The sequence below is a fragment of the Podarcis pityusensis genome, assembly GCF_964106645.2.
Source record: "Podarcis pityusensis genome assembly, chromosome: 8".
Taxonomy (NCBI): Eukaryota; Metazoa; Chordata; class Lepidosauria; order Squamata; family Lacertidae; genus Podarcis; species Podarcis pityusensis.
The window spans coordinates 59,596,480-59,734,728 of NC_138033.1; the positions used below are offsets into that span (position 1 = coordinate 59,596,480).

A 138,249-nucleotide genomic window follows, 5' to 3' on the forward strand; every position below is an offset into this window, starting at 1 on the left:
ATGAAAAAAGGGACACAGATGAAACACAGATGAAACACTGCCAAACAAAAATCATCAAAATAAAATCATCAAAATAAGCGACAGTAAAAAATGGGTTTAATCAGAAGTCAATTTTATTTCTTCTTAATCTCTTCTTCTACTACTTCTGCTTCTTTCTTTCTTTCTTTCTTTCTTTCTTTCTTTCTTTCTTTCCTTTTCTTTTTGTTCTGTAAATTAGTTAATGGTGATGTATCCAATGTATAGTTGTGTATAGTTGTGTATAGTTGTCTTCTGTAGTATACTATGGAGTGGTGTGGTTTGTTGTGTAATTAAATGTTGTTTGTCAAATAAAGTTTAATAATAAAAAAAGAAAGAAAGACTGCTAAGCAAAGAAGATAAATGCAAACTTGATGATATTGTGCTTAGCCTTGCATTGAGATTCTTTTGGAGTGGTGTTTTACCGATGTATAGGAATCCTTGCATGCACACATCAAAAACACTGCACAAAAAGATTCCTGATGCAGTCAGCCATCGGATCAGTTCATGGTTGCTTTTTAAACATTGTTTTTATCAAAGTGCCCATGTACCTGGTCATGAGGAAGAGTGGAAAAGAGGTGCAAAACAAGGAACAGAAAGATACAGAAAGCTGTTGCAAAATGCCTGCGTTCTGCCTAAGTAACTGATTTTATTTGTTTCTAATTTTTATTCCATAAAATTTATGTATTGCTTGGTTATAAGAAAAACCTCAAAGTGGTTTTACAAAAAGTTAAAACAGAAATGCATTTGGTGAAACCCTTATTCAGGGGTTGTGAACTGTAAGCCAGAGCAAGTAAGATGAGAATAAAGGAATGGATGGGGGGCGTTGCTCAGCTCTGATTTGGAGTGCAAAACTGATGGTGGGGGCAAGGGGACCCTTCCTTTTCCAAAAGCTGTTTTCCTTTCCTTTTAAAAAAGAAAAGAAAAAACACCAAACAACACCACATCAATGCTCTGGAACATGTGTTTGCATGCAATGTGTGCTGCTAGCTCCTGTGGGGTCGTTGTAGGAGGTGCTTCTAATCACTCAGAACAGCTATAAAAACAACCCATGAGAAGAAAGAAAAATTAAGAACAAAGTGATTGCTTCATTTTGTTTTAAATGGCTGCAGATTTGTCATTGCATCTGGATTGTTTTCCTGTTTTTGATGTAATTGTTTATGTAGGCCACCTTTGCCCTGACAGGTACCATATACATACTGCAATAAATAAATGAATACTAGAAATACGATGCATCTTCAGATGATTAATCCATCTAGCCCAAGGCTGCCCTGCTTGGTGCTCCTCTGATCTTTTGAACTACAGTTTTCATCACCCCCTAACAACTGACCATGCTGGCTAAGACTGGTGAGAAACACGTGGAGAGATTCATCGTGGCTATGCCTAATCTAGCTCAGCTTGGACTACTGCAATGCGCTCTACGTGGGGCTACCATTGAAGGTGACCCGGAAACTACAGCTAATCCAGAAGGCGGCAGCTAGACTGGTGACTGGGGGCAGCTGCCGAGACCATATAATACCAGTCCTGAAAGACCTACATTGGCTCCCAGTACGTTTCTGAGCACAGTTCGAAGTGTTGGTGCTGACCTTTAAAGCCCTAAACGGCCTCAGGCTAGCATACCTAAAGCAGTGTCTCCACCCCCATCGTTCTGCCCAGACACTGAGGTCCAGCTCCAAGGGCCTTCTGGCGGTTCCCTCACTGTGAAAGCACGTCAAAGTGCAAGTAGATAAATAGGTACCGCTCCAGCAGGAAGGTAAACGGCGTTTCCGTGCGCTGCTCTGGTTTGCCAGAAGTGGCTTAGTCATGCTGGCCATATGACCCAGAAGCTGTACGCCGGCTCCCTTGACCAATAAAGCTAGATGAGCACCGCAACCCCAGAATCGGCCACAACTGGACCTAATGGTCAGTGGTCCCTTTACACTTTACCTTTATTCTAGAGTAACAAATGAAGTTAAACAACAACAACAAATGCTCTGGAGCAGCTTTTTATTTTTTAAAACACACAAACACACACACACACAGAAATATTTTTAGATCCAAAGGCAAGAAGCAATTGTTGGCCCAGGCTACCTTAGGAAAGGAAATTAAGTAGTGCATTGTTATTCTGCCAAATGCAGAATATTGCTTCTTGTTTTTAATTGTCACCTGAACAATGAGGATGCTGGTAAGGAGATTTGGTGCACGTCTAAAGGTTTTAAGCTCTGTGCTGAAGCAAGCAGGGGAGGGGAGGGGGAATCGCTAAATTAATTATCCTCAGATTTGCTGGATCCTGGAAAACATACAAATCAGGATGGTTCTCCAGTTGCCGTATAAATCATGAGTCTGCAGCTAGCCTCATCTGGGCCCAAACCAGCCCACCTTAGCCCTGAGAATCTGCAACCTTCAGTAGCAGGTTGTGCTACAACTGAGCCTGAGAGCTCAGAACCTTTTGGATAGGGCATTCTTTCACATTCACAAGTTGACAATTCTTGGCACAGAAAGTGCTATTCAGTACAACATCCCCAATGATGTGTAGGCACCGCAATTGACTCCCAGCATCTGGGAGCGATGGTTTAAGATGATAGTGACACACCTTTACCCATTATCCCTTTTTGCACATAAGGAGCTGTTGTTGCTGCTGTTGCAATAATTTGATTCCATTTATGAATCATAGCGTCTCGATTTAACAATTAAAACATCAACAATAAAACATAATATGTAAAACAAATTAATATATAAACATAATTTCAAAATGCAGTACAATTATTCTTATTATTCAAATCAAGTTTCACAATTATCCATACATACACAGACAGACACACACAGTAAGAATCAACCAGCATAATATAATTTAAAATCAGCAGATACGCTTAGGACCATTAAATGCCATTTTAATATGGAACAATAGAGAGATATTTTAAGTTTTATTTCGATTTATACAGTGCCATCAATGAACATGGCTATTTTCAGAGGTGTTTATTCCAGTAACATTTACAGTGGTACCTCGGGTTACATACACTTCAGGTTACATACGTTTCAGGTTACAGACTCCGCTAACCCAGAAATAGTACCTCGGGTTAAGAACTTTGCTTCAGGATGAGAACAGAAATCACACTATGGTGGCACGGCGGCAGCGGGAGGCCCCATTAGCTAAAGTGGTGCTTCAGGTTAAGAACAGTTTCAGGTTAAGAACGGACCTCCGGAACGAATTAAGTAGTAACCAGAGGTACCACTGTACTCAACTGAAATTGATGGGCCTAAATCAGTCATTCCCATTCATTTCCAATGGTCTGATCTGAGTAATCTCAGCTGAAAGCAACTCAGAGTGATGCAAAGTGTTGTGAGGGAACCAAGTCTCTGCCTTAAGGAACTTACACAGTATATTTTGGCAGTGGGGCAAAAGAGCCAGAGAAGGAAAAGGAGAGGCAATGATAATCTACAATATGTAAAAGAATTCATAAAGCCCTCTTTGGAGTCACCGCCAGCTATTCTTTTCTGTGTAGCCAACACAAAGAAATGTGAAGAGTATTAATGCCCACATTTTCCTTTGCGATCAAAATACAATGCATTTTATTTGTTGCGAGCGGGTGTGTGCATCACAATAAAAAGCGCATTACGGAGCTTATAGCAGCCAATGAAATCCGCTTGGCTTTTCTCCTTCCCACACCAAAAAAATAAATAAAAATCAACCTTTCATTGTGTTCCCACAAATAACCACACTACAAATATGCACTCAAAAAGTTGGGAAAAGAGGGAAATGCATTAATTCCAAAAGGATTGTAAAATGGAAGCTGCAAAGGCAGGATCCTTTGATAATTAATTCAAAGTATGATGAAAGGAGACACGATATTCTTTATGCATTTCAGCGTGGAATAAAAATACCATCTCACCAGCTGACGGCCATGAAACAAAACATACCAGGCATATGATTACAGCACAATGCATAATAAAGCACATGTTTTGCTGTGCATTTACAAACAATATCACGTTAATATTCCAGCGGATTTCGGTCTCCCCTCTAGCTAATTGCCGCTGTAAATGTGGCTGCTCCGGAAAGGTCATGCATATAGGAAAAGGGGAACCTGAATGCCAGCTCAAGAGCTGAGCCTGCTCTCTGGAAAGAGAGAGAAAGAGAGAGAAGGAAAAGAGTGTTAGGAGCCCTTGACTCTGCAGGCAGCTGCCCCGTTTGGTAAGTCACCAGAACTGCAGGCCACAGTATCCTACTGGCCATTGGGCTTTTCCAGGCAAGAAGGGCTTTTAAGGGTTTCCTGTCAGGGCTGGGACTTTGTTGAGTTGTAATGTGCTTTGTGGCACAGTAGCACTTTGGTCACCAACTTGGTGCCTTCTGGATGCTGTCCAGGCTGAGGCTGATGAGAATTGTAGTCCAAAAATGCCTGGTGGGTGCCGACAGGGGGGAAAGCTTGATGAGGGCAATGTTTGAATCAACACTCGCCAAACCAAAGCAAACAGGAGCCCCACGTGAGCTGCTATGTTTTACAGAGCCGTAGCTCAGGGCATAGTGCATCTACTTTGCATGCAGAAGGTCCCAGGTTCAGTCCCCAGCATCTCCAGGTTATTGCTGGGAATGTCTCCCAAAAAAAAATCTGGAGTCAATACTGAACTAGATGGACCCCAGTGGTCTTGATTCACTATAAGGTAAATCACTGTATTGGTATTCTGCAATAGCCACAGTTGATACTTGAGTGGATGTGTCCTTTGTACTTCCTCTCCCCATAATACTGGGTCCCACTGAAGATGAGATGATAGACATAGCCTCCTATGATGTGGATGATTCCCAGCTCTACCTCTCTTTTAAATCGGAACCAGTGAAGGTCCTGTGTGTCTGGAGGCGGTTGGAGGATGGATGGTAGCTAACAGATTGAGGTTGAATCCTGACAAGACAGAAGTACTGTTTCTAGGGGACAGGGGGCGGGTGGGTGTGGGGGACTCCCTGGTCCTGAATGGGGTAACTGTGCCTCTGAAGGACCAGGTGCGCAGCCTGGGAATCATTTTGGACTCACAGCTGTCCATGAAGGCACAGGTCAATTCTGCGTCCAGGGCAGCTGTCTACCAGCTCCATCTGGTATGCCGACTGAGACCCTACCTGCCCATGGACTGTCTTGCCAGAGTGGTGCATGCTCTGGTTATCTCCGGCTTGGACTACTGCAATGCACTCTACGTGGGGCTACCTTTGAAGGTGACCCAGAAACTACAACTAATCCAGAATGTGGCAGCTAGACTGGTGACTGGGAGTGGCCGCCGAGACCACATAACACCGGTCCTGAAAGACCTACATTGGCTCCCAGTATGTTTCCGGGCACAATTCAAAGTGTTGGTGCTGACCTTTAAAGTCCTAAATGGCCTCAGCCCAGTATACCTGAAGGATATCCACTACCATCGTTCTGTCCAAACACTGAGGTTCAGTGCCGAGGGCCTTCTGGCGGTTCCCTCATTGCGAGAAGCAAAGTTACAGGGAACCAGGCAGAAGGCCTTCTCAGTAGTGGCGTCCTCCCTGTGGAATGCCCTCCCATCAGATGTCAGGAAAATAAACAACTGTCGGACTTTTAGAAGACATCTGAAGGCAGCCCTCTTTAGGGAAGCTTTTAATATTTGATAAATCATTGTATTTTAATATTCTGCTGGAGGCCGCCCAGAGTAGCTGGGGAGGCCCATCAGATGGGCAGGGTATAAATAGTAAATTATTATTATTATTATTATTATTATGAGGAGACCATAGCGCAAGGAAGAAGACCTCACCCAGTTTAGATGAGACCCAGCAGCATGAGGATAGAAAACATGAATCTTATTGCTTCTCTGGAATATCTATCAACCAAAGGATCATGTTTCCGAACAATGCCCCACAGGGGGGCAATATTTGGAAGCTTGTTTAGACCACGTTAATGACCTTTTAGGCTTCCTCCACGTGAGGATAATATAATAAGAATTGTATGTCACGGGGTGAGGGGCATCAGGATTTTAGAGGTGCTTAGGTGGGGCATGACCAAAGAAGGTTGGAAACCACTGGTCTAGAGGGAGGTTTGAACCCTTTAACACAACTGCTGATAGTTGATGATTGCTTGGAGCCAGTGTGGTGTAGTGGTTAAGAGCGATAGACTCGTAATCTGGGGAACCGGGTTCATGTCTCCGCTCCTCCACATGCAGCTGCTGGCTGACCTTGGGCTAGTCACACTTCTTTGAAGTCTCTCAGCCCCACTCACCTCACAGAGTGTTTGTTGTGGGGGAGGAAGGGAAAGGAGAATGTTAGCCGCTTTGAGACTCCTTCGGGTAGTGATAAAGCGGGATATCAAATCCAAACTCTTCTTCTTCCTGGGCAGTGATAGCAATGAGGGCCAATGAAGGGCAGGTCTCTGTCACCTCGGTTTGCTTGCTGACAGTAACTCTTCCCTCTGGCCCCTGAACACTTGGCAAATTTAAAGTTGATTTCTTTCGACAAAGAAGAAGAAAAATCCCCAGCTTTGAAGCAGCATGAAAAGTAATGAATCTATTGTTTACACAGCTGGTCATTAACTGTGATTCATCCTTTAGTAGACACCAAATGGTTACTTGGAAATTTTTAGCACATGTGAAAAGATGTGCTAAGACGCAACATTAGAAAATTAATTTATCTTTCACTGGGTCCTCTGTAAATTGGACAGCCAGCAAGACCTTTGCAACAATGCCCCTCCTACCTTCTCTGCTTTTATCGCAGGCTTACTTCCTACCTTGATCTCAATCCCCTCTTTGCATGCATTTTCTATATTTTTATTATCAATCCAGCTGGGGTAGGAGAGTGAGAAGACTGATGCAAGCAGTTAGGTCTCGAATTCCACATTACGCTCATCACCAACCCCCAGATTCCAAGAGCAGATCAAATTGTGCTAAACAGGCAGGTTTACTGGACCTGATGATTCAGCGTTAGATGGTGGAAAATATCAGATCCTTTTACACTTCAGATCCCTCCCTAACTTGTTGGCAACTGTCCCAGGGCTGTAGATTTGCAGCAGTGAGTTCCTGGGACTCCCAAGTTGGAGCATTCACCAGCTCTGGAGTGATGCTGCCTGCCAAAGCTAGGCAAATTGGTGTGAATGTATCTGTTCTCCTACCATCTTCCTAAGGCCCCATCTCCACTATACATTTAAAGAAGTATCATGTCACTTTGAGGCTTCCCCCAAAGAATCCTGGGAACTGTAGTTTCTTAAGGGTGCTGAGAGTTGTTAGGAGACACCCATTCCCCTCCCAAAGCTACAGTTCTTAGAGTTCCCTGGGAGGAGGGATTGATTGTTAAAGCACTTTGGACATTGTAGCTCTGGGAGGGGAAGTTGGTTTAGTAGCGGAATGGACCAACTATTTGGCAATTCAGCTGCTTGCCAGGTTCTTACCTCGACCTTGCTGAATTCCCTCAAGATCACCAATCCCAAACTACTTCTCCATTGACATAAGAACATGAGAAGAACCTGCGGGATCAGGCCAATCTAGTCCAGGATCCTGTTCTCACAAAAGACAACATGTGGGAAACCTGTGATCAGGATTCAAGCAGCAGAGTACTCTCCCCTCCAGTAGTCCCTCACCCCAAATGGTATTCAGGGATATTACTGCCTCTGTGTGTCCCACAATTACAAAATTTCAGCAGGATATGTAGTAATTGGCATGAAGCAGTGTGACCGCTCTGAAACTTTTGCTATGAGATGAGGGGCGGAGGGGGGATATATTTACAATAAAAATATCAAGTAATTGCTCACTTGTTTTGTTATGCCTCTATCACACCCTTTCTCAGAGGAGCTTAGGTTGGAAGCTCCTTTCATACTCCTTATTTCCTTTCATGCCCCTACAACAACCCTGTGAGGTAGATCGGTCTGAGAGATAAGGGCCGACCCCTTATCACAACTGAGCAGCCATCTGAAGCTGGATCAGTCTGGTTGGCCAATTTTTTTTGTCCACTAGGCCAAACTGGCTCTTGTATATAATGGCTTTATATTACACAATTCAGCTTCTCTCACCATAAATTGTGGCTGTGAGGGGAAAGGACATGGTTACAGACCAAAGTTCTAGCTTTCTGGGCAATACTAAAGCACATAAAGTACATTATGTCCCTTTAGCATCACATAAAGCAATGCTAAAGGGACATAAGAGTAGACTCCCTGATTCATTGGTCTTTAGTTATGACCCCAAACTGGGTTGCATCACCATCTGAGTCACACACCACCACTCTTTCTTTCTTTTATTAATTTTTCAAAGACAGCATCAGCTGAATTCAGTCCCTGGATTTTTTTTTGCCTCTGCTTGTCGTAGTACCTCAGACCCACCACTTGCTTGTTGACCAATTGTGATTCTGATACACAGCTGGATATATTCAGGAGACCTCTTGGAAAGTGAGGTAGAAATTCCACAAAACCCATTATCAGCGGGGCCTGCAAATGTGCAAGAGTGCAGCCTGCCCACAAAACTGGTAAGAACCAGTTTAGGGGGAATCTAACACTGCCTGGAGTGAAAAAATAACTCCAGATAAGGTACAAGGAGGGCTCTGCCCATGGCTCAAAACTGGGGAAAGTGTTTCCAAGGACAGGGGGTGTCTGGGAGATGGTGGGACAATGGGATAGTGAAAGATGGCTGGGGAGAAGAGGAAACAGCCTAAATCACACTATTTATTTATTTATTTATTTATCTATCATAATGGAAAACTCTCTTTGGACTTGGTCGTGCAATGCATTACTGAATGAAAGCCTGACTAATGGGGAATGTGGTTGGAGCCTCTGCACTAAACCCCCAAAAGGAATTTTCTCCTACACAAGCCCAGTGTGAATCAGAGGTTCTTGCTTCTCCAGAAGTTTAGGCTGCTGGGCTAGGTTTCCAAGTTGGCCTTTGTTTGCCCAGTTCTCTGTCACTGACAGTCCAACATATCTGTTCCCACAGTGGCCAAGCAGATGCCTCTGATCTTACAGGCAAAGTATCAGCAGAATAGCATCTTCCCTTAGCTCAAGGGCAGAGCATCCACTTTGCATAAACAAAGGTCCGAGCTTCAGTCCCCAACGGCATCTCCAAGTAGGGCTGGGAAAGGCTTCCTTTCTGAAACCCTGAAGAGCTGCTGGCAGTTAGTATAGACGACGCTGAGCTAGGCGAACCGATGGTCTGAATGCTCTCCTCAGTGAGCAAGATGAATAACATCGCTTTTGGCAGAAAGTGACCTACAGTTGAATGGAAGCAGTGCTGCTGCATGGGGCAAATGCCGGGGAGAATGGGAAACAGTGGCTTCTTACATCAAGGAAGACCAGTGTGAACTGCCAATCAAATCTGGGCAGTAGGAAAACATGTGACATCTGCATGTGCTCACAATTGTTATCCTACTGTTTTTCCGGCAAGTCTGACTAGTCAATAGGAATCGTAACAAAGTGCAAACCCAGCAAAGAGCCACACAGATGTAGAAAAATGCTGTCCCTCTGACTTGTTGTGAAAATAAGACTATGAGTAATCTGTTTGGACAGCCTTAGTAATTCTTCTTTTATTCATTAACAGATACCACAGCTTTCTCTTTACTCAGCTCCTCTAGTGTAAGGGCAATGTACAGATGTGGCGCATGGAGGCATAACGCTATCGAGAAGATAGCTTGCGGACAGATGGTATCCTAGATTTGCAAGAAGGCCTTTGTATAATTAACAGTGGACTCATTACATCGAATAACATTCTGTACCGTAATGTGCTTTTGTGCAGAAGCCATAGTATACTAAAGCTACTCGATTACAGTACTAAATTCACAAGGGGGAGAAAATGAAGCGACTTCATTGGAGGAACGAAGGGCAAGTCATTCGCTCCAGTTCTTAATTTTGATGCATCCAATTTTATAAATAAGGACACATTTTCTAAGGCTATCATTGCTAATTATGCATTTCCAGAAAGGCATCACATTATGTGGCTGATGAAATGCTAATACTGACAGTGACTTTGTGGGGGGCTGGAGACGAAGTTGGCACCCAGCATGCCTCAGTAGTATAGGATATTTTAACGCAGCTGCATGCTCATATTTCTCAGTAAGCAAGCGCCTCTCACTCAAAGAGTCTGGCTATTTTATATGTAAGGAGTTGTCCAGCTCAAGTGAAATCAGATGAACATCTTGGCCCTTTCTTAACCTTGACCATTAGAAAAGGAACCTGGAAAATCATCAGCTGTTGTTTAAGAAAAGGTCAAGAATGAGCTGCCAAGAAGACTGAACTTCTCTTGTTGCTGGGGATCAAGGCCAATGCAGGAAAATATACTCGGAAACAAGAAGGATGATAGGTAAGGAGCCAAAAAGCAACAAGAGAAAATGAAAATGCCAAAGTGAGAAATATTGACCAGATCATTTAAGGAGAGAACTTGGGGGCAAGGAGTATAGATATAAAATAATGGAGATGGAAGGGCTCTAGGAAGTCAGCTAGTCTAATCCCCTATTCAATGAATGTTCTGTAATGCAGGATGCAACTACAGCATCCATGGCACAGGTGGCCATTCTGCCTCTTCATAAATGTTAAGGATGTACACAGGCCTCAAGATTCACCTTGCATCTGTATCTGCTTATTTTTAAAAAATATAATCTGAGTTGCTCCATTCTCTCTCTCTCTCTCTCTCTCTCTCTCTCTCTCTCTCTCTCTCTCATTTGCTCTGTGTTTAAGGGCCCAAGCTGATCTGCCTAAAGTGAAGCTTTGTGTTCCCCCACTCACTATAATGGGGAATCTGAAAAAAATGACTTTTTGGCCAAAGTGGATGAAATTTGCAGGCACAGGAGTCCTTACAGAGTGGATTCAACCTGCCAAATTGTAGACAAATAGCTTGAAGTGCACGGGGGGGGAGGGGGGAGAGGCAGGGAGGCAAACAAAGATCCACTTTCCTCCTTAATCGCTTGTGGGGGGAGGGGGTGTTCTTTCTTTCTTCCTGAAAAATAATTAGGAGGTAGCAAAGTGGTGTGTACTCTTGGTGGTACATCTTTTTGAAAATCACAGCTTCACATTCACAACTGCCTTTCTTTCTGGCAGGTGTTTGTGTTTTCCAAGAGGCCTTTAGGGACTTCCCAAGAGGCCTTAAGATGTGAGAGGCTGTCCAGAATGCTACCTGCAGAGTTCTGAAGAGCTCTGTGATTTATTTATTTATAAAGCCGAACAATGTAGGATTTTTTTTTATTTAAAAAAAACCTTTAAGCTTTTAACTTAAAAAAAAAAATCCTTCTGCTGTGCTCTAACAACAACAACAACATCCAGAGAGCTCTTCAGTGTGTTGCAGCCAATATTTTGGAGAGCCTCACTTCTTGAAAAGTCCACGGATCTCGAAAAGTATAGAGATATACAAGAAAGCATAGAGCTGTGCATGGCAGAAGAATAAAGGAGCAGAACAACATAATATGAAGCCAGAACACATTCAACTCTCCCCTGTGAATTTCAGGGGAAGACTGGTTGCAGCAACCAAGCTCATTGTCTCATTGAAAAGTCCTGATGGGCTTCCAATGAATCCCAGACTTCCCCAGAACATAGTTTGAAAGTCACCAGTTGAGAGTTAACATAAGCTTTCGCAGAGCATTCCCTGGTTCTGCTGCCTGCTCAAGCAAAGGACACTGCAGCAGGAATATTCAATAGATCTTTTCTTTTTCTGTATTGGGCTTCTGTGTAAATTGATAGAAGTAAAATGTTAGCAGAAAAGAAGCAGGGATCTCCACGGCCATAACACAAATACTCATTTTACACAGTCAGAAACCTCTGATAACTCGCCTCTTTCGATTTCCGCATGTCGAGTTCACCTGCTGAATAATATCACAACCACTGGGTTAATTCTGGTTATCTTAGCTGTCAGTGTCTTCATCAACTACATTCTGGTTTTCTCCTCTTGTCTTCACCCCAGAACAACTGTACCACAGTCACTGCAGGGTGTACCCCTGAGCAACATCAGGAGTAGCAACGGCTCAGTAGAAGAAAAATGTACATCTGCCAAGCTAAGCCATTCCCACATTTTAGTGCGGGTAAATTTGCTACACCCTGATTCCCCTGGGAATCATCATATCTTTATGATAATGTAAACTGATGTTTGCTTGATCCTGTGAAATGGATTTGCCAGTGTGTGTAGATCAGCCTCTCTCAACCTGGTTCCCTCCAGATATTTTGGATTACAAATCCCATAATACCCACAATTGGCTGTGCTGGCTGGAGCTAATGGGAGTTGAAGTCCAAAAGATCTGGAGGGCCCCATTCTGGTTACCCCTGCCCTAGGCAGAGACATTTTAGCCAGAGATATCCAACGAGCGCAGAGCAAAGTCATGGATTTTGAATGCAGATTTTCATCCAGGAAGTCATCAACATTACAAATAGGATGCTGTTTTATATCCCATCAGATTAATTGTCCATCTAGCCCATTGTGTGAGGCAGGAATGCTATTGAATACCAGTTGCTGGAAGCCAAAAGAGGGAAGAGCCCTCTTGTGCTCAGGTCCTGCTTATATGTTTCCAAGAGGCATCTGTTTGGCACAGAGAAGACGCCTTTAGAAGAGTGGCTATCATATTGTCATTATACAAATCTATGGTGCGACTTGGTTTAGAATACTGTGTATAGTTCTGGTCACCTCACCGCAAAAAGTATATTGTCAAGTTGGAGAAGGTTCAAAAATGGGCAACAAAGAGACCAGGACCCTGCAGGATTTAACTTCCTTCCACAGGGCCTGTAAGACAGAGCTATTCTGCCTGGCTTTCAATTTGAACTTAGCCTGATCTTTTATTCCCCTTCCTTCCCTCCCCATCCCCTTTTTATGAAGATTACCCGCTCTGGGATCCCACAGCTAATTCTCCCTTGGTCTCCTCGGTTTATTTATTTATTATAACAAAAATGATGAAGGAGATGGAGCAATTCCCCTGTGAGGAAAGGTGGGGGTATTCTGGACTTGTCAGTGTAGAGAAAAGGCCAGTAAGAGGTGACATGATAGAAGTTTATAAAATCAAGCATGCTGTGGAGAAAGTAGACAAAGGAAGGTCTTTCTCCCTCTCCCATATCACTAGAACTTGGGGACATCCAACAAAGCTGAACGTTGGAAGACTCAGGACAGATAGAAGAAAGTACTTTTTCATGCAGTGCATAGTTTAACTATGGACCTTGCTCCTGCAGGAGTCAGTGATCACCACCAATGCTTTGAAAGAGAAATGCTTCTGGGAGATGATATATAATGAGTTGGAAAAAATGTTGAAATATACATTTATAAAGAAACCAGAAGCATTTTTACTGGGCATTGTTGGGAGTGATATAAATAGAAAGGAATGTAAGCTCTTTTTATATGCAGTAACAGCAGCAAGAATATTATTGGCCCAAAAATGGAAGCAAGAAGAATTACCGACGACTGAAGAATGGAGGATAAAGTTAATGGACTATGCAGAACTAGATAAACTAACAGGAAGGATTCGAAACCGGCGGGACCAGAAATTCATGGAAGACTGGAATAAATTTACGGATTATTTGAAAAGTATTTGCGAAGATCAGACGATGTTTGTAGGTTTGCAAGTTTTGTGAGGAGTATTATTGGAAGTATTGCAAAAATGGAGAAGGGAAAGGATGATTTGTTAAGAGATGTAACGGCAATATAAAGTTAAGAAATGTATAAGAAGTGGTTAAAACGGTGGATCATCAGAGGCGCTGATGGAAGTCTAAAAAGATTGTATAAGTGATAAGTTTTGTGGTACATTTTATTATTTATATGTTAAAATCAATAAAAATTATTTAAAAAGAAAGAAAGAAAGAGAATGGAGCTGGGCCTCCCGCAAAGTTGATGGAATGAGCCTTCTGCTTCCCATCTTCCCCACTGATGGAATGGCTGCCCCCAGGTGACAGCTGAGGGGAGGCCTGGTGGAGATGCCTTCTCAGATCGCATGCACATGCTGGCCGATTGAACAGTTGGCACATGCTGTCTGATTGTGCCATTTCCAAAGCCATGCTTCACCTGGATGATATCAGTGCTGTAAGATTCCTCTTTGAGGGATTCTCTCCCCCCCACACACACACTTTCCTACTCTTGCTGTCTCTGCCGCTACCCCCAGAGACAAGCAGCAGCATTAATTAAGACATTGCCATGCTAATGCTCAGCCACAGGCTTTGCCGTATACTCAAATCCCAAAATAGACCGTGGTTGCAATAATCCCCATGCATTTACATTGTGTGTGTTTCCCCCAAACCGCTCTCAGCCCCACCATCACTCACGCTGCATTTATTTAAGGTACATTAAAAATTAAAGGACAAGGAATGGTAGAAAGACCACTGGAAACCTCCAAGGCACTCCAGAGGGTTGTGATGCTTTGATAGGGGAACATAAAAAAAGAAAAGGCAAGCACACATCACCTGTAGGCCAGAAATCTAAGACATGCAACCACTGCTGATGAAGGTGCTTCATACTGGCAATTTTACGGCTTAGCTGGTGATATGTACTGAGTTGAATAGGATCCAAAAGGCAGTAGTCTGATTAGTCCTAGAACAATAGGATTCAGAAAGCAGCAGTCTGATTGGTCCTAGAACAATAGGGTCCAGAATGCAGCAGTCTGATTGGTCTACAGGAGCCACCCAATCCAGCTCCAGGTGGAAGTGAATCCGCAACCTGATTGGCCTACAGGTGAACCCCAGAATTAGCCAATCACGTGGAGCCCATTGTGTAAATAATGTATATAAAGCAGACATTCTTGGGGAACTTCCATTCCTCCTCACCACTATGAGCTGAATAAAGAGCATGAAATCCACTCTTGACTTTGAGTATATTTCAGCCAGAATCCTTATGATGGCAGCTGTATCATAGAATAAGAGCTGGAAGGGTCCCTGAGGATCATCTAGTCCAACCCCCTGCAACACAGGTATATGCAACTGTCCCATGCAGGGATTGAGCCTGCAAACTTGGCATTATCAGCAGCATGTTCTAACCAACTGAGCTATCTGGGCTGACTAGTTCAGACTAGTTCAGAGACATCAAGGGCCTGGAAACCAAGCCTTATGAGGAACAGTTAAGGGAGCTGGATTTCTTTAGCCTGGAGAAGAAATGATACCTAAACGGTTGTTCCATGGAAGATGGAGGAATCTTGTTTTCTGCTGTTCTGGAGAGCGGGACCCAATGGAGTCAAACAACAAGAAAGGGGATTCCAACTAAACATTAGAAAGAACTTTCTGATGGTAAGAGCTATTCAACAGTAGAACAGACAATCTTGGCAGTGGTGGACTCTCCTTCATTAGATATTTTTAAACAGAGGTTGGATAGCCACTTGCCAGGGATTTTTTAGCTGTGCTTCCTGCATTGCAGGGGGTTGAACTGGATTGCCCTCAGTCCATTCCAGCTCCACAATTCTATGATTCTACAATCCTCCTCAGTCCACAGAGGCATCCCTGTCTATTGCCTGCAAACAGCAGTGAGAAGAAGGATGAGGGATGGGGAGGGGAGTGTATATTAAAAACAACAGTGACCCTTTTGAACTTCCTGCATTGATGACCTTTTACCAGCTTCTTATGGGAATACAAATACCCCCATCACACTGGTTTGGGCTTGATTGGAATTGAAATCCCCCAGAAGGGTGGGGAAGGCGGGTGATGCAATAAAACCTCCCAATTTCATGTTAAACCACTGACATTTTAGAAAGAGAACTAAACTGACACTTGCCAGTCTATTGTTGTGAGCTACACTGAAGCAGAAACTCCTTGGTGAAGGTCGCAGTGCAGGCAGCAAAGATGGGAGTCTTTTAGCAACACCTGGCACGACCTATTTTTCTGCCCAAGGGCCACATTGCTTCATGAACAAATTCCCAGGGACCAGAATGCCAGCAGTGGGCGGGGCCAGAGGAAAAAGTGGGCAGAGCAACATGAATCTTACCTAGGGACAGTGGCCTGCATTCCAATCACACACAAGCCAAAGGTTTCTACACATGCACACACACCTCTCTCCATCCAGGCAAGCAAGAAACTTGAACATGTATTCAAAGATAGCACTCAATAAGAATATCATAGAACATAGACTCATAGAGGTGGGACTGATTCGGATGGTCCACCCCTGCCACTTAATAGATCCAAATGGTTTCCAGAGAGTGGTAGGGGATGCTTTATCCCGTGTTGATGGCCTTTCAGCTGATTCCCTGGTGGCCCACTGGAATGTGGAGTTAACCAGGGCTATTGACTGTTTGGCTCCAAAGCGCCCTCTCCGATTGCATGGAGCCTGGACAGCCCTGTGGTTTTCCATGGATCTGAGGGCAATGAAACAATCACTGAGACAGCTAGAGCGCCGGTGGCAGATAACTCATTCTGAAGCTGACCGGATGCGGGTTAGAGCTCAATGTCGAGCCTACCAAGTGGCGGTAGCGACGGCGAAGAAAACTTTCTTCACCGCGTCTATTGCATCTGCAGAAAACAGTAGCAGGAGACTCTTTCAGGTGGTTCGCAATTTAGCGGAACCACCTGCTCCATCAGGGCCCAGTATGGGCCACATGATCTTCTGCAATGATTTTGCAAAGTTTTTTGCAGATAAAGTCGCTCAGATTCAGGGAGAGGTAGACTCCACCGTGGGAGCACGGCCAGGGCGGGAGAGTGCTAGAGTCCTGTCTAGTCAAGTTGCACTGGATCAGTTCCAATCTATTACCACCGAGGATGTGGACAGGCTGCTTGGACAAGTGAAACCAATCACCCGTCTCCTTGATCCTTGCCCATCCTGGCTTATAAAAGCTAGCCAGGAAGGGCTGGGCGATGGGCTTCGTGGGGTGGTGAATGCTTCTCTCTGTGAGGGAGCCTTTCCAGACCCGCTGAAAGAGGTGGTTATCAACCTTGCAAGGTTGCTGTGTGGTTTGAAAGGATGGGGAGAACCACGTACACCACTTTGAGCTCCTTGGAGAAAAGGTTGGGGGTATAAATGCAATAATTGAATAAATTGGTAGATTTACTTTTAAATGCAAACTGAATTGCATTTCCTCCCAATCTCTAGCAGGTGCCATTTTGCCATTTTGCCTCAGGCAGCGGAATGCCTTGAGCTAACTTCCCAGTTTTCACATGCACCCTGGAATTTTTCTCTGCTCTGATTTTCGAAGGCAAAGGTTTTGGTCTGAAAACTTCCAGTTCAGTCAAGTTCATAACCAAAAGCGTGCCTTAATCTGCCAGTGCTTGTTAATCTGCCTGCTGACTCTTGCTTGACCGCAGTAACTCCCCTCCTTTTAAACCTGACAGAGCCAGCCTGTTGGCCACAAACCTGCACCTCAGCATTTTCTTGCTTGACAGCCAGGCTCTGATATTTATGGAGATGCTCTCAAGTAGCTGCGTTCCCCCTGTTACTCCATGCTTGAAGGGTTATTTTTGCATAGCTGCTAGTCAATACATTCCCCTCTGGTGATATAGTAAGTATAAAGAAGCAAATAACTACAGACGAGTGCCTATAATAACTTGGGTAATGACAATATCTTTGGCTAAAACAAAACAAAAAACCCACCTCTAGCCTGGAGCATATTGCTTAACTGCTGCTGTTAAGCAAAGAAGAAGAAGGATTTCCACGGCACTAAGATCAGACCCACATTTCTAATTAAATTGCTGAGAACAGAAAGGGATGAACTTGATGGGATGTGGGGCATGAAACAGAATGGGCTGGCAACAACAGGCTAAACTACAAAACAAAACTCTGTCCAAGAGAGAGGTGGTGGAGGGGATTTTATTTTATGGAGCATGTGATCAGTTATGCAGGGTGGGGCTCACCTGGGCCCCCACAATATTTTATTCAAGTTGGCACCCCTGATGAGCCCAATAGGCTTCTCTCACTCTTGTTCCCCAGTGACTGACGTTCAGAGGCAAAACTACCCCTCATCCTAGAGATAGCATATACCCATCATGACTACTTATTTATTTAATGGGGAACCTATGGCCCTCCAGATGTTGTTGGATTACAACTCCCATCTGCCGCAGCCAGCAAGGCCAATAGCCAGGAATGATGGGAGTTGTAGTCCAGATTATTATCATCATTATCATTATTTATTGAATTTATATACCGCCCTATACCCAGAGGTCTCAGGGCAATTCACAGAACAAAAACAAAATATAAAACCACAAAATATATACCGGTAATCAAAATAAAAACAACAACCCAGTAACACCCCCCAATGCATCTGACAGGCCATAATTTCCCCTTCCCAGGTTTAACAGACATGGTCTGCTTTTCTGTATGTCACCCAAAGTGGTTTATAAACTCTGTGTGTGTGTGTGTCTCAGTGCACATAAGAAAAATCAAATATTTAAGCCATTGTAAAGAACAGTCCTAAGGGGCAAACACAGCAATGGCCTCAGAGCATATGGCTGCCTTCCTTGCAAGATTCTCAAAACAGCAACAACAACAACAACAACAACAACAACAACAACAACAACAACAACAGGGTTGGAACATCCTGTTTTGCTATTGAGGCAGAATGGGGAGTGCTGCTTTGCCCATTGCCACCATGTTTCCTGACACTGGTGGAGAAGCACCACCACTATTGGTGCCAACTTGGGGCACACTAGCACCAATTTCAGGAAAGGACAGGGCAGGCAGGGCACCCAGCAAGCTTGGGAAGCTTCTGCCACCTGTAGCAGTGACCTCACCCTGCCTAATGGCTGGGCCAGCTCCGTAAAGGGCCATAATTTATTCTGAGAGCAGAATTTATATTTGCTGTTGCCAGGGTTAAAATTTATTTACTTAACACTCTGCTTAGCGGGTATCGCACAGCAATTGCTCTCTCGGAGACACAAAAACATAATTGAATTCACTTTAACACCACTAGTCCACATCCGTCAACGATTCTGCACAACAGTGTAATCAGAGAAAAATCACAAATCATAGCAAGCATTAATTAATCCAGGAAAGTTGAAAAAAGAAAAGAAAACCCCATCAGGTGAGCAGTCCCATTAAAGGCACATCATAAAGCCAGATATTAGCAGCATGTAATTAAGAAAAGGACGCGGGTGGCGCTGTGGGTAAAACCTCAGCGCCTAGGACTTGCCGATCGCATGGTCGGCGGTTCAAATCCCCGCGGCAGGGTGAGCTCCCGTCGTTCGGTCCCAGCTCCTGCCCACCTAGCAGTTCGAAAGCACCCTTAAGTGCAAGTAGATAAATAGGTACCGCTTTATAGCGGGAAGGTAAACGGCGTTTCCGTGTGCTGCGCTGGTGCTGGTTCGCCAGAGCAGCTTTGTCACGCTGGCCACGTGACCCGGAAGTGTCTGCGGACAGCGCTGGCTCCCGGCCTCTAGAGTGAGATGAGCGCACAACCCTAGAGTCTGTCAAGACTGGCCCGTACGGGCAGGGGTACCTTTACCTTTACTAATTAAGAAAAGACAAAAGTTCTTGACGCTAGGTGACAATGGGTAGTATGCGCTCTAACAGATGACACTGTTGTTACTGCTCTCCAAAAAAATCCTGGAGCTGTGCTCCCCTGTGCCTCTAGCTCCAAGGAAGCTCATGTTACCACTCTTGCAGCCATGCCAGAGCTTCTGGGCCATCTCTGGTGGTTGTTACATTAAGGTTATCAGACGTTCCTGTTTCCCAGGGACAGTCCCCGGATTTACAAATCAATCCCCTGACAAAATCCATTGAAGTTGAAAAGTGTCCCTGGATTCATTAAAAAAAATCTGGTAACCTTATGTTAGATTAGGGCATGGGTAGGCAAACTAAGGCCCAAGGGCCAGATCCGGCCCAATCGCCTTCTCAATCCAGCCCGCAGATGGTCCAGGAATCAGCATGTTTTTACATGAGTAGAATGTGTCCTTTTATTTAAAATGCATCTCTGGGTTATTTGTGGGGCATAGGAATTCATTCATTTTTCCCCTTGAAACTATAGTCCGGCCCCCCCACAAGGTCTGAGGGACAGTGGACTGGCCCCCTGCTGAAAAAAATTGCTGATCCCTGGATTAGGGTCACTGAAGCCCAGCTATTTCCATCCAAGTAGGCTTGGGGTATCAGCTCCCCACAGAGAACTCTTGTGCCTCTCATGACAAAGATGGGTCATTGAGCACTCCCAACTACAACCTGATTCTTTGGGGCAGATGTGCGAAAGCTTTGGACCTCTGCATGTGGCTCCCATCATGCTCCGCGGCACTGATCAGAGTTGTAGTCCAGCAACATCTGGAGTTGCAAATGGGCCCGCAGCCCTGGTTTTTTTGGGGGGGGGGAGCACAAGCCCCTCCAGAACAGGTTGAAAGCGCCACTCTCCCGAACAGATGAGCCACCCGCTCTCAGCACTTCCATCTGGGTCTGGACTGAGTTTCCATGTGTTGGCCCTCATCCAGCCCGTTACTGCAGCCAGGCACTGTTGCAATGGGACATATGGAGAGCATTTGTTGATCCGACACAAGGCGTAAAGCAGGATTGAGGAGAAAGAATGCACCGCGCGCGTGCGCACCGTCTTTGCATTACCCCCTTTTGATTCATTCACAATTTGTGGCACTTATTGCCGACTATAAACTCGGAGGTGAAGACGTTTTCCTTTCGCCTCCCCTCCTCCCAGAAAAGCATCAGAACTGCAGACTTAAGCAAGTGGTATGTTGAGCCGACTGCAGCAACATAATATACAAACTACACAGCCTAAGAACATGTAGCGGAGCGGGGGGAGGAGAGAGAGAGAGAGAGAGAGAGAGAGAGAGAGAGAGAGAGAGAGAGAAATCCCTAGCATGGAATCTTTGCAGTGTGTGAAAATATTCTTTTGTCTCTCCCTCGGCCAATCTCCTTGCAAAAGCGTCTTTTGCCCCATCTCGGTGGCTGGGAGGATCTCAGTTAAAGAAACATTACTAACTCCCATTGGAGCTCGTTGGGGTCCACTGCACTTTATGAAAAGCACAGGGAATCACATAATGAACAACACAAGCAACAACCGGCAGCATCCCTCTCGCGCTTTCATTTACCTGCCCCAAGGCCAGTGAAATATAAGCTCCGTGCAAGGACGTGCTCAGGGTACCAATGGCTGAGATGCCGAACGTGACATGATGGGGCATAGGGGAACTGCCAGAGGAAAAGCCATCAAGGGCCCGCTCCCTCCGTGCGGAGCAGCCATCCATTGCTGGAGTTAATGAAAACTCCCACGCAGATCCGGCTCCGTCGCATCGTGTGCGCGACTGGTCCTTGTTGGCAGTTCCCCCGGGGGGCCAAGCCAGAGGCAGGTCCCCACGTGCAGCTTGCCAGCTGGGTTCTGAAGCCCTGGCCTCCTCGCATGCACTGGGCAGGGACTGTAAAAGCACCCGAGATCTTTGCTGCCTCTTCTGAATTGCAGCCTGGCAGTTCCTTTCAGGAGAAAGTGAGGGGGGGGTGACGTGTCAGCCGGCTGAACCTGTGTTGTGCACCTCCTGTGAACACCACACACACACACACACACACACACGCATTGATTTGTGAAAGCTAGGGGGCAACTGTACAGGAGGATCAAGTCTTAAGGTCGCAGAGTTTGGAACTTTTTTAGCAGGTTGGTTGGCATCCATCTGTCTCGGGAGAAAATGGAAGAGTGCCTCTTTGGGGGTGAAGTCAAACTGTTGGAAGGTTACAGCATCTGTTGTGGATAATGATATGGGAGAGACATGTTTTGTTGCAGCTGGAGCAGATGAAGGCATCCGTTGTGCTGCTGCTGATGCATCATGGCGCTCTTCAGAACAGTCCTTCCTCCTCCGGTCACTGCTGTGGATACACGACCTGTCCATCTCCAGGCACTGTGATCATCTGCAAGGGATTCCCACATGGCGGGGTTGATGTTGCCAGCCTTCATGTCACGTTTGCAGACATCTTTGTAACACAGAGTTGGTCTGCCAGCGGACCTAATGCCTGAAGACTGTTCCCTGCAGAAAACATCCCTGGAGATCTCAAAATAGGGAAAGGCAAAATATGCTTTCCAGGTGTTTTGGATTATCATCATCATCATCATTAGCATCTATACCCCACCTTTTCTCCAAAGAGCTCAAGGTGGCATGCAAGGTTCTCTTCTTCTCCTTTCTTTTTTCTCCACAAAAACCCTGTAAGTTAGGTTAGAGGTTACATGGACCACGGGCCTGATCCATTTTTGAAACCACTCAGGCTGGTGGCCATCACTGTGTCCTGTGGGAGTGTGTTCCACAGTTTAAATATGTGCTGCATGTTTTTCTTTCTCTCTCAGACAAAAGTACTCTTTCATACAGCATAAGGGGTGCCCAAACCTTTTTCAAAGAGGGCCGTTTGATGAAGTGAACGTGCATGAGGGCTGACCGAAGTTCTTCAGCTTTTTTTAGGATTGAAGTTGTTGAGCTTTTTTTTACAATTTTATCCCAGAGTTGTTCAGCTTTTTTAGGATTGAAGTTGATGAGCTTTTTTTTAGGATTTTACCCCAGGACATATACTGCCACAAGGGCTGTGTTAAATCAACCAGTGGGCCGGATTAGGCCCCCGAAATGGACTTTGGGCATGCCTGGGCCATAAACTATGGAAGTCACTGCTACAAGGGGATCCCGCAAATTCATGGAGGATAAAGCTATCTGTTGCTAATAGTTCAGTGATGGTCATGTTGCCTCCAGAAGCAAAGGCAGTATGCCTCTGGATATTAGCTGTTGGAGGTCAGATAAAAGACAGCCCCGTTGTGCTCATACCCTCCTTGTGAGTCTCCCATATGCATCCAGTTCGCCACTGTGAGCAGCGAATGCTGGACTAGATGCGTCAAGGGATCTAAATCCAGCAGGGCGCTTCTTATGCTCTTATGTTCACAATGTTAAGAGGCAAAGCACGTTTTGAACGCAGAAGGCCCCAAGATTAATCCTCAGCATCTCCAATTTAAAGAGGATCTCAGGTACCAGAGCTGGAAAGCAATCCAGAGGCCAACTTCTCTAATAAAACAAAACAACAAAATAATAAAATAAACTCAGCAAGTGCACAGGCTGCAGGTGTTTGTTTGTTTGTTTGTTTGTTTGTTTGTTTCAGAATTTATAAACTCTCAAGCAGTGTACACAAAACTTAAAAAAAACTAACAAGAGTTTAAAACTGCAGAAATAAAGCAGAAAACATTTGGGGAGGTTTTCAAGAAAAGAAATTAAAAGGTGGATAATAAGACTCCCAAAACCTAGAAATATTGGGTTACATTCAATGTTAGTTCTACTCATTGAGTAGACCCACTGAAATAAATGGACATTACTCACTTAGGACCATTAACGTAAAAGGGTCTGCTCTGAGTAGAACTTAGTTGGATGCTGCCTGCTGTCTTCTTGTCCTCCTGCATCACAATCTGGTGTGGCATGTCTAAGATAAGCAACCACAAGCTGTCAGCCTAATGTGGCTGAGGTCTACAGAACTATTATTATTATTTGCATTTATTTACCACTTGGTCATTAGCATTTCTAAGCAGTGTGCATACAAAATAAACCATGCAGAAAACAAAGTAATCAAAATTCATCATAAAACCATTGGAAACCCAAACACTGCCTTAAAATGGGAAGAAATTCTTGGCCATGTACCTGAGGTTCAGCTAGGAAAGCAGCCTGTCCAAAACTCAGTACAGTGGTACCTCGGGTTAAGTACTTAATTCATTCTGGAGGTCCGTTCTTAACCTGAAGCACCACTTTAGCTAATGGGGCCTCCAGCTGCCGCCGCGCCGCTAGAGCATGATTTCTGTTCTCATCCTGAAGCAAAGTTCTTAACCAGAGGTACTATTTCTGGGTTAGCAGAGTCTGTAACCTGAGGCGTCTGTAACCCAAGGTACCACTGTAAGGAGAGGGTTCCACAGGTTTCTATGGCTATGTTGTTGTAAGGCTCCATTTATGAGGGGTGGTCAGCAAAATGTCATTGGGGTCTGCACTCCCATCATTTTTTTGCCCCACCCCCAAATTAGTGTTTATGGTCAAGGTGAGCATCAGGCAGGTACTATACACCACTGCATAAGGTGGCTGTGAGCCAACTGCCTTTTAAATTACCCATCATGCCCCAACAACAGGATCTCTCTGGAACTCCAGGTGAGACTTTAAACCAGGGATAAGCAAACTTTTTCAGCAGGGGGCCGGTCCACTGTTCCCCTCAGACCTTATGGGGGGCCAGACTATATTTTGGAAGAAAAGAATGAATGAATTTCTATGCCCCACAAATAACCCAGAGATGCATTTTAAATAAAAGGGCACATTCTACTCATGTAAAAACATGCTGATTCCCGTACTGTCCGCGGGCTGGATTTAGAAGGCAATTGGCCTGGATCCGGCCCCTGGGCCTTAGTCTGCCTACCCATGCTTTAAACAGCAGGTGGATTGGCAGGCCCATTGACCACAGCCATAAACATGCAGCTAGGAGTGCCCAGCATTGGTACCAGTGAACACACCAAGGGATCCTGGGCTCCAGCAGCTACCCAGGGGGTGATGGGTTTTGCAGCTGTGATCCCTTCATAGCAGGGGCTTGGACTGAATGACCATTCCAACTCTACAATAGTAATTGTGATAGCACTGCCATTGATTGCTGCTTCTTTAGAAGCATGGATTGGATGTGAAATTATGTGAAGATTTCCAAATGCCATTATCAGTGTTTAGAATGATTCTTCTACTGATGGCGACTGTAACCTATTTGTATGCATGTACAACTGAGTTTTTGCTTTGCTGTATTGTGTTTTATGCTTATGTTTATTTATTTGCTTATTTGTTTCTTTGTTTATTCTAAGCGTTGGTTCTTGCTCTTCAGTGGAAAAGTCTCCCAGGATGGCTTACATAGAAGACAATCTCTGCCCGCAGGCTTCCAATCTAAAAAATAAAAATAAAATAAAAAGACACACAAGGGAAAAGGGACATGGAGGGAAGAGGAAAATCAAAATCAAAATCAAAACTCAGGCACTGATTTATAAACAGTTGTTCTTACTGACCAGCTGGCATGCAGACATGCCTGATGTTGTTCATGTTTCTGGTTTATTATTTATGGTCTGTAGACCAAATAAACTGAGACTGACTGATCAGTAGATAGACAGATAGAAGATAGATCTGCATACATCCGAACCACAATTTGGACCCAAACACCCTCAAACTGTTGCACAACATATTTAACGCACATCAGAATTTACCATAAAATAAAATGTCACCAGTTAATCATCAATCAAAATGATATAAGACTGTGAAATAACATCATGGAGGGAGCAGAAGAAAGCCTTCACATACTTGAGGATTAAAAAGTGCTGTCGCCAGAACTACATTTCCTGTACTTAAGGACTAGAAACCTGAACAGACCACGAGAAATTATTTTTGTTTTAAAACAGCTTATCTCAGTAAATGTGCTCTCACGTGATGAAACAAACTGATCCCCCCCCCCCGCAATATTTCTCATTGTTCAGGTTTCTAGTCCCTAAATGTATGGAATGCAGGGACTAGAAACCTGAGCAGACAGTGTGAAATGCAGTACTAAACAACTTCCAATACAACTCCCTGCTTATTTTTCATCCGTGGAGATCCGGGTTGCGGGGGGGGGGGTGAGAGGGGTGCACAGAAGGGAAAAGCGCATTTTGAGGGAGGGGCGAGCTTCACCTGTTGGAATTCCGAGAGCAATCCCATCAAGGCATTTCGCCTTCTCCCTCCCCATCCTGAAGACCCTTTCTTCTCGGAAGCCCTCCTCATTTGGAAGCGGTTAGTTTCCGTAGGAATCCGCGCCGCTCAGCCAAGCGCAACCCCCATCCCGAGCTGAGGATGCAGCGCCTTCCCTCCGAGGAACCGGCCATGTGGGCGGTGGGGGGGTGAACTATTGGGGGGAGACCTGCCAGGACTCCCCCACATCCCTCCACCAGGCTTCACCCCTATCCGGGATCGAGGCAGGAGGAGGAAGGCATCAAGCTTGTGTTTCTGACACACGGACCCCCGCTCCCTTTACGGAGGATGGGCACCGCACGCTCTAACCGCAACACACACACACACACACACACACACACACACACAAACACAGCGGCCCACCCCCAATCCCAAACCGGAAATCGAACTTGCTCTGAATCAACTAGTCTGTCCCCAGCTCCCCCTCCCCCTCTGGTCCCCTCCCCCGCCACCACATCTGCCCCTGCATCCAGTCCAGGCACCTGCCGGCTCCCGCGCGCCCCATCGCTCTCTCGCGCCCCTCCCTTTCGACATCACTTCTTCATGGTCTCCATTGCGGACTTTTAGCCGGGAGGGGGCTTCCCCCCCCATCACTGTCTATTTGCAAGGGACGCCTCTCCCCCCCCCCCCATTTTTCTCTCTAAGGACTCTGGCTGGCGTGTTGCTTTTTTTAAGGGAGGGAGCTCATAATCTCCCTAGATTTTATTTCCTTTTAAATCCGAACGCCTCTCCTCCTTTTCGACCAGCGCCGGTCTTCTTCTTCTTCTTCTTCTTCTTCTTCTTCTTCTTCTTCTTCTTCTTCTTCTTCTTCTTCCTCCTCCTCCTCCTCCTCCTCCTCCTCCTCCTCCTCCTCCTCCTCCTCCTTCTCCTCTCCTCGGATGATTTCCCAACCTCAGAAAGGCTGGAGAGAAGAACCAAGGTAAGAGATTTGGAAAAGTGAGACTTCCAGACCGGGGGCTGTGGTGGCTTCCGAGTGGGCTGTGTGTGTGCGCGCAGTCAGAATCGTTTTGCGGCTGGGAGGGAAGGGGGCGAGAGAGAAAGACTGTTTCCACGCCCTGTGGACGCCGCCGGAATGTTAAACGCGGTGCGTGTGCGAGTGTGTGTGTGTGTGTGTGTGTGTGTGGGATTCGAATCCAGCTCTTGGCTCGGGGACAGCAGCGTCTCACTTCCTGGGCACTTGGAAGCCCAGCTGCGCGTTTGCGGGGAAGTGGGGACCAGCTGGAGACGGCGCCAGCCTCTGTCTGTCTGTGTAGGATGTGAGTAAATTTCCCTTAAGAAGAAGAAAAACTCGATGGGAAGGGAACTAGTTTCGGGAAACGATGTGGAGGCGGCTTTCTCCCTCCCTCCCTCCCTCCCTCCACCCTATCTCTGCCACCCCCTTCTCTCTCTCTCTCTCTCTCTCTCTCTCTTTCTGCCACCCATTCTCTGTCTCTCTCGCTCTCGCTCTGCCATCCCCTTCTCTCCCTCCGCCCCAGTCCCCCAGTTTGGGAAATATCGGTCGCGATGAACGAGGGGAATTGCACTTTGGGGGACTTAAGTCTGTCATAGAAGGCGTTCTTCCTCTCCCAGACGCGCAAACAAACGCCTTCAAAGCAGATAGCAATTGACAACGTGCCTCCTCTGCTTGGGTGACTTGCTCCGTCCTCTGCCTGTCTGCGTGTGTGCAGCTTTAAAATCCAACCATTTGATCTCAGGGAAACACAACTTAATTTTTCCTCTCTCTCTCTGTCTCTCTCTCGGTCCCTCCCTCCCTCCGTCTCCTGGACTGGGCTCTCTCCCACCGCTGCCTCCACGCCGGAACGTCAGATGGTGAAATTTCCTCTTATAGGTTGAGCAAAGCATCTTGATTTGAGAGGGGGTTAAAAAAAATAAGAGAAGGATCCAACCCTTCGAATCCTGCGCCTGATTTGGACCCTACACACCACCACAAGGGAGGAGAAGGAAGCTCTTCCTCCTCGCTGTGTCAGGAAGAAGGAAGGAGGGAGGGAAATCCCTTGGAAATAACGACTGGAAGAGCGCGGGGGGGAGACTGGGAATCGCTCTCTCGGCTTCTTCACTCTCCCTTGGAAGAGGAGAGCCCAGATGGGTCTGGGCAGGAAACCTGGGATTGCTTCCTCGTTTGGGGAATCCAGAAAACCCCGTTCAGACCAAGGAAGTTGAATTGTGGTTGCCGCAGAGTTGTTAGAGGAGGAGGAGGAGGAAGAAGAAGAGGCTTCTGGCTGGTGGGAATTAATAATTACAATCAAACCGGCAGATTTACGCTTTGGCTTCTCAGGATCAATTTCTTCCAACGTCACGACAGCAATTTTTTTTCTCCCTTGGACCAACTGGCTGTGGATTTTATATGTGCTTCCAAAGAGAGAGAACAGAGAGAAGAGAGAAGTGGGGGAGGAAAGAAATCGAGCTCGGTGGCTATTTATTTCATTTCATTTTTTAAAGTATTCCTCTTCGTATTGATCCTATTGCTGGACCAGGCTCTCCAATGCCTTGGCACTGCCATGGGATGTGAAGATCTCTTAGCCTGGTTGTTTTGACCACCCCCTCCGATCCCCTCGCTTTGCCCTGTACTCCAAAGTCCACATATATGAGATGGAAAATCGAGGGCTGCTAGGCTCCCTTTGTTACCTGATGCTCAATGCCCCCTTGCTCTTCATGGTCCAGGGTAAGTCCCAAACTTCTCCCCCCACCCCGCGCTTGCTTTAATTTTGGTAGCAAAATCAAGGATCTGGTTCTCAGTCTGCAGCAAGTGTCTGTATTTTAACTGCCTTTCACTTCTGTTTCCATAATCTGTGCAGACAGCTGGCTATAGATGCATAACTGATCTGATGTCTGGAAGCCAGGCAAATTGATATGTGCACCGTTATATATTTTTGTGTGAGAGAGAGATAGATAGATGCTGCACTGTTTGAGTGGTTTGTGGGTTGCTTGTATCAGAAAGAGGCAAGTGAGCTCATGCCGTTGGAAATGCAGGGATCTGGGGAATGATACTGAAGAGAAAAGGGTGCAGGCAAGAGAACACAGCCCGGGCTGCAGGACTGAGGGATGCCTGCACTCTTGCTGCAGAGGAGAACCCAGAGCAAAAGGGGGGGTGAAAACAGTAGGGGGTGGGTACCACCATGTCCCAGACACACAGCCTTTGAAATGTGGTGGTCCCTAGAAAGTGGAGAGGGTGGGGAAATGTGTCTCCCTGCAGGCTTTTGTTTTTGCTGGGGGGGGGGGGAATTTATCCGGCAAACTTTTACATTCTCTCCTCTGACACTTGTCTGATATGGATGGGTGCCCAGACTGCAGTGATCACCAGGGGGTGCCAGAGGGTGGGGGTGGGGGGCATGGCGGCCATCCCTTGTCAACAAGCAAAGATGGGTGGAAAACCTCGCCCTTTGTGATACACCATAATTGGGGTCTTACAGATGAGTCCATTTCCGGGCACTTCAGGGGGTAGAGGGACTCAACAACATGACCTCTGGGTTCCCTCCTCCCGGTCCCTGCCACCCTTCAGTTCCATGTAGCATGGGCGGCATCCATGGCATGTTGGCTAGTTCAGGAAAGCCGATAAAAGCCCCTCCTTCTGCAACGTTTTGCTGTGAATTTTGGACTCTTAGCAGAACAGCTCTGTTGTGTCTTTTTCCATCTCTCCCTGTTTGCCACCCTATCCTTCTCCCCCCTTTTTTATTTTTGGTCTCCAGCTACATTTACAGAAGTTCCTAAAGATGTGACTGTTAGAGAGGGGGATGATATTGAGATGCCTTGTGCTTTCCGGGCCAGCGGATCCACCTCTTACTCCTTGGAAATCCAATGGTGGTATCTTAAGGAACCAGCACGAGAGCTTGCTCACGAATTAGCCATCAGTGGCCCCGGCAGCAGAACCAAGGTAATAAATCCTCACAAATAGAGATATATATCCACCCATGCATAGACCATTAATTAGCAAGGTTTGATACAGACCACGAGAGGTAGGAACAGAAACCCAATACCAAAGAAAGAAAGAAAGAAAGAAAGAAAGAAAGAAAGAAAGAAAGAAAGAAAGAAAGAAAGGCAGTCCAGCAACACGCATCAAGAAAGCGGTATTTCTGGGGTTGCTTCTGCTTATCTCCATCTCTGTGGCACGTAACAGAGTGGATTCAGACAAATAAGTGAGGAATGCAGTCCACTAGGGGGTGTAACATTTGCCACAGAGGGGGCACTTGCAGGGACTTTCAGGAATGTGAAGGATCCATGGCTGGTACACAGATGGGACTTGGTGGCTTCAGAATCAAGGGGACATAGGGAGATAGGATGCTGCCTTTTACAGAGTGAAACCATTGTTTCATCAAGCAGTGTACTGTCTACACTGATGGGCAGCAGCTCTGCAGGGTTCCTCCACAGCCCTAAACTGTAGATGCCAGGGATCAAACCTCAGACCTTCTGCTTGCAAATCAAAATTTCCATCACTGAGCTACAGGCCTTCCCCTTCAAGCGGTGGCGAGCCTATGTGAGCGATGACCAACGATCAAAGCTCATTTGTGGAGCTCACATGTTGCCACACATCCAGGGTGCAGGATTCTTCAGCACATCCAGCCACTCTGCTGCGAGTTCTCCAGTGACAAGGAGTCAAGAGGTGTACGTGCATGTGTGAACAGGCCTTCAGTGGTGCATTTCCAATGCAGCACCCCTAGGTTCATCGGTTTATATATATATATTAAAAAAATGGTTGCAGGGTGAGCCACAACCTTTGCATTTTGATGATGATGCATCATAGCAGCCACATAGGAAGTCGGAACTCAAAAGCAAGAATCAGCCCGTGAGGACATCAACTGGTTGTCTGCATGGGAGGCGAGATGGACTGACAGCAGAAAGGAGCAGAGCATTTTTGGTTCAGAGCAGGTGGGGAACAGCTGGGGAGCTTGAGCATGTTTCCTGGGCTGGTGATAATTACAGTAGTTATCTGCAACATGACAAATGTTGCTGTAGGGTATTTATGACGTACAGTTAAGATTAAATGACAAGGACTCTCTCGGCACAGGGAAACGGACACACAAAATGCAAGCTACCTCCAGGGGGTGAATGTTTATAAGTCCCCAAATCAGCGCTATCTGAGGCCCACTGAATCAAGTTGTAAATCTGCCCTTGATGAAAGGTGGGGAAGGATATGGGTAGAATTATTATTATTATTATTATTATTATTATTATTATTATTATTAAAATGGGTTGTTGTGAATGGTAATTGTTGGTGAACTTCCCTTTCATTCTTGGCTTAGACTTGGACTATATTCTTGGACTATAAGCCAGTGCAGTGTAGTGGTTAGAGTGTCAGACTAGGACCTGCAAGACCAGGGTTCAAATCCCTACTCTGCCATGAAGCTCCCTGGGTGACCTTGAGCCTGTCACTCGATCACAGATGTAGCCAACCTCACAAGGTTGTTGTGAGGATAAAAATGGGATGGGGGGGGACACCGCTTTGAGCACCTCACAGGAAAGGTGGGATATCAATGCTATAAGTAAATACTTAAAATATCGCAATGTGGCCTGGGTGCTGCTGTGCCACTGTGCCTCTGCTTACCAGCTATCCTTCCACCCTTTGTGCCACCTTTGACCTTCCCTCTCTCCCTGCTTATATAGACACCAGTGAAGGTTGTTCCATGGGACATTGCCTTCAGCTGGTTCTCATCTGTCTGCCTTCTTACTTGCACAAAGGTTCCAGTAGGTGGCACTGACGGTCGCCCTTGTTTCAGTGTTGCCCTGGAAGGACCTGAAGGCAGGCAGGGAGGGTGGGAACAAAGCTGGAATTAGTTGGTTCTGCCTGTCATTGGCTCTGGCGCCACCTACTGTTGGTCTCCCTGCAACCACTGATCATAATCATAGGAAGGGCCCATGATGGTCCAACAATGCAGGAAACTTTTGCCCAACATGGAGCTCCAACCCTCAGATTAAGAGTCTCATGCTCTACTGACTGAGCTATCCCCTGATGAACACTCAAGAGTTAAGAGGTAGGAGGCTGATCTGCATCAGAAAATGCAGAGTTCAATTGAGTGATTGTGGTGAACTAGACATGGACTGGGAAGACTGTCTCAGATGTGAAGTTCTCCTTGGGCAAGCTGCTAAATCTCAGTCTTGCTGTACAGCTGACTTCCCCAACCTAGTGCCCTCCAGATCTTTTGCACTACCCCTCCCATCAGCCCCAGCCAGCATGGCCAATGGGCAGGGGTGATGGGAGATGTGAGGAGATCTGCCTCACAGGTTGGTTGAGAGGACAAAATGTGAGGATGACTAGGTAAGCTACTCCAAGACTATGCAATTAATTTAATAGGACTGGGGCCTGATTATGTTAATTTCAGTTCATTAATTGCATGGGAATTAATTTGTTAAATTTGCATATCAGGAGAAAAGCAATTGTTCTGAAGGAGAAAGGGGGCTTGCTTTGTTTTCAAGTGATGTACGACTTTCCTTGCAGACAACTTTATCTTAGAAGATGCATCCTCCTCTCATACACAGGAGGGAATGCCTCTTTTAAGGTAGCCCTTGCCATCTGTAAAAAATTAAGTAGGGACCTGGTTGATTAAGGCACCACTTTTTATGGCAAAATTCATGAATCTCTGCTGAGAAGGAATTTGTATTGCTTTCCCATGTAATTGTGCATAGGACTGCAGTCTAAGTTACCCCTCAAGAAATTTAACAGTTATTGATTAAATGTTGCAGTCCTTGGAAAATTATTATTATTATTCATTCTAGTAAGAGTAGAGCTAGTAACAGAATTACTACTGATTTGCCGTTTTTTCTTTGGTAATCAGATGCATATAAGATTTGCCAGTCACTGCTAAATCCATAACCTGCTTTACTTAATGGCGAGATAAACAGATCACACCAAACAATTAAATATGAACAGACAGGATTCTGCTGAAACACTGGTGAATGATTGTTATGGTATACCAATTTTTTTTTGGGGGGGGGTGTACATCTAAGATGATGCAAGTGTAATGCATGAATATGACTCACATGCTTGCAGAATAGGTGCATTATCTAGGTTCACTTGTGAAAAAATACAGGTTTAGCTATGGCTCTCTGTTGAGGGCATCCAATTTTGTTTCCACAACATGTGTGAAACGCCCCTTATTCCAGCGGCGCTTGGTGCCCATCTGGACTGGTGGGGCAGAAAGCAGGGAGCTCAACAGTAGGTGGCACCAGAGCCAATGACAGGGAAAGCTGACTAATTCTGGTTTTGTCCCCATCCTTCCACCTCAATGAGACTTAGGAAGGAGGACGCTGGTGGGCAGGGCCACCTCCTGGACTCGATGTAAGCAAGCAGCCAGGCAGCAGGCAGAGGACAGGCTAAGGTTGGTGGTGCTGTTCCTCATTTCCCCCAATGGACCAGCTTCCACTGCCTTATTCTCATCACAGACTCACTGCTCCACTGCTGTCAAGTGAGCATTCCATTTCCCTCTATCCACCAGCCAAGTAAACAAATCTAGGAGGTGGGTTGTTTGGCACAGGGAACTTTTTCTCTGCCGATGATTCATAGTTGTTAGCTTTTTTCTTTCTTCTTCCAATCCTCCTCCGGTGGGATGTGACCTGTGCATATGTCCACCCCCCCTGGAGAAGCTGCGGGATAACTCTGCGGCAGAATGATTTATCTTTGCTCTGGCTCGTAATAATTAAAATGTAGAAGAGAACCTGGGTAGGGGGGTGTCCCATTGCTAAAGCCCAGACCGACATCGGCTAAAACTGTGCAGCCCACTTACTGGGGCTTCAGCTGGTGAATTGGTACTAGCAAAAATACCCATAGGTTATGAGTGCACACTCAATTGGCGAGAAGGCTTGTATACAGCAGGGAAGGGCATAAGGTGGCTCTCTGAATGGAGACAAATTGCTCTCCCGCATGTTGATCCTGTTGGCAAAGGGCAAGGCATCCACTGTAGGGGTGCAGAGCATGCCTTACCCCCACTACAACGCATGGAGAAAGTGGATAGGAAAGCTTTCCTCCTCCTCCTCCTTCACTCAGTGGATAGTTGAACTATGGAACTCACTTCCACAAGAGGCAGTGATGGCCACCAGCTTGAATGGCTTTGAAAGAAGATTGGACACATTCAAGGAGGAGAGCTGTCTGTGGCTACTAGACACAGTAGGCAGTAACCTTTCTGAATAACAGTTGCTGGAGGCCACAGAAGGGGTTAGAGCTCTTACGCTCAGGTCCTGCTTCCAGGTTTTCCACAGGCATTTGGTTGGCCACAGCAAGGCCAGGATGCTGAATTAGATGGGCCAATGGCCTCTTTCAGCAGGGTCTTCTTACCTTTTTAGGGAGGGTGTTGCGCTGCTCCCAGTGACTTGCATAAGGAAGACATGCAGCCTCCTTCCAGCTGCATCCCAAATTGCAACCATTTCCTATGAAACCTAGCTGGAGCCGCTGATAACCAAGCCTGTTCTCATTTGTGAAGCCCCATGTAGCCATCTGCATAGCTCCGCCCAGGGTTCTGTTCCTTTGTCACAGCAAAGTCTGGCAGATTATTGGCTTTTACATGTGATCAAGGCGACCTGCAATGAAATGTTGCAGTGGAGAGCCCTGTCAATCAAGATTCCAGGCACTCAGTTCCACAGAAATGCACACAATTCACCAGCACCAGCACCAATAAGTCAACCAGCATTTCATGGCCAGTGACCATGTTTCACAGACGCATAGAATGGCCGAGTTGGAAGGGACACTAAGGGTTTTGTCTCATGTTTGGTGTCCCCACTGCCCTGAAGGTATTTTCATTTCTGGAAGGGTTTCCTCAAGTCTTCTGAAGCCTCCCTCTTGTGCTTGGATGGTGCTATTTTAGGCACAAAAAGAACAGCACTCACCACTGGAACATCGGAAATAGATGTAATGATAGAACCAGAGGCAGGAGCTGTAAAACAGTGTTTCTTGTTAGAGTGTCCTTTCCAGGTCACAAAGCTATTGCTGAAAATCTGCTTCTTTTGAATGTATAGCATGCCAGCTCTGCTCAAATGGAGTTGCAAAACATGCACTCGCCCAGCGATATTGGCTGGGGTGGCAACGGAGAGGAAAACATATAGATGAGGTTTACATGTTGCCTTTAGCCTCATAACAAAAGTCAAAGACAAAGTGGACAATACGTGGGAGATCTGAGACAGGGCTCCATCCACCCCATCTCATTTTCTTCTCCTAAAAAAACCACAACAACATGGGGAAAGGACTGCTTGGATTGCTGGTCCCATCTTCAATTTAACTATCACCACCATCATTATATCCTGCTCTTCCGCTCCAAGGAGCCCAGGGCACCAAACACATCCGCTAAAAAACAATAAAAACAAAAACATGTTTCAAACATGTTAAAAAAAACCCCTCTAAAAGCAAATTGAAACATCGAAAAACATTCTAAAATAATAATATACTTTCACAGCTAGTAATTCTAAGGTCGCCGTGAACAGCATCTTTTTGCCATCAAATGCCTGGGTGAAAACAGTTATGTTTGTAAATTCCTCCTGAAAGTTAATAATGGGAGAGACAGATACACCTCACCAGGCAGGGCATTCCAGAAACAGGGAACCACCACTGAGAAGGTCCTGTTGTGGGTCAATGCCAACGGGCACCACTGCTAAGGGCCTCCTTGGTCAACCGTTGAGCCTGAGATGTCCAATAGCTTTTTTTACCTGCAGCATTGATCCATATTGCACCATAAGTTTAAAGCAACATCATACCACTTTAAACTGCCATGGCTTCCTCCAAGGAATCCTGGGGGCTGTGGTTCATTAAGGGCACTGAAAGTTGTTAGAAAACCCCTCACAGAGCTGCAATTCCCAGCACCCTTAACAAACGTCACTTCTTAGGATCCTTTGCAGGGAGCCACAACTGTTAAAGTAGCATAAAAGAGCCTTAAATGGATGGGGTAAATGAAGAGGCCCAGCTGAAGTATCCTGTTTCTAACAATGGCAGAGCTGTTTGCAAACTGCACTCTAGACGCCATGTTAAAAACCTATTTCTTCAAATACCATGTGGAAGATGGAGCAAGCTTGTTTTCTGCTGCTCCAGAGGGTAGGACCCAAACCAGTAGATTCAAGCTACAAGAAATGAGATTCCGACTAAACATTAGGAAGAACTTCCTGATGGTATGAGCTGCTCAACAGTTGAACCGATGACCTCTGAAAGTGGTGAACTCTTCTTTAGTGGAGGTTTTTAAGCAGAGGTTGGATGGCCATCTGTCAGGGTTTCTTTAGCTGTGATTCTTCTCTTGCAGGAGATTGGATGAGATGACTCTTTGGGTCCCTTCCAACTCTACAATTCTGTGATTCAATATGCTACCATATTGGGTTCTTGTAATCCATCAGCTACAGCATTCTATGATCCCCTGTTGTAGAGCTAGGCTTGACAAGGTGATTTTCTCAGCATGGCAATCTGCCCTGATCAGAACATCTCTCCATGTTCCCCTACCATCAGTAGTGTAGTGGGCAGCTGCCAGGAGATGGACTTTTCAGTGGTGGCTTTGAAATGTCTTCCCCAGAAAACCTCACCTAGCACCCACTCTGATGCCTCTCCAGTGCCAGGCAAAGACTTAAAAAAAAATTCCTATGCCTTTTTAGCTTTTTAACATCAATTGAGGTTTTATTTTGATGTTGCTTTTATAAGTCGCTGCTTATTTTAATATCAATCCTAACCCCACTCCCGTAGGAATAGGACTTACTTCTGAGTAGATTTGATTAAGACTGTTAATATGACATTGTCAGATACCTTTACCATGCATTTGAAGGTCAGGATAATGGATAATAATGGATAATAAGTGACAAGAAAGACTTGTGTGGAAATACAATGGATCAAAACCCACTACCCCAGGCCAGTTCACCAAGTTCCCTTTCTTGCTTCTGCCATTGCTATTCCGCGTTACAAGGTTGCCTTTGGAACTGCAGCTGCTTGTGATATATGTCAGTTAACCAACTTGTGGCCATCCCTGCCCTCAAATGCTGTTATCAAATAGCAAAATGTGAGAACTGTTTTACTACCACCCAGTCAACCCGATTGTCTTTCACCCAAACCACATACGCAGTAAGTTAAGAAGCAATTGAGTGTATCCCCAATCCAGGAAAGGTGGTCTGCCATTAACCCTGTTTGAGGAAGAGAACTGTCTGCTTAATGGGTGCATGTGAGGTGGGGAGGGGGAGGGAGAATGGTGCGAGAGAAATATTGTTCTGATGCATCCGTTCTCCCTGTTTAATTTCTCCCTCTTTTCTTTTTCAGGTAACAAATAAGGATGCAACAAAGATCAGTGTAAGTGTGTCTCAGTACATTCTGCTTTTCTGTAGGCATCTAGCTGGAATAGGGGTAGGAGTAGGCACAGCCTGAGCACATAGGAAAAACAAGTCCCTGTCAATTCCAGCTTAAAGAATCTCAGGGAGCAGGGATTGGAGGAGCCCTCCTGTTCCTGAGTCCTTGGAGAGGGGCTGCGCATGAGACCTCACAAAGATGGGGCCTTGATTCGTCGTGGTATGCAGCCAAATCCTTGGATGTCCTCCTTGCCCACGTCATGTCAACCCTCCAGAGCAGGGATGGGGAAACCTGTGACCCTATTTGGACTACAATGCCCATCATTCCCAGCCAGCACCACCCATGTTTAAAAAAATGATGGGAGTTGTGGTCCAACAACATCTGAAGGGCCACAGGTCTGTCCCCCCCACTGCACTGGATTATGGTAGGGAATATCCCCAGCCCTATGTGGAGATGCCAAGGACTGAACCTGGGACATCAACAGGGAGGACAGATGTTCTACCACTGAGCTATATCCCTTTCCATGAAAGGAATGCAATAAGGGAGCTTTTCTCATGGCAGAACTTGCAAACATATAAATCCCCCGACTGCAGTGTCACATTCTAGGACAGTGGCTCTCAAACTTTTTTCTCTGGGCCACACTTTCAGAATGAAAATTTGCCGGTGCCACACCAACCTGTTTAATTGATAAGAGATGTATTGGAAAACACAACTAGGATTGTCCTCAGTATCATTCGATGCTCTTTCTCTCACCTTGAAAATATATCTACCCATATTCTGGAGAGAAAAACCATTATACTACATTACACTACACTGAAATGTTTGCCTTGAAACTTCCTTCCATATTTGCCATCCTCTCCTGCCACATCAGTGTGGCATGCTTCATATACCCTTCAAGAATCACTGGTCTAGGAGCTTTGCCACTTCCTTTGCCTAAATATGTACTCAGAACTTAATTCCAAGTATATATCTGCACTGTAGTCAATATTCTTACTTCCCCCATCCCAAAGAACCCAGGGTCTGTGGAAGGGGGAGTCATTAATAGATTATGTCCTGCCCCATCACCAAGCTACAGTTCCCAGAATTCATCAGAAGTTGTGACTGTTAAATTGGCACAAGAGACCAAAATTAAGTTTTCTATCTTCATACATCACACATTGTGACATCTTGCAGAAGTTGTTTCACCCCTACCCAAATGAGGTGACGCACACACTTTCCCACCTGCTACATTGTTTTTTGTTTTTAGATTATTTGGACTGATTGCATCTTAAGCTTTGGAGGCAAAGCCATCCTGGCCTGCCTCTATGAAATTTGTTTATTGCAAATGGGAGGTTGCCTTAGATCTGGAGCACCCACCTGTAATTGGTTTCTCTACAATCTGTTTGCTGGTGTGTGGAACGTAGATCAATAGGAAACAGAATCTTTGGGGTTTCTTTGATGAAGCACTTTGGAGCTGAGCTTTATTTAAATAAGGGTCAAGCTCAGGCATCCCTGATGATAACAGGCATGTTGGCAATCCTACTATTATTTCTGGTGACAAAAAAGGAATAATTAAAATATAGAAAACAGAACAATAGGAGTGTGTGTGTGTGTGTGTGTGTGTGTGAGAGAGAGAGAGAGAGAGAGAGAGAGAGAGAGAGAGAGAGAGAGAACATGCATGTCTAAATATGGACAAGATCAGAGGAGAGGGAAATTGATAAAGTGTTTGGAGACAGAATTTCAGAGGCAGATGTTGCGGGCTGCATTTCAGACGGGGAAACGGGAGGGAAAGGGGAAAATATATTAGTCCCAGTGCATCTATTTTTGGAAGATGATTTGGACTCACTCATGGCAACATGGCTGCGTTCAACTTTGAGGGACCTGGTGCATCTTTTTTCTCTCTCCCCTTTCTCTGACCAGGATTTTGTGTGCTTTGCAGAGGATTAAATGCAGAAGCTGTTTTCCGTTGTTATTATTATCAGGTGAGGGGTATGAAGGTCTGCATTTGTTTTGGGGAATCAGAGATGAAGCATGAATGGCTGGATGCTGTTGGCTGCGCTTGTTTCTGCAAGAGTACGAGGGCAGGATTAGAGAGAGCCAGCACAGTGAGGTTGCTTTTGGACAGATGATACATTTTAAATGCATTATTGCTGGAAGCAGAGGGGGGAGCAAGGAGGATTAGTGGCTAGCTGTTGACTGCAACGGAGAAATGCATTTAATTAAGGGAAGGAGGAGATGGAATTAGTGGCCAGCATTTGATTTCGGATGAGTGACCCCATGCTTGGAAGTATTCCTTGGTACAGGGGGCGGATAGAAATGGCCAAAAGCAATGACTTGCAGCAGTGGAATATTTGATTTTGGGGAGGAAGACAAATTGAATTTTTAAGACAGAGGGAAAGAGCAGCATCAAAAAGGCTTTTTTGTTGTTGTTTAATTCCACAGAGCGTCTTTGCAAGGAGTTGTCCCTCTAACACTGTGTCAGGCATGCTGTCCATACATTGTCTATTTTTGACAAAGGGAGGGAGCAGGATTTAAGTTCCTTGAGGAGCTGCCTCATGTCCCCTGCAAGTCCAGATCCATGATCCCTCAGGTGTGAGGACCTGTGACGAAAGATGCTCTGCACATGCTCAGGGACACTCTCATTTAATGCATTACAATGTAAATTCTGTATTTCTAGGTTTGAGGACTGGTTAGCTGAGGCTCCAAACTGACCTCCGGTTTAACCTACAAAGCACCCTTTTGCTTGTAATCTGATTACCTTCAACTTCTTCCCTATGTATCTTAATGGGGCATTAGAATCAACTAGAGTGCTTTTGTGGCCAGTTTCAATATTTTGTCTCCAGGGAGTTGGAGGTAGACTTTTTTTCTGCTTACAGCCAATGTGCTTGAAGCCAGATTTACAGAGTTTTATTGTGCTTTTCACAATAACTTATTGGTGGTGGTATTGCAGTTATGGGGGGGGATGCAATCACAAAAAATACAGTGGGTCCCGAAAACATACATCTTGTTTCAAAAACAGAGGAATAGGAGGAGATGAAGCAGATATTTATTTCAGAATGCAGATGAGAAACCTGGATTTCAGAGCAAACTATTGTGTGTGTTTTTTCTACAGAAGGGACAAGGGAGCTGTAGACCTCCAGATGTTGCTGGGCTCCATTTCCCATCTGCTCTTGCCAGTTGGCAGGGACAGTGGTAGCTGTAGCCCATGGATAGGAAATTGCTTCCAGCCAGAGGTCCAGAACTAGAAGTCGCCAGCCCTCCACAAGCCATTCTGACAGATCATTGAGATGGGAAGGGTTCAAAATAGAGGAGGAGCTGGTGATGCTGATGATGATTTCATGAGACACTTGCATTTCATGGGAGGTATCATAGCTCAGTGGTAGAACAGCTGCTTTGCATACAGAAGATCTCAAGTTCAATCCCCTGGCATCTCCAGTTATTGAGGTTTTTTAAAAAAAGGATTGTGGGGAAAGGTGAAAGGAATGACTTCTGCCTTAGACCCTGAACGGCCACTGCCTGCTAGACTAGGCAATGCTGGGCTAGATATACAAGGTGCTCTATACCTGCCCTTCCCCTGCAAATCATCATTTGCGATATACAATTTTATAATAGCCAACCAACTAAAAGTAATCACATGGTTTGTTTCTGGCATTTTCCTGAGAAACATGGGCATCTTTGAGACTTCTTGCACATGCAAGAAAAACATGTATGCACATAATCAGACTCGGGTTCAGATTAATTCCCCGCTGGTACTGTACCTCCTACGTGCAAAGCAGCTTCAAGTGTGTGTTTGTCCATACAGTGTGACCAGAGACTGGTTTATCTTCAGCGTGCATATTGACCACATCCTGCACAGCCACCTAGTGTACCATTGGCAGACACTATGTAAACATGAAACATGTAAACACTATGGCACTCGATGTTGTACAATACAAAGCCCATCTGTAGTTACTGAAGATAGCTTCTTTGTGCAGGAGGGACTTTGTTCCTGATTTTACCTTGTGGACCACCCTGAGATCTTTTGATGAAGGGCAGTATATAAATCTAATAAATAAAAAATATGTGTCAGAATTGCAGTATTAAGGCTGCAAACATACACACACTTACTTAGGAATTATTTTGGCGGGGGGAGGTTGAAATACCAGGGAGGGATAGTTTCCCCAAACTCCCAGTGGCTACAAGCTCTAGGCAGTTCTGCATACGTGTATTTAGAAACATAGTGTGCATGTAAATCAGTCATAGCTGGAAATCTAGTATGTGAGCTCATTGCATAAGAGAAGGTCTGGTGTGTGCCCACAGTTGCTTGTTCGCCATATAGCCGTAAGCTGTGGGTGGCAAGGGGTTGAGGGTTCACGTGAGCACACCTCTATGACGAGGAGGGTATTTTATTAAAATTATACAGCGTTGCTTGTTTGCACCTAACAGGGCAATCCTTTGCACACCTCCTTACAAACTTTACACCCAGGAAAGTTTGCAGCTTCGATCTTGACTGTACAGTGGTGGCACGGGGTGGGGAATGAGGGGGGATACAGAAGGCATATAGGATATTTCTAGAGGGGCGAGTTGTCTCCCATATGTTCAGATCTCCAAAAGAAAAATATGTTCATGGCAGGAGTCCAGCAAGTGGAGGGGGCGGACAAGTGGGAGGCAAGCGCCTTATATACATCGCGGGTCCTTTTCGAGCTGTGCGCTGGAACAGACCCCAAGCTCCTTCCTCATCCCGGGAAACCAGTCCTGCTGGACGGCTAAGGCGTCTCTCTCTCTCTCGCTCTCTCTCGCTCTCTTTGCAGACGGTGCGCGTCCAGGGCAACGACATCTCCCACCGGCTGCGGCTCTCCGGTGTGCGGCGACAGGACGAGGGCGTGTACGAGTGCCGCGTGTCGGACTACGGCGACGAGGACACTCAGGAGCACAAGGCCCAGGCGCAGCTGCGCGTCCTGGCGCGCTTCTCCCCGCCCGACGTGCAGGCGGCCGAGGCGGTCTCGCACATCCAGAGCAGCGGCCCGCGCAGGAGTAGCCCGCCCGGGCGAGCCACGGCCGAGCCGCGCCTGGGGGACAAGCGTCTCCTGCCGGCGCAGGGCGAGGCAGCAGCCTCCTCTTCCTCCTCCTCGTCAGCAGCCTCCATCCCCGCCGCGGCTTCCTCGTCGTCGTCCTCTTCCTCCTCCAACTCCAGCACCACGACTATCGTGGCGGCGGCAGCAGCAGCAGCGTCGTCGGCCTCGCCTCCGCCGGGCAAAGCCACCATCCTTCGCCAGCAGCACGGATCAGGTAGGTGGAGGCGCAGCGACACCCGACGGGGCGCGGCGAGAAGCGCAGGGATCTTCCCGCGGCGCGGCTGGAAGACCGTATCTGGCTGCCGGCGAATGTGGACCATGTCGAGGCCTTGCCAAAAAGTGAGCCGGAGGGGCACGGCTGGGTGTATGTAGCAGCATCTCCCGGGAAATGGAAATATTGGGCTCCCTTTTCTGCTTGGGAGAAGCCGAGTGCCAGTTTGGAGTCCGCTTTGGGTCTCCTTTCCCAGCTCGTTCCTCCTAATCCTTTTAACAAAAGCATATGGCGTGTTTGGAGGAGAAACGCCAAATCCTTGTTCACCTCTTCTTCCTTGAGAAAATATTTCCCGACTATGTCGGGCGAAATTGTCAGAAGTTTTACATGAGCGAAAAGATAACAAAATGTACACACAGAATGAGAATTCTTCTGTTGGGACTTAATAATTTTTTCTGAGTTTTTAAAATCTCATTTTCGTGGCTCAGTTGAATTTAATCACTCTCCAACAGCGGAAGGAAATAGATAGATAGATAGATAGATAGATAGATAGATAGATATAGATTAACTCTTTACTACTTAGATCTGCAACATTTCTTGGTTTGTGTAACATTTCTGAGAATTGAGTCTCATGTAGGAAGAAAATAACTTAACAAATAGAAAATTGCCATTTCCCGAACAGATTCAGTTTTGCTCAGGCTTATTTAGTATTCTCTGGTTTGTTTTTTTATTTAATTCCCCCACCACACCACCACCATTTAATATTTTTGTAAGAGTTCAGATATATTTATGAGCAACTTCTCACAGAATTGTAGAAAAGTAGAGTTGGAAGGGGTCCCAAGGGTAATCTAGTCCACCTCCCTGCAATGCAGGTATAATAGCTAAAGAACCCCTGATGGATGGCCATCAAACCTCTTTCTAAAAAAACCCAATGAAGAAGAGTCCACCACCTTCTGAGGGAGTCCGTTCCACTGTCAAATAGTGCTTAATGATTCTCAGAATGATTTGTGCTCTGAATTGTGCAGTTGAAAAGCTCACACCTTTTCATAGGAACTATTTTTTTACTGCTCAGTACCAGAAAGTGGTTATAATACACCACTGAAAATGTGGGCTCCATGCAATTTTTGCCTCGCTGGGTGCCATTCAGTCTACATGATGGGGATAATAGGTTTATACTATCTTACAATGTTATTATAATGATTATAGGGATAATTTATGTGAATTGTTTTCAGTCCTGTAAAGTACACTATTGTCAATTGCCATTTGGCGGAAGCAAAAATGTTTTCTCACACAAGCCTTCGGTGACAGTTTTAAAGAGTTCTGTCCCGCTGCAAAAATTAGCACTGGGAAAATGTTTGTAATAGGGATCTTGCTGAGGCCGCCTTGACTCTTTCTGTGATGTTTTATTTTGTTGCGACACCCGTGCTGGAACTGACTCCCTTGGCAGCAGGGCCTGTTGATTTCAAAGAAGCTTATTTCCAGGTGTATTTGAGAATGTAAGAACTTGATAGCAATTCCACAAGACTGTTTGCTTGTGGGAAAGGTAGCAGGCATGGGGAAGTGGGTGCTTAGAGCAGATAGTAAACAAGCTCTGTACATATCAACAAAAGAGAAGATACATGTGCTTCTGAAGATCAAACTATCACCTATCCCTTGTTTATTGGTCTGCCGCATGAGAGCATATTCTTCCTCAACCTGGTGGTCTCCAGATGTTGTTGAACTACAGCTCCTATAATACCTAGAACATAGGAAGCTTCCTTATCCTTATGAGTCAGACCATTGACCCCTCAAGGGGGTGGCATGCATTTTGGGACTTTTTAGTTTAGAGGAGCATGACAGAAGTTTATAAAATGAGAGAAATAGAGAAAGGGGATGAAGAAAAGTCCCCTCTCCACTCATGATGCTAGAATGCATGGACTTCTGTCCAATGAAGTTGAACATTGGAATTCAGAAAAGATAAAAGGAAGCATCTTCACACAGCACATGGTTAAACCATGGAATTCTCTCCCACGGGAGGCAGTGATAGCCACCAACTTAGATGGCTTTCAGAGAGGATTAGTCAAATTCATGGAGGAGGAGAAAACTATTGATGGCTACTTGCCATGGTTGGTATGCGCTGCTTCCACAGTTGGAGGCAACAAGGCTTCTGAATACTGATTGCTGAAAACCACGGGATGGGAGGGTGCTCTTGTGCTTGAATCCTGCTTGCTGGTCTCCCACTGGCACCAGCTCAAGTGAGAACAGGATGTTGGAATAGGTGGGTCACTGACCTGATGATGCTCTGCCCCTGAGTTGCAGCCTTTTCCCCGACCACAGGTCATGCCAACTGGAGCTGATAGAAGAGCATTTTGGAGGGTAAAAGTATGTGTGCTCTGAACTAGAAAATCCTCCATTATGAACGCTCATAGCCATTCCTTTTCAAGCCTTGGTTTCATCTGTGAAGTGGTAACAATAATGCTGAACTTTCCTAAAAAGTGCTGTTGTAAGAAATTCTTGGACATTGGAAGGTTGTGACATTAGAACAATAGAACACTGCCTCCATTTTCCAACACTTTTCTCCACTTTGGAGAGAAAATTGTTGTTGCACTCAGGTCCTGCTTGTGTGCTTTCCATAAACATCCATTGTGGATGTTGGGCGAAATGGACTACTGGCCTGATCCAGAAATGACTTTGTTATGTTTTTAAACTCTGAACGATAATATGATGTATAGTGTAGAGCAGAGTGTCCCCCAGATGTTGTTGGACTACAACTCCCATCATCTCTGACCATTGCCCATGTTTACTGGGGCTGATGGGAGTCCAATAATATATGGATGGCACCATGCTCCCCCCCCCCCCGATTAAGAGTACTAGACGTCCAAAACAAACATCCCAGGAAAAAAACTTCCAGCAAGATGAAAGAGAGTACATTCTAAGTCAACATCACATTTCTTACTGCATTAATTTCAGTGCTTAGCAGAGTTCAGTACTGGTCACACTATGTTTAACAGAGACAGATCTGGCATGCTATGCTCAGAGGGTTACAGCTGTATGTTGTCATAAACTGTCACAACAAATTTTTGCTGGGCTTTATTCATGCCTCGGCCACCATTTCCCCTCTACACACAAATATGTAGAGCAAGAGGTCATTTCTGTCTGTATCAAGACTGGTTCGTGTTGGTGTTTATGATAGATGAGCTGACTCCAGAGAGAGCTGTGAAGGAGTATGTGGTACTTTTTTGCCCTCTGGTTCCTATCAATGTGGCATAGATCCTAGAAGTAGAGTAACTGTGTCTGCTTGATACAATGAGAAAAACCTCTCCTTCCAGGAAGCAAGGAGGAAAATCACCCACTGGGGAAGCGGACTCCATGAAGGTTGTTAACTTCATGCTTTAGAGGGGAGCTTCCCTTAAGCATTTTGCTTAAGTGTTGGAAATAGTGGTGGTCAATTCCTAGTGCTAGTTTTGACCTATAAAGCCTCATGTCGCTCAGGGCCCCAGTAAGTTAGGGACCACCTTTCCCTGCATGAACCCACCTAGATCCTGCATTCATCATCTGAGCCCCTTCTCCATTTGCCCCCTCCAAGGGAGCTGCAGAGGGTAGTAATATGAGAACAGACCTTTTTAGTGGTGACTCCCCAATTGTGGAATGCTCTTCAAAGAGAAATGTGCTTGGTTGCGCTTGGTAAAGGCCATCATTAACAACTTTTAGGTGCCAGGCAAAGACATTCCTGTTCACCCAGTCGTTTGACTCTCAATTGCTGTTCACTAAGTCCATGTTGTCCATGTATTTTAATGGGTCTACTTTTGAGTAAAACTGAGTTGGTGCCTCTTTTGGTCTGTGCTGCCTGCACTCATCCTGCTAGAGTCAGAGCTGGTATTTAGTGCAGCTTGCATGCATCAAATATGGAAATTTATGGTTGAAAACTGTTCCATCTAGAGGTGCCTTTAGGAGATGAAAGCATGTATCCAGTGTCAGCCATGCTCTGAAGAGATCTATTGCAAGTAATGAACAAAACAAACTTATGACCTTTAATTTTAATAGGTATACTCTGAGTAAAGGTTAGTTGGATACAGCCCATGTTCTCTATGCTCACCATGGGTAAGCAGTGGCTGAGAGGCAGATGCAGGAATCTACATTCCTGCACGCAACTGGAAGCAACTTTTCTTCCTTTAAAAGGTTATTTTGTGTTTAGTTTTTGCACAAGGGATGAGCAGGTGTAAACAATGCATGAATTCAGAAAATTACATTGTGTGGTATGGCTTATTTTTTAAATAAGAGGAATGGAGTAAATCTTGTATGAAAATCTTGTATGAAAATCATACTTGGGTCCTCTTACATGGAAGCTCTTTCCCTGTCCATAGAAGTGTAGACATTAACTGATAGCGGGGTAGAGACGAGGAGACAAGGGCACTCTCTTTGTGTGTAATGGCATACTTTTCTAAATAAGTGTTGGGCAGAACCTCTTGTGATGAAAAAATTGCATCCCTCCCAAGTAAATTGTTACTAGCCACCACTGTGCGTACCGACCTTCAGCACCCTTAACAAACCACAGCTCCCATGATTATTTGGGAGGAAGCCGTTACTGCTTTTATTTTTAAGATGTCTATACCACCCTTCATCCTGAGGATCTCAGGGTGGTTTACAATATAAAAACATGAAAATGCATAACATAATAACAAACACAAAGAGTGAACAAAACCCCACCATTTAAAATGCCATAGATGGTTGGTTTAGTCCAAGGCCTGGGAGAAGAGGAATGTTTTTATCCGGTGCCTAAAGAGATGTAACGAAGGCACCAGGTGAGCCTCCCTGGGGAGAGCGTTCCACAAGCAGGGAGCCACCACAGAAAAGGCCCGTTCCCGAGTTGCCAAACCCCAAAACTCTTGCGAAGGAGGCACATGAAGAATGGCCTCAGATGACGATGGCACGGTCTGGGTTGGTTCATATGGGGAGAGGCAGTATGATCCTGCTTTGAATTTACAGTGCAGATGGGGCCTGAGCCTTCCGACTATCAAAGAGAAAAATCAAGCTTCCTGCACAGCCTTGCGTAGACCGCCTGTGGGTTGTGAAGTGCATATGCCCTAATGAAACAGCCAGATCAGATTGTAATGGGCACAAAGCCATGCTAACAGATGGGCATAAACATTTGCAGCTAAAAGAGCATGTCAGATATGTCTGTTAGGGCAAAGATCCCCTGCCCCTGATAATCTGGCCTTATCTTTTCTATCTGCTCTATATCTCTGGTGGTTGGACATGTTCGTGAACAGGGAACACCGTGTTAACAAACCATTTGAAGCCTCCTGCACTGATGATTGGGCAGGAAATGTTGCAGCCAGTTAACGGAGAGGCAATCTTAGATCACAAGAGAATTCAGTGCAAAGTGAGAAGGTGTATGATGGGTGGAGCCAGTCCCAGAATGTGTTCTGAAGACACAGCTTTGCAGGTCTGGGTCTGGTCAGTGCCTTCATGGGGCATCTTCTAGGGAAGTCCTATTATGAGGGGATCCCAACAGGCATCAGGAGGGTGCTGAAAGTGTTCCAGAGCAATATGAAAAGGCAACATCCAGGAAGAGTCCGTTTCAGTCCTCAGCATGAAGCAGGAGGAGAAGGAGGGGAAAACAGGATTGAAAGAGGAGTGACACTGAGAGGACAAGGAAAGAGAGGCAGGTGAGGGGAGGTGGAGGAGGAGGAGGCAGAAGAGACAGACAGCGAAGCAATACCTCAAAGGGAAAAGTGCAGGAGGGAAAGAGCAAAAGTGAAAGAGTAAAAAGCGGGAGGCCAGAGGGAGGGAGGGAATGAAGGAGGGAGGGGAAAGAGCTGACAGGAAAATTATTTGTTTATTTATATCCCTCATTTCCCCCGGCTGGGACTCTAAAACAGAGGAGTATCCAGTGATGCAGAGGGGTAACTAAACTCTAAGAGCAAAGCCTCTTCCAGGAGGTTCTTTGCAAAGAAGAGGCCTTCTGAGGCTCTGAGGACTCCTGGGCCAGGAAAAACATGGCGCCTTCCCTGAGTTCTGTTATGGTAAAATGAAGGCATGTGAATGGAAGAAGCACATAAGCAAACAATGGGAGAGTGCTGGTGCAAGCTCTTAAGCACCGGATTTATGTGCTGATGTCAGGTCTGTCCCCGTCAACAGTCTATCCCAGGGCAGTCCACAGGTGGCCCTTGAGACCTTTTCTGGTGGCCCTCAGCAACATTTGACACCCCACCCCACTGGGCTTTGGGAAGGAGGCATGAGGGCTCTGACAGGGTCCTAGAGCCCTCCAACCTCCTTCCCAAAGCCTAGTTAATGCTTCCTTAGCTTTGGGAAGGGGGTGGGAGGGCTTTAGGACCCTGCCAGAGCCTTGTGCCTCCTTTCCAAAGCCCAGTGCCTTGCTTAGCCTGGGAAGGCAGCGCAAAGGGGTACGTCAAGTTTTGGCATCTGGAAAAGGTGGAATGAGGAGTGGATGGTTCATTATAAGTGTACCACGAATGCACTATTATTGCATCATGGACATGTTTGTGGACTGCTGCCCCCAGGGAGGCTCACCTGGCACCATCATTACATAGCTGCAGGAGCCGGGGGGGCATTTCTTTTTCACTAGGCCTCTGTGCCTAGTGGAAGTCTCTGTATTGGAGGGTGAAGGGAGTTTCCAGGAGGTCTTCAGTTTTGTGATGTACTAGCAGATGTTTGCGGTACATTTTGTATCCTTGCCTAATTACTGAAGCATTAATAGCACCTCTGCATTTGTTTGATTTAACCTTTCTGATCCTGAGGTTAATAAAATGTGTGTTTTTGGCAGACGCTCTGTGAATAATGTGTTTAAAAGCAGCTGTACAAGAAATAGATGCTCAAAACTAAACTCATTAAATGTTTTAATGCATTTGCCTAAGATAATGTTTTTCATATATATATATATATATATATACACATATATATATATGCATCCGAGTTTATTTTGGGATGGAAGGACCTGACAATTGTGGTTGACTCTGCTTCTCCTTTTTCCAATCTGAAATTCAGATCTCCGTCTTTTTGCAGCGATCGGAAGGTTTTTCTTTTATAAAATCCTCATTAAAATCCATCAGCATTTTAGTGAGAATGTCTCCTAGTAAATACATTTTTAGATGCAGTTTGGACTCATGAACACATCTTTTCAAGCCGTTGTTCCTAATACAATGTTCTCTTGCATGTTATTTTCACTAATATCTTCAATCGGTACGCACACTTTCCCATAATATGTGTTTTTTCTGAACATTGGTTGGACAACTGAATTGCAAAATTTGGATAAATGCCAGTTTCAAAGCACTGCTGTGTTTCAGTTTGCATACTGAGAGTGTGATTTGGCTTTGCATGTGTACTGAATTTCTTCTCCATCCCTATCTCTGACATCGCCAGTCTTAAAAGGATCAGGTAGAAAGTGATGGGAACTTGAGACTCTTAACGAGCTGCTGCCATTCGAAGCAGATAACAGTGGGCTCTAGTCACTCAAGTTAATTGTGCATAGCCAAAGACCTTTACAAAATACAAAATTTGCAAAGCAACACAAGAATTAGAGGGAAATATTGTTATGGAAGCTCACAGGACAACTGTTAATAGCTGTGTATACCATCCTAAGGGTAACAAAGCATGGGATTAAAATTGATAATACATTATAATTATTGATATGGCTAGGGCTGTGAGATGGCCGGGGAAAATATTTGGGCCTGGTGTAAGGCAACTTCCCATGTTGCTAATATTGTCCTTCCCCAATTATCCTAGTCAATAGACTTTGGATGTGGAACCTGATGCCCTACAGCTACTATCAGGCTGAACCAGCATGTGAATGATCAGGGATGATTAGTGTTGTAGTCCAACAGTACTGAACTAGACGAGCCAATGGTCTGGCTCAATATAAGGCAGCTTCCTATGCAGCTTCCTATAATAGGAGGCACCTGTGTGGTTGCTAGACTCCAATTCCCATCAGTCCCAGCCAACATGACAAATGGTCAAGGATGATGGGAGTTGTAGTCCAGCAGTATCTGAGAGAAATACCACATTGGCTACCCCTGGTACATACTGCCACTTCACTAACAGACCCTCCAGGTGTCCCTATTTTCCAGGGACAGTTCTGGATTTACAGAAGCCGTCCCTGTGTCTGATTTGATCCTGGAATATCCCACTTTTCCTTAGGATGTCCCTATTTTCATTGGAGAAATGCTGGTGGGAATAGAGTTATGCAACTCCCAAACTAAGGAGTTAAGTAACTATACAGCCTTTAGAAGACATCTGAAGGCAGCCTTGTATAGGGAAGTTTTTTGACGTTTAATGTTTTATTATGTTTTTATATATGTTGGGAGCCATCCAGAGTGACTGGGGCAGCCCAGTCAGATAGGTGGGGTATAAATATGATGATGATGATGATGATGATGATGATGATGATATAGGACATTCTTCTTTTCATCAGAGAAATATTGGAGGGTGTGCACTGTTTGCCCATTTTAACAACTAAGGGCTACAGCATTGTTTCCTGATGTAGAAGAGATCTGGGTCCAGCAGCTAGTCTACTTATCCTAGGTATATTAAATACCACAAAGGATATTTGCCATAATTGAAATCAAGATAGGGTTCTTAAATGTCACTAGGCAAGAAACATGCAAAAGGAACTTCTTATTAAACATGCATCACTAGAGGTTTTTTAAGGCCAGGCTTATTAAGGACTCCCTTGAATTGTGGTGAGGTCAAGCGAGGGAACAAGGGGTTGTTGTTTCTTTGTAATGGGATGTTGATTAATTCCTAGAGTATGAAAAATGTCCTTAGAGTCCACCAGAGGAAACAGATAGGTGGTTGAACTTCCTCATTAGGAAGGTTTGTGATGGTTGAGAGCTATATGTGGCAGTGCTTAATTCTTAAAATGAGGGTTCAGACATGCCTAGAATGTGGAGTCCCTGCTATGAACACACACTCTTTTAAAAAAAATAAAAAAAGAGTCTCCAAGCACCTTAAGGACTAGTAGATTTATTGTGGTGGCTGTTTTCCTAGATTAGAGCTCATTTCATCTGATGCATGCCTGGAACATTGTTCTCAGATGGCTGATGTACAGACAGGAATGCAAAAAGAGGAGTCCCCAAAGGTACACAGGAGATTATTCACAGGTACACAGAATATCTGCCTCTTAAAGATGGAGGTGGATCTGCATGAGAGCTGGATTTTATCTTTCCCAAAATAGGGGATTGGCCTTTGTACATTTCATCTTTCCAGCAACCCTGGGTGCTACATGAAACCTGCAAAGGTTGTAGTTTAGGGCTCCTCCAAGCTTACAGAGAGGTTAGACTCTATTCAGTCTTTTCAGTCCTGATTCAGTCTGTTTCAGTCCTGATTTGTTTGTGCAGAGGTCAGTGCTGGATTACCGAATAGGTAGGCTAAGCATGTGTTTAAGCCACCAGCAAAACAGGAACACCCAACTAGAATTGAGGAAATTTTTTAATTAAAAAAGAAAAAGAATTTGACATTTGTTTTTTTAAACAAATCATCAAAGTAGTCATCATTCTTCTAATGTTGATTATTACTAAATGCTCCGCAGATCACTCTTTTTCTTGGCTGAAATGAAAAGATCCTCAGATAACAACATGTAAGGACAGATTTGATTCACTTTCTCCACCGTGTCTGGAAGCGGGCCTGCTTTGTCGAGTCAGCTTCAATGAACTTTTCAAGAATTTTGCCATCAGAAAACTAGAAAGAAGCTGTTTTGATTTCAGCATGAATAGTAGATTTGTCACATTTAAAAAAAAAAACTTTCCATTTTATAATTTCATGTTGTTTTTATTTAGAATTATGTATGGAGGGGCACCATTATCTTTTCAGGGTTTAGGGCCTCTAAAGGTTTTAATCTGGCCCTGGGAGAGATTATATGACAATGAGCATTCGTCGTGAATTCATCAAGATTTGTTTGTATGGTGATCCATTCATCCCATCCTTTTCAGTTCATTTTCCTAATCACAAAGGTACCATTTAAAAACAAAAACAAACCAAAAAAACCATGGATTTGTTGCATCAGGGCAGCAGATCCACTTTAATTATCCAAACCTAGATTTCTAATCTGCACTTGACTTCCCCCTTGCAAAAGCCTGGAGGTAGCCAGAGTCTTACTTGAATTCTTCCTGCCTATTTCCACAGAGGCACCTTGAGAATAAGGTAAAGGTAAAGGGACCCCTGACCATTAGGTCCAGTCGTGGCCGACTCTGGGGTTGCGGTGCTCATCTCACTTTATTGGCCGAGGGAGCCGGCGTACAGCTTCCGGGTCATGTGGCCAGCATGACTAAGCCGCTTCTGGCGAACCAGAGCAGCGCACAGAAACGCCATTTACCTTCCCACCTATTTATCTACTTGCACTTTGACGTGCTTTCAAACTGCTAGGTTGGCAGGAGCAGGGACCGAGCAACAGGAGCTCACCCCATCGTGGGGATTCGAACCACCGACCTTCTGATCCGCAAGTCCTAGGCTCTGTGGTTTAACCCACGGTGCCACCCGCGTCCCTACCTTGAGAATGGCCTACATTTAAAGCAGTAATTTGTCACTTTAAACAGCCATGGCGTCTCCCAAAGAATCCAGGGAACTGTAGTTTGTTATGGGTTCTGAGAATTGTTAGGAGACTCCTATTCCTATCACAGATTGCTATAGCAATCTGTACAGCAATCAAAGAGTAGTTCTGTACGTGGCATAGGGGGTCTCCTAACAGTTTACAATAGAAACAAATTAAGTTATAAGGCTCCTTTTGTGGGGTGTTTGCAGTAATAGAATAACATTTACGCCTTTAGGGTTTGTCATTATCTGATGGGGCAGGTCTTTCCTCTAATCCAGATGTGTGTGGGATGACTTACAGATATATAATTATGTGGAGTAGGTGGGAGAGGCACCCTGTAAAAACTTCTCTCCTTTAAAAAAATAAAATTGGAAGAGACAACCAATATAGTCATTAACTGTGAAATGTCTGAGAAAAGAGAAAGACTGTTCCCACTGAGAGTTCACAAACCCAAGATTTACTTGTAAATACATCCATCAATGCTGTGAGTCTACCCAAAAAAACAAAAGTTTTGCTAGCGCAGTCGCTTTCATATACCTATAGTAGTCACTGCAAGTATGTTAGCAGCTTGGAATCTGAAGCTCCAGGATCATAATTGTCCATGGGCTAATGACAGTGGACAACAGCATCCGCCTCTAAGGCCACTACCTTGAAATGTGCTGCACTCAAGAAAGCTGCCAATTTAGGATACCCTCACTGCTCTCACTGCCCAAAATCCCTGGGACAACAGGAGCAGCACTGAGGCCAAGTGGATACCCAAACTAGGAAGTTCAATGACTATCTGGCAACACAAGGTCTCCAATATTGAGTTCTATGTGGGAAGATGACTTCAGAATCATGCTCTGTATCATGGCTATGCTGATGCTCTAGAAAGCGGTGGGGCAACTAAAAAAAATGTTCAGGTGATGCTTAGCTACTGCTAATGCAACACCCCTTCTTTCCCATTTCCAAGTTCTGCTTTACTGCTTAGCTCAGGGGTAGAGAACCCTGTGACCCTTAAGATATGGTTTGGATTCCCAACATTTGATCTCTCTGGCTGAAGTTGATGGGAGTTGGAGCCCAACAATGTTTGGAGGGCCACAGGTTTCTCATCCTTGCCTTAGCTGCACAAGTCCTCTGGTTTTTTGAAAACCTTCTTGCTGATCTGCTGGACAGCTCCTTTCATAATACAGCTGCGGTAGCAGGAACTGCAACAGTAAATAGGTGCTTAACAGGGCAGTTGTATACAGTGGTACCTCAGGTTAAGAACTTAATTCATTTTGGAGGTCCGTTCTTAACCTGAAACTGTTCTTAACCTGAAGCACCACTTTAGCTAATGGGGCCTCCAGCTGCCGCAGCGCCGCCAGAGCACAATTTCTGTTCTCAACCTGAAGCAAAGTTCTTAACCTGAGGTAATATTTCTGGGTTAGCGGTGTCTGTAACCTGAAGCATCTGTAACCCGAGGTACCACTGTATCTGCTTCCCAGGCATAAGCCCCCTTGAGTTCAATGGGACTTACTCCCAGGTAAAGATCAAACCATAAGAACATAAAAAGAGCCTGCTGGATCAGACCATCTAGTCCAGCATCCTGTTCTCACAGTGGCCGAACAGCTGCCTGTGAAAAAACAGCAAGCAGGATTCGAACTCAAGAGCCCTCTCTCCTTCTGTGGTTCCCAGCAACTGGTATTCAGAAGCATTGCTGCCTCCAACTGTGGAGGCAGAGCATTGTGGCTAGTAGCCATTGATAATCCTCTCCTCCATGAATTGGTCCATTCCTCTTTTAAATCCATCCAAGTTGGTGGCCATCTCTGCCTCCTGTGGGAGCGAGTTCCATAGTCTAACTATGTGCTATGTAAAGAAGTCCTTCCTTTCATCTTAGTTAAGAATATAAGAAGAGCCTGCTGGATCAGGCCAATGTCTAGTCCACCATCCTGTTCTCAAAGTAGCCAATCAGATGCCTGTGGGAAGCCTGCAGGACAAGAGCACCCTGCTCACCTGCGATTCTCAGCCACAAACATACAGAGGCATGATGTCTCTGACACTGGAGGTGGTTCCATGCTGGAGTCTTTTTCCTTCTTTCTTTTCTGTGAAGCAAAGCCAAAATTTTTATTAACAAGGGCCAAAAAGGTCTGGAAGTAGAGAAGAAAAGCACAGCAATTGTGAGTATTTTGAAAGGACCCGGTTTGTGTTGTTGCTGTTGTTTCCTCCCCCCCCCCCCACCGTACAAATCTCTGACAGCATTGTATTAGGAGGAAGATGAATTGATTATAGGTTTTTAATTTAAGGAGTGCGTCTTGTGGCAAGTGCACAATGCCTGTATGTACCACTGCGCTGCTGCGAGCAAGGCAGGAACAAAGCAACTGTGTGCATCAATATTAAACAGCTCCTGTTGGGTTTTGCATTGGTAAAAGCCGGGGTGTCAGTGAAACGGGGGGTTATTTGTCACAACAGTCCTTAGCAACCGTTATTTTTGCATTGCTGGGCTGTTACCAACAGGGAGGCAAATTGCTGTCATCTGAGAAGTGGAGCACTTTAGCAGAACAGCAGAATCTGTATCTTGCGAATATGGCTCTGGGCAAGGAAAGGATGTCACCATTCAGTCCGGCACCAGTTCTGACTTCAAAAGGACAAAGCTTAGTAGGGAGAGAATGATGGTTGGGAGGCATGCAATGCACCAGCCCTTGCTGAACACGCGGAGGTACGAGGGAGACTGGCTGGAAACCTGAGGCCGCACTGAATTCCATGAAGGAATGGCTCCGATCTGGTGGAACGCTCTGTCACAAGAGACTAGGGCCCTGCGGGACTTGACATCTTTCTGCAGGGCCTGCAAGACAGAGCTGTTCCACCAGGCCTTTGGTCAGGGCACATCCTGACTCCCTCCTTTGGCAATCTTCACAGAACTCTAGCCCAATGGTTGCCATCAATTTGATTTGAATTAATTTTATAATGAAATGATTTTAGAATGTTGTACTATTTTATTGTTGTTAGCCGCCCTGAGCCCGGCTTTGGCTGGGGAGGGCGGGATATAAATAAAAGTTGTTGTTGTTGTTGTTGTTGTTGTTGTTGTTGTTGTTATCATCATCATCATTAGGGAAGAGAGGCAGGGCAGAGATCTTCCAGCCACCCAGCCAGCCATGCCCTGCTGAAATGATACTCCATTCCACCTCCCCCCTCAACTGGTTTTACATCCCCTACTCCACCCCAAACAGTTGGCATTCTGTAGCAGCTACAAAGCACACTCTGTCTTCATATGGCTGTTTTTGAAGTTTTTCCTTCCCCCAATAATAATAAAAAAATGTCTCTGTACTTCTGCAGACTCCTGTCTTAAACCATGGACAGCAGCTGTAAGTCACTGTCGACAATACTGTGATAGATCAGCTAAGATCTGACTTGGTCCAAGGCAGCTTCCTATGCTCCTAGGTCTATAAAATTGGGCATAGTGGCTATAGAGATGTTTTCCTCCACTTCTTGATGATTGGGAGATTCAGGACAGGCAAGGAAGGAACTACTTCTTCACATCATGTGTAGTTAACCTGTGGAACTCACTGCCACAAGACACACTGATGCCTGCAGACTTTAGGCGGCTTTATTTTTTATTATTTCACAAAATGCACATACTGTTAGATTGTTATTTTTTTAAGACCTCAAAAAGAACAACACAGCAAAATTACCAGTTAAAAAACAGTGACATAAAACATCTGCTTCAATCTGCACTTCTAACCATTGAGGCTACCTGGGCCTCCAATGACGAAACTGGATGCAGAAGCACCCACCCCAGATTGCAGACTTGCTCCTTCAGGGAGAGGGAATCCCATCCAGGTTAGGCAATTGTACCAATTTCTTGGTCATGGGAGCTACTGGCTTTGTTTTGCCAGGATTCAAGCTCAGCTTCCTTTTCGCCATCCCTCTCACCTCTGCATCCAAACACGGATACAGGGACTGCACAGCTCTCCTAACTCAGATGTTCTGGAGAAACAGAGCTGAGTGTCAGCAGCATAATGATGGCACATTGGCCCCAAATTCCTCAAGACTGCTCCCAGCTTTCAACAGGCATTATACAAATTTGTGACAAATAAGGCTATCAAATGACTGTGCGCGGCTACCTCCAGGAGTATACTTCTGAATACCCGTGGTTCATGAGCAACACTGGGAGAGGGTTATTGCCTTCAGGTCCTGCTTATGGGTTTTCTAGAGGCACCTTTCTGTCCAGTAAGAAATGGGATACTGGCCTAGATACTGGCCTTTGATCTGATCCAGCTCTTTTCACATTCTCATGAAGTATTCTAAGCAATGGAAAGTGCTGTACAAATATTAGGCATCGTTGCACTACGCATCTAAGAGATCCACACAGGCATATGGAAGAAGCAAATTCAACTGTTTGACCCACTGGTTTGCAAAAACTGACCAAGTGTTGAACTATGATGCTAAGCCTAACATTTTATAGGGTTATGACCTGATCCCTTTAAAGATTAATTATCTAGCTCTTTGCTGTCCTACTCACAAGACAGATAAGAGATTATTCTCAAAAGACAGGGAAATACCCCTGGGGATTTCACAAGCCATCTGTTGTAAACCAACATTTGCCCTGCATTTTTAAACTTCCGCAGTTTGCATACAGGAAAAGATTAATATGCATTGAGTGGTTTAACAATCAACTCCTCTTCCCAGGGAACTCTGAGAACTGTAGCTCTGTGAGCAGAATGGGAGGCCTGCGAAGAACTCTCAGCACCCATAACAAACTACAGATCCCAGAATTCTTTGGGGGGAGCCAAGGCTGATTAAAGTGTGAGGCAGAAACTATCCTACACCCTCCCCCTTTGTGTTTCCCAGCAACTGGTATTCAGAGTAGGGCTGAGCGATATATCAACATATCGTCCAAAACCAGTTTGAGGTCCATATCATGATACAGTGGTACCTTGGGTTACATACACTTCAGGTTGCAGACTCCGCTAACCCAGAAATAGTACCTCGGGTTAAGAACTTTGCTTCAGGATGAGAACAGAAATCGTGCAGCGGTGGCGCAGCGGCAGCAGGAGGCCCCCATTAGCTAAAGTGGTGCTTCAGGTTAAGAACAGTTTCAGTTAACCACAGACCTCCAGAACGAATTAAGTTCTTAACCTGAGGTACCACTGTACTGGTTTCATAATTTTTGACCTGGCAATTTATTGCAAATTGGGAGGGGGGTATTATGCAATAATCACAATATAGGGAAAAAAAACCATGAACCTAGCCAGTTCCTCTTCATAATTCCATCCTTATTTCATATATTAGTATATTGCAATGTTTAGCTGGTGATACATAACAAAGCTGAAAACCAGATATCACCCAACCCTGTTGTTCACTTCTACATAGTTCCATCCTTATTTCAGACATCGTGATATATCATGATGTTGAAAACCGGGTATCGCTCAGCCCTAAATCAGTGTCAAAGTATCTCTCTGATTTGGGAGGTAATGAAGCCATCCTAACTAACAGCCGCTGGAGAGAGTTGTGCTTCTATAAGCAGCCAGGAATTTTGTGCCATGTCATTGTCAGTTCTTTCAGAATGTTGCTTCTATCCAGTGGGCTGGAAGCCATGACATTTGAACTGGCTTCAAGCTTATTTAAATAAACTTATAATGCAGATGTGTCAAGCAGATGGGGCAGAGGCCATTGTCTGGTCACAGCAAAGTGCAAAGAAAGCTACAGTCTGGGGTTAGATCAGCTCTGAAACGGACTGGTTGCAGCAGCTGTGCCTGTACTAAATGCTCTTCCATCAGCTCCTTTTGGGATACTCCAAATGGCAAAGGTTAAAGATGGTATATAGGGACATAGGAAGCTGTCTTATACCCAGACCATCAGTAGAACTTGCTCAGTGTTGTCTACAATGGCTGGCAGAGGCTCTTCGGGGTATCAGTCAGAACCCTACCTGGAGATGCCAGGGATTGAATCTGAGACCTTCTGCACACAAAGCAGGTGTTCTGCCACTGAGCTACATCCTGTCTCATGGTCTATCTAGGTGATCTGTGCTGATTTTTGTCTTCAATGAACTTGACAGGCATAGGAAATGGTCTTATCCCAAGCCAGACCACTGGTCCATCTATTGCCTACACGCTACCTGGCAGCGGGTGCTGTATTGCAGAGCTTTTAACTCTTCCCCAACAGTACCGTGTTTCTAAGAGGGTCTTGATGGAGACACTTAGTGAACCACTGGATTTGCGGCATCTCCCAGGCCACATAATTTGCAAAGCAATTCTGCAAATAATTGCTTTTCCATCATCATGAATTCATTTTTGCATTTGTTGCAGATTTTATTGCAAAAGGGTAGCTGGGTAGCAGAGAAGCTGAAATGTTCGAATCCCACTGGTACAAGTGGGACTTAACAGAGCATCCCCATATATGTTTATTCAGACATAAGCCTTTTTAAGTGCAGTGGGGCTTGCTCCCCAAGTGAACATTGGATTGCAGGCACACACAATTTTTAGCTGCAAAGCAATAGATACTTGCTTGGGGGCAAATAATGGCTTGCATCCGCACCTGATTTGCACCACAGACAGCATTTTTCATTCCACACTGCATCGTCTGCAATGCAAGTCAGAGGAATTGTTAGTTCCTATGTACAGCTGCCAATCATCCAGAATTGCAGTCACCGAGGGACCTGTGTGCCTGTGTGAAATGGAGTGTAACTTTTCCTGGATCATACTCAGGTTTGATCAGTCTTTCAGGGATGATATATATTTAATGAATAGCACATCTTGAAAATAAGTTCAGGTTGTAGTGAAGGGTGGTTTTTTTTTAAGGGTGTATGATTTGAGCTTCTATCATAATAGCCTTGACATTTTAAGCATCTCAAAGTGTCTTCTTCTTCGGCAATCACTCATAGCTGAGTAAGATTGTCTTCCATAAACACGGTTTTAACAATGAGTCCGTAAGTGACTGTGGAGGCCAATTCTGGATCCACACATCCTTCCACAGTGGGGACATAGGTTTCCAGGCGGGAGCTGATCACGTTGTGGATTTGCCAAGCATGCCTTCCTCCTAGCACGTTTCTCCCTTGCGTCCTGAGTTCGAGTGTCTTCAAACTATATTTAGGCTGCAGTTAACTATTGATTTAAGTGGATCTGCTGCACAGTGTCTGGTCATTTAATCTAAGACCTGCGGGGGCTGTTCGCGAATTACCCAGCAGTGAGAGAAAGGCACTGCATGCACAGAGGCACTCCTTCTACTGTTTACGTTCTACAGAGCTCAGGCCTGGAACTCTCTTGAAATACATCATGCCGCAGGGATTTTCGTGTGCACTCATGGCATTGCTAGGGGGTCAGAAAGCAATTTTGCTCCAAACCATGTTGGTTAGAGGCTCTGCAAGCTATCACATCCTCTCCTCCATGAGGTTGTATGATTGCTTCCCAAATTGGGGGGGGGGGGGGATCTGTAGTGCTAAGTGTATGTTGCATGTAATTACATGCCATTGTGTGAAGATATTTTCTTTCAAAGTGGGATATAAATGTGCTTAATGAATTAAATTAAATAATTTTTGGGTTTCCAAATATATCACTATGGCCAGTAGCTTAGACTGTTTTTTTTTAAAAAAAACAGGATTAGACAAACTGAAGGATCAGTGGAACTGACTCCCACAGGAGGCAGTGATGGCCACCAACATAGATGGCTTTAAAAGACGAGTTGACAATTTCATGGCAAATGAAGCTACTATTGGTTACTAGCTGAGATGGCCATGCTCTACCTCCCCAGTTGGAGGCAGTAATGCTTCTGAATATCAGTTGATGGAAACCACAGCAGGGGAGGGTGCTCTTGAGTTCGAATCCTGCTAGTGGGTTTCCCACAGGCATTTCTCTTTCTAAGTTCCGTTCTCTACATTTCCTTATCAGCAAGCGAATCATGAAAATTCATCTGCATTTTTCTGCACTTTCTCCCTATTATGCACTCTTTTGCAAGCTATTTCTGCTGATGCAATGCATATTTTCGTACATTATTGCCATGAATGTATGGATGCTTATACACACACCGGCTCCCCATATACACTTTTTTGTATACATCACTTGGTTGAAGAAACACCTTGCAAAATTTGGAGGTGTGCCGTCTTGGAAAGAGAACCAAGTTTTGATGCACAGAGGGGTTTTTTTTTCAAAAAGTGTGAATTGTGTCATTTCTCACTGAAGCTGAAATGAACCGAGTTTCTCTCTGTCCCTAGAAAGGAGAAGGAGCTTCTTCCGATTCTCCTCTTCATCCATCTACACGACACCAATATTGTTCTGCTTTAAGGGAGACACGGGTGGCGCTGTAGGTTAAACCACAGAGCTTAGGACTTGCTGATCAGAAGGTCGGTGATTCGAATCCCTGGGACGGGGTGAGCTCCTGCTGCTCAATCCCTGCTCCTGCCAACCTAGCAGTTCGAAAGCATGTCAAAGTGCAAGTAGATAAATAGGTACCGCTCCGGCGGGAAGGTAAACGGCATTTCCGTGTGCTGCTTTGGTTCGCCAGAAGCGGCTTAGTCATGCTGGCCACATGACCCGGAAGCTGTATGCCGGCTCCCTCGGCCAGTAAAGCGAGATGAGCGCCACAACCCCAGAGTCGGCCATGACTGGACCTAATGGTCAGGGGTCCCTTTACCTTTATATGTGCCTTTACATTGGCTGGCATTTCTCTTGTACCAGAAGCACAGGCGCGTGAGCTCACCTTTCTCTTTTCAACACACACAGCTAATCCATGGTGATGCAACCCTACACAAATATTTATGCAGAGCTTTTAATTACAATTGCGTATGAACAGCGGAGGCCAGCCGTATTCCTGCAAGGTGGCTTCTTGGAACGCTCTTTGGGGCTCTCCAAATTGGATTGCACTGAAATCTAATAGCAGGAATGCAGACAGGGGGATGAGTGTTATCGATTGATAGAGGCAGAGAAGAGTGCACCTTTTTGCTTGCGTTTTATCCCTTTTCATCATCTAGGCAATATGATATTTTATTGTTTCGATCCATGCAAGCTGTAATCAACCATAGAATTTATGTTCCAAGTATGCCTTTATTTATTTTCAAATAAATAAGGCAGGGGGGGAATAAGATTTCTTTTAAAAGAATATCTTTGAAGCTCTAAACATTGAACAGAGTTCAGCGTCTTCATGCTCACAATCAGCATGCATTAGACAACAATATTGACTAAGGAGCCAGCCAGCCCTATCTGTGAGCATAGATCAGTCCAGAAAGATTTGTAGTGGTTAGACCAGGGGTTGTCAACCTGGTCCCTACCACCCACTAGTGGGCGTTTCAGGATTCTAGGTGGGCGGTAGGAGGTTCTACGGCACAAGCTGAATCCTCCTTCCATCGAGCACTGGTGGGTGGTAAGGAAATTTTACCATAAAGAAAGATGCATTCGTGGGCGGTAGGTATAAAAATGTTGACTACCCCTGGGCTAGACAGAACAATCCAAGAGTTCCCTTTGCCTATATACACATTAGGAATGACACTCAGCCTGGGCAATGAACATGGGATGTGTCGTATTTATGGACATACACTTCTAAAAATGGTCCTTGCATTATTGGTCCATCATCTAACCGGCTACTGCCACAGGTTGCACCCCTCTGCTCTAAACTGCCTGAGCTGAAGGCATTCTCTGTGGGGTATGTGGGGAGCCTGTGGCCCTCCAGATGTTACTGAAGCTCAACTCCCATCAGCCCCAGAAGAAATGGCCAAGGATGATGGGAGTTGTAGTTCAGCAACACCTGACAGGTCAAAGTTCCCCATGCCTGCCCTGTGACCACTCAGTGCTTCACCAAAACATTAAAGTTATCAATGATTCTGAACTGCTGCAAAAATTAAACCTTTCTCTTCTTTCTTTCTTTCTTTCTTTCTCCCTCCCTCCTTCGTTTTTCTTCCTCTTGTTCCCTCCTAGGTACTGAGCCAATTTACGTGACAGATCCTTTCCTCTATTCGTTCCTGTTGATGTTCCATAAGCTTGTACACTTATTCTTAGACCACTGATGGACTTCTTTATCTGATAATCCTCAGCCAAATGAGAAGGAAACTATTTAAAACAAAAACAAAAAACACACGGAAAAAGAACCCTCAATGAGAACTAGAATCTTAAAGATGGACATAAAGAGACTGGAAAAGAAGCATGAACACATTCAACAAGGGGAGGGGTAAAGCATATTTTTGGGACATTACACAAAGGTCAGTCACCTGAAATAATGCATCTAGTTTCAAGATTCTATGGTATCAATGCCCTGTTCCACACAAGGTAGCTATTATTTCTCTCTTTTCCAACGTCTTTTTTTTCTAAACCTTTCCTCTGACAATTAATTTTGCACGAACTGTTGAACAGTTGCTTTTATGATGATATGTAAAGACATGGGGGGGGCAAAGCCCTTCTAAGGAAGGGTCCTATTTTTTAGTAGATTATTGTGGTTAGGCTTTTTATGTTTATTTTTATTATTTCCTTTCTCCTCCTCCCTTCCCCTCCCCCTCTTTTTTAATTAAATTATTTCTTTTGGGGGGAACTCTTGATTTTTTAAAAAGGCACATCTTACCATAATGGATATTCACTGTCGATAATATTTATTTTTAAATATAAAAAAAGAGAAAGATTGGAAACAAGGTAAGACATTTGTTTATAAACCGTATTGTATATTGCTGAATAACAGTTGAATTAAAAAAAAGAGATTTTGAAATAACATTTCTGCATTGAGGTATAAATTTCCACCAAAAACAAACAAACCATGAAAAATCCAACATTGTGCTGCTAGATTTCTTAGAGCAGGGAGGCTTTTTTCCCTCATGTAAAGACGCACACATAAATACCATTAATCTTTAGACCTAATGCTCATTCTCCCCTGCTTTCAGCTGGGTCCATAAAGGGAATTAGTCCTTGTTCCTATCCAGATGTGAGGGGCTTGTGTCCCTCCAGCTGTTGTAGAACTACAACTCCCATCAGTCCTGGAAAACGTGGCCAATGGCCAGGGGTGATGGGAGTTGCAGCCCAGCAACATCTGGGGGGGCAAAGTTTCCCCACATCTGTTCTAAGCATAACCAGCAGTTGCTCGCAAGCCAGTTCTCTGGAATCTACCAGCATCTGTCACTGAACAGAAATTCATAGGGCAGGATGAGATGACCTGTTTACTGAAGGACATTGCAAGGCAGTGGAGGAGGTGTAGGTTAGGTGAATGACTGAGGGAGCAGGACCTCAACAACCAACACGGGGCTCTGCCAGCCATTCGGCAGCCACACACCTGCACAGTGCTAAGTTTGGAGCCCACCATCCCATGAACCCCTCCATTCGAGGTGAGGGACCTCCCCCGTACAAAAGTGGACGTTGGTATGTTCCTATAATCCTATAAGCAAGAGTCTTCTGTCCAAACCCATACTGTGTGAGCACATTGCTCCTGCACAAGCAGCCTTTCCCATTCGCTTCAGCTACACTCTGGAAGTGTATACTCAATTCTGGCCAAACTAAGCCTCCCAGAGCAAAATATACATGCAGAGACACTGCCTGAGTTAATGCTAAATATATTACTTCTGGTACATAGCTGCTAGAGGGCCGTGAAAATTGGTGTCCCCAGCTTTGAAGACTCGTCTACCTGTGTACTATCTGAAACCAAAGGGACACCTTGGTTGCCAGATGTGAAATATATTGGAAATATTTTCAGCTCTCATATGCCACTACTAGGTACATTTGGAGACCCAGTCATCTTCGACTCTGGAGCTCTTCCCCGACCAAGGAGGATACAGCTCTGTCTCTGTGGTGCAATGGGTTGGTGTGTCTGGCTGCTAACTAGAAGGTGGGTGGTTTGAGTCCACCCAGGGATGGCTGTAGGCAGGATTCCTGCATCACAGGGGGCATTGGAATGGATGACCCTCAGGGTCTCTTCCAATTCTACAGTTCATAATTGAGGTGCTGGACGACATCACGCAGATCCAAGTGGCCATCTCACGCAGTGGCCATCTCATTTTTATATGCACATCAAGGTGTCAAATTGTGAACTACTGGTGATATAGATATAGATATATAGCAGCCTTTCTCAACCTGTGGGTCCCCAGATGTTGTTGAACTACAACTCCCATCACCCCTAGCTAGCAAGGGCAGAGCTCAGGGATGGCCTCAGTCCAGTATACCTGAAGGAGCGTCTCCACCTCCATTTTTCTGCCCGGACGCTGAGGTACCAAACTTTTAGAAGACATCTGAAGGCAGCCCTGTTTAGTGAAGCTTTTAATGTTTAATAGTTTATTGTATTTTGGTGTTTTGTTGGAAGCCACCCAGAGTGGCTGGGGAAACCCAGCCAGATGTGCAGGGTATTAATTAATTAATAATAATAATAAAAATAATAATAATTGGAGTTGTAGTCCAACAACATCTGGGGACCCACAGGTTGAGAACCACTGATATAGAGGGATAGAGAGATAGATGATAGATAGATAGATAGATAGATAGATAGATAGATAGATAGATGATAGATAGATAGATAGATAGATAGATAGATAGATAGATATAGATAGATAGATGATAGATAGATAAATGTGCCACTAAGGGGAGGGGCGCATCATGTCAACTTTCAGACACTCCAAGCTGACTTGGACTATCTCTTCTGATATTTGCCTGCAGCTGGTGGCTTTTGGCCTTCCAGCAGAGAATCTGTCCACTCGCTACTTGATCACTGCATCATAAGAACGGAATGAATGGATCTTACGCTGCTGGCACAGCAGCCTGAATATCAGAGCAATGAGGGGGTTTTTTTATTCCTTTGTCTGGAGCCTCCAGGGAGCTCCAAGCCCCCACCAAGACGCAGTTCCCTGAGTGCCATTTCAAGAGGTTGAAAACCCTGAAACAGATGTGAGAGTCCTTGGCAGAATGCATCTCTCTCTCTCTCTAATATACCTCAACAAAGCACTTAATTAAGGAGTTGCTGAGGCTGCCGCTGTACAATGGGCAACCTGGCTGATTGTTTCCACAAACAAAGCAATCTGAAGATGGCAGAATCTACAGGACCAGTGCTTTAAAAGGATGCCAGCAACTTGCAGTCAAAGCACTGACAGATTCACACTATGATTAACTGCATCCTCCTCTCTCAGAAGCATAGCGTAGAGTTGGAGAGCTGTTTCAGAGCCACAACTGTTCAAAATCCTCTCTTCAAACTAGTGGTTGCAGCGAGGGAATTTTGAGTACTGGACTTGGTAGTTGAGCTCAGCGCTTGGAACTAACTAGTTCCATTTCACAAAGTTCACTGAATCTTGGAACTGCACCCGCAAGTAGTTCCCAGAATTGATGGGCGAAATGAACATGAATTAAATTTGTTTGGTGGTGGAGCGTTGAATGATTTCATCTTATTATTAGCTGTTTTATTTATAGCATTTATGTCCCACCTTTTCCTCCAAGGATCTCAAGGTGCCGTGTATGGGTCTTCCCTTCTGCATTTAATCCCCACAGCAACCCTGTGAGGTAGGTTAGGCTAAGAGGCAGTGACTGGCCCAAGGTGAGCTTCATGGCCAAGTGGGGATTTGAACCGTAGTCTGTCCCAGGTCTTAGTCCAACACTTAAACCACTATACCACACTGGCTCTCTTCAACTTCATTCTCTTCCATGTAGTTCTTTTCGCTCTTTAGACTATTTGGGCTTTGAAATAAATTAAACTTCTGTTCCACTGAGTGTGCATGTCTGTGTTGATATTTCCTTAGCCTTCTTAAGTACATTTTATACTTTATCACAGCAGCTTGTAAGTTCTGAACTCGGGGCGGGCGGGATGCAATTTTTATAAAAGCGCACAGTTTTGCAAGCTATTTCTCCTAACACAATGTATTTGTGTATGTCATTTTCAACAACATCTCAGTTCTTGTGCACGTGCTGCCTTAATATAATGCATTTTTATAAATGCTCTTTGCATTGGAAAAATTTGGACAGATTCCAGAGGGATGGCTGTGTTCAGTTAATGAATTGTTTCCGGAAGTGTGAACTGGATCAAACTGGGTTTAAATGCAAACAGAATCGAATTTCCCCATCTGTCCCTGCTGTAGAGGCATGCATTCTTGCCATGCCCTTGCAAACTTGGTAGAGGATTTTGAAACAAAAAGATTCTGTCTCCCAAGGCCCCTCTAAATCCAAGCTGCCCTCTGAAATTCCAGGCTCTGGATAAACACCGATTCAGTCCAAATGAATCACATGACTTGAGCTGGTGACATTGCCCTTGACTCCCTGTCTTCCCTCTACATTTACTCACTACATTTTAGTCATACAATCAATTATCTGTGCAAGGGTTTGACATCAATTAAAGGCTTTTGTGTGTGCTGAGAAACCGTATGTAATAACCAAGGGGTGTTATTCTTTTTTTTTTCCCATCTCCCCTGCATCATCCTTTAATCACATTAGAAGAATGGACTGTGGGGAGCACGAAGGGAAGAATTAGAAGCAGAGGTGGGGAGGACTTCTTTTTTTTTAATCAACAGTGAAATCAGAATTCATTTGTATGATCCAGCAACTACAAATTTTTAAAAAATGAAAGGAACTGCCATGGCTCAGTAGCAGAGGACATGCTTTGCATGTCAAAGGTCCCATGTTCCATCCTCTTCTTTCCCCGGCATCTGCAGGTAAGGCTGCCTACCTGAAAACTTGGACAGCTGCTGCCAGTCAGTGTTGGGAGAACTGCGCTAGATGGACCAATGGTCTGACTCAACAGGAAGCAGCTTTCCTGTGTCTGTGATGGAAGATGTCCTGTCCTCGCTCTGGAACTACGACAGGGATGAAATATTGCATCAGGTTATTGGGGGCATAATTACCTCCCCCCACCCAACTGGATTATTCCTTTTCTTTAGGGCTAGCACGGCTGAGGAAAGCAGGTCTTGCATTTTGCTGTACCCTTTTCCCCAACTCACAAAATCAGTCCTCACTCTAAAAAGCTGATCTTGCTATCATCCATATTGACTTCAACCTTATTTTTTTATTTATCTATTACAGTTATGTCCTGCCTTTCCTCTAACAAGCTCAAGGTGGTGTGCACGGGTTTCTGCCTTCCCCATTTTTATCCTCACAACAACCCTGTGAGGTAGGCTGGGCTGAGAGATGGTGGCTGGCCATTGAGGTCACCCAGTGAGCTTCATGGCTAGGCGGGGATTTCAATCTTGGTCTCTCGCAAGTCCTGGTCCAGCACCCTAACCATCACAAGAGTTTGTCCATGTGATGAAAGACTGGGGAGAGTGATGTGAGCCTCTCCAAGTGGTGAAAACATCATTGCTATACATACCTGCTTTCGGTGAGGTTAATTCCAACTTTTACACAGCTTGTCAAGTGTAGCAGTGAATTTCTTGATTTGGATTAGATTTACTTCTTATTACCGTATTTTTCGCACTATAGGACGCACTTTTTCCCCTCCAAAAATGAAGGGGAAATGTGTGTGCGTCCTATGGTGTGAATGCAGGCTTTCACTGAAGCCTGGAGAGGGAGAGGGGTCGGTGCGCACCGACCCCTCTCGCTCTCCAGGCTTCAGGAGAGCCCCAGCGCCAGCCCCACAAGGTCGGGGGACAGAGGGAGGCGGAACGCCGCCATCCCGCTGTCTCCCGAAGTGGTTTGGAGGCTGACGGCGGGAGACCCCGCCGCCGGCCCCGCAAGCTCCGGGGACAGCTGGGAGACACAGCGCATCTCCCCGCTGTCCCCGGACCTGATCGCAAGGCGGGCGGCAGGGAGAAGAGCGCTTCTCCCCGCTGCCTGCCCGCAAGCTCCGGGGACAGCAGGGAGACGCAGCGCGTCTCCCCGCTGTCCCCGGACCTGATCGCAAGGCGGGCGGCAGGGAGAAGAGCGCTTCTCCCCGCTGCCTGCCCCCAAGCTCCGGGGACAGCGGGGAGACGCAGCGCGTCTCCCTGCTGTCCCCGGACCTGATCGCAAGGCGGGCGGCAGGGAGAAGAGCGCTTCTCCCCGCTGCCTGCCCCCAAGCTCCGGGACAGCTGGGAGACGCAGCGCGTCTTCCCGCTGTCCCCGGACCTGATCGCAAGGCGGGCAGCAGGGAGAAGAGCGCTTCTCCCCGCTGCCTGCCCCCAAGCTCCGGGACAGCTGGGAGACGCAGCGCGTCTTCCCGCTGTCCCCGGACCTGATCGCAAGGCGGGCGGCAGGGAGAAGAGCGCTTCTCCCCGCTGCCTGCCCCCAAGCTCCGGGACAGCTGGGAGACGCAGCGCGTCTTCCCGCTGTCCCCGGACTTGATGTCAAGGTGGGCGGCAGGGAGAAGAGCCTTCTCCCCGCTGCCTGCCCCCAAGCTCCGGGGACAGCTGGGAGACGCAGCGCGTCTTCCTGCTGTCCCCGGACCTGATCTGAAGGCGGGCGGCAGGGAGAAGAGCGCTTCTCCCCGCTGCCGGCCCCACAAGCGCCTGGGGGGGAAATAATTTTTTTTTCTTTATTTCCCCCCCAAAAAACTTGATGCGTCCTATGGGCCGGTGCGTCCTATGGTGCGAAAAATACGGTACTTCATAACCATTTGATTGTAAAAAAAAAGAAAAGCCCTCAAAGCAATTTACAGAAAAAGAAGATACAACAATAAAATTACCAATAAGAAGAATTAACAACAATCATTTAAGACTTTTGAAAAGTTAAAAATAACAATAGATTAAAACTTGCATCTACTTCCTAAACATTTGGGTAGGCTTGCCTAAAAAAACGGTTTTGAGCTGGCACCAAAAAGTTTACAGGGAAGGCGCCCTCATGTTATCAATAGGCAGGGAGTTCCGAAGTGTAGGTACTGCCATACTTAAAGATCCAGTTATGATCGAGTTCTTATGCAACACTTAAAATAGTGCTAAAGTGGTCGAGTGGGTGCATGTCATAGGCAGAGGAGCTTTGAAATCCTCCCCCCCCCCCCCCGTGGTGCTTTGAGAGTCCTACTTTTTTATTACTGACCGTGTTTGCAAAGGACGAGAGTTGGGCACAGTGCATCTGCCGTGGCTTTGATCGACAGAGGCCTGGGGCAAGCCTTACTCCTTCAGAAGAAGTCTATGTTCTTTCCAGTGCAGGCTGTCATGGTGGATTAGAAATGGACACTGGCCTAGCTGTACAAAGGCTTTGTGGTTTTGGGTGTGTGTGTGTGTGTGTGTGTGTGTGTGTGTGTGCATCCTCCCCAAACCTAATCTCCTTCAGTTCTGAAGCCTTTAGGAATCTAACAATGGGTTAGCTGAACCTTTGATGTGCTACATTAAATCAAAGTGCCATCTGGGTGCTGTGGACGGTTTCTAACTTGTACGGACAGTGTGCATCAAAACAGGTCACAAACTCTGGCTGTGCCACAGCACCGAGCAGCGCAGGGTTAAAGGACGTAGCAGGCAACCCAACAGCCTGCATCTTGATGAGAGTGTCTATTTTAAGCACATTGCACCAGTGCTCTGGAATCTACATTGACTTCTTCTAAGCATTCTATGCACAAAGCAATGGCCTCTTCTTAACCAGCAGAGCCCTATGTGGCTTGGGGCATAAGATACTCAGGACAATGACATAGATGTCCTTTAAAAAGCGAGAGAAGTAGATGGGAAGCAACTTCACTGCCCTGCAATGCACTTACATGTGGGGGGGGTTCTGTCCTGGAGAGCTCAGCTGTGGAGAGGGGGAATGGTGCCACCGTTTTCTAGCATGTCGAGGAAAAGCCAGTTATGCTGAGCATGCATTGGCTAGCACACATGCCGTCACCAACTCCATTCTCTAATCTCATCCCAGCCTTGCAACTGTTCTTAAAATGTTTGCAAATTGGGAATTATGAACGTGACGTTGCATGCCACCCCGGTCTCCAAGTTGTGAGAGATTCCAGGGGTTCTGTTTCCATGAAACGAAAGTGAGCAGAGACTGTGATGTCTTTAGAATATATGGTTTTATTGGCAGATATATAAAACCTGAGTTTAAAATGGAGATGCTCCCAGCCTGAACACCCCAAGAGATCTGGCTTCTCTATTTGGCACCACTTTTGATCCTGCACAGAGCGAGCATGTTTCTGCTGTCTCTTGCTTCCAGCCTGCTTCCTGCTTAGCTTGCACACACCACTCTGGCTTTTGTTATCCTACCTAGCAGCAAATATGTGGAGGAAAGGCCCACCCATTACCCTATACAGCACCATCGTTTAGTTGTAACTCTTGCAACCTAGCTCATTCTTTGCGGAAACTGATGAGGACATTGTCATACACACACACAAAAAAGTTTGACCAGCAAGCTCCTCTGTTAGATGCACTCTGTTAGAGGGATTCAAAACACAATGATAAATGAATGTTAATGCTTAAACAGGTGTGGAACCTCTAGAAGCTGAATGTGTTCCTTCCTGGACTCCTCCCATCTTATGTGTGTGTGTTTGTCTCTGTTGCCTCCCTGTTAGTGGTGAAGTGGGTGACAATTAGAGAGATCTTTTTGGCTTTGGCCTTCTGTCTATGGTAGGGGCAGAGAACCTCTGGCCAGCAGGCTGGATTCAGCTCACACCCTGCCCCTGCTCATCCCCATCCTGCCAACATCAGCTGGGAGGTGAGCTTCCATTAGTGCAAATGGGACCTCCCCCATCCCAAGCCTAAATGCCTTGTATGGGGGCAGCTGCAGAAGGAAGAGTTAGCCCTCTGCATGCCCTCTTCAAAAACTGGGGGAGGGACACCCTGAGAGGGTAGCAGCTGATGAGAAAGAGTTAACTTTATCCTCTTTGTCTAATGCCACCAATGTTCCCAAATGCTTTGTTTTCGAGCATGCAGAACAACAACTCCTTGGAGTTCTTCCCCTGCACCTGCTCCAGAGGGACCTTAGGAGCCCATCCTCAGTGGCCAACTCGCCTCTTTTCACTCCGATTGGCTCCTATTGGCATGAAAGGTGAGAAGACATATTCTCATTGGCTAAGAAGCTCCCCTTTCATGTTAAGTGGGTGGCTCTTGGATGCTGGAGAAAGGGACCCTGCTACAGAAAGGATAACCTACACACACACACACACACACACACACACACAAAATCCTATACCACTGCATCTCCACTTGTGAGGAATGATTGCAAGAGCAGGGCATGCTTAGCCTGGAAAAGAGAAGATTAAGAGAGGAGGGCACAATGGAGTTCTTCATGCAGGAGATGGTGCAGACTAGTGGTTAACATGCAAGCTCGTATCCACAGCATCTCAAGGACCCAATATATTTCAGGCTCAACCAGAGGTTCGTCAAGTTCATTTTTCATTATCCCTGAAATTCAGGCAGTTATTATTGCAAGTCCCTCAGTACTTCTATTTAATAAAAAAGGAACTGAAAAATTTGATGGGATCAAAAATGTTAATGTCTTAATTAATGCTTTTAGCCAAGAGAAGATTGGTGGAGGGTAACTGTGAGAATATTAATTCAAAAACTATGATGCAGTGCAGTTAAAAAAGGAAAAAGTAATGGACAAGCTGCAACCAATGCCTATAGCATGCTCCTATTCCTGTCCACTCAGAAGCAAGTTTAATTCAGGTAAGTGGATACAGGGTGGCCACCTTAATTTATTTTTATTCATTTACTTAAAATGCCCTTCATCAAAACAGATCCCATGGCCTCTTTCAACGATAATGTGAACAACAGCATTATAGAAAATAAATTAGCTTAAACCTAATGACAATACAATAAAACACTAGCAGCCGTAATGAAAGACAGTGGATAAAAATTAAAAAGCAGGCTTGAGGGTTTAAGGGGTTTTGTCAGCCAGAAAGGGCAATGGTGAGAACACATATCCCTTAAGTAGTTTTATATCCCACTGATTTCAGTAGGAGAGTTGAACATGCAGTCGTCCCATGGAAATCAGTAGAGTTCTGACTGTGTACCAGTATGCCCTTTTACTCAGAAGTAAATTCCACTTTGTTCAATGGTGCTTATTCCCAAGTTGGGCTAGGCAAAGCTGTCCAATTCATGGCTGGAGAACCTGCAGTCCTCTGGATGTTGTTGGACCGCAGCTCCAAACACTTGTCAATTATATTGTTATAACTGCATCATAAACATGAGACACCAGGTGGTCCTGTAGGGCAGTGATCCATCACCAATGGGATTTTGCACTGAGAACTTTTATAGCGCTTTTTTCTATAGCGGGGTTTTTTAAAAAAAATCAGTATAGATCCAGCCTGGGTTTCTCAATCTCTGATGAAGCTTTGGGAGGGCAATCCTATACCTGCTTGCCTAGAAGTAAGCCCTGTTGCAATCAATGGGATTTACTTCTGAGTAGACCTGTACAAGATTGCACTGTTAAGTATACTTATATGAAAGTATCTTGGCGACCTGATTCATCAAAAAGTGATCAAAAAGATCTGAACTGAACTGGCTAATTGCCTGAAGACCATAGTCTTACTCCCAGTCATTGCTGAGTTAGCAGAATAATCAGGGCATTTGCTGAACATGCAATGCTTTGCTCAGCAGGGGCTGAAGGACCACACCACCGTCTACTGCAGGGGATGTTATCCCCCTTCTCGCTAACACTTCAGTTCAGGATAATTGAGGCCTGTGGGCAAACGGTACTCAGTAGCTCCTGCCCCTGTGTGTTTGTCTGTTTGAAGTCAGCTGGAGGAATAACTATTCTGGGCAACGATCCAGAACAAGCATTGCCTGTTGCGGCTATTGATCAACCTGTTGGAACAACAGGAGGCCATAAGCACTCTGCGGGGACAAGCAGTGTAGGATTCTGAGGGAATGCCAGCTAACATGAATCAAAGAAGGATGCTTAGCCTTGGATCAAGGTAACATCACATACACTACCAAATTTTGCCAGATTTGTTCCATATTGATAGTTCAGCTTTAGTTACAGTATTTCAACATGCAGGTTTTAGTTTATTTCATTTATTTTTACCGGTACTGGCAAAACCAGATGTATCTTTACCTAGCGATGAATCAAATAGGTCCATTAAAATTAACAGCGCTTCTTACGGGGCTTGTTTACATGATCACTCATCGCGAAAGGGCTTTCAAAATCCACCCAAAGTTTCCCCCTTGTCTTCTTTATGCATTTATTTAAATCATTCCTATACTGCATCACATTTCCTGATGAAAATCATGCACTCACTGCTTTTGTGGGAGGGAAGTTGCTAATTGCATCTTATTATTCAGGCTGCAGCATCAACAGATCATATTTTTTTAAATATATATTTATATATATTTTAAATATATAAATAAAAATAATCTTGCATGTCACATGTCCTACCTTGTTTGGACATCCCTTCATAGCTTCAGTAATTTAATTTAGTTTTTAAAGGTATGTTGGATACAGTCATGCATTTAACATAACATTTCATTTGGCCCTGAGAACTTGCAGAGGTGTCAGAGAAAGCAGCCCTGGGCAACGTAGGCCGAGGTTACATACAGATTAGTGGCTTGAAACACAGCAAGGTCAGTCTCCCACCACCCCTGCTGTACTTCAAGACACATTTTTACATTGCTGTACACACCAGAGAAAGGATGGGGATGTCTTCACCCAACACCCTTTACTTAATTTGTTTCTCCAGGCCAAACTCCACTGAAGCTGTCATGTGTGCAATGGCTGTCTGGAGTGTAGACACCTCAGCTTAACCATAGCTGCGGTTTCAAAATCGAATGGAAGACACATCAACCAGCAGTATTTCTCAAGAAATTACAGGATACAGGATGGATTGTGACTAATATCAAGTGTCCTTGGCTTCAAACACCAGCGGTAGAAACACTCTGGAGCCAAAGTAAACAGTAATGCACACACAAGCCAAGAGTCTGACTCAGTAGAACGCATATATTTATATACAGTAGCTGCGTTGGTAGTGCATGAAAAAAAATTGGATAGGGGTACGGATTGGGATCTTGGTTCAGTGCCATTGCCCTTCCCTGTCATGCAATGCAATGCTACATACCTTTACTCAGAAGTAAGTCCTACTAGGCTTGCTCCCAGATAAGTATGCCTAAGACTACAACCTTCAAAGATGGAAACAATCCCAGGACTCCTGGAATTGTAGGCACTGAGATTTAACAGGCTTTCAGCAACTTCATTCATCCAAAAACTCAAACCCTGTTTTAAAAAGATGTGGTTATTATCAGTCTCTTTAGGGTGTCTCATTTTCTTGTGCAACAGCCCAGAGCTTGTACAGAGGCAAACTTTTGCAAAGGAATCATCCAGCGGTTTTCTGTTTTGCAAAAAAAGAAGAATTTGTCAACACGATCATAAATGCGCATGGGTGATTCCAGCAAGTTTAGGGATCATTACCCAGGGATAATTTAAACCTCGCTGCAGCGGTGTGGTGCCAGGAAGTGTACAGCTCATGCTCACTGCCATGAAAAGGCCATGTGTCTCACACTGCGCGTCTCACTCCATTCGGCGATCATCTGCTGTTGCTGCTGCTGCTGCTGCTGCTGCTACCACCACCGCCACCGGTGACATTTGCAGAGCTGGAGACAAAGCAGCCACCTGATTTGTTGCTTACAATGGAAAAGCCAATTAAATCATGAAACAGGGAGCGCAGGAGCTGTTTACCTGGATGCAGCACAGCATCTGACAGCCGCAAATGGGAAGAGAGAGCACAATAAAACTTGGTATTTGAAATTAGTTGGTTCCCTTAAGCAGGCCTGCTGAGATTACATCCTTACACAGCCACTTCCTGCTTATGAGCTAGCTTGAAGGGGAGACGAGGAATATACAGTAATTGGCATAGTGAAGGATGGTGCTGCACAGCAGTTGTAACCCTTTTTAGACAGTCAATGCAGACTGACACACACAAACACACACACACACACACACACACACACACACACAGCAGGATCGCAGCAGTAGCTTCTCCCCTAGGCCCTAGTATACATGCATTCAGTGCGTCGCAGTGAATAGACCCAACACACATGCTTGACATTCCATTGGAAACCATGCAAAAAGTACACACGTGTGCAGTTTGTGTAAGGTCTGTTCACACAATCCACTAGGCGGTGCACCTAGTTCACAAGGGAAGTGTATGGCCACAATCCTGATTTTGCCTTCCCACCACCAACCCAAGTAAGTGAATGAGGAGAAGGACGAGTGGATGCTACTAATAAGCACAGTGACGAAATTCATAGAAGCATCACCATCACCATCCCCACCATTATTAACCATCCTTGAGCATCTTCAGCTGGAGGTGGCGCTGGAGGAGACTTGAGGAGACGAAGGCACGGGCACATTCTGGAGGGACGTAAAAGTTGCAAACTTGTATACTTGGTACAAGAGAGCACAAACTATTGCCCTTACGGAAAAATTGACTCACCAATTAAGATTGGCAAGAGGAACAAAGCACAAAGACACCTTTGCGGGAGAATTCTCCAGAAAACCACAGACTTATACTAATTTGTGGGCTGTGTAATAAGAATGTGTTTTACAGATGTATAGAGTTATAAATAGTGGTGTATGTATGGAGATACAGGTTTTCATAATAATTTTTTTTGGGGGGGGGGTCCTCCGGGGAAATTTAAAGAACTAATGGCACCTCCTGTCTCCCAGCTCAGCCTATGCCTCCACCACCCACCCTTGTCTCTTTCCTACCTTATCAAGCCTTTCAAAACCAAGGTCTAATCCTTGTTGTTTAGTCGTGTCCGACTCTTCGTGACCCCATGGACCAGAGCACGCCAGGCACTCCTGTCTTCCACTTCCTCCCGCAGTTTGGTCAGACTCATGTTTGTAGCTTCGAAGACACTGTCCAACCATCTCGTCCTCTGTCATCCCCTTCTCCTTGTGCCCTCAATCTTTCCCAGCGTTAGGGTCTTTTCCAGGGAGTCTTCTCTTCTCATGAGGTGGCCAAAGTATTGGAGCCTCAGCTTCACGATCTGTCCTTCCAATGAGCACTCAGGGCTGAATTCCTTTAGAATGGATAGGTTTGATCTTCTTGCAGTCCATGGGACTCTCAAGAGTCTCCTCCAGCACCACAATTCAAATGCATCAAATCTTTGGCGATCAGTCTTCTTTATGGTCCAGCTCTCACTTCCATACATCACTACTGGGAAAACCATGCTTTAACTATACAGACCTTTGTGGGCAAGGTGATGTCTCTGCTTTTTAAGATGCTGTCTAGGTTTGTCATTGCTTTTCTCCCAAGAAGCAGGCGTCTTTTAATTTCGTGACTGCTGTCACCAACTGCAGTGATCATGGAGCTCAAGAAAGTAAAATCTCTCACTGCCTCCATTTCTTCCCCTTCTGTTTGCTAGGAGGTGATGGGACTAGTGGCCATGATCTTAGTTTTTTTGATATAGGTCTAATCCTACCCTGTTACAATGGAGCCAACTCCTAGGGGCTGACAGGGCTTCAACCCTCCCTATAAAATATTTGAGGGGGCTGGGCCCCCCAAAGTTGATTGGCATTGCTGTTCAAATGGTGTGTGTGCACCACATCATTTGATTGATTATGCAAGGCAGGGCTTACCTGCCCCCCCCCCCCGAAAAAAATATTATATTCAAGTTGGCATCCATGCCCTGTTAAGAATTCTGCTTTACTGTAAAGGGGTTGGGTGCAAACAAGGCCCAGAAAGTTTGAAAAGAATACTTTGTGCTCATCTCAAAAGGGCCTGATGTAATCACAAACGTCGCTTAGCAAATGTTTAGAAAGTCTCGAAATGCTTTCAACCCAATATAAACCATGGCACTTTCATGAATGATTCCCACTGGTAAATCATTTACACTGCTCATTCCCACCTAATTGGGGTTCAATGAAGTGGGTAATTCAAATGCTGCAGAGCTTGAGGATCTAAAGAAAGGTTTAACCACCCATACAAAACAGCGAATGGGAGAGAAAAGTAGACCAAGGAACCTGGGAAGCTGTTTTATACTGAGTCAGATCCATTGGTCCATCTAGCTCAGTATTGTCCACAATGACTGGCAGTGACTCTCCAGAGTTTAGGGCAGGAATCTTTTCTAGCCCTGCCTGGAAATGCTGGGGGCTGAACTTTGGACCTCTTTGGTCAAACCTGCATATAAAAATGTGTTTATTAGGGATATTTCACAGTGAAATGCTGATGAAGTTTCATGAATATTTTTAAAATAAATAAATAAATAAATCACAAATCGCAGCAAAACTATCAAGAACTGAATTTAAGAAGGGAAGATAACCAAAATTGGCAGATCCTTCGATCTCTTGATGTCAGTATGTTGTGCTAGATTTTGATGAAAATCTATAAATATTTTTTTATAAATGGTGGGGGGCAAGGATCCCCTAAATTCCTGGGTGCCAGATCCTCCTCATAATTCCTAGCTTTAGTAAATGTTAGAACTTAACCAATACTTGGGGTATTGCGAGAACGTGCTAGATGTTGAATTTAGCAGTATCAAAAAAACCCAGGCCAAACCAGTTTTTCTCTGCTCAGGAAATCACCTGGCAGAAGTGTCATCATGTAGAATAAAAGAAAGGTAATGGGTGATTATCAAAACAGTTACTCTCTGCTGGACGCCCTTCCAGATCTGTCAGAGTCTGCAGAGTCATGTTTAGAGTTGCAGGTTGCCTGGTGTGGCGGGAGACCCTTTGAGTCTGTTAGCAGTGAAAGCAAAAGGCGGGTGGTCTGCTTTGTGCTGCATAGAGGGTCAGACACAATATTTGGGGGCTCTTTGGAATCCGAGGCTGCAGCAATGGGAGGAAAAGGACCCTCTCAGTATGCAAATATTTAGGCTGTTTATATGTGTAAATAAGCCATATATCATAAAAACAGCACAGGCTCTACTGTGCCTCATTTCCAACTGAAACACAGACCCATAAGTGTCTGGAACCCCTGGAATCTCACACCACTCAGTGATAACAATATTCTCAAGAAAGAAGTGAAAATTACAATATTCATCTTGAAGACCAACTTGCAAACACCATTCCCACATGTGCTAATTTAAACTTTCCAGAATTAAAGTAAAAAAATTGTGATCTATATCTGCAAGTGCTAATTGCTGCATATGTATGTATCTATGAAACCTAGCATACTTGGGAAGAGATATCCACTTGGGGTACATGGGGTTTATGGCGCCAAATTATTTCCCATTCATTGAAGAGTGATCTAGCCATCGGCTATGAGAAAGCCAGAGTAACAATTCTCCAACGAATCTGGGATGTAGAACTTCAGCGTCACGTGAGCGAGATGAATAAGCATCCAGCAATCAAAGATAATGGGAGAGGGTTTACCCCAGTGGCATATTTGTCAAAATTACAAATACCTAAATATAGATGGTCATCTACCCTCGCTAGATTCAAAGTGCTGCCATCCACCTTGTTGCAGTGGAGATACGCGGGTAAACCATACTTGGAACAAGTCTGCCCCTGTGGCTTGATAGAAGTGGAAACTGTCTCTCATGTCCTGCTACAATGCCATTTTTACAGGGATGTTGTTGTTATTTAGTCGTTTAGTCATGTCCGACTCTTCGTGACCCCATGGACCAGAGCACGCCAGGCACTTCTGTCTTCCACTGCCTCCCGCAGTTTGGTCAGACTCATGTTTGTAGCTTCAAAGACACTATCCAACCATCTCGTCCTCTGTCATCCCCTTCTCCTTGTGCCCTCCATCTTTCCCAACATCAGGGTCTTTTCCAGGGAGTCTTCTCTTCTCATGAGGTGGCTAAAGTATTGGAGCCTCAGCTTCACAATCTGTCCTTCCAGTGAGCACTCAGGGCTGATTTCCTTCAGAATGGATAGGTTTCATCTTCTTGCAGTCCATGGGACTCTCAAGAGTCTCCTCCAGCACCATAATTCAAAAGCATCAATTCTTCAGCAATCAGCCTTCTTTATGGTCCAGCTCTCACTTCCATACATTACTGGGAAAACCATAGCTTTTACTATATGGACCTTTGTTGGCAAGGCGATGTCTCTACTTTTTAAGATGCTGTCTAGGTTGGTCATTGCTTTCTTCCCAAGAAGCAGGTGTCTCTTAATTTCGTGGCTGCTGTCACCATCTGCAGTGATCTGCAGTGATTTACAGGGATATACACTCGGTTTTTATCACCCCTGTTATACAAAAAATTCCAAGTGGGCCCGAACCTCAGTGTCTAAAATCTTTGATAGAGGACAAGGATGGAGATCACGTTAAAAGTGGCCAAATTTTGAGCGGTTGCCATAAAACTTAGAGAACAAGCTGTGCTATTATAAAGACTGTGGCCTTAGAAGCAAATTTTAGATAATATTGCAGAACTAAGACTTAAACCATATTTTAACTGCTGCCATAATTGTATTGTCTATCGTTATACTCATTGTTAATTCAAACTTAATTTTATTGTGTCTCAGTTTTGTTTAATATGGTATGTGAGTCTGGTCAGGGACTGTAATAAATTCAATTCAATTCAATTGAAGAGTGATTGTGATATAGTTACTGCCATGTTCCCTGCCTCAGGGTCTCAGCGATACCCCAATGCACAAGCCACCCTGCTCAGCATCCCTTTCTACACTGACCCAGCCTAAGGACGTGATTCTTTTATCATCCTTATTGATTCCACTGCAGTCTTTCCTGCTCTACCTCCATACAGATGGATACAATGGCAGAAGAGGCCATAGTCCCTTCAAAAATGGCAAGCAGATCTCCCTTGAAGGCCAAGCTACTGGAAGGCCAAATCATGTTAGGATTACTCTAAGTCAGCAGTAGGAACCTCCAAATGTTGCTAAACTACAGCTCCCATCAACCCCAGCAATCATGGCCAATGGCCAGGGACGATGAGAGTTGTAATTCAGCAATGTCTGGCGAGCCAAAGGTTGCCCACACCTGATGTATGCCTTTACTGAGACAACTTTGCAACTTCAGCTAGAACTGGTAGCTGTCCAGGGTCCTGAATTGTTTTACCGTGTAAAAGGCCCTGGTATTCACTACCACTTCCCCTGTGGCCCCCAAACCCCAGCAATTTTGCTGAGAACTGGCTTTTTAAACGGAACGTACATAATGCATGGAGATATTGACAACTCGTCTCATTTTTCATTGTCTCAAAGACCGTTACGTCTTCTTGTCTAAGAACATACAACGGAAGGCATCTCCTAATTTGTATCAGTTGGCAATTCCTTACCAAAAGCTTTCCATTAAATTTCTATCTTCTTGCATTACAATTAGCCTCGAAGTTGGCTAATATAATTCTTTTTTTTTCTATAATGAATGCACAGTATTGCGAGACTAAATGCCATCATTTCAACCCATCTCATTCTACAGTCTATTTAGCTGCAATAATTAGAATGATTTATAAGGTCAGACCAGTGACTTAAGGGATTAAGTAAATCATCCCGCAATGGAAGAGGCTCCAGCTGCTCTTGAACTTGTGACATCAAGGGACAAAAGCAAAATTGACATCCCAAGTAATGGGCAATTTGTGATAACCAGAAACTGAATGTTGTGGTTCTTGGTAGGGGGGCAGAACTTGCAAAACAAGCAATTGCTCACAAAACACAAGCCACATATATTCTATGCAACGCAATTACATCAGACCTAGATACACTACAAATTTATGCTGGTTTGACACCAGTTTAGCTGTCATGGCCTTGCCACTACACCACTGCTGCCTGCAGAGTTTGGAGGAAACTCAACTTTTACACTGGGGGATGAGAGCTTCTTGTCTGAGGTTTTGTTCCATTGCGTAACATGATTGAGAAAAGGTACTGACAAGCGGACAAGAAGGAAGCCAAGTGCCCTTATGGAGACATTAAATTTTAAAATGTTTTGCTAGATGCCCTTTGGAGACAATGTTACAGCCTTCCCTCTTGACCTTAACCTGCCTTCATCGTATTCAGCTTAAAATGGGAGCATATTTCCCCTCCCATTGGGGAAATTCAGCTGGAACTAATTGCTTTATGAAATAATATTTTATTTGGGACCATTTGCTCCTGGCACAAGGAGGGAGAGAGGGAGAGGAGAGAATGGCTTCTTGTTATGTCACTTGCAAATCTAGGTCAGACATTCAGAGAGAAGTGTTTAGCAAATGGGCTGTAATCAAATTGAAAGACGAGAGGACATTCTTCCTCAAAGGTGAAGGAGGAAAGAAGGGAAGGTGACCTCTGCTTAAATGCCAAAACTTTTTGGAAGTACAAAAAGAAAAGAATATAATTGATCCCTTTCACAAAACAAAGGCAAGATTTTCCCCACCCCAACTTCTACTATTTTCAAAGGAGGTACTGAAGTTTCCAAAATGGAATGACTACAGTTATCTACCCCAGGTCCACTTAAGACTAGGCAATTAGAACAGAGGATGTTCCAAACTTTAAAAAAAATAGAGTGGAGGCTCACAATCCTTACTCTTTCCTTAAATATTGGTTGCTAGACATTTGAAGTTTAAGGAGGAAATGCCAAATAGAAAGTGGGGAGTCATGGCAGAAGCACACTAGATGGAATCTGGAGCATTGGAGGCAGATCAAGGGCAAAAACTGGCTGGCCAATGTATTTTTATTGCTTTTATTGGTAATATATTATGCAATAAAACACAATGCAAGAAATAAAAGAAGGAATAAAATACAATGCGTAAATTCAATGTGAATATTTAACATAATGGGTGCGCCGCCTCCCACCTTCCAATCCCCAGACACTCCGTGGACCACCTGAATGAAGCTCACAGACCACTAGTGGCCCAGAGATTCCAGTTCAGGATCCCCTGGAATGGATAAGCCCAATGAATTGTCTAATTGTACAAATGACCAAATTCCATAAGTTGGGACCATCCATTGAAATGAGTACAGTCGTACCTCAGCTCCTGAACGCCTTGGGAGTTGAATATTCTGGCTCCCGAACAATCGAAAACCAGGAGTGTTTCGGTTTTTGAACGTTCTTTTGGAAGCTGAACATCCAACAGGGCTTCCACGGTTTCCGATTGGCTGTAGGAGTTTCCTGCAGCCAATCAGAAGCCGTAATTTGGGAGTCGAACGTTTCGGAAGTCGAACAGACTTCTGGAACAGCTTCTGTTTGACTTCCAAGGTACAACTGTATGTCGCTTTGTACTCAATGATACCAATTTTCAAATCTTTGCCCTTTGCCCGAAAACACATGCCTGACTGAAAAGTAGCGGAGGGGGCAACCAATATGGGTCCATGTTGCAAAAGAACTGGACCCAAGAACATAAGATGAGCCTGTTAGATCAAGCCAGTCGTCCATCTGGTCCTGCATTCTATTCTCCCACTGGCCAACCTGAGCACAAGAGCCCTCCTGTAGTTTCCAGCAACTGGTATTCAGATGTATCTCCAACAGTGGAGGCAGGAAAATAGCCATTACGGTTAGTAGCCATGGAGAGAACTGGCTGAGAGATTATGCAACTGGCAACCATGTGAAATTGTAAGCAGAGGTATATAAAGGTTAATCCATTTGATGAATCCAAAGGCTTATTGGGAGGGGGAGGCTACAAGAAAATGCCGATGAACAGTATCAACAGCCTTCTCTACATTAATCACAGCGGTTGCTGCTGCATCACATTAGGCTTGGGCCAAAGAATGGAAATCAATCAGTGCAGAAGCCAGCACAATCCTAGTAAATGTGTCTACTCAAAAGGAAGTTTAATTGAATTCAGCGAGGCTTACTTCCAGGAAACTGGGTCCGAGAGTGCAGCATGGGGCATTGATAATTGTTAATGTCTGATATTGTCAGCCTCTTTCGCTATCAAAACCCACTTTGTTTTTATGTTTTAGCGTAAATATTACAGTCTGCAGCCTCTCAGCTTGGACCACTGTCAGGCTTTCCAACTCTGCATTAATAAAAGAGATAAGCCCATAACTGGCACAGTTTGCTGGATCCTTCCCAGCCTTGAGAATTACTGACATGAAATGTAGGTAGGGGAAAAACTGTTTGATTCTACAGCATTAGTAGAAAGGAAGAAAAATAAGTTTAGGCAGGGCATTAGGCAAGTTACCAAATGCCTGGTAGCAACTGACAGGGGAACTGGGCTCCAGGCATGGTTTGCGACAGGCAACCAGTCTTTTGCGAGGAAGTGGAGATGTCTGGTCACCAGGTTTGGCACATAACATCTCCATCTGACTGGTGTGGTTGTGATGCAGTACCAGCCAGCTGGTCTGTGGGGCAGTGCAGCACCACTGCGTGTCTTTTGATGCTGCCCTACGCTACAGACCATTTGCTTTGTAATCTTGCACTCACAAAGATAAGTGGCTAGACTTATCATTGTGGTGACCATAGCCTAGATTTAAGGCGCCATTTGACTCCTAGGCTTTATATCTCCATTTCTCACACTCAGCACTTGTGCTCAGGTCCTTCTTGTGGATTCCCTTTGGAGCATCCTGTTGTCCACTGCGAGAATGGGATGCTGTACTAGATGGGCCATTGGCCTAATCCAGAACACTCTTCTTATGTCTCTATGCAGATCACGCTTCAGCTGGTGACCCATAAATTTGGCATAGTAACAAGTGTCAACTTTCAAGGGGATTTTATGCGAAGGGCTGCTTGTCAGTGGTAGAAAAGTCTGCTTTGTATGCAGAAAGTCCCAGGTTCGATCCCAGTCAGGCATTTCCTGGTGGTGCTGAGAAAGATTCCTGGTCATAAACCCTGGACAGCCATTGCCTGTCACTGTAGACGATACTGGGCTGGTGGACGAACCATCTGACTCGGCATAAGGCAGCTTCCTATGTTCCTATGGCTTGTTACCAAATACAGTGGTACCTTGGGTTACAGACGATTCAGGTTACAGACACTTCAGTTACAGACTCCGCTAACCCAGAAATAGTACCTCGGGTTAAGAACTTGGCTTCAGGATGAGAACAGAAATCACGCGGTGGCAGCGCGGCAGCAGCAGGAGGCCCCATTAGCTAAAGTGGTGCTTCAGGTTAAGAACAGTTTCAGGTTAAGAACGGACCTCCAGAACGAATTAAGTTCTTAACCTGAGGTACCACTGTACACCAAACTTTGGTTTATGAAATTTGGGGGTACATCCCTGTGGGCTTCTCTTTAATTGTTAAAATGGTACGCTTTTCAAAATATATGCTCACAGTAATCAACAGAGATTTTGTGGCCCAGATTCAGAGCATCGTCTTTTGTGAGGAGAAAAATGATATTTGTATAAATGACTTTCCCCACTTTCAATTCTTATCTTACCCTGCCCTCTAGTGAAAAGATGCATGGGTTACAGCCTAACTAAAGTTCTGTGAAAGCTGGGGGGTAAAGGAAAGACGAGAAATTAGAGTCAGAAATTATTATTGTATTTTTAGAGGGCAGTTTATAGGAGTCAAAGAAGTGTATTGCTATTATTTAGTCCAACTTTCAAATTTAAAGCACTCAGATCCTGAGCAAAAGAAATGTGATGTGTATCTGTGGTTCTCGTGGATTTTTCTTATGAGATACCAATGTAAGATTTATTTATTTTTTCTTATGAGCTGTTTATGAGCTGGAATTATTTTCATTTAGCATTGTGAAGCTTTTGTTGTTGTTGTTTAATCGTTTAGTCGTGTCTGACTCTTCGTGACCCCACGGACCAGAGCATGCCAGGCACTCCTGTCTTCCACTGCCTCCCACAGTTTGGTCAAACTCATGTTTGTATCTTCGAGAACACTGTCCAACCATCTCGTCCTCTGTCATCCCCTTCTCCTTGTGCCCTCAATCTTTCCCAGCATCTGGGTCTTTTCCAGGGAGTCTTCTCTTCTCATGAGGTGGCCAAAGTACTGGAGCCTCAGCTTCACGATCTGTCCTTCCAGTGAGCACTCAGGGCTGATTTCCTTAAGAATCGATAGGTTTGATCTTCTTGCAGTCCATGGGACTCTCAAGAGTCTCCTCCAGCACCATAATTCAAAAGCATCAATTCTTCAGCGATCAGCCTTCTTGATGGTCCAGCTCTCACTTCCATACATCACTACTGGGAAAACCATGGCTTTAACTATACAAACCTTTGTTGGCAAGGTGATGTCTCTGCTTTTTAAGATGCTGTCTAGGTTGGTCATTGCTTTTCTCCCAAGAAGCAGGCATCTTTTAATTTCGTGACTGCTGTCACCACCTGCAGTGGTCATGGAGCCCAAGAAAGTAAAATCTCTCACTGCCTCCATTTCTTCCCCTTCTATTTGCCAGGAGGTAATGGGACCAGTGGCCATGATCTTCCCTTTTTTTGATGTTGAGCTTTAGACCATATTTTGCGCTCTCCTCTTTCACCCTCATTAAAAGGTTCTTTAATTCCTTCTCACTTTCTGCCATCAAGGTTGTGTCATCCGCATATCTGAGGTTGTTGATATTTCTTCCGGAAATCTGAATTCTGGCTAGGGATTCATCCAGCCCAGCCTTTCGCATGATGAATTCTGCCCCCTAGATTTCGAGGCCCTAGGCTTCAGCCTACTTAGCCTATACATAAATCCAGCACTGGCTGGGTGGCTGGGAGCCTTGATGGCGCCCCTCTGGAGGCTTCACCCGGGGCAGAAACCCTGGCTAGCCCTCCAGCTACGGCTCTGATCTACCTTTCTTTTTATCTATCTACCCACATTTTCTTCACTCACTTACTCCCCCAGATCCCTGTGCATGCCCATGGGTGATGCTCCTTCCATTAACGCTGGACGCCACAGTTCTCTTTCCTGTGTTGTTACAGAATCCTCAGTCTCAACATGAGGAAATGCATCATCATTCATTCAACAATGAATTCTTACCTCGAGCTCAAAAAACAAGAAAATTAAAACAAAGCCGTGAAATTGGCAAAAGAGACCATCTTCCCCCAGGCACCAGTTTAGCTTGGATCATTGGATTTACAGCCCAGTATCGCCAATGCTGGTTTGACGATTAATGCCTTAAATGCTTTGCGAATTATGACATAAGTCCAATGAAGGGGCCCTCATGTGGCTCCAAAGACCTATCTCACTTATCTTGATCTTTCGTTCACGAAAACGGCGCCTCGCTTAACGGTGGCAGAAATTTGAGGGGTTAAATCGATTTTTTTAAAGAGATCTAATTGGCTGTGACAAGTTTCTCCCCCACACTTATTGGCAAGGGGTGGGAAGACGTTGCCACAGAATTCTGCAGGAGGTTACATTGAAATATTTATTATATTTTTAGTTTTTACATTTTATTCCACCTTTCCTCCAAGGGTTCAAGGTGGCGTACATGATTCTCCCACTCCTCATTTTACAGCAACCCTGTGAGGTAGGATTAGGCTGAGTGACAGCAACTGGCCTAAGGTCACCGGGGGAGCCACATGGTTGAATGAGGATTTGAACTCTGGTCTCCCAAGTCTGAGGTCCAACCACCATCAAGGCCCAGCAAGAGAGCCCTGTATATACAGTGGTGCCTCGGGTTACATACGCTTCAGGTTACAGATTCCGCTAACCCAAAAATAGTACCTCAGGTTAAGAACTTTGCTTCAGGATGAGAACAGAAATCGTGCTCCGGTGGTGCGGCGGCAGCGAGAGGCCCCAGTAACTAAAGTGGTGCTTCAGGTTAAGAACAGTTTCAGGTTAAGAACGGACCTCCGGAACGAATTAAGTACGTAACCAGAGGTACCACTGTAGATTTGAGCCACTGTTGGGCTATCGCTCTGTATGCCAATCATAAATCAAGCAGCGGTGTAAAGAGCCTGCTGGATCAGGCCAATGGCCCATCTAGTCCAGCATCCTGTTCTCACAGTTGCCAACCAGACGCCTGAGGGAAACCCACAAGCAGGATTCGAGCACAAAAGCACCCTCCCCTCCTGTGGATTCCGGCAACTGCTATTTGAAAGCATTACTGCCTCCAACATTAATGCACTTCACCTCTGTGAATCTGCCTTATCTTTTTTTCAAAAGCCATCCAAGTCAGTGGCCATCATTGCCTCCTGTGGAGTCGCATGGTTTTAAGTATGCAATGCTTGAAGGATTGTTTTCTTTTCTCTGTCCTGAATCTTCCAACCTTCATCTTCATTGGACGGCAGCGAGTTCCAGTGCTATGAGGGAGAAAAAGCTTTTCTCCATCCACTTTCTGCATGCCATGTATAAATAGCATCTTATTCACCTTTTCTCTGAACTGAAAAAGTCCCAAACGCTGCGACCTTTCTTCACAGAGTAAGGGAGTCCATTCCTTACAAGAATTAAGAAAATTCTGAGCAGCGTCCACTGTTCAAAAAATCTTCTTCCTTGCCAGTTCAGGCAGCCATATGTGTGTTCCTAAAAGGAGGGACCACTTACATTGTCTGTAGATAAGACTTCCAGGTTTCATTTGACGCTAAGGTAGTGTATGCCTGCAAAGATACAAAAGGGGCAGCTGTCTAGGAGTGTTGCTTGACCGGGACTAGACAAGAGACCCCAACGAGGTAGAAGAAGCAGATACAGCAGTCCGGTCTCCTTTTCGCTCAGGTCTCATTTTGTGAAGAAAGTGAGAGGAAACAACGTAATCACCATATATACCATAAGCCTGCCTTTAAAAAAAAATCTCTTTAACAAAAAAAGTGCTGCTAATGCATATTTTTCGAAGTTTACATAGTTCAAAACGTCCGGCAGATGCATAATCCGTCATTATTTTCAGACTGACTTAACGACAGCCCTGCAATGTAGCGCGCTGCATCTTGCTTGTTTACCCCTATTATTTCTGTTTCTACGACGCATCAAGGATCTGCAAAGGGCATAACTGCGCGTGCGTAGATAAAATACTGATCAGAATTTGCTTCTCCTATTCTAGCTCTACAGTCGTTCTTAGGGGTGGGGCTAGCGGAGATGCGTCTCTCCCTCTATCAAGCCAGCCAGAGGGTGAAGGCAGCGCATGCGCGTTTCAGTTTGTGGGCGGTGGAGGCGGAAGAGGAGCGTGTGAGCGGACTGAATCGCTTTCGCCTATTCCGTGCGGAGAAGGATCCGGCCGGCAAGATGGAGAGTAAGTGTGCTTGGATCGCCCTCAGGTCACTTTGCTCCTTTCCCATCGGCGTGGGGGCGTGTATCTTACTGTTTTGCTCCGGAATGATTAATCCGGAGTGACTCCGGTTCTGGCCTCGCGGTCATTAAAGCTGCCCTATTTTACCCATTTGGGAATTGGGGTGGAGGAGCTACCTGTTTCCCACGCGTTCACCCACACCCGCCCCGTGGTGCAGAGTGCTTAAACCCCCATTCTATTTTACTCTGGAACCACTGGTCTGGACTGACCTGAAGTCTGCTTTGTTTTCTTTTTTGCCAGCTTCCCGACGAGCAGGGAGTGAAGCGAAACTAATTTCTGTTACTCTTTCGCCCACCTTCTCTGCGAGTAGCGCAAGACGCGTGTCTGTTGATCTTGTGAACATGACCTTAAAGCAGCAGATTCCCCTCAAGGCTCAGGCATGGGGCAAGCTAAGCGGGAGAGGAATGGAATTAAAGTAATCTAAATTCAGGCACAAGCCTCTGTCAATAATATATACATATTTGGGGAGTATACTTACAGGGGGTCCAAATAGACCTATCGATCGGGAGAGAGGCCTAAGGTGATTTCTCTCACTTTCATGTGCCTTATTTCCCTTCAATTATTATTTATCCTTCCCTTTGCAAGTTGCCAAACAGGGACTTGACTGTGTTGTTTATCACCATTGTCATTTATTTGTTTGCCGCCTTTCAACCATGCTTGCAACATGAAAGAATTTACATAATTGCAAAAGTATGAGACAAGTAGTCATAAGCAATAAATAAAAACGTATCAAAATGTGCACAACAAAAGTAAATAAGTTATAATAAGATCCAAAAAATAAAGATACAAAAAATGAATGTCAATAACTGCAAAATTAACATCTCCAAAATTAAATCTCGATCCCAGCAAATAAAAAAACCTAAACAATGCCCCACTAAATGCATCAACTTCCCCACCTCAGAACAATTTATTATTATTATTATACAAGAACATGTAGCCACACACAAAAAACCAAGTAAAAATATATATAAAATGTCCAGTAGCACCTTAGAAACCAACTAAGTTTGTTCTTGGTACTGGACAATTTTTTATTTTTTATATATATTTCTACTGCGACAGACCAACACGGCTACCTACCTGAGCACAAAACCAAGTAACAGAGGAAAAAGTAATACAGAGTTGCAGAATAAAACAGTAACAGCAAACCAGTGTATCAAATAGCAAATGCATCAAGTTGAGTCCCAGACTCCTGGTCTGGGAGAAAGAAGGGATATAAATAAATAATATAATAAATGTTATGGTGATAGTAATAATAATAATTTCCAACTCCTACTCTCCTAGCATTCCATCAGAATGACTAAGAACCAGAACCCAGCATTGAACAAAGGGGATGCTTGATTCATTTGGTGCTACTAAGAACAAGGGGCAGATTTATGTCCCTATTGTAAAGGATGATCCAGGGGACAATACTTTCTCCTGTATGAGTGAATGGCTGCCAACCAGTGTTATGCTAAGCTAAAAGGACCCAAGGAGGAGTAAAGAGGCTGTGGTCTCCTTCCTGGGAGCCTGCATGTTCCCACTCACCCATGATTTGGCTTAGTGTCCCCTTTGAACGTGACCCATCAGAAAATGCATCTCCATCAGGATCTGGGCTATGCTGAAAAGCAGGTCTGGAATTTTAGTATTTCCTCAAGGTGAGTCCATGAGTGTGGAGGGTTGTATGACATAAGATATATATTTTTATTATTGCATTTGTACCCCACCTTTTTCTCCAGGGAGCTTCATGACTGAGTAGGGACTAGAACCCCAATTTCCCACGTCCCAATCCCACACTCTAACCACTACACTGGTTTGGGGGGTGTCTTATTTGGAACAGTGTTCTGGATTCCATATGTGAAACGGAAGATGACAAAACGCCCCACGTGTTTAGACCAGTCTGCTCCTGTTTTGAATGCCGCTGCTTGGTTATTGAACATGAAGCCTGCGATGCTTGTGTTTGGAAAGGATGTATAGAAACCTTTCCCTAATCTCTTCCAGGTGTGTTATATCGGCAGCTACCCCAGCAGACAGCCACGCTCCTGAACATACAGGTATTTTCTGTGCGTTGGGGCAAAAAACATGGAACTGGTGTGAAGGCAAGGCGGAAGCAGGACTATATAGATATATTAAGAAAAAGAAAGCAAAAGACCTGGATGTAGGAGCTCTGCTGTGTCAGACTGAGGGAAATTGCCTCAGCCTGCCAGTTAATACAAGAGGGACCTCCTCTCATGGAGGAGAAGGCTACTGATGGGAGGAAGCAATGCTTCTGAATACCAGTTGCTGGAAACCACAGGAGAGCAGAGGGCTCTTGGGCTCAAATCCTGCTTGTGGGTTTCCCACAGACATCAGGTTAGCCACTATGAGAACAGGAAGCTGGACCAGATGGGCCATTGGTGTGATTCTGATGTTCATATGGTCTTGAAAGACCAACATTGGCTCCCAGTACATTTCTGGGCACAATTTAAAGTGTTGGTGCTGACCTTTAAAGCCCTAAACGGCCTCGGTCCAGTATATCTGAAGGAGCGTCTCCACCCCCATCGTTCTACCCGGACACTGAGGTCCAGCGCCGAGGGCCTTCTGTCGGTTCCCTCACTGCAAGAAGCCAAGTTACAGGGAACCAAGCAGAGAGCCTTCTCGGTAGTGGTGCCCGCCCTGTGGAATGCCCTCCCACCAGATGTCAAAGAGAACAACAACCACCAGACTTTTAGAAGACATCTGAAGGCCCTGTTTAGGGAAGCTTTTAATGTTTGATGTATTACGGTATTTTAATATTTTGTTGGAAGCCGCCCAGAGTGGCTGAGGAAGCCCAGCCAGATGGGTGGGGTAAAAATAATAAATTATTATTATGTTGTTGTTGTTATCATATGCAACAAAATGCTGTAGCATGAAATACTTGTTTTCGGTATTCTGGTCTTAACAACCAGAATACTCCATTCCGTTTCACCTCCTATCACTCAGAATTCTGTGATCACTGAGCATGTTTCAGTCCTCATTGCACTGTTTTGCTTCTATATGTGTTTGCAAACCTGCTACAAGTGGCAAAGAGAGGGATTCCCCCCAAGCTTGGAGATGCCTCTGTTGGTTTATGGGTGGTGCTGATATAAAAAGAAAAATCTATTAAAATCTAGGTAATAAAAACAGTGCAGCACTATTAAAAGCCCTTTTCTTAAAAACTAAAACCAGTCAGTTCGCAAAGGCCTCTTGGAATAAAACAGTCTGCAGGACCAGGAGGGAGCCAGTCTAGCTTCTCTTGGGAGGGAGTTCCAAAGGCTGGGAGCAGCCACCAAGAAGGCTCTTCTCCTGCATCCCCACCAAGCGTGCCTGTGAAGGTGGTAGGGCCTCCCCCTAAGATCTCAGCGCCCAGGCAGGAGAATATGGTCCTTCAGATAGCCTATGCTTTGTGAAGAAGTGCACACTTCAGTGACTCAGTGAATTCATTTTCTTCTTCTTTTTGTAGCCTCAAGGGTCAAAGGAAGCCGAGGCCTTTGTGAAAGCCTTCCTAAAGCGCAGCATGCCTCAGAAGAGCGATGAAGACATCCAGGACCACTTAACCCGAAAAGCGGTGGTCCTTGAACACCTGCACAAGAGGAGGAGAAGGCAGAAGAAGAGGAAAGGCAAGGGGTTCTCTGCCAAGCAGAGGAGAGAGATGAAGCTCTTTGACATTAAACCAGAGCACCAGAGGTACGTACTTCTCCATGAAGCAAATAGTCAAGCTGCGGGTTTCGCTCCTGCAGGAGACAGCAATGGCCACCAACCTAGACAGCAGCCCAGCGGTCAACATCGGTCTCAGCCTGCTGGTGGAAAGCTAGCAAAGAGGGAGCCAGTGTGACCTCTCTTGGGGAGGGAATTCCACATAATGGGGGAGCAGCCACAGAAAAGGCTCTCTCTCTCTCGGGTCACCACCATGTTTCTGATGTTGCTGGGACCGAGAAATTGCACTCCTGAGGATCTTAACACCCGGGCAGATTTGGATATGGATATATGATTTTTCAAGGAGCCTGGGCCCAAGGGACTGATGGAGGAGGGGTGGTGGATTCCATCCCAGGACAGAGTCTAACACAGGCCAGTTAAGCCAGGCTAGTAACTTCCATGGGCTCATTTACAGTGCTGTGTTAACAACTGATAGCAAGCCTCCTTAAGAAGGATACTTGGTTTCTTTCTTTTTGGAAATTGGGATGTCAGTAAGGCAATGTGCTTTGGTCTGTACCATTGTGATTTTAATACAGGCAATGAGTTAACAGGTTCTTTTCACCATGTTGGTTCACAACCAAGGAAGATTACTTGCCTTTGGCACGACAGGCTTCACTTTCAAGTTAACCTGTCTGAGCACCCAGGTGGTTCACTTCGCAGCATCTCCAGGTAGGGTTTGGAAAAGATTCCCTGCCTGAAACCCTGGAGAGTTTTTGCCAATGAATGTAGACGGCACTGGCGTAGATGAACCAATGATCTGACTCAGTGTAGGGCAGCTTCCTAGAATATTCAAAGCACTAGATTTCTCATTTAAAATAAATCTGCAGTGGTACTTGGCCACTAGAGGGCAACTTGTGACCTTTTTATTCCAAAAAGTACCTTGTTTCAAATTCGTGCATGATCATTTTTCTTTTGTTTTTAAGGCTTTCAAATGGCAGAGCTAGTGTGTAGGCTCAGCTGTGCTCTGGTAGCAATAATCAGATAATATCACCTTCTGGTGTTAGACCCCCTGTTCCCTACACAGAGTTCCCGAGGAAGAAGGATGGATTTTTAAGCCACTCTGCTAATTGTAGATCTGTGAGGGGAGTAGGGATCTCCTAGCAACTCTCGGCAGCCTGAACAAACTATAGTTCCTAGGATTATTGGGGGGGGGGGGAGAGAGAGCCATGACTGTTGAATGGTATAATAAGTGTTTTAAATGTATGATGCAGTTATGACCCAGAAGACAAGCAGCTCAGCTGGTTCCCTTCAGCATTTCAGGAGCAGAGAATAAGGCTGTTCTTAGCCCCCAAAATTAAACAGACCAAAACTTTCGGCGACACTCAACGTTTGTCATGTTTCAGATCCAATTTAGCTCTGCCTTAAACTTCAATAAAAATGACTCGCTATCGAGCCTCGTCTAAACTATACAATTAAAGCAGTCAGGGCTTCCTGCAAAGAATCATGGAAATCCTGTAGTTCATTAAGGATATATAGAGGTTAGGAGATGCCGGTTCCCCTCACAGAACTACAATTCCCAGAATTCCTTCTGAAAAGGGGGCTGGTGGTTAAACAACTCAGATCGTAACTTTCTCTCCACTGTAATCACTGCCCTTGAACGGCATTAAAGCCGTTGGATGGCCATCTTGTTTCCATTACAGCTGGCGGCTATTGAAAACGTTGAGCGCTTTCTGAACAGGAAGGCCCAGACTTCATCCACAACTTACCCATCTTCAGCCTTTTTATGCTATCTTTTTGTGAATTGCCTTTGTCCCACACATAGTATTCCATCCATAAAATCAGGAGGGAAACCGTTTCTGAAATCCTAAATTGAATAGTTTCCATTTCGGACCAGAGGGCTATCGATGGCTGCTCACCATGATGGCACAGTCAGAGGAAGCAGTGATTCTGAACACCAGTTGCTAGAAGCTCAAATCATTGTGCTTGCTGGTTTCCCGCAGGCATCTAGTTGGCCACAGTGAGAACAGGATGCTGGACTAGATAGGTCACTGGGCCCTGATCCAGCAGGGCTCTTCTTGCGTTCTTAGATTTAATAAATGCTTCAGGGCATTGCTGATACATGGGGAATTAACAAAGCCATTTTTGACTTGTTCTGCAGGTACGAGATCTTTGTGCCATTACATGAGCTGTGGGAGCAGTACATCAGAGAACTCTGCAATGGGCTCAAGCCGGAAGCGTAAGTTCATTAGGCTTAAGTAGTGCTTGGATCACATTTGGAGACTTATGTTGGGAGCACAGCAGTGATCAGGTGCCGTTTCTCAGGAAATCAGGGGATGGGGAACCCATGGCCCTCCAGATGTTGTTGGACTTCAACTCCCATCAGCCCCAGCAAACACCCTGGCTAGTGGTTATGGATGATGCAGGTTCGGTGTTTTCACCACAGGTTCTCCTATCCCTGTGTTAGCCCCGAATGGAATTACATATTATCATACTTTTTTTGTTTTATTTGGCACCACCAAATAAATAAACCTCAAAGCAGTTTACAGTAAGAATAAAGCAATGGAATTATCAGCAAAAACAGTTAAAGACAACTATTTAAAATATTTTGGGGGAAGAAAAGTCTGTGCAGTGTGATTTTTCTCTACATGCTTTCTGACATTTAAGAGCCTGTAGGGGTTATTTTAGGTAAGGTCCAGCACTTATGGGTTGTAGCCAGTGCTAGTCATAACTCTGATCAGTCCCATTGAAATTACAGGGCATGAATAACATAGGTAAATTAATTTCAATAGGGCTACTCTGAGTAAAAGGTCATTGAATGCAACCCTGTGTTTGTAAGGTAATAGCTGCATGCAGTTCCTGGTTGCATGGGACAGTGAAGAGGCTGCTAGAGGAGAGATGGATAACACCATCCCTCCTTTATGCCTACCATAGAATGGCGAGGGAAGCCCACGCCTCTGCATCCTGCATGAACATTCAGCCCTCTGCCAACCACTTGCAGGCTAGTGATTCCAAAGGCTTATTTGCAAGGCTGCTTTAAATTGAGTATTTCAGAATTTGAATGGCTTAATGTTTCTTGGCACTGTAATGTTAATATTGTTGCTTTTTTAATACTTTGAAGAACTCTAATGTTAATTAGTATATTATATGTTAGGGACGCGAGTGGCGCTGGGGGTAAAAGCCTCAGCGCCTAGGGCTTGCCGATCGAAAGGTCGGCGGTTCGAATCCCCACGGCGGGGTGCACTCCCGTTGCTCGGTCCCAGCGCCTGCCAACCTAGCAGTTCGAAAGCACCCCCGGGTGCAAGTAGATAAATAGGGATCGCTTACTGGCGGAAAGGTAAACGGCGTTTCCATGCACTGCTCTGGTTCGCCAGAAGCGGCTTAGTCATGCTGGCCACATGACCCAGAAGCTGTCTGTGGACAAACGCTGGTTCCCTCGGCCTATAGAGTGAGATGAGCTCCACAACCCCAGAGTCTGTCAAGACTGGCCCGTACGGGCAGGGGTACCTTTACCTTTACTTATGTTATATGTTATTTTTATCAGGCAGCCACAGATGATTCAGGCCAAATTGCTGAAAGCTGATCTTCACGGAGCTCTCATTACAGGTATTTGACTTCCGATCCTAAATGCAGGGATGCTTTTAACTTGGGACAGTTCTGAAGGCTGAAAGTCAAATGTCACCTACTTAAGCAGATCTCAGTTGACTCTGTAAGTTTTGAGTTGATCAGCTGAGCAAGTGATTGATTGACAAAACCTGCATATTTTGCATAGGAGGGATCAATAGCTTCAAAGGAAATGATGTACTTTTTGTTTTCAAATGGGCTGCACGTAAGTAGAGCCATGCTGGATCAGACCAAGGGCTGTATACCCAAGGGTTTTTGATCCAGTAGGAGGTATTCATTGATATGGGGATAAGAATAGGCAGCTTCTGCCTCCTCCCTGCAAACCCACGTGCCTTCGGAAATCTCTTCCAAATGATGATATTTTTATTACTATTACTTAAATGTGTGACTCGCCTTCCATGTATACGTCCCTGTCTTCAAAACTAACTTTTTGTCTTTCTAATCCCTTTAGCCACAGACTCGGTTAGCACACAATAGGGATACACTGCAACATTCTATTTGAAAGGCCTGCTTGCTAAACAAAAAATTTAGACTGCCTAATTAATTGAGGGCAACCATGTGGTCAATCTGTGTCCTGGTGCCAGCAAAACAGTCTTGGACTGATAAGCCCTGTGCCTAGCTTTTACACTTTTACCCTGCCTTGTCAAACCACAGTTCCTTGCGATGTCCAAACTGGGAAACTATGGTTTCCATGCTACTTAAACATCACAGTTGGAAACCAGATCAATTACCCCTTGTTAGTGCAAATCTGCTGAGTGTTGTAAATAAATAGACACTGACATCAGCTGGATGACACTTGTCAATTACAGAAGCAGTTGCATTCTGTACTGTAAGGGGAAGCACAGAGGCAGGTAGAGTATTGCAATAAGTGTAATGCGAAAACTGACTGTCCTGCCCTAATAATCTGCTTTTCTTTGCTATAGTGACTAAATCGAAATGTCCCTCCTATGTCGGCATCACGGGCATTGTCCTGCAGGAAATGAAACATGTTTTCAAAATTATCACAAGAGAAGACAAGATGAAAGGTACCGGACACTCCTTACTGTAACTTGCTTTGTTAATGGTCCCGTCAAATTGCACAGTGAATCACTGCTCCTCCTTCACTAATGGCCATTTGTCTCATTTCACCCTGGAAGGGTCTTGGCTAGTTGCTACAGAGTTGAGATTTTGGTTTCTTTTTTTAAAAAGAAGTGAAATTGGTAAATCACAATTAAGATCTGTTTTCAGAGTATGCTTTACTGGACTTTAGGCACCACCAAAAGCATTCCTTTTTTAATGAGGCCTTTGGCTTTAAACTATCTATGTTTTCCCCTGTCCTCAGCTGCTTATGTCTCAGTCTTGATTTGTAGGCCCCTCAAGACAGGGGTCTGCCCCCCTTATTCTGAGTTAAGCACCTCATACAATGTGGTGAACTGCAGTGGTTTTCAACCAGTGTGCCCTGGCACCCTGGGGTGCCTTGAATGATGGTCAGAGGTGCTGCGGGCAACACTGGCCTCTGTCCCTCTTTCCTTCCCTCTCTCCTCTGATGCCCTCTTGCGTCTCTGCCTCCCAAAGGCTTGCACAGCTGTTTATTGCAGCAGCAGTGGCTATAAGCCAGGGCCTTTTCAGTACTGGTCCCAACTTGGTGGAATGATCAGTCCCAGGAGACTAGAGTCCTGTGGGACTTAACATATTTCCGCAGGGCCTGCAAGACAGAGCTGTTCCGCCTTGCCTTTGGTTTGGACTCACTCTGACCCTTATGTTTCCCATATGGTCTTGATTTATCGGCTGCATTTTAAATTGCATTTTAACCTGTATTTTAAATTGGGGTTCCCCCCCCATTATGTTTTTACTGTGATTTTATTGGTGTTAGCTGCCCTGAGCCTGGCTCTGGCTGGGGAGGGTGGGGTATAAAAATTATTATTATTATTATTATTATTATTATTATTATTATTATTATTTAAGCTCCACGGGCGAATGGTGCTTCTAGGAGGCAGCTCTCTTTGGGGCAGGGAGGGGGCAGCTCAGAGACCAGAGACGGCAGCGGCAGCAACTGCCCAGAGGACTCCCAAGGAAAGGGGAGGAAAGATGAGGCAGAGGGAACACTCCACAAGGGGAGGGTGTTGGATGTTTGAAAAGCGGTGAGAGGCTGCCAGCTCTGCGGGCAGTACTGGGTTCCTGAGACCCACAGGGGTGCCGCAGAAAGAATGTAGTTGGTCAAGGGAGCCGTGGACTTGAATAGGTTGAAAACTCTGTTGTAGTGGGTTAAGAGCGCTGGACTAGGACCTGGAAGAGACCCGGTTTCAAATCCCTACTTGGTCCATGAAGCTTACTGGGTGATCTCGGGGCAGGTCATTGCCTCTCAGCCTAACCTACCTCATTGGGTTACTGTGGGGATTAAATGGGAGGACGGGACCACTTATACCCCCTTGAGCTCCTTGGAGGAAAAGGTGAGATCTAAATGCAGTAAATAAATAAATAAGGTGATACATCAATAGAACCACATAAGGCTTCATTTGTACTGTGGCCGCTGACGCCTGTCATCTTCTTGGCTTCCCTTTCCAGTCATCCCGAAGCTCAACAACGTCTTCAGCCTGGAGATCGATGGCTTCATCTCCTACATCTACGGGAGCAAGATTCAGTTCCGAGCCAGCGAGCGTTCTGCAAAGAAGTTCAAAGGAAGAGGAACAATTGACCTGTGAACCTTCTTCCTTCTTCCTTTCTTTCTGGAAATGGGAGCCACTGATGTGTTGTTTCCAAGGGATGGAGAGACTATTCCTAGCAGTTTGTGCATCCTGAGACTTGGGTGTGTGTGAAGGAACAATCCTTGTTGTTTTAAACAAGAGAGTGTGAGAAATGCATCCATATAAATGAATGCTCCCGCAGTGTTTCAAACACCTTTCTATCCTTTGTACATCCTTTGTGTTTTATCGATGTTATTAAACCTGTTAAATAAATAAAACCATTTCCACTAAGCCCTAGGATCTAATCTGATACTTTGTTTACAGCAAAGTAAACCTTCCATAACCTCCCGTAAGATTATGCATTTTGCAGTAATAAAGTGAGTCCTGGTTTGCATATCCTTGTAACTATCCCAAGGATGACTCAAGATATCTTTGCAGTAGGAAAGAACAAGTTTACAGCAAGCATTTTCTTTTCTTTTTAAAAATATTTTATTTTCAAATTTTTTAGTTACAATTTTAATGCTTTTTCCAAAATGTCAGATACAGTATGAATTTCCTCCTTTCCCCGTTCTGAATTCCAATTTTCTCCCCTTATTTTCTTGCATCTCATTTTTATTTTCCAACTCATATCCTCTTATTTGCCTTGATTTCCAATGTTAACATAAATGTTATATCCAACCTGGTGTTTTAATGTATTTACAATGGTCTCTTAAATAGTCCATATTTTTTTTTCCATTTTTGCTCAAACTTTTCCTCGTCCTGGTCTCTGATCTACACAGTCATCTTTGCCATTTCAGCATAGTCTATCATTTTAGTTATCCATTCTTCTTTAGTTGGTGCCTTCTATTCTTTCCATTTCTGGGCAAATAACATTCTTGCTGCTGTTGTTGCGTACATAAATAATCTCTTTAGATCCCTTGGTATTCCATCACCTGTTAGTCCAAGTAAAAAGGTTTCTGGTTTTTTAACAAAAGTTATTTTAAACATTTAAAAAAAAAAATAAAAATCATTGTATATCATTTCCCAGAAGTCTTTTGCTTTTCTACAGGACCACCACATATGTTAAAAAGTACCTTCCTTTTCCTTGCACTTGCAACACACATACAGCTAGCATTTTCGCCTAGGAAGGCGATGGGGCAGTGCTACTTAGCAGAGGACTTGCTTTCTATGTATGCCAAAGGAAAAACTGACAAAGTTTTGTCCATCTAGTCTAAGGTTACCAGATTTTTTTCAATGAATATGGGGACACTTTTCAACTTCAATGGATTTTGTATGGGGACTGATCTGTAAATCTGGGGACTGTCCCTGGGAAACGGGGACATCTGGTGACCTTAATCTAGTCTAGAAGTTCCCAAAGTGGGTGGTACCATCCTGGGGGGGCACGCTAAGAGGCAAGGGGTTGTGGGGGGATGCTGGAGGTGTAAATGACTCAGATTTGGAAAAACTGGTATCACTGGATTGAGTTCATCCATTTTTATTTTTGAATTAATTAATCAAAATAGTTTTAACTGGATTTCTAATAAACATGCAATTAATAGTTGCTGTTTTGAATTTTGAATCTTTAGCCCCACCCTAAAAAAAACCTGTCATTTTTACTATGAGCGCAATTTTTTTTTTCCTTGTGGTGCAGACTTCCACAGGCAAAAGTCCACATCACCAAGAAGTGCTTCTGGTCCACAAGAAATCAATGAGCTTTTAACAGGCCACGAGTCTTCATTTTTGTCTTTGATGCAAACAACTAGGAACACCTCTAGAATGTATGTTCAGGCTTTTAGTTTTCTTCCTTCCTAGGTAGGGGTTATTTCCACTTGTACAGGTTCCCAAAGGGAGGAAACGAGCTTTCAAAAGCAGTTTTTGTGGGGAAATTGGGGGTGCCCGCTTCTCCCACATTCTGGCCTGTTGCTTTAACTACGCTTTGAAAATTATATGCTTTAACAGTCTTCTCGCTTTAATACTCAAGATTCAAAAGATTTGGGAACAATTGCATTCCTTTGTCTCTTTCTCTTTGTAAGAAAGTTTGGTGGAGTGGGGGGGGGGGAATGTTCTAAGTACTGGGGCGGTGTGCAAAATTGTATGAATTATTTTGATTGTCCTGGGTTTTTGAATGATGACTTGGAAAGGAACGGTATTGTTTGCGTGCTTCCCTCTCCCCCCCCCCCCCCATTTCTGAAAAGGGCTCTTTTTATTCACAGTTTAATAGGCAGGTGTTTACTGCTGAACATACCAACAACTATTCTCTCCCTCCGCTGTTGTTGTTTTAAAAAAAGATTATGTAAATGCAGCCCATCTTCTAAGGCACCAGCACCTCCCCTGCGCTTCTTGGGGCATTCTGCTGAACCATGTAAACTCTTCAAATTGAGATGGAAAATAACTCTTTTGATGCTCCCGAGAAGCAATACCCGGTCCCGGGCTTTGTAATGCAAAGTTTCTCCCATTGTTTTCTCTTTGTGGCGAGGAGGAGGAGGGGAGTGGCTTTCCGACGGAGCACAATTCTCCAGAGGTAAATGTGTGCTGCAAAGATTAACTATACTGAATTTATAAAAAAAAAAAAAAAGATGGGAGGCACATTGACATTGAAATGAAAGAGAATAGCAGGGCATTCAGTGGGATGGGATTATGAATAAGGACAAGCCTGAGCACACAATTTATTTGCAACAGGGATGGCCCATGCATAAAACATGGATCTTCAGAGCGTCATCCCTTAAAATAGTTTTGAGCTTCTGTGTGTGTCCTAAAGCAGGATCAGGGGGACTTTTTTGGGAGCCCAAGGGCTGCATTCCCTCTGCCAATTCTGTTCTTGCAGCTACACCTGGGAGCCAGTTCTTGAACATAACACTAAACTATGTGTAATGGGTTTAGGTGTTGCTCGTGCGTAAGTTGCCGCCACTCCTGGCTAGGTTACCTGGTTAACCCTTTCTGACTGAACAGCCTCCAGCATCGTGACTGTCTCAGTCGCTGGCAGAATCCGTCAGTGGGCGTTTCTTAAACCTTTTCCAGCATAAAAGTTGTTTGACACCAAGTCTCCTCCTACTCTCCCTGCGCGGAAGTCTTCTGCGCAGGGAGGGTGTGGGCAGCAGAGTACCCGTACTCTCTCCGCTGGTCTCCAGCGAAGAGTCTTGGAGCCTCCTCCCCGATTCCCCCACCTGCCCCCCTTCTCCACTGGTGTTACGCTGATTTCCTTCCCCAGCAGATGGGCTGCCTCTCTCCCTACTGGGACCCTCTCCTGCATCCCTTTGGAGCCTTCCCTCCGCCTCTAGCTCCGATGGCAGTTCCCTGACACTATGGTTTGGCATTCTGTCCAAATCGGGTGAAACAGCCCAAATCAGAGGGGAGATTTGACCCAGATCTCCGTGCTTTGTCCACCCATTCAATGACTGGCAGCCCAGGATTCAAACACCCATCTCAAACACAAACCCTCAAGTGGCCATGAAGAAGTCAGTGCCTAGACCTCCGATCCTATGCAGCCATGTGAGCAGTGATTTGTGCTGCTGGAGAGTGTAGCATTTGGTAAATTAATAATACAACTATGCACAGCATGGAGGAAGTGGACAGAGAAAAGTTCCCCTCTCATACTGCTGGAACTCTACCTATCTACCCTCTACATATCTACATATGCCCTCAGGCAGAAGATATAGAAGCATGATTAGTTGCACCAACAGGGTAAAAAACAGCTTCTATCCGTGGGCTGTTAGGCTGCTGAATGAAAAGTTAACAACAGGGCAACTGACTTTCGGGTTTGGTGGGTGTGCATCAGTAAACAAGGGGAATTAAGACTAAGAGCTGAGTGGGGGGTACTCGTGTAATCTCACTGTATACAAGTTGTACAAGTGACAATAAAGTATTTCAGTTTCAATATTTCAATTCAACTCGTGGGGACCCAAAGACACTGAATGTTGGAAGAATGGGAATAGATAAAATGCAGTGCTTCACACAATGCATAGTTAAACTGTGGAACTCTCTGCCACAGGAAGCAGTGATGGCCACCAACTTGGGTGGTTTTAAAAGAGGACTGGGCATTCATGTAGGAGAGGGCTATTGATGGCTACCTTGCTTTGCCTTCACAGCTGGAGGCAGCACTGCTTCTGAATACCACTTGCTAGAAATCACAGAAAGGGAGTGGGTTCTTGTCCTTGGGTCCTGCTTGCTGGCTTCCCAGAGGCATCTGGGTGGCCACTGGAGGAACAGGGCGCTGCATTAGATGGTCTGATCCAGCAGGTTTTCCTGAGGTTCTTTTGTTCTCAGAGTGATCCTGTGCAGCAAAGCTGACCCTGTGAGGCTGATATGAAGCAGCTGCCTCCAGCAACAGATTTCAGATGTCATTGAAATTGGCAAAATGATCCATTATTTCCATGTCAAATGTGTGCGGGTGGGCTTGCATAAGCTGCTAAAATGCCTTCTCCCTGCTTTCTAAAGGGGAAAAGGGAGGAGTCAGAAGTGGATTAAAAATTATGCTAAGTGCTTATTTATTATTTTTCGGAGGAGATTTGCAGCCAAATGGCAGGGATGCTTGTAAATCTGCAACAAGGGCACAGCCTGCCATTGAAAGCTCTGAATTTTCGAGTATGCAAACACAGCAAAGGATAAAAGGATAAGATTGGTCTGCTGGCTGCTGATGTCACTATGGGATGCAATTCTGCATTAGAGAGCTGCTTCCCGGCTGCTGTCCTTAGAGAGTTGGGGTTGGGGTGCGGGAAATTTCTAAGGCAAAAGGGCATAGGTTCCCCCAAATGCAGCCAATTGCCTTCCCCTCCTTCTCAGCCTTTTCTGCCAGAACCGTTGAAGTGGTTTGGGAATAACAGGTGGGCTCACTTGCTCAGGGAAATCTGGAATACTATTAGGAACATAAACAGCTGTCTTACACCAAGTCAGACCACTGGTCCATGTAGCTCAGTACTGTCTACACTGACTGGCAGCAGCTCTCCAGGGTTTCAGGAAGGGAGTGTCTGCCAGCCGTACCTGGATATGCACTGTGAACTGAACCTGTGACCTTCTGCATGCCAAGCAGATGCTCTACCACTGAGCTACAGCCTTTGTAATCCGTTGCATATTTAAATGCTTCTTTTTCTTTTATCCCAGTCTCTCTTTCTTCACCTCCTTTATGTTGCCTTATTTTGAGATAGGGTAGCCAGAAATGCACATTCTCTACTTCAGATATGGGTTGCAGGCCTGGCCCTATCCTTAGGTAGAGGAAGGAGATGGCCTCAGGCTCTGAATGCCGCTGCGAGGTGGGGAAGGCAGGGCCAGTAGCCATCCTGGATATTCTTCCTGAGCCCCCCTGTTGAAGGGGGACAGAGCTGCGTGTATCATACAGACTGCCCTGCTAAGCAAGTCTGCTGCCTTCAAGTGCAGATAGGGTTGTCAGGTCAGGAGCATCCCAGACCCTGAAATTTCAGAGCCTGAACCCAAGACCTAGTAGGGACCCCTGGTAATGGAATGGGAGCATCCCTCAGTGATGTCACAGACCTGGAGATGGAGGTTAATTGGGAGAGAAGAATGAAAGAAGGCAAACTTCCCACTCCCAAGTGTCTATGCTATAATTTGCAGCCAGCTTCTGCCAGACTGAAAGATTGCAAGCTGCATATCCAATCTTTTTAATGGCTAATAATAATAGATACTCTCGGCAACCTGGAGATTCAAGCCCGTCACCTGGATGGGGCCAGGCAAACCTGGAGACTTCAGGTGAGAACTGGAGGTCTAGTTGCAGAGGATGAGGAAGATGCTCTGCTGCCATTGATGAAGTAACATTCAACTACCACCTTCTGTATGAGGCATGGGGAAGGTGCCAACTTGGCTAGTCTTGTGGGTACCCCTCAAATTTACCCAATGGCATTGCAATTTGTCTGTTTAGTTTTGATCCCCATAAGTATCAGAGCTGATATATCCCCATGACTGCCTGTTATGACCCCGATATCTCTTTCCAAAGTTGCTCACAGCCACTTTTTCTGTGTGGAGTTAAGGGTTGTGGTGTTCCTTCTTTTTCACCCCCTCGTTCACTATTTTTTGCCCCACACGGCACAAAAGTTCCCCCTCGAACAATGGCTTGATTCTAATTTACCTCATTCCTTGATGTAACATCTAATTAGGACATCTGTTAAATGCCTATCATATTAATTTAATAGGGGGAGGCTAATAGAACTTTATTGGCACAGTCCAGTTAATTAACATTATGGGTCTTTAATGGATGTCTTAAATCGACATCGTTAGCAAAGATGCTACACAAATTAAAGTGAGCCCTAACTGTGTTTCATTGGACTGTGAAGGACACACAAGCTGTTGTGTGTGTGCACACAACTCAATTCATTACCAACAGTCACTCTTCTTTAAATATATATCCCTTTCAAATGAGTCACCCGAGTTGCTAAATTTCTGTCACTTTATACCCTTCCAAGAGTCCCAATTTTCCAACGGCAGCCTCTCCATGGCCCCTGCTAAATCTACCAAAGAACAAAACGATATAAAATCAGGATTAAGGGGTTTTCTCAAGGCAGTGGAGGGTGTGTGTGCTGTGCCCCACTGGTGAAATGATGGTGGCATTTGCCCTTCTGATATGAAATGATCTGTGCTGTGCTTATTGAAAATATGGGGGGAAATTGTGTACGCTTGAAAACGTTGGCAGCATTAAGATAAATTCAACTGTGTAAATAAGTTTTGATGGATGTAATAATGGAATATCGAATGGTTTAGTTTATGTAAAATATGCAGGGATTTTTGATATGCAAAATGAACCATGGAAAGAGAAGGAGGGAAGTCATTGATATTTTAAGGTTGTTTAAATGAGTATTCTAAATTGTAAAATAGAAAATGTAATAAAATTTATATATATATACATGTATATAAAATGGAATGCTCTGTGTGGAGGGTCAGCTGGGGAGAGTGAGAAATGTCCCTATTTTCATCTGAGGAATGTTTAAGGGTATGTGACTTGTATATTTGGCCTGCGTCCTCTAGAGTAAGACAAAACCTGACTTATTGGTGCTAGCACTGGGTGGAAAAGGAAGGCATGTTTCATGAACATTTTCTCCCTCAGTGAGGTGTACAGTTGGCGATTCTCCACACTCTTTTTTGAAGGGTAAAATGGCCACTTACAAATCCCCCAAATTTGGGGAATGTAAGAATGAGACTACCAGTGGCCTGCTTGGTCTGGCACCCTGTTCTCAGAGTGGCTGAGGGAAGCCCACAAGCTGGACATGAGCACCACAGCACTCTGCTCATGAAAACACATCAGCCCAAAAGAGAACAAAAGAGGCAACAGATTTGCACGAAAGTCACACATGCTAATTTATATGTGCAAACACAGATGTTTAGAAACAACTGCTATCATTTAAATAAAAATACAGTCCATCTCACCATAGCAGGAAAGGCTGTTGAGCAGATGATCTGTGGCCTTAGTCTGCTGTCCACGACAATGGAGCTCTATTGCCCTGCTCTCCCCATTTTTTATGCACTGTGGGCGTCCCTGCACCACCATATCTTTTTACTAATACAGAGAGCAATCAGCAGAGTTGACTCCAAGCAAAAGCATCGGCTCTCCTGCTTCATTCACAAAAGTTCAACTGCTGATGCTGTTCGTATTTGAGTCCATTTACAGTACCACTAATAACATATCTGCTGATTCCCCACGTGTGTGTGTGTGTGTGTGCATAATTATTCAAAATACAGCTGTAGGGATTTTGATTAAATGTATTTGCTCTGCAAGCCATTAGAAATTCAGCATTCAAAAGCCTGCTGTAACGGAAGTGTTTTCCTCAGCCTGGAATCGGCAAGAGCATAACTGGGATTTGATGGCAACTTCTGCTCCACGACAGTTAACAAAGAGATACTTTTCGTGATTCTAATTCCACCTCCTATTCATGCTTCAGTCCAGGAAAGTCCTCACACTTAGATCCTGGAAGCTGCACTTTTAAGAAATGCTTGCATCCAGTGATTTATTTTAAAAGGAAAATAAGGTGCCGTTCTTACCATGAAGTTGTTACAGTACATGCCACACTTTTAACCTTTGAAGAGGGGGGGAAGGTGTTGTTCCTGTGTACCCTTGAGTACCCCCAGTAAAAAAAAAATTGGTTGTATCTGATTGTTTGGACTCCGGTCCATGAAACCTCTGATAATTGTTAGTCTTTAAAATGCCCACCGAAAGACCCTCTGTTATTGTTTTCCTGGAGGAAACTCCAGCAATGCCGAAGTGCATCCCATCCTACAAACTCAACACATGGAATCATAGACTTGCAGAATTGGAAGGGACCCCAAGGTTCATCTAGTCCAATCCCTGGCAATGCATAATGGACACATAACCAAGTGTCCACTGGCCTGGCCACAGGGCATCTTTGGAAACACCTTTGCTAATTCAGCTAAGATTCTATGATTCTAACAAGCAAGGGTCGTGCGGCTCTGTGTCCCATCTTTCGCATGATAAACTGACAGATGGTGCGTGTGACCCGGAGCGTTTTCTGATGTTGTTTCGATCGATTTCCTGCCTTCTCTTTTTCAGCAGAAAAACACAAGAAATGTGTCAAAGCAGGCCTCCCACTTCTCAAGAAGAATGTCTGGTTGCAGTTTTAAGTTAGGTTCTTGGCTCTTTATTAATAAACAACTTTCATTCTTTGCAGGTTTTTTTGGGAATTGTGGTTCCTTGCTTTGTGGCTACCTTCTGCTATGTTTTTGATTTTTATTGTGCTTTGCCTTGGGCAGAGATGTCTCTGGAAAGGCAGCTAATAAGCTTTAAAAACAGATTTTTAATTAGCTACCCGTCTGCCGGGGGTGAAAATAGGAGAACAGGATCCTGAACTTGATGAGCCATTGGTCTGATCCAGAAGGCTCTTCTTGTGTTCTTCCTTTTCTTCCTGCTTTGGGAAAGAAAACCTTTGGGCTTTGTGTGGCAGGCTCGAGATATAGACGATTCCCCTTGTAAAGTGATCAGAAATGAGACTTCCCTTTGGCTAGCTTGCAGCCCCCACCACCAGGCACACCGGCAGCCTAAAGGATTATTTCAAAATTATGGGCTTGGAACGGTTCTGCTGGGTGGCTGGGGCTGCTCACGAAAGAATTCCAGTGATGTAGCAGCTCTTGAACACCCCATTAGGTGGCTGCCTAATTAATGTAAATGATCGTTATGTCTCACTCACCAAGGATTATTTTACTCCAAGGGAAATCTACTTGCTGCCACAGTGGCCATTTGAGGGGGTTTTATAGGAACTCTTGCATTATGGCTACCCATTCAGTAAAAGGTAAGTAGCCATCCTAAATAATGGAGATGGAAGGCTTAATTGGCTGAATAACAGATTCTGCTGTATTTTATTCCAGGAATTAGAGCTTTATTGCAACTCTATGATAATGAGAGGGGAAGAGCCATTGGCAAATGGAAGGCTTCCGAGATCCAAGCCCGTGAGGAAGGCAAGAGCAAGATTTCAGCGTTTCGCCTCAAAAGTCGCTTCAGTCTGACTCCCCCTCCCCTTTCATAAGAACTTGCATGAAAGTGGCCTCCCAATTTTTCTCACAGGCTCATAAAAGTTCAGCACAAACAGTTGGGCCTGGTGAGCATTTAAGGTCCCCAACCCTAATATGTGGGTTGCCATCTGCTTGGATTTTATTCCGATCCTGATTTGATTTTAGAATGTATTTTAATTGATTGTCTGATTTTATGTTAATGTGTTATACATTTTGTGTTAGCTGCTCTGAGCCCGGTTTTGGCCCGGGAGGGCAAGGTATAAATAAAAAAAAAATTATCATCATCATCATCATCATGAAAGGTAAGGTGAGGGGGGGATGTCGCACACCTGAAAATTAAGAGCACCCCCTACAAAGCCAGTTTTTCAAACAGCTACCAGAGGAAGACCACATGATGATATGACTGCCATCTTCAAAAATCTGAAGGGATGTCACATGGAAGATGGAGCAAGCTTGTTTTCTGCTGCTCCAGAGGGGAGAAGCCAAACCAATAAATTCAAATTACAAGAAAGGAGATTGCAACTAAACCTTAGGAAGAATTTTCTGACAGTAAGAACTGCTTGATAGTGGAAAGGATTCCTTCAAAACGCGGTGGACTCTCATTCATTGGAAGTTTTTAAACATAGGGTGTATTTTTTATCATTATTAATATTTTTAACAACAATTTCAGTTATAGAAAATAAAATGAGGAAAGAAAAAAGAAAAAGAGAAGGGCAAAGCACAAAAAATACAGTAGGAAAGAAAGATATAATACAATGAGTATAATCAGTTATATATTATTATAGAGATATGCAGTCGTACCTTGGATCCCGAACGCCTTGCAAGTCGAACGTTTTGGCTCCTGAACGCCGCAAACCCGGAAGTGAGTGTTCCGGTTTGCAAACGTTCTTTGGAACCTGAACATCTGACAAGGCTTCCGCGGCTTCCGATTGGCTGCAGGAGCTTCCTGCAGCCAATCGGAAGCCGCGCTTTGGTTTCCAAACATTTTGGAAGTCGAACAGACTTCCGGAACGGATTCCGTTCGACTTCCAAGGTACAACTGTATAAATATTATTGTCCTAATACATATATGATTATTAGTAACCTACTATGTTCTGTTTGAACTCATTCCAAATGTCAATATATTTATCCAAACCAGGTCCACGTCTATAAGCAATACGTTCATATGTTGCAAGTGTTGTCATGTCATCAATCCATTGATTAAAGGGGATCTTTATTCTTTCAATTCATCACAGTCAGGGCTCATAGAATCCATTCTCGTCGTCCAGTTGTCAACTTCCGTACAGTAAGTATATAATTCAAAAGAATATTTTCCTCTAATTTTTTTTAGCTTTTCCTGCACAGTCATATTTATATAATTCAGCACTTTCCCCAAAAAAACTTGGTGAGCATACTGCACTGTAAGAACACGTGTTTCAACAAGGCATTGTCCTTATTACATCTCCAGCAGTTTTTGAGCATAGGATGTAAACCAATCTATCAGGGATTTTTCAGCTGCATTTCCTGCATTGCAGTGGGGGGGGGGGGCGGCAGGTTGAACTAAATAACTGTTGGGGGTGTCTTCCAACTGTATGATTCCATGACTTGCTTAGTGGCTATAAGACTGTCTTGCAGGGAGAAAAGCAAATTAAAAAGTGCCAAATGGATTGTGGCAGCACACAGTTGTATTCCTACCACAAGGTGGCACAACTTACCCGCAAAGTCATGCTTTCCTTCCAATAATAATAATAATAATCCAGTAATTCTGGAGCAATATTACAAAGCAATTTTACGTGCCATTGAACAAGTCAGCCAAATATGTCTAGGAGAAACTATGACAATAAAAAGGGGGGGGGGACACGCACACAGTATAGCCATCTGCTAAAAACACACCTCTTTACCATGTCCTTTGACACCTGAGATGTTTTAGGACCCATCTTATTTTTGTGATTTTCGGTTGTTTTGAACTGTTTTTAAAATTGTGGTTGAATGATTGTAACTGCCTTTGGGAGCTTAGAGTGAAGGGCATGTTATTATTATTATTATTATTATTATTATTATTATTATTTACACTTGACACTTCTGAGTATTATCTGCCACCCATGCCAGAATCCCTAAAAGACACTGAATCATATCTCCATCCATTTAATGGGGAGAAATCTGTGAATACCACCTCAGGTCTTCCCAGTTATAACCATTACAGTGGTACCTCTGGATGCGAACGGGATCCGTTCCGGAGCCCCGTTCGCATCCTGAAGCGAATGCAACCTGCGTCCAAGCATCTGCGCATGCAGGGGTCGCGATTCGCCGCTTCCGCGCATGCGTGTGATGTCATTTTGACCGTCTGCGCATGCGCAGCAGCGAAACCCAGAAGTAACACGCTCCATTACTTCCGGGTTGACGCGGAGCGCAACCCAAAATACTCATCCCAAAGCTACTTCAACCCGAGGTATGACTGTATAGGCTGTGTATACACCATGCCTTTAAAGCACATTAAAAACACATCCTTTCCCTCAAAGAGTTCTGGGCAGTGTAGTTTACCGTTCACAAAGTTACAGTTTCTGGCAACTCTGAACCAGCTACAGTGCACAGGATTCTTTGAGAGGGGAAATGTGTTCTGAATGTACTTTAAAAGGGTGTATCCACAGTTTATGTCATGTCAGCTTTTATCACAAATAATTGGTCCCCTGACAACTTTTAACGTTATTCTCAAAGCTGCTTAACCCTGCCTAAAAGTAGGGAAGGTTTAGCTGAGTTTACCACCTTTTTCTCCATGGGGCTCAAGGAAGCTGACATGGTTCTCCCCCTCCTCATTTAATCCCCACAACAACCTTGTGAGGTAGGTTAGGCTGAGAGACAGTGACTGGCCCCCAAGGTCACCCAGTGAGCTTCATGGCTGAGCAGGGGATTTGAACCCGGGTCTCCCAGGTCCTAGTGCGACACTCAAACCCCTGCACCACCACGGGCTCACAGTTACTCTGCACCCATGTTCCACCTCTACAATTCCATGGTTCTATAACAAGGAGCCACATTGCTCTGAATCTTCCCTCTGCTAACTCCATTCCTTTCAAACACAAAAGCTACTTAGCTTCTGTGCTGTGAATCCTTTTTAGTTATAAGCTATAAGACAACTCTTGGGAGGGCCATCTAATCTTAACTCCAGGGAGTCATCATCTGATCGCAATCTGGGGGTGATTTGAAGCAGCTCATCTGAAGCAAATGCCTTCCTACCCTTCTCTGGGAGTGGTTTTTATTGCATGACGGGAGTAGCCCATTGAGCCTTATTGCTTAATTAAAAACAAATTCCCAGGCAATTCCCCCCCTCCCTCCCTGCGTTTCTATACAACACTGGCAGTGTGGAGCTCGCCTAAGCCCATCCATTAACGGATGGTAAGTGCAAATTTACTAGGAGAGCTGCAAACCCATTTCTTTACCACTTGGGGTTAAATGGAAAACTGTTTCCTATAATCTGCCCGCTGCTGTGCACCAAGAGGAATAAATATGGGAAAGAGAGATTCATTGTTTAGTGATTGGGCTTGGCTCGCTTGCAGAGAGTCTATGCAATACGGTCGCATCTTGTGCCGGGGTTACGTTCCAGGGCTGTCGCATTTACACAAAACCGTGTTTACTCGAACCTCCCTGTCGGAACTGCTCCTGCATGAGCAATCTTGCCTTCTGGAGTCAGCACACCAAAGGGTCTTGCCCCACAAGGAAGGCAGAGCGTTTTTCAACTCTCCAGGCTCTGGGAGGCCACCTGAGATCTTGTGAGCCTGGTAAGCAAAGCAGAAAGCTTGAAATCTCTTTCTGCACCAGGAAAACCTGGTGCTTTAAAGCTCTTTGCCTTGCATACAATTAATTTGTGGGATTTCAACTGGCTGCCCTTGAACTGTATGCAAGTTAATGTCAGGGAGTTAGCCAGCAATAAATCACATGGAGTACATGAAGTTAATTCTTTATTAGACGAAACAAGGCCTGCTCAGGGGAGCCGGGCCTAATAAGCACAGCAGCTCTTCTCACTAGGTCTTGCCCCAACAAGGCAGTTGTGGAGGCTGCCCCCACCTTCCTAAATCTCCCCCTCCTCTGGGTCCTCTCAAAGAAACCTCAGACTCTGCTGACACCTTTCTCTGCTCTTCCCTCTTCATACCTCTTCTGGTCCTGGGAGACCAGGAGGAGGGGGACTTGTTGCAGCAGGAGTGGGAGGACAGCCTAGCCTCTTCAGCAGCTTGACTCATCTCTGCCTCTTGGCCTCCCTCCTCTCCTGCTTCTGCACTTCTCTCTGCCACAGGCTCCCCCTGCTCACTAAACCCTGGACTCAACTACATTGGCAAAGAAAAAGTATTTTATATGCGTTGTATGTGCAGTGAGAGATTTTACTTTCTTGGGCTCCATGATCACTGCAGATGGTGACAGCAGTCACGAAATTGAAAGACGCCTGCTTCTTGGGAGAAAAGCAATGACAAACCTAGGCAGCATCTTAAAAAGCAGAGACATCACCTTGCCAACAAAGGTCCATATAGTAAAAGCTATGGTTTTCCCAGTAGTGATGTATGGAAGTGAGACCTGGACCATAAATAAGGCTGATCGCCGAAGATTTGATGCGTTTGAATTATGGTGCTGGAGGAGACTCTTGAGAGTCCCATGGACTGCAAGAAGATCAAACCTCTCCATTCTGAAGGAAATCAGCCCTGAGTGCTCACTGGAAGGACAGATCGTGAAGCTGAGGCTCCAATACTTTGGCCACCTCATGAGAAGAGAAGACTCCCTGGAAAAGACCCTAATGTAGGGAAAGATGGAGGGCACAAGGAGAAGGGGACGACAGAGGACGAGATGGTTGGATAGTGTTCTCGAAGCTACCAGCATGAGTCTGACCAAACTGCGGGAGGCAGTGGAAGACAGGAGTGCCTGGCGTGCTCTGGTCCATGGGGCCACGAAGAGTCGGACACATGTGCATTATAACACTGAAACAAGATGGCACTGTGAAAGTCCGTTTTTGCCAACCTGATTGCCCATACAAAGTTTACAGCACTTCTTTGATGTGTCTACATCCAGTCCCTGTTACCTCTTCAGCTTCCAACACCTCTTCCTCCCAAGTTTCTCCCTCTTCTCTTTCTGACCTCTCATTGTCCCCTGCCTGGGACCTTGGAGAGCCATTACTGATCAGAACAGACAAGATTGGGGTTGATGAACCAGTGGCAGACTTGGTAGAAGACAGCTTCCTATGCCCCATCATCTTTCATGGCAGCCTCTCCTTCGCAGGCCTAAAACTGCTGTATTTTTTATTCCATCTAGCTCTTTTATGTACCTCTGTGAGGAATCTGTCTATCATGGTGCACACATTTACAACTTTTTAAATTAACTGATTATTATCATGCACTTGTCCTCTGCAATACTTTTTCACTTCTAATATTTGAAGTAGCTAATCTACCTAAGTTTTAGTGTTTGAAATACCTAATCATTCATCACGATTTCCCATGTTATAATAAAAGAACACACAGTGAATACAAGATTGCTGTTTAAATAAAAAGGGAGCTAGGGAAGAATGAGAATTGAAAAGAGGAGCATGCACAGATTTTTCTTCTCCAGTAAAGTCAGAAAACACAGAAGAACTTCAGCTTCCAGGCATGGGAAAATAAACGGATCAAAAAGAACATTGTCAGAAGCGAAACAATGTTGAATATTGCTTCCAAACTTGCAAATTACCAAGATAATGTCAAGTGTTCAAATTCAAAAGATGAATCGTAAAAAAAAAAAAACAGCACTAACATAAAAAGGTAATATGATACCGCTGTCTTTAATTGGCAGGGAAGAAGGCCAGCTGTCATGTGACAAAGGACTTTTTAGACTCTGCCTACCAAAGAGTTATGTATTACTCTATACTTTAAAGCCCTTTCCTTGTCATACGATAGTACTTTAAAATGCTGCATTTCATTCTGAGAAGGTATAGAAAAATGAAATTTAGCATTATAACACTCTAACAGTCATGGCTTCCATCAAATATTCCTGGAGATTGCAGTTTAGCAAGACTGCTGAGAATCATCATTCTCTTATATTATTTCTATTGTAGACACCCATGTTTATATTAATACAAAAGTAGTATACGAATGTTTTACATTAGGGATGGGGAACATGTGGCAGTACTGAAATTATTTGACTCCAGTTTCCTATAGCTCCAGACAGTTAGCCGGGCCAACAAAGAAGGAGATTTGAGAATAACCCACACCAGACAAACCCACACCAGATTGCCCATTACACAAATTCAGAGGCCACAAAACCAGAAGACTGTGCCAAGAATTATAGACACACGCCAGCAGTCAGTATAACTGCTTCAAAACACAAGGAGAGCTACCATGTTATTAGTTCCAAAGAACATGAAAGCTTAGAAGAAAAAACAGTTCAATTTAAAAGGCAGCCCCCATCAGTTGCCATGAAGCATTTAACACAGGAACTATTGTGGTCCAAAAGAGCGGGTGGAGACAAACATCCTTTAATAAAAAGACTTGCCATGAGTCTTTTCTCCCAAAGGGCAAATCTGGTTCTTCCCGCCTTTCTAATAAATTTAATAGGCTTATTTGCCAGCAAATCAAACAGTGATGCAGTAGCTGGTCTTGCAACTTCTTCCCCATGCTTGGGAATATTGTTTTTAATAATAATAATAATAATAATAATAATAATAATAATATGCCACTTTATTGAATTTATTGAGTTTATTAAATTGAAAGTTTGCCCACTGCCTACCTTTTAAAGATGATTGATTGATTGATTGATTGATTGATTGAAAGAAAGATAGATGATAGATTAGATGATAGATAGATAGATAGATAGATAGATGATAGATAGATAGATAGATAGATAGATACCCAGATGACTGCTGGGTGGGGGAGTAGGTTTGTGCCTTCATAAGCACCAGCCAGTCATAGGAATACAGAAAGTTGCCTCATGCCGAGTCAGACTCTGGGGTCAATCTAGCTCAGTATTGTCTGCACGGGCTGGCAGAAGCTCTCTAGCTTTCAGGTAGGGGACACCCCAGCCCTACCTGGAGATGCTGACGATTGTACCTGGGACCTTCTGAATGCAAAGGAAATGCTCTGTTGCTGAGCCACGGCCCTTCCCCACTAGCTTCTGTGCACAGTTTGCCTCTGCCACAAAAAAATGCAGAATTGGTCTCCTCTTGTTCCTGGAGAGAAGCTGGTTTGTTACCACAAAATACTTCCTCTCACAGCAATCTGATCACTCAAAAGGTGTGTGTTTTACTACATCTACAGCCCTCCAAATGCTATAATGCTCATCTCTGACTATTGCTGGCTAGGGGTGGATGGGCTCTGCTCCAAATACACAGCTGCTGAGTGGGAAGTTGGTTTTGGCCAAAGTCTTCCCAGGCTCTGCACTGGCTCTAAGACACCATCTGCTCCCAGGTGGCTTTCCCACTCCCTTCCTATCTATTTCCTCCCTTCCTAGATTCCTTCCCAGGGAGGATATGTCAGCATCTGTTACTCTCCAGATAGGGTCTGACAAAGGTACTATTATTTCCCTCGATCTGGACATCAACAGAAGTATAGTGTCCAGATCAAAGGAAGTGATAGTATCATTCTATTCTGCCTTTGTCAGACCACACCTGGAGTCCTGTGCACAGTTCTGGGCACCGCAATTTAAGAAGGGCATTGGCAAGCTGGAATGTGTGCAATCGAAGGTCAACAAGATGTTCAAGGGTCTGGAAACCAAGCCTTATGAGGAAAGGTTGAGGGAGCTGAATATGTTTAGCCTGAAGAAGAGATGACTGAGGCGAGATATGATAGCCATCTTCAAACATCTAAAGGGCTGTCACGTGGAAGATGAAGCAAGTTGTTTTCTTCTGCTCCGGAGGGTAGGACCCAAACCAATGGCTTCAAGTTACAAGAAAGGAGGTTTCAACCATTAGAAAGCATTTACTGAAGGTAAGAGCTGTTTGACAGTGGAATGGATTCCCTTGGAAGGTGCTGGAATCTCTTTCACTGCAAGTTTTTAAACAGAGCTTAAATCTGTCATGGATGCTTTAGTTGTGACTCCTGCATTGCAGAGGGTTGGACTAGATGACCCTTGAGGTTCCTCCCAACTCTAAAATTCTATGATTCTTCGATTTTCCGTTACTAGCAGAATGCAAAGTTTCCATGTACCGCCCTGCCGCTTTAAGTCACCCTTGCTCTTTTTTCTTCCTTCCCCTCTTTTCTTCTTGTTTTTCCCCCCGCTCTCTCTTTTTCACCCGCCCAGCCACACTCACCAGGCTCCGACTGCGCCCTCTGATTGGCCGCCGTTGTTTTTGGGGGCGTGGCTACGCGTGGAATGCTGAGACTGAGCGTCCCAGAACCGGACGGTCCTGCTTCGGAGGCGGCCTGTTGATTGGCTCGTGACACTTACGGAAAGCGGGGAGAATGGAATGTTGGGGACTCTGAGCGTTCCAGAGATACTTTGCTGTTGTTGTTTCATTCATTTTTTACGCAGCCGCGGATGCGAAAAGGGAAAGAAAGAAAAAAGTAGGGTGAGATTTTGCAGGCGAAAGTCGCCTACTCAGAAGTAGGCTCCATTAAATTCAATGGGACTTGCTTCCAGGGAAGGGTAGCGTTGCAGCCTCAACCTAGAGCCTTCTGCGGAGGCCCTTCTGGATTAAAAATCTTTGGAATTGCACTTTCTGCTGCGAGAGGATCCCTTGAAGGCGGATTCCCAGGCGTCTCTTGGCGGAATCGGCGGACCCGGGGACCCGGTTGGGACAGGAACCAGGAAAAGTCACGAGGAGGTACATTCATCTCTCTTGGCTCGACCGCGCTCTCCGCCTTGCACGACCGTAGGCGGGAGAGAAGTGCTGCATGGGGGTGGGGTCTGTGCGAAGGGTCTGTGTACTGTAGCGTCTTTCTACGGGGCTTTGATTTCACCGATCCTTTAAAGTTCCACATACTTTGCAAAACTGTTGCGGTGCCGGCGCCGGCGCCGGACCTGAGAGCGAAGAGCCAGTGCGCTGTTGTAATCTGAAAGGGGCTCTTTTAAAATGCGATTTCCGCCCGTGGGAGCGGCTTTCAAACTTCCATCACGCCAACTCTCTGTGTCCGCTGGCAATCGAAATATACATAAAGTGACGCATTTCTTCTTTCAAGAATGTACTTGAAACGGACCTAAATGATCTCTTCGGCATGCCTCATGGGAAGCGATTTATAAATGAAATTAATATTATTATCATCCATAATGATGATGATGTTGCTTACTTTGTTTTTAAATTATTTTTATTTATTTATTTATTTATTTATTTAAGTGTGATGGCAGGGACAGCTGCCAGATTATAGGAAGGGGATGAGATTCTGTAAGGTGGAGTGGTGTGTGTGTGTGTGTGTGTGTAGAACCTGTGACTTTCCAGATGTTGATGAACTCCACCTCCCCTGAGCTCCATCCAGCCTGGCCAAAGGTCATGGTTGATGGGAGTGGTAGTGCCAGCAGCAGCAGCAGCATATGGAAGCTTCCACAGGCCAGCTCTTAGGTTTGGGTGTGTATTTAGTGGCGATGGCAGGAATCCTTCAAAGCATGTAGCTGGTGCGTTAAGAAATAGTGAAACCAAGAAGTGCTCCTGTCAGTGTCGAAACAGCCAGGTGACTGTCAAATGTGAGTCAACAGCAGGAGGCTCTGAAAAGGAGGTGAGCCGAGTGAAACAGCTGAGGATCTTGACGCAACTCTACATTATTTGCTCTCACTGTAGCATGACGGTAAAGCCCTCTCTGTTGGTGTCATAGAGAGGATTGATAAGGAACTTCTACACAGGGCCTGCTTGACTTTGTTTCTCATTCTGTAGCACTCCTGGGTCTTGACCCGTAGGTGGCATCTCTACCTATAACCATGCATTTCAAGCTGGCTGCTGACACTGTCCCCTCTGCTTCCTATATTTCATCTGTCACCCTTTTCCCCAGTCTACTAAAGCAAGAGGGACTTCACCATCCCCACACCCCACCCCACAAATGAGATTGGAGGCAGGTAAATGACAGGGACCACAATGGCTTTAAAAGAGGATTGGGCAAAGTTGGAAAAGGTTCAGAAAAGGGCAGCCAAAATGATCAAGGGGAAGGAGCGAGTTCCCTATGAAGACAGGTTGCAGCATTTGGGGACTTTTCAGCTGAAGAGCAAAGGCTTGCAAGAGGCAGCATGATAGAATTTTATAAAATTATGCATGGCATGGAGAAACTGGATAGAGTGAGGTTTTTCTTCCCTTTCTCATAACACTGGAACTTTTGGACATCGAATGAAGCTGCATGTTGGATGATTCAGGACCAATGAAATAAAGGACTTGGTCACGCAGCACATAGTTAAATTAAGGAACTCGATCCCACAGGAGACAGTGATGGCCACCAATTTGGGTGGCTTTAAAAGAGAATTGAGACAAACTCATGGAGGAGAGGGCTATCGGTGGCTATGATCTGCCTGCACAACTGGAGGCAGCAATGTTTCTGAATGCCAGTTGCTGGAAGCCACAGGAGGGGAGAGAGCTCATGTGCTCCAATCCTGCTTGCTGGTTTCCCACAGGCATCCGGTTAGCCACTGGGAGAACAGGATGCTGGACTAGATGGGCCATTGGCATGAACCAGAAGGTTCTTCTGGTGTTCCTATGGACCCCTTTTCCTCTCTCCCCCCCCATCTTCTTTTCTCTAGGCTAAACCAACCCTAGCAGAGTTGAGGCTGGGTGGAGAGGAGAGGAGGATGGAGGCAGCATAATAATCAGAGCCTTCTGTTGCTGCTGAAAATGAAGATTTGTTGTGGCAGGTGTTTCTCGTGGACTTGAGAGTCCACTTTATCAGGTGTGTTTTGCTTTCCTTGGCATAGTGGGGGAGGAAGAATGGCACTGAACGCTGGCCAAATTAGCCAGGAAATGTAAAGCTTAGTCTGCAGAGATCAAAGGTGGGTAAAGATAAGCGCAGCCATGCAGCCAGTTGATGCTCTGGTTTCTGTCTCTGCTCATGTGGGAGTGAGTCAGTGCTCACTCTTTTTAAAAATAAACAATTAGCCACCAATCAGGGTTTTCAGAACAACAACAGCATTTGACACAGATGGATCTCACTAGGCAAATGGCTCCAGAGGGCTTGGGCCACAGACAGAGAAGGTTTTGTGCCACAGTCCCAGCCTCTAACATCTGTGCAATCATGAGGCAGGAGGTCTGGAGACAGCCTGCTCCCATTTGCTGTAAGCAGATGGGCACCAGTGGGGTAACTGTTTGGGGGCTTTGCAACCAGCCTGTCAGGCTCACTCTCTCAAGCACGACTCTGTTTCAGTCCTGTGCAACTTCCATGGAGTTTCTTCTGAAACCAGTGGCATCCCAGGCAACAGTTTACTCTCCCCAAAGGTGGCCAACATCAGATGCTATTAGTCATTGTCTCAACTGCTGCACAAGAAATGTTTGTGTCAGGGCTTCGCTTCTTGAGTCACTAGATCTCTATAAACCAATGCCTGGCCGCCCTTTCTTTGGAAGTAGCGTCTCCACTAGTTTCTACAAGTGAGACCTGCAACAAAATGTTGCAGCACGGAGTATGCTCTGTTCAGCATACCAACCATCTCCATTCCCTGTCTTCCTCTCCATCAGCAGTCAAGGCAGCGTTTCATGGCCATTGAGCATGCCCAGTTGGAATGGTGTATCCTAAAATATAGGAAGCTACCTTATACTGAACCAAACCATTGCACCATCTATCTCAGTACTGTCTGCACTGATAGGCAGCAGTTCCCCAGGGTTTCAGGCAGGGAACTTGCACTGCCTGGATATGCCAGGGATTGAACCTGGGACCTTCTGCATTCAAAGCATATGCTCTGCCACTGAGCTACGGCCCTTCCCTAACATTACTGGGATGAACACTAGGAGACTGTGCACCTTCCCATGTCCTAAGAGTAACAGCTATCAGTGGGAAGAATGCTCCCAATTTTGCTAAGACGACCGAATATTTTGTGTTCAGTTCTTGCGACAAGAAGGTATGTTTTACTCTTCAAGCATTTCAAAAGTTTTTGTTCCATGTGACAGGATAGCGGCCCATGGAAGCAAAGTTGTTTGCATCCCCGCCCCATTGAAATCCATGTAACAAGGCTGTACGCTTACTTTGGCCCCATTGAGCTCAGTAGGGTTACCTTTAAGTCAGCATGCAACGGAAATGTACTATTAAAGTGCTTAACTTTGGCGGCAGGGGGTTCAAGATGTGCTCTGCAGCAGTTAAGACCCATGACTCCAACTAAGCCATACTACCAACTAAGTAGACCCACTGAAATTAGCCATGTCCATTGACTTCAATGGGCCTACTCTGAGTAGGGCTAGCAGTGGATACCATCCCCAGTTTTCCTGTGTGTGTGTGTGTGTGTGTGTGTGTGTGTGTGTGAAATCACAGCTGCAGCCTTGACGAAAGACTGTGCCTATCACCTAACAGCTGCAAATGATTGCTAAAAGCCAGTGCGAAGGAGCTAAACTTGCTCTCTGAACTGGTCAGCTGTCTGCTCTGAAAATTTGCTGAGTCACAATATTGTTTTGCTTCAGAGTTCAGATTCCTCTCATTCCGATCTTGTTCTTTTCTGCATCTGCATTATTTCCCAGCCTTGTTATTGAATTTGTTCCAGGTTTTTTCTTCTTCTTTGAAACTGGCAATGGGTTGTTTTGTGGAGGCCAACAACCTCTCCACATTTTGCTGTTATCCATGAACTGATCCTGCCGCCTTTCCTGGGTGAATCACTTCAGTTCTACCTTTCACCCAGTTCTTTCCCCTAGAAATTGCACAATGTAGGACAGTCATGAATTTATTGGGTGCCTCCCAGTGGATTCCTTAACCAGGATCACTTCTGTCGCTGCAGGCTTTGAGATCAAATCACTTCTGAAGAGCTCTGCAATGGTTTCATTTTCATACTATATTACACCTTTGTCACTCGTGAAACTATTACTTGTGAAACTATTTGGCTGTTGTGGCTTCTAAAGAACCCTGGGAGCTACAGATGTTATTATTATTGTCATCTACATGTATTTGCCCCTTTTTACAAAAATAAAAGCCTCCAAGTGACTTAACAATACAGCAGGATTTTTTTAAAAAAAACAACCAATGCATCATAGAAGACACCAGAAATGTTCATCTGATATAATATTAAAGAAAGCCCTTCCCATACCCACCTAAATATGAACCCTGCTGCAGGGGCCAGCTTGGTTACCAAAGGCCAAAAGTCAATGAAAAGTGCCTAGTGCCTAAACACTGATAATGACGGGGTTTTTCCTGTGGAGAGTGTTCCACAGATATAGGGGGCCACCACTGAAAAGATCCCCTCCACGGTGGATTAAGCCAGGAGAATTACAGATAACTAAATCCAGGGGCTTTTAGTGGGTGAAGTCAAAGGGATTAGCTTTCCTTCATAATCTCTTCCAGAGTGGGGGGTGGAGATGGTCACTTCCTTACCATAAAATAATTAAGAGGTGGTCAAGTGGGTGCATCACTCCTCATACATTGATACTCCAAGAAGCTCAGGGTGGCATACACAGTTCTTTCTGTTTTATCCTCACAACAACCCTGCAAGGTAGGGTAGTCTGAGGGGGGAGAGAGAAAGAGACTGGCCCACTGTCACCCAGTGGGGCTTCATGCCCGAGTGGGGTGGGGAGTTTGATGCTCATAAAACCATAGAAATGTAGAGCTGGAAGGGACCTCAAGGATCGTCTAATAGTCCCACCGCCTGCAATGCAGGAATCGCAGTGAAAGCATCCATGGCAGATAGCTGTCCAGCTTCTGCTTAAAAGCCTCCCATGAAGTCTTCAAGTTCTTAGTCCAGAGCTGAGTCTAACCTCTACTCCACACTGGCTCCTTATAGGTGACAAAACACGTGAGAGGAGAGCAGTTGTCTGTGTAAGCTTTCCAGACACTGACTGGCTGGCTGGGGCCAGTGGATTAGGTGACCCCTTGGCCTGACCCAGCAGAGCTGCTCTTTACATTTATGGGGAAAAGGTTGGTTTTGATGGAACAGAGAAAGAGGGAGGTTTGCACCTCATTGCCACCCTGGTGTGGAGTTCCAAGTGGCTTAGAGCTTTCCTGCTAAGAACCCTTTTGCTTTTCATCCTTGGTCTCCACCAAGGGGTACAATTAATGCCGCCCTGTGCAAAGCTCGGGAACGTTTTGCATTACAAGACAGAAGTCCACAGAAGAGTCCTGTGAAACTAATCAGTCCCGCGGATTCTGTGATGAAAGGTTACTAGAGGCCTCCTGCCAAGAGCTCTCATGAAAACAACCTCTCGCTAATAGCTATGAAAGGTTGGCTCCAACGGTCCTTTTTATATATATAATTGGAGTTTGCCGTTCTCTGCTGTGTGTTCCTACTTCAAATGGGCACCGAGATCAGAGGTACTGTAGTTTTTAGTTTTCTTTCCTTTTCATGCTTCTCCCTCCCCTCCTGTTCTGTAGTGTGCAAAAGTCATTATGTTCATAATAGCAGAAGCAAAGCGACTCCGTGGTGGCTTTTAGTTTTGTCTTTTAAATATAAAACGATCATGCTGGCTGATGGTGGGGCAGTCGGTCCTTCACTATTACAGACTGATCCTCAAAGCAACTCGGCAGTGCATTTGTTTCTTTTCTTTAAAAAAAAAAAATGCTGAAGAAGCTTCCATGGTCCTTAAGCTGAACAGCTCTTATGCGCACTTATAAATCGCTGCTGTTTCTAATCACCTACAGTGAGCGCAAAATTGCGTCCAGGCGAAAAGGCGTTTTTGTGTGAAATAAAAGTGGTTCTTAATCATAGAATTGTAGAGTCAGAAGGGACCCTGAGGATCACGTGGCCCAGCCCCCTGCAATTCAGGGATCTGCATCTGATGCCCCATGGCATCACGGATTCCTTCTTGCAGGCTGTTGGGGAAATAAAACATGGCTGTAGTCGTGTGTGGGCTAGTAACTTTTGTAGGCTTAAGAAGAAGAGTTTGGATTCGATATCCCGCTTTATCACTACCCTAAGGAGTCTCAAAGCGACTAACATTCTCCTTTCCCTTCCTCCCCCACAACAAACACTCTGTGAGGTGAACGGGGCTGAGAGACTTCAGAGAAGTGTGACTAGCCCAAGGTCACCCAGCAGCTGCATGTGGAGGAGCGGGGAAGTGAACCCGGTTCACCAGATTACGAGTCTACCGCTCTTAACCACTACACCACACTGGCTGTTGGATCATCTAGTCCAGCATCTTGTTCTCACAGTGGCCAACCAGATGCGTGTGGGGAAATCCACAAGGAGGATTCAAGTGCAAGAGCACCCTCCCCTCTGGCTGTTTTCTGGGAACTGGTATTCAGAAGCAGTGCTGCTGCTTCCAGCTGTGGAGGTGGAGCATAGTTATCATGGCTGGTAGCCATCTATAGCCCTCTCCTCCTCCATGAATTTGTTGAATCCTCTATGAAAGCCATCTAAGTTGGCAGCCATCACCACCTCCTGTGGGAGGGAGTTCCATAGTTTATGTGCTAGGCTTGTCTGGATGGGCTGCTGTTGCATAAGAGGTATGCAATAAACCTTCTTTGGAATAAATTGGCAGGTGGGTATAGGCCATATGGTTCTTGGGAAGCAAAGATTTCCACAAGTGAAATTAGATTGGGATAGACAGGGGTTGCCTTCTCCTATAGCACACACTGCGGCTCATGAGCATTGGGGAGCATTTCAGGGGGGAATTGACTTTCTCTCTCTCCCTGTAGGGGAGAGGTGGGGGACCTGTGGCTCTTCAGGTGTTGCTGAACAGCTCCCATCATCTCTGACCATTGGCCATTTGGGCTGGGGATGACGGGAGTTGAAGTCCAACAACATTCACTGTCCCTTCCTATAGCATGTTGCGGTCCATGGGGGCTGACTTCGTGGCGAGCCCCTGAGTTGGGTTAGGCTTTCTTTTTTGGCTCCTTCTCGTTTCTTGGCCCTGCTTGGCTGTTCAGTTGGACCAAAATACGATTTTAGTTAATTTTTATAGAAAGTTTAATAAAGTGAAAAGAAACAACTGCCCCACCACCAGCTCACATTAATAATACAGTGACCATCAATACACCCATCTCAGTTTAGGCACGCGAGTCAAGATATGTCATATAAATGTCCTGATAGATATCCAAGCCAAATCAACATTCACAAGAAATGAGTTCAAATGTGGCAAGGGCAGTGTGGTCCTCAAGATCATTGCATAACAGATTGTGGGTGTTTCGTTTTTTTCCAGGCTGGAAGAATAAGGGAGTTCTGGAACAGTCATGAAACTTTCACAAAACGTAACACGAGCCTCCTAGCTTAATTCCTGGGAATGTTGATGCAAACACAGTTTCACTGAGTTTTGTGGGCCCTCCTTGAGAAATGTAGGGGAAATCTCTTCCCATCAATAGTGACTGGTACATTCTTGAGCAACATCTAACAGACTGCATTGTCAACATGATCATTCTAGCGGTTTTTAAAACAATTGTCATTGCTAGCACTTTCTCCCTTGCTGTTGTTTCCTCTCTACAAAGCTCTTGTGTGGTGTAGCTGTTGCACATTTTGTGAAGGGAGGTGTCTTGGATATTGAATTTTCAGGGTTATTTTTTATGCTTATTTACAAAGTCATTGTAGAAAAGGAACCTGGCCATGGCATGACCTTCAGTGCTTTGGAGCTGTGTGTTCCTTGGTGAATGATCTCTTAGGTTACCCATTGTGTGTACGTGCAAGAAAAAGCATGTGCTCTCTGTGAACTTCATTTTATATGATGCCTTTGGGAAATGACTCAGTTTCTTCATACATGTGAATGTTTGGCCTGCCACTAGGGTTTCAAAATCTTATTTTGTTCAACACAAGGCAGAACAGTGTGGGTGCACCCTGCACTGCTCATGAACATTTGCAGAGATGTTGCAGAGATATTCACAAAACCATGCAGCTATGATCCTTCCTAGACTGTACCACTTCAGACTGCTGCTAGGGGGACACATTTGAATCCTTCTCCCTTTCGAAAGCATTTTTTTTCCTCCCACTAGGATAACGGGAAAACTAGAGTCTTCTTCCCTGACATGCTAGATTTCTATGTGTGTGGTGTCTTTGACATGTGGGAATGTCCAAACATGTAAGACACACACACAAACATTCTGCAGTCATATAGTCCTGAAAGGATGGTACCGTCTGATACTGATTACCATGTTTCGCTCGGTGTTTTGGTATCAGGTGTTTGTACATATGTGATCATGCAAGCATAGAATTATGATGGGGGTTGCTGTAGACAAGTAATTCTGGTTTTGTCTTATTACATGGGCAAAGGCACTTTTCAGAGTCTTGACATTTTGAATTCAGCCACTGGGATGTTAAGTGGGGGGAGCATAAGGTCATGGCACTGACGAGGGAAGATACATAAGCATAGGCAGTGGCCAATCTAGGCCATCATGCTGTTCTCACTGGTTAACCAGTTGCCTTTTGGAAACCCACAAATGAACCTGGGCACAACTACATATGAAGGCAGCCCTGTTTAGAGAAATTTTTAATGTCTGATGTTTTAATGTATTTTTAATACTTTGTTGGAAGCCGCCCAGAGTGGCTGGGGAAACCCAGCCAGATGGGCAGGGTATAAATAATAAATTATTATTATTATTATTATTATTATTATTATTATTATTATTACTATTATTATTATTATTATTATTATTATTATTATTCCAGTTCTGCAGTTTCCAGCAACTGGTATTCAGAAGCATAGCTGCCTCTGCCAGTGAAGGTAGAGCATAGCCATTGGGCTTAGTAGCCAGTTATAGCCATATCCTCCTTTTGTATAATGTTTTAAAGCCATCCAGGTTGGTGGCCATCACTGCCTCTTGTGGTAGTGAATTCTATAGCCAGCCTAGCTATGCACCATGCGAAGAAATTTCTTTTGCCTGTCCTGAATATTCCAACATTCAGCTTCATTAGATGTCCCCAAGTTCTCACATTATGAGAAGGGGAGAACAGCTTTTCTCTGTCCACTTTCTCCACACCCTGCATCATTTTATATGCCTCGATCGTGTTGTCTCTTGCTTGCCTTTTCTCCAAAACAGGGTTTCCCAAACTTGGGTCTCCAGCTGTTGTTGGACTACAACTCCCATCATCCCCAGCTAGCAGGATCGGTGGTCAGGGATGATGGGAATTGTAGTCCAGCTGGAGACTCAAATGTGGGAAACTCTGCTCTAAACAAAAAAAAACCCTGATTGTCGCAACCTTTCCTCTTAGGGGAGTTACTCCCACTTCCTTGATCCTTTTGGTCTCAGATTCAGCAGTCACAGCTTCTGTTTTCCTTCCTTGCTTCCAGGTGACCTGTCAAGATGGTAGACCATCTGGCCAACACTGAGATCAACAGCCAACGCATTGCGACTGTGGAGAGCTGCTTTGGAGCATCCGGCCAGCCGTTGGCCATACCTGGAAGGGTCCTCTTGGGCGAAGGGATTTTGACCAAAGAATGCCGGAAGAAAGCCAAACCGCGGATCTTCTTCCTGTTCAACGACATCCTTGTGTATGGAAGCATTGTGATCAACAGGAGGAAGTACAGCTCCCAACACATCATACCGCTTGACGAAGTCACCCTGGAGACTTTGCCGGATACCCTGCAGATGAAGAACCGTTGGATGATCAAAACGGCCAAGAAGTCCTTCGTCGTTTCCGCCGCTTCCCTGACTGAGAGGAAAGAATGGATCAGCCACCTGGAGGAATGCATCCGCCACTTGCTGTCCAAGATGGGCCAGCAGCCCCCCACGGAACATGCCGCCCCCTGGATCCCAGACAAGGCCACCGACATCTGCATGCGCTGCACGCAAACCAAGTTCTCCACTCTCACACGCAGGCACCACTGTCGGAAGTGTGGCTTTGTGGTGTGCGGAGACTGCTCTCGGCAAAGGTTCCTGATGCCTCGGCTGTCCCCAAAGCCTTTAAGGGTGTGCAACCTTTGCTACAAACAGCTGGTGGCAGCGAAAAAGGAGAGCGAGGAACAGTCGAAGACAGCCCATTCTCCTCTGGCTGGCTATGAGCCTTCCAGCGGAGATGACAGCGACAGGTCCGACGAGGACAGAGTGGAACAGTGGTCAGCGGAGGCAGAGTTTTACACGTCCAACACAGCTTGGTCATCTTTCCATAGCTGACCCCTGCATGGCCTTGTTAATTTCAGGGGCCATACACTTATTTCCAAGGAGTACAGGGAACACATACTTTCCAAAGTGCACTTTTCAGAGGAGTAGCTTTCATCGTGTCTTTTGGTCCCATGTGTTTTCCTCCTCTGTGGTTAAGGAAGAAGATACTGAATCAAACTAAAATATGCAAGAGCCTGCTTGTCTCCTCTAAGGCCTGGCCTGCTCTATATATTTGAAGCAGTATCATTCCGCTTCAAGTAGTCATGGCTATGGGGAAGGGCTGTAGCTCAGCGGCAGAGCATCTGCCTTGTGTGCTGAAGGTCTCAGGTTCAATCCCCAATAGCATCTCCATCTAGGGCTAGGTGAGACTCCTGTCTGAAACTCTGGGAAGCCACTGCCAGTCAGTGGAGACCATTCTGAACTAGGTGGACCCAATGGTCTGGTTCAGGAAGCTTCCTATGATTCCCTTCATGAATCCTGAGAGCTGTCATTTGTTAAGTGTGCTGAGCGTTGTGAGGAGACCCCTTATTCTGTCCACAGAGCTACAGTTTCCAGAACAATCTGTTCCTCTTCCCAGGGAACTCTGGGAATTGTAGAGGTCACTGCACCCTGAACAAATCACAGTTCCTAGGATTCTTTGTGGAAAGCCATGACTTTTAAAGTGGTACGATACTGCTTTAAATGTATAGTGCAGATGGGGCCTAATAGCGAGTTGTTTTTATTGGCATATGTGGCAGAACTGAATTGGACCCCCAACACATCAGGTGTTGAGCGTTGCTGAAAGTTTAGGTCCCTTTGATAGATTTGGGGGCACCTGAAATGTTGACTTTCAGCTTGGGCATTTTGCAGGCTTGGGCATCATAACGGCACCCACCCCATCTTGTAGTCTCTGTCTTTCTTACACCCAGGAGTCAAATTCTGGATCCATAAATCATAAGTTATGAAACCAGAGGAAGATCTCCTTCACAGTTTTTAAACTGACAGCACCATGCAGAAATTAATCAAGGGCTTATAATATGATTGTATATCAAGAATCTAGTCATTTTTTTTAGGCTCTTCACAGAAGGATGCACTTTTTTGAATCTGCTTGATGCAGAAGGAGGGTAGGACCTTCTTGACTGAGTAGGGATTGAAATGAACAGAAAAAGTTTTGGAGATGCGCATTTCGAAATGAAGGTTTTTGGAGCAGCTTTGTCATGTGAGCAGATGGCTTCTTAACGGTGGTATTGTATTACGAGTGCTGGCTTGTGTGTGTGTGTGTGTGTGTGTGTGTGTGTGTGCGCGCGCGCGTATGTATATATATATATATATATATATACACACACACACACACACACTAAGTTTGGCTTTGCTTCCTGGCCCCCATTTTTTTATTACTAATGTTTTTATTTTTCAAAACAACAAGAGGGACAAATGTTACAGTGCTTTGTTTGTGGGAGGCACAGGCCTTTTGCAACCAACTGTCATGTTTTCCACATGCAGTAAATCATACAAATAACTGAAAACACTATATATGTGAAATGCTAAAAATAGTTTGTAGACAAAAGGTGGTGGTGTGGCTTTTCCTGGAGGTGGGGGAAGGATCCGGTTGTTTCCGCCTGCAAAGTTTTTTGTAGACTCTGCACTTAACAGTTGCTCCCACCTGATGCAACACCAGTCATTGACAGCAGAAAAGCCTTGTTAACATTAATTTAAAAGAAAATAACTCATTCCTTACTCCAGTAGAATGTAGGTTAACTCTTTTCTGTCGGCGACCGTTAGACAGCAGCAACTTGGTTGCCACAACAAATGTTATATTGGACCTTAATGTCAACCACAGTGTTGTTAGCCTGTTCAGTTACCTTGTTTTTTATACTCCTCTGGTTTTTTTGGAGCAAATATGTTGACTGGCATTTTTATACTTACCGTTTTCTAATCTGTGGGTTTTTATTTTCATTGGTCAATGTGTTTACATCAGAGCTGTTGGTCAACAAGCTTTTTAAGTTAATTAACCAGGCTTTTCTCTCTCCCTTTAATGGATGCACAGAGTTCTGATTTAATACTACACTGCCGTAATGCAATTTTCAGGTCTCTTCTTGAAGATTAGTGCATGCTGATGGAAAATAACACAAAAACACTAGGGCCCCGTTTGACTGCCATGGCATGCTGTATCATGCAGTGGTTAGAGTGACAGACTAAGACCTGGGAGAGGCCAGAGTTGAAATCCTCACTCGACCGTGAAGCTCACTTGATGACCTTGGGCCCGGCACTGCCGCTCAGCCTCACAGGGTTGTTGTGGGGATTAAATGAGGAATGGGAGAAGAACCAGGTACGCCAGCTTGAGCTCCTTGCAGAAAAAGATGGGGTAAAAATGCAATGAATTAAAAATTGCCGCAGAGGGCAGATATTGCAGCCTAGTCATACTTGCTCAGCTGAGATCAGTTTTGTCTACACCAGGAGAAATCTCCAGATGTTGCTGGACGACAAATAAATTCTGGTTATTGTCTATGATGACTTCGACTGATGGGAGTTGCAGTACAGCTACATCTGGAAGGCAGTGCCAGCTGGCACTGGCTTTCCAAGGTTTCAGGCAGAGGACATGCTAAGCTAACCTGAAGATGCTGGGGACTGAACCAAGAACCTTCTGTGTGCAAAGTAGATGCTCTGTATCAGGACTTGAGAACCAAATCTGGCCAGTGGACCAGACTGTTACCTCCCCCACCCCTTGCACACCAGATCTGACAGGTGGATGTAGAGGATCCCTTGAGGTCACTATGACGTCAGGTGGCCCTTTTCACCAGCCCCTTCCAAAGGGCTAGGCTATGCAGCCCCTTGAAGAGGGCTTCTCAAGATCTGACAGCCAGCTGATCGTTGGGTCTTCAGGTGACCCTTTCAAGGCGCCATCTTTCCCAGAGCTTTGCATAGGGCTCAGCCAATCAATGGATAGCCGGTACCTGCAAATCCCCTTTTGACTGAGGAGGGCATGGGCTTGGCTGAAACGACCTTGTGGGCCAGCTGGAGAAGTCTGGTGGGCTGAAAGAGGCCCGTGAGCTAGAGGTTCTCCACCTTGCTCTGTTGCTCTCCTGCCCATTCCATGGGAATTCTTGTAACATTTGTTGAGAGGGGCAGCCTACGCATAGATGGCTTTACAGTTTGCTAGCAAAGCCCGTGCTCTGCCTGCAGATGGTCGTTGGTCTGAACTGAACCGAAGGCCACCTACCTACTGAAAGCTGTGTAGAACTAATTCAACACCCTATTTTCCATATGTGCCTAAATCCATTACTGGATTGTGGTGGAGGCTTTTTGCCTTTATAATCTGCTTCCATTAGGATATGCACACTATTTAATGGAGCGTGTAATCTTCAAGATACGAACTAATGGCAGGAAGCCACAGTCATGGCTACTTTGTCACTTAAAAAGAAAAACCGTCCAAAATGAGTAGCTGACCATGTGATTTTGATTTTAAATGCCGTCCGGCCTGCTGTGAACTGAATGGACTCTCCGGGTGCTAGGTGGATGTTTCCAAGTTGCAAAGAAAGAGCTGGAAAAGCGAAGATTAATGAGAAGGAGCTTGGCCTGCTCCCCACCCCCTCCATGGAGTTCATTCTTTTCTGACTGACTACATTCCCCCAAGTCCTGTGTCAGCTGAAACAGTACCTTGCCTGCCCTCGCCCATGGAAAACAGTGTAGAAATTGGCCAGCAAAAGCCATAACCGAAACAGATGTTTCTGGTTTTAAGGAGCATTTAAAAAGGAAAAAAAAATCCTTCTTTTGTCTTGTTTTCCTCCCTCATCTGACTCAAATAAATAGCAATAACAATGGCGTGTTTATGGAGTGTTGTTCCCATGATGCTTTGCAAGGCATTGTACTTAAGCTAAGTGAGGGATATAGACAGCTGGAAGCTGGTTGCTTGAATCTAGGCCCCATTCTAGGCCCTCTTCCCAAGAACTCTCACACAAACCGGCCATGTTCTCCACAGAGGAGACACAAAAGGCACATTCGCACCATACATATAAAGTGCTTTGACGCCACACTCTTCTTTCAAAGCGTTATGGGAGCTGTAGTTTGCTCAGGGTGTTGAGATGGTTGTTGGGAGACCACTGTTCCCCTCCCAGAGCTCTCCATGAAGAGGGACTAATGGTTAAACCACTCTTGGAATTGGAGGCCAGTGAGGCAAATACGCAGCCTCAGAACAACTCTCTGCTATTCTTAACTAAATTTTATTCATAAAAATATTTGTATACCGCTGTGTCGTGTGTGTGTGTGTACACACACACGACACTGCAGTATGTATATATGCAGTTTGCAGCAGTAAAACCACACAATAAAAACCATATTTTAAAAGTTAAACACAGACATCAATGAACCATTGTGGAAGGATGTATTCCACCTGCAATAGGCCTGGTGGAACAGAAAAGTTTTCAGCAGGTGCTTAAAAGTTGGCACAGAAGGTGCCTGCTAAATCTCTAATGGCAGAGGTTCCAGGTGACTCTTTGTCCACAGTGAACGAGGATTGTATTCACTGCACACCCTCACCCCAACTTGCCTTTTAGCTTGTGTTCTGGTGAGCTGCAAGTGAAGAACACTGGGCTGAGCTGTGTGTGTGTGTGTGTGTGTGTAGATTTCAGTGTGTCGCCGAAGGAATTTTTGCTGTTTCTGCTCCAAAAAACACAAAAACACGACATGTCTGCATTCTTGCCACCACAGTAGACGCTTCTGCATTCTAGTCCTCGACTGCCTTCCATTCTAGAAGTCTAGAAAGCCATAGAAAACAGAAAGTGTTCCTACTTGTAGTTGGTTCGACAGCTACAACCATTTCTGGACCGGGAAAGCTTGGACACAGTGGTTCCTGCACTGGTTGCTTCAAGGCTGGATTGCTGCAGTGCGCTCTGTATGGGACTCCCCTTGCACTTGGTCCAGAAGCTGTGAGGTAGGTTAGGCTGAGAGACAGATACTGGCCCAAGTCCACCCGGTCAACTTCAGGGCTGATTGTGGGGTTTGAATCCTGGTCTCCTATGTTCTAGTCTGACACTAACCTACTACACCACATTGACAACATTTTCCAAATAATTTTATATATTTCTATTAATGCAATTAAATGGCTTCGAAAACGCATGAGGCTGCCTATATTAGGTGCTAGGTGCTCTGCAATAACCTTTCCCTCACAGCGCTCTACTGCTTTGCTGTAAGGGCCCCACCACACAAAAATTGTGGTTGGCTTTTGCAGCATGAAGATCAGGAGGGGTGGCTTGGCAGAGACATCTCCTTATTACTCATCTCACCTGCTCACACTCACATTCAAACAAAGCCGCAGGAAAATGGCCACAGAAAAGAATGAAACAAAGATGGTGTTGTGGTTTGTAGGGGGGTGTGGCATTAAAAATGTTGTTGTTGTTGTTTAGTCGTTTAGTCGTGTCCGACTCTTCATGACCCCATGGACCAGAGCACATCAGGAACTCATATGCCTGTTGTCTTTGTCCATGGAGTTTTCGTGGCAGGGATACTGGAGTGGCTTGCCGGTTCCTCCTCCAGGTGGATCACGTTTGGTCAAAACTCTCCACTATGATCTGTCCATCTTGGGTGGCCCTGCACGGCATAGCTCATAGCTTCTCTGAGTTATTCAAGTCCCTTCGCCACGGCAAGGCAGTGATCCATGAAGGGGCATTAAAAATACTTCTTTGTATATGCCACATACAGAGGTGAGGTTTAACAAACAGTTAGGTCAAAAGGTTAAGTGCTTCCTGTTAAATGCTGATTGAAAGTAGTTTGTTAAGGGTGCTGAGAATTGTTAGGAGGCCCCTAACCATAGCTGTCAACTTTTCCCTTTTCTTGCAAGGAATCCTATTTGGAATAAGGGAATTTCCCTTAAAAAACGGGAAACGTTGACAGCTATGCCCCTAACAGAGCTACAATTCCCAGAGTGGTTTAATAGTCAGTCCCTCTTCTCAGGGAATATGGTGGCCCTCAACACCTATCACAACACTACAGTTCCCATAATTCCTTGGGGGGAGCCATGGCTGTTTAAAGTGGCATCACAGCTCTTTAAATGGTGCGAATGTAGACCTAATCTCTGTTGAAAGCGTGTTTGACACCAAGGGACCTGCAACCTTAAATGGTTAGATCAGTTGGTCCTCTATAACACTGCGGACAACCAATAAGATTCCTCCAAATGAGCTCGGTGAGCGAGCTGGGATATAGAGGCTCAGATGATCCTTACGGCATCCTGGACACAAGTTGTTCAGGGCTTTGTATATCAACGCAACATCAGGGGGGACAGAGAATCTGGCCTTGCAGATACTGTTGGACTTCCATCATTCATGATACTTGGCTTTCCTGGCTGGGATTGGTGTGACCAGGAGTCCTCCCAACATCTGGCAGCAGGGCCAGTCCAAACATGAGAAGGGAGTGAAGCAGCCCGCCTCGGGCAGCAGAATCCCATGGGCAATGCCCCAAAGGGTACCTCGCCCACTTCTGCTGCTGCTGCCAAGGTTGTGCAGTGGCAGCTTCCATCAAGATCTCACACAATCTTGCAGAACTCTAGTGGGATATTGTGAAGCTTTCACAAGACCTCACTGAGCTCTGCACAATCTCACGAGGTCTCACTGAAAGCTGTATGATCCTGGTAAGCGAGGCTTGGCAAGGCGGCAGCATTTTCCTGTTTCACCTCTGGCAGTGAAATGGGATGGATTGCCCCTGCCTTGAGAGTCACCGATTCTTCATCCCTGGTAGACATGAAAGGGGGGGAAGGCCACGTTATAAACATAGAACTTCTTGACTCTGGAAACTCAACCTTGAAATGCATTTAGTTATCAAAACCAGACTGGAGTCAGCTCTGGGATATTTTCTTCTGAAGTGGTGAGGCATGACTGTTCTTCAAAGCTAGGAAAGTAACAAGGCACAGTTTTGTTTGAGAGAGAAAGAGCTGAGTGCAGTTTCAGAACTATCCTTTGTTGTATGCTTCCCAGTGACAGTGTTGGAGGCGCTCCAGCCACACAGCCACAAATGACAGGAAAACGAGGCTCCCTTGCCTACGGAGCGATGAAACCCAAAGCTTCGGCCTTCCAAAGTCAACAGAAAGGCATTGCAGAAGAAAAACAGCCGCTGTAAGAGCAGAAGAAGCAAAAGCTCCGCAGCAGGAGATTAGATGCTTTGACAAGTGGTTACTGTAAAATCATTGTATTGCACGATTTTGAACTTTTTGCAAACTTCACACTTTTCCAAATTTGGCAACGTTTGTGATTACTGCAAAATGGATTTAAAAATAAAAATGGGGGTGGGGAGCTTTTGATCTTCCTTAAACATCTGTGCCCAGATATTTCTTCCATGTATAAGTTCACATATGCAGACAATTTGCTATAGGCTCTGTTGGGTGCTACAATCAGAGCAGGGGGCCCTCTTGGTAGTTTCTCCACCTTCATCAAACTCAAGGGTGTGAGTGGTAGCTCCTTGAGCTGTGAAATTCCCTCAATACACAAGTGTGTTGGACACCTTCACTATACAAGTTTCATCATATGCTGAAGGCATTATGTCTTTACCCTGACCTTTGGCATTTGAGATTTATAGTTTTAGGACTCGCCCTATTATTGTGATCATCATTTGTTTTAAAATGTTTTTAATGCTGTAATTTATGTCGTTGCAGTAAAACCTTAGGGTGGAGGATGGCTAAATAATAATGATAATAATAATTCTCTCATACACATAGTAGCCACTGCATAAAAATTGAATAAATGCAACGTTAGGCTTCATGAGTAGGACCACAGTTTCCATCCAAGTGGTGGGAAGTAATAGTTCCGCTTTGTTCTTCACTGGTCAAACCTCATCTTTGGCATCATGTCCAGTTATAGGTCCTGCTCTTTTAAGAAGGATAGAGATAAACTGGAACATGTTCAGGTAGGGCAAGAAGGATGACCAGAGGTATGGAAAACAAGCTGTGGGAGAAGAGGTTGAAAGGACTGGGTTGATTTAGCCTAGATAAAAGAAGATGGAGAAGAGAGAGAACTATGAGGTCTATAAGAACATCAGAAGCACATGCTGGATCAGGCCAATGGCTCATCTAGTCCAGCATCATGTTCTCACTTGGACCAGCCAGATGCCTGTGGGAAACCAGCAAGCTTATGATCACTTTCCTGGGTTTTATGGCAACTGGTATTCAGGAACTATTGCTGCATCTGACTGTGGGGGCAGAGCATATCAATTGTGGCTAGTGATAGTCCTCTCCTCCACGAGTCTCCTAACAACCTTCAGCACGCTTAACAAACTACACTTACCAAAATCCTTTGGGGGGAATACATGGCTGTTTAAAGCATACTACTGCTTTAAATGCATGGTATGGATGCGGGCTATGTCACATAAGCTCTTGTACCTGTGCAGAGACGGCATGTGCCTGTGTTTGTTGTGAACAAGCTGTCTCTCATCGCCACCCAAGTTTCAAATGGAAACCAGAAGTAAGGGCTATGTTTTACTGTCGGCTTCTTCCTCAGCCCATGATCTCTCTGTCTCTCTCTTTGAGCAACACATTGTTTCTTCCAACCACAGTGAAGTGAAAGAAAGCTGCTTTCTGTAGCTTGGCTGGGGTAAAATTATTTTGAGCCTCCCAGTGGCTTTGGAATCCCACAGTTCTCTCTTGCAAAGTTTAGGATGAATTAAAATTTTATCTTCCCCGAGTTTTTTTTTATGCAGCTCTCATAAATCACACTTAATGGGGGGTATTAGCAGAGAGTTAACGGCAATTAAGCGATGAAATGTGTGTCTTCTGGCTCGGAAATGTGGAGAAACACATTGATTTTTATGATCTCTTGAAATGCAGAGATGAAAGCTTCCTTCCTAATTATAGACAAAATAGATTCAAGCTGCCAAAGCAAAGACCACTTCCTCTCCTCCCTACCCTTTTGGATTCTTACATTCCTGATAGCAGAAGCTTGATGAAGGCAAAAGCTTTCAGTAAGCCTAAGGAATGGAACTGCCATGGATAAAGGCACTCTACCTCAGAATACCAAGTCATGCGGACACACAGATGATGGCCATAGTATCTGCATCCTGCTTGCAAGCTTTCCAATAGCATTTGGGCTCCCTCGGAAGTTGGTGGATTCTCCATCATTGGAGGTCTTTAAGCGAAGGTTGGATGGTCATCTGTCAGGGGTCTCTTCTAGCCCAATAGCTGTATGATTCTGTGATTCATCCTTCAACAGGCTACCTTCCCACTGCTTGATAAGCCTGAGAGCAATGTGAGAGGAGCAGAGAGAAGGGATTTCTGCTGGAACAGAAGCAAGCAGCAGCAGCAGCCACTCTATCCATCTGCCTGCTAAAGTTCGGCTTGACTCCGTCATAGTCAAAGCACCAGCAGGTTAATAACTGTCACTGGAACAGATGGTTTCTCAGTAGAAATGTGCACCTCTCCACCGCCCGCGACATACGCACAGTTCTTCAGCTGTTTGCTAGAACTGCTGGCACAGCGTATCTTGGGTTTCCAAGGCAACACCTGTGTTTTTGGCACTTGGCACTGACATTATGCAGCTGATAAGAGGCACCGTCTTAAGAGCCTCAAGGCAGACTGCTGGGGTGGCAGGTGGCTGCTCTTCCACTCTGCCTCCCAACACACACACACACACACACACACACACACACACACACACACGGCCTTAAATCCCAACAAATACTGCTGGTGGGATTATGGGGAAAGGGTAAGAAGTAAAATGCAGTTTATACAGCAATGCAACTACAAGGCCGAGACACCACAGAATGCTGCATTTGAGCTGGGTCTTGGTTGGAATCCACATTTTCACACACACATTTGCAGTTGAAGTTCTTCTTGTTGTTCTCCTCCTTTATTGCATTTTTGTCCCACCTTTTCCTCCAAGGAGCTCAACGTGGCATGCATGGTTCTTCCCCTTCTCATTTAATCCCCACAACAACCCTGTAAGGTTGATCAAGCCAAGAGGCGGTGACTGGTCCTAGGTCAACCAGTGAGCTTCATGGCTGACCTGGTCTCCCAGGTCCTAGTCACACATTATAACCCCTCCCATCAAGGTTGCTTATAAAATATTTACGTCAAGTGTACAATTTCCTGGAAACTGCAGTTTGTTCAGGGTGCTGGGAACTGCAACTTCATGAGCGGTAAACCACAGTTACCAGAATTATTTGGGGGAAACCATATGCTTTTTAAATGTATGTTGCATACACAACCAAAATATAAGACGGGAGACACCTGACTTGCCATTAATACATGTGAAAAGGTTCTATGGGTCTTAGTAAACCACAAGCTAAACAGGAATCACAGACTCCTAGAATTGTAGAGCTGGATGGGACCCCCAGGGCCATCTGGTCCAACCTCCTGCAGTGCAGGAATCTCAACATGTGGTCCCCCATCCAATCTACAACCAGACCAGATCCTGCTTAGTAAACATGGTGGTGCAGCAGCAAAACAAAAGCTAATGCTATTCTAGGCTGCATCGACAGAAGTGTAACATCCAGATCAAGGGAAGTACCGTATTTTTCGTTCTATAGGACGCACCGGTCCATAGGACGCACCTCGTTTTTTTGGGGGGGGGAATGAATAAAAAAATTTATTCCCCCCCCCCCGCGGCTGCCGCCCCAAGCCTCGCGTGCTTCGGGCTGCAGGCTACCGCCCCAAGCCTCGCACGCTCGGCGGGACCTCCCACCGGGCGCGCGAGGCTTGCAGACACTCGCCCGAAGCACGGGGAGCCCTCCGGAGGGCTCCCCGTGCTTCGGGCGACAAGCTGCAGCCCCAAGCCTTGCGCGCTGGGCGGGACCTCCTGCCGGGCGCGCAAGGCTTGCAGACACTCACCCGAAGCACGGGGAGCCCTCCGGAGGGCTCCCCGTGCTTCGGGCGACAAGCTGCAGCCCCAAGCCTTGCGCGCTGGGCGGGACCTCCTGCCGGGCGCGCAAGGCTTGCAGACACTCGCCCGAAGCACGGAGAGCCCTCCGGAGGGCTCCCCGTGCTTCGGGCGACAAGCTGCAGCCCCAAGCCTCGCGCGCTGGGCGGGACCTCCTGCCGGGCGCGCAAGGCTTGCAGACACTCGCCCGAAGCACGGAGAGCCCTCCGGAGGGCTCCCCGTGCTTCGGGCGACAAGCTGCAGCCCCAAGCCTTGCGCGCTGGGCGGGACCTCCTGCCGGGCGCGCAAGGCTTGCAGACACTCACCCGAAGCACGGGGAGCCCTCCGGAGGGCTCCCCGTGCTTCGGGCGACAAGCTGCAGCCCCAAGCCTTGCGCGCTGGGCGGGACCTCCTGCCGGGCGCGCAAGGCTTGCAGACACTCGCCCGAAGCACGGAGAGCCCTCCGGAGGGCTCCCCGTGCTTCGGGCGACAAGCTGCAGCCCCAAGCCTCGCGCGCTGGGCGGGACCTCCTGCCGGGCGCGCAAGGCTTGCAGACACTCGCCCGAAGCACGGGGAGCCCTCCGGAGGGCTCCCCGTGCTTCGGGCGACAAGCTGCTGCCCCAAGCCTCGCGCGCTGGGCGGGACCTCCTGCCGGGCGTGCAAGGCTTGCGGACACTCGCCGGGGCTGCAGGCTGCTGCCTGCAAGCCTTGTGAGCCCGCGGGAACTCCCACCGGGCTTGCAAGGCTTGCGGATAGCTTCCTGAAGCCTGGAGAGCGAGAGGGGTCGGTGCGCACCGATGCCTCTCGCTCTCCAGGCTTCAGCGAAAGCCTGCATTCGCTCCATAGGACGCACACACATTTCCCCTTCATTTTTGGAGGGGAAAAAGTGC

The 138,249-nt window shown here is 45.3% G+C and overlaps 3 protein-coding genes across 7 annotated transcripts; all 3 read left to right on the forward strand.

Moving 5' to 3' along the window:
- The first annotated feature begins 26,401 nt into the window (after window positions 1-26,401).
- VSTM2B (V-set and transmembrane domain containing 2B) lies at window positions 26,402-63,125 on the forward strand. 2 transcript variants are annotated; one of them, XM_081015564.1, is made up of 6 exons: window positions 26,402-26,424; window positions 27,312-28,167; window positions 29,192-29,376; window positions 36,709-36,738; window positions 41,505-41,982; window positions 62,368-63,125. In XM_081015564.1, exons 2-6 carry the CDS (start codon window positions 28,095-28,097, stop codon window positions 62,454-62,456), a joined length of 855 nt encoding a protein of 284 aa, XP_080871690.1. In that variant the 5' UTR covers window positions 26,402-26,424; window positions 27,312-28,094; the 3' UTR covers window positions 62,457-63,125. The 2 variants fall into 2 exon arrangements, with proteins under 2 accessions (XP_080871690.1, XP_080871689.1); XM_081015563.1 differs by lacking the exon at window positions 26,402-26,424 and adding an exon at window positions 26,540-26,761.
- Window positions 63,126-87,957: 24,832 nt separating this feature from the next.
- Window positions 87,958-98,355, forward strand: POP4 (POP4 homolog, ribonuclease P/MRP subunit). Its single transcript, XM_081016533.1, has 7 exons — window positions 87,958-88,114; window positions 90,149-90,201; window positions 91,608-91,831; window positions 93,939-94,016; window positions 95,322-95,383; window positions 96,325-96,426; window positions 97,946-98,355. The coding sequence occupies exons 1-7, from the start codon at window positions 87,961-87,963 to the stop codon at window positions 98,080-98,082; spliced, it is 810 nt and encodes a 269-aa protein (XP_080872659.1). The 5' UTR covers window positions 87,958-87,960; the 3' UTR covers window positions 98,083-98,355.
- Window positions 98,356-115,076: 16,721 nt separating this feature from the next.
- On the forward strand, window positions 115,077-133,826 carry PLEKHF1 (pleckstrin homology and FYVE domain containing 1). Of its 4 annotated transcripts, none has more exons than XR_013989239.1 (4): window positions 115,080-115,415; window positions 115,729-116,251; window positions 125,738-131,887; window positions 132,171-133,826. XR_013989239.1 is itself a non-coding variant. In XM_081015371.1 (3 exons), the coding sequence occupies exon 3, from the start codon at window positions 125,751-125,753 to the stop codon at window positions 126,558-126,560; it is 810 nt and encodes a 269-aa protein (XP_080871497.1). In that variant the 5' UTR covers window positions 115,080-115,415; window positions 115,729-116,251; window positions 125,738-125,750; the 3' UTR covers window positions 126,561-133,826. The 4 variants fall into 4 exon arrangements, 2 of the variants coding, with proteins under 2 accessions (XP_080871498.1, XP_080871497.1); XR_013989240.1 differs by having other exon boundaries at window positions 132,175-133,826; XM_081015371.1 differs by having other exon boundaries at window positions 125,738-133,826.
- The last annotated feature ends 4,423 nt before the right edge of the window (window positions 133,827-138,249 follow it).

Bases quoted from the DNA above. Each gene is read 5' to 3' on its own strand.
- VSTM2B (XM_081015564.1), top strand. From the start codon at position 28,095: ATGGAAAATCGAGGGCTGCTAGGCTCCCTTTGTTACCTGATGCTCAAT. The intron at 29,377-36,708 runs GTAATAAATCCT...TTTCTTTTTCAG, and splicing joins GCCCCGGCAGCAGAACCAAG to GTAACAAATAAGGATGCAAC. The intron at 36,739-41,504 runs GTAAGTGTGTCT...CTCTCTTTGCAG, and splicing joins AGGATGCAACAAAGATCAGT to ACGGTGCGCGTCCAGGGCAA.
- POP4 (XM_081016533.1), top strand. From the start codon at position 87,961: ATGCGTCTCTCCCTCTATCAAGCCAGCCAGAGGGTGAAGGCAGCGCAT. The intron at 91,832-93,938 runs GTACGTACTTCT...CTTGTTCTGCAG, and splicing joins ATTAAACCAGAGCACCAGAG to GTACGAGATCTTTGTGCCAT. The intron at 94,017-95,321 runs GTAAGTTCATTA...TATTTTTATCAG, and splicing joins AATGGGCTCAAGCCGGAAGC to GCAGCCACAGATGATTCAGG.
- PLEKHF1 (XM_081015372.1), top strand. From the start codon at position 125,751: ATGGTAGACCATCTGGCCAACACTGAGATCAACAGCCAACGCATTGCG.